General features: G+C 36.1%; 11 protein-coding genes, 2 non-coding genes and 3 pseudogenes across 22 annotated transcripts; 10 read left to right on the top strand and 6 right to left on the bottom strand.

The window, feature by feature from the left end:
* Window positions 1-748: 748 nt before the first annotated feature.
* On the top strand, window positions 749-2,623 carry LOC104766683 (transcription factor bHLH84-like). The gene is made up of 5 exons (XM_010490612.2): window positions 749-1,292; window positions 1,543-1,824; window positions 1,946-2,011; window positions 2,130-2,195; window positions 2,303-2,623. The coding sequence occupies exons 1-5, from the start codon at window positions 810-812 to the stop codon at window positions 2,396-2,398; spliced, it is 993 nt and encodes a 330-aa protein (XP_010488914.1). The 5' UTR covers window positions 749-809; the 3' UTR covers window positions 2,399-2,623.
* Window positions 2,624-3,542: 919 nt separating this feature from the next.
* LOC104767980 (adenylyl-sulfate kinase 1, chloroplastic-like) lies at window positions 3,543-18,091 on the bottom strand (annotated as a pseudogene). The gene is made up of 7 exons (XR_015590818.1): window positions 18,032-18,091; window positions 10,852-10,903; window positions 4,346-4,413; window positions 4,172-4,261; window positions 3,969-4,087; window positions 3,795-3,879; window positions 3,543-3,703 (listed from the first exon to the last, which is right to left on the bottom strand). The product of XR_015590818.1 is annotated as an adenylyl-sulfate kinase 1, chloroplastic-like (transcript).
* Window positions 18,092-31,576: 13,485 nt separating this feature from the next.
* Window positions 31,577-33,664, top strand: LOC104766680 (proteasome subunit alpha type-5-A-like). Of its 4 annotated transcripts, none has more exons than XM_010490610.3 (5): window positions 31,651-32,353; window positions 32,474-32,555; window positions 32,771-32,851; window positions 33,003-33,104; window positions 33,203-33,664. In XM_010490610.3, exons 1-5 carry the CDS (start codon window positions 32,340-32,342, stop codon window positions 33,221-33,223), a joined length of 300 nt encoding a protein of 99 aa, XP_010488912.1. In that variant the 5' UTR covers window positions 31,651-32,339; the 3' UTR covers window positions 33,224-33,664. The 4 variants fall into 4 exon arrangements, with proteins under 4 accessions (XP_010488910.1, XP_010488912.1, XP_010488911.1 ...); XM_010490609.3 differs by having other exon boundaries at window positions 31,670-32,353; window positions 33,003-33,109; XM_087500467.1 differs by having other exon boundaries at window positions 31,670-32,353; window positions 33,190-33,664.
* Window positions 33,665-41,122: 7,458 nt separating this feature from the next.
* Window positions 41,123-43,176, bottom strand: LOC104766682 (adenylyl-sulfate kinase 1, chloroplastic-like). The gene is made up of 7 exons (XM_010490611.2): window positions 42,693-43,176; window positions 42,392-42,532; window positions 42,156-42,305; window positions 41,950-42,068; window positions 41,776-41,860; window positions 41,637-41,683; window positions 41,123-41,497 (listed from the first exon to the last, which is right to left on the bottom strand). The coding sequence occupies exons 1-7, from the start codon at window positions 42,880-42,882 to the stop codon at window positions 41,402-41,404; spliced, it is 828 nt and encodes a 275-aa protein (XP_010488913.2). The 5' UTR covers window positions 42,883-43,176; the 3' UTR covers window positions 41,123-41,401.
* A 7,175-nt stretch (window positions 43,177-50,351) lies between these two features.
* On the bottom strand, window positions 50,352-55,182 carry LOC104766679 (vacuolar-sorting receptor 3). The gene is made up of 12 exons (XM_010490607.2): window positions 54,649-55,182; window positions 53,304-53,996; window positions 53,099-53,187; window positions 52,925-52,994; window positions 52,768-52,851; window positions 52,197-52,273; window positions 52,053-52,134; window positions 51,589-51,671; window positions 51,436-51,502; window positions 51,217-51,345; window positions 51,017-51,126; window positions 50,352-50,796 (listed from the first exon to the last, which is right to left on the bottom strand). The coding sequence occupies exons 1-12, from the start codon at window positions 55,163-55,165 to the stop codon at window positions 50,698-50,700; spliced, it is 2,100 nt and encodes a 699-aa protein (XP_010488909.2). The 5' UTR covers window positions 55,166-55,182; the 3' UTR covers window positions 50,352-50,697.
* A 2,374-nt stretch (window positions 55,183-57,556) lies between these two features.
* Window positions 57,557-57,663, top strand: LOC147920763 (small nucleolar RNA R71). Its single transcript, XR_015591940.1, has one exon. It is a non-coding gene; the product is annotated as a small nucleolar RNA R71 (small nucleolar RNA).
* Window positions 57,664-63,532: 5,869 nt separating this feature from the next.
* On the top strand, window positions 63,533-63,639 carry LOC147920764 (small nucleolar RNA R71). Its single transcript, XR_015591941.1, has one exon. It is a non-coding gene; the product is annotated as a small nucleolar RNA R71 (small nucleolar RNA).
* Window positions 63,640-69,429: 5,790 nt separating this feature from the next.
* On the top strand, window positions 69,430-71,064 carry LOC104767979 (uncharacterized). Its single transcript, XM_010491933.2, has 2 exons — window positions 69,430-70,471; window positions 70,736-71,064. The coding sequence occupies exons 1-2, from the start codon at window positions 69,430-69,432 to the stop codon at window positions 71,062-71,064; spliced, it is 1,371 nt and encodes a 456-aa protein (XP_010490235.2).
* An 8,182-nt stretch (window positions 71,065-79,246) lies between these two features.
* On the top strand, window positions 79,247-95,734 carry LOC147920765 (uncharacterized). Its single transcript, XM_087501220.1, has 9 exons — window positions 79,247-79,312; window positions 81,269-81,561; window positions 81,649-81,842; window positions 90,829-91,413; window positions 91,615-91,686; window positions 92,016-92,751; window positions 92,889-93,604; window positions 93,689-95,085; window positions 95,135-95,734. Exons 1-9 carry the CDS (start codon window positions 79,247-79,249, stop codon window positions 95,732-95,734), a joined length of 4,659 nt encoding a protein of 1,552 aa, XP_087357346.1.
* Window positions 95,735-100,194: 4,460 nt separating this feature from the next.
* On the top strand, window positions 100,195-104,444 carry LOC104766678 (vacuolar-sorting receptor 4). 2 transcript variants are annotated; one of them, XM_010490606.3, is made up of 12 exons: window positions 100,195-100,808; window positions 101,223-101,915; window positions 102,009-102,097; window positions 102,189-102,258; window positions 102,333-102,416; window positions 102,634-102,710; window positions 102,773-102,854; window positions 103,203-103,285; window positions 103,369-103,435; window positions 103,525-103,653; window positions 103,745-103,854; window positions 104,045-104,444. In XM_010490606.3, the coding sequence occupies exons 1-12, from the start codon at window positions 100,511-100,513 to the stop codon at window positions 104,141-104,143; spliced, it is 1,881 nt and encodes a 626-aa protein (XP_010488908.1). In that variant the 5' UTR covers window positions 100,195-100,510; the 3' UTR covers window positions 104,144-104,444. The 2 variants fall into 2 exon arrangements, with proteins under 2 accessions (XP_010488908.1, XP_087356690.1); XM_087500564.1 differs by having other exon boundaries at window positions 100,212-100,808; window positions 101,223-102,097.
* Window positions 104,445-104,735: 291 nt separating this feature from the next.
* On the bottom strand, window positions 104,736-106,030 carry LOC104767977 (F-box protein At2g14710 pseudogene; annotated as a pseudogene).
* Window positions 106,031-109,994: 3,964 nt separating this feature from the next.
* On the bottom strand, window positions 109,995-111,110 carry LOC104767976 (F-box protein At2g14710 pseudogene; annotated as a pseudogene).
* A 3,639-nt stretch (window positions 111,111-114,749) lies between these two features.
* Window positions 114,750-117,738, top strand: LOC104767975 (UDP-N-acetylglucosamine transporter UGNT1-like). The gene is made up of 10 exons (XM_087500565.1): window positions 114,750-114,945; window positions 115,055-115,131; window positions 115,340-115,507; window positions 115,613-115,746; window positions 115,875-116,005; window positions 116,106-116,150; window positions 116,233-116,330; window positions 116,923-117,030; window positions 117,183-117,239; window positions 117,423-117,738. The coding sequence occupies exons 1-10, from the start codon at window positions 114,792-114,794 to the stop codon at window positions 117,495-117,497; spliced, it is 1,047 nt and encodes a 348-aa protein (XP_087356691.1). The 5' UTR covers window positions 114,750-114,791; the 3' UTR covers window positions 117,498-117,738.
* Window positions 117,739-117,766: 28 nt separating this feature from the next.
* On the top strand, window positions 117,767-120,803 carry LOC104766677 (endo-1,4-beta-xylanase 4-like). The gene is made up of 6 exons (XM_010490605.3): window positions 117,767-118,701; window positions 118,792-118,930; window positions 119,015-119,184; window positions 119,257-119,358; window positions 119,436-120,230; window positions 120,317-120,803. The coding sequence occupies exons 1-6, from the start codon at window positions 118,573-118,575 to the stop codon at window positions 120,707-120,709; spliced, it is 1,728 nt and encodes a 575-aa protein (XP_010488907.1). The 5' UTR covers window positions 117,767-118,572; the 3' UTR covers window positions 120,710-120,803.
* Window positions 120,804-121,856: 1,053 nt separating this feature from the next.
* On the bottom strand, window positions 121,857-127,531 carry LOC104766676 (uncharacterized). Of its 5 annotated transcripts, none has more exons than XM_087500392.1 (18): window positions 127,470-127,531; window positions 127,074-127,143; window positions 126,503-126,596; window positions 126,290-126,398; window positions 126,165-126,203; window positions 125,985-126,068; window positions 125,826-125,887; window positions 125,453-125,555; window positions 125,088-125,228; window positions 124,559-124,627; window positions 124,411-124,467; window positions 124,066-124,326; window positions 123,823-123,912; window positions 123,458-123,568; window positions 123,283-123,353; window positions 122,643-122,834; window positions 122,448-122,541; window positions 121,857-122,363 (listed from the first exon to the last, which is right to left on the bottom strand). In XM_087500392.1, the coding sequence occupies exons 2-18, from the start codon at window positions 127,132-127,134 to the stop codon at window positions 122,106-122,108; spliced, it is 1,896 nt and encodes a 631-aa protein (XP_087356518.1). In that variant the 5' UTR covers window positions 127,135-127,143; window positions 127,470-127,531; the 3' UTR covers window positions 121,857-122,105. The 5 variants fall into 5 exon arrangements, with proteins under 5 accessions (XP_087356518.1, XP_087356521.1, XP_087356519.1 ...); XM_087500395.1 differs by having other exon boundaries at window positions 121,857-122,380; XM_087500393.1 differs by lacking the exon at window positions 127,470-127,531 and adding an exon at window positions 127,295-127,463.
* A 1,489-nt stretch (window positions 127,532-129,020) lies between these two features.
* On the top strand, window positions 129,021-129,983 carry LOC147920766 (uncharacterized). The gene is made up of 3 exons (XM_087501221.1): window positions 129,021-129,213; window positions 129,367-129,444; window positions 129,544-129,983. Exons 1-3 carry the CDS (start codon window positions 129,021-129,023, stop codon window positions 129,981-129,983), a joined length of 711 nt encoding a protein of 236 aa, XP_087357347.1.
* Window positions 129,984-142,824: the final 12,841 nt, after the last annotated feature.

Genomic DNA, 142,824 nt, shown 5'->3' on the forward strand with positions numbered 1-142,824 from the left:
CTTTACATTCATTATCTTCATGATAGTATTCCAATTATATGCCGTTCAAGATTTTTTCAGACATCTTGGAAATTACTAAACTTTCATTTTTATCCCTGACTGATATACTGGATCATTTTTTTCATTGACTAATCCATTTAGATGGTTAAAAAAAAAAAAAAAAAAAAAAAAAAAAAAAAAAAAAAAAAAAAAAAAAATCTATTTAGATGGTAGGGTTAAAACAAGAAATTTTGCTAAAATCTGCATTGAAAATATAAAACTAAGGCTAATCTGAATCAAAACTTTATTTAAGAACTAAAATGACATGTAATTTGAAATGAAGGAAGTATATATTAATGATAGAATTGTAGATACACATGAAACCAGATTCATATACTTTTGGAGGAATTTGTATAGTTATAATCTCTTTCCTTTTATTCAATATACATATCATGATATATTGAATTACCAATGGCTGCATATACATATTTTGACTCATCCCTAACAGTAACAGATATAGAGAAAGACAAAGCTTTCTTTAAGCTCAATAATTAGCTGTTCATATCTATGGGTATCAAGACCTGGTTACAAAAATATATATATATATATATACTTTCTTCCAAAGATGATTATAATGTTGTTTGTCCAAAAAAAAAAAGATGATTATAATGTTTAATTGGTTGACATATTAAATATATCCATTACTTCTCATGATCCTATATATAATACCCATATCAAACTCCTCTTAATCATTCCTTCAATACTCACATATTACTTATCGGATTATAATTGAGATAAACTAAAGTCGCTTAGTGATTTACTTCTTAAAAATGGAAGCCATGGGAGAATGGACCACTGGCCTAGGCGGAATGTATACAGAAGAAGCTGACTTCATGAATCAGCTCCTTGCCTCCTATGAGCAACCTTGTGGCGGTTCATCTTCAGAGACAACTGCCACACTCGCAGCCTACCACCACGGCCAGGGTTCTCAGTGGACTGGCGGCTTTTGCTTCTCCCAGGAGAGCAGCAGCTACAGTGGTTACTGCACGGTTGTGCCACAGCAAGAAGAAGACGATAATAGGATGGAGGACTCGACGATCAACACGGACTTGTACCTAGTTGGTGAAGAGACGTGTGAATGTGACGTGGCCGAATACTCCCGTAAGGGCCTCTGGCCTTTGGAGAATGCTGAAGAAAGCCACGACCATAGTGTGCTCCAGTCTGAGAACTCCCTGACAACGACCACAACTGATGAGAAATTGTTAAGACCATGCGAGAGTTCAAAGAAGAGGATGCGTGCCACATCAACTGATGTAAGTTGTATACTTGTGTATAAATTTTCTTTATTCCCCAATTATGGATTTTCAACGTAAAACACAATTAGCAATGAGTGAATTAATGGAGTATATGTCCATTAAATATTAAGTTAGAATTATCTCCATTTCCGATAAGAAAAATGTTAAGAGCTTATATATCCGGGTGATCCCACATACTAATTTCCAAAATTTGAAGCCGTATGGCCATATTTCTAAATGTTTTCTTTGTTTCTTGTAACCAATTAAGAAGAACAAGAGAGCCAACAAGATGCGGAGGAGGCAGAAAGGCGTAGAGATGAGTGGCGATAATGACAATAGCGGTGAAGAAGAAGATACGGAGAAGGCTGCAGGGGAGAGAAAGACCAAACCGTCTAAGCCGCAATCGACTTGTTGTTCGGATGATGAATCAAACGGTGGAGACACTTTCTTATCCAAAGAAGATGGCGAGGACTCAAAGGCTCTCAACCTCAACGGCAAGACTAGGGCCAGCCGCGGCGCTGCCACAGATCCTCAAAGCCTTTACGCAAGGGTAATTTATTCGTAAATTTATATACTAATTAAGGCTTTCTTCCAAAGGTATAAACATGTAAAAATTATTTATTCTGGAAGGCTGAAAACTTAAAACAAAATCCGTTTTTGTGATGGTGCAGAAAAGAAGAGAGAGGATAAACGAGAGGCTAAGGATTTTGCAAAATCTTGTCCCTAATGGAACAAAGGTATATGCTGTATGTTTTAAATTCAAGCAAACTAAATTACTACGTGAGCACTTCAACTATATATACTCCATTTTTGTTTCTTTACTAAGAAAGCTAAATGTGTTAAATATGTAAACAGGTCGATATTAGCACGATGTTGGAAGAAGCAGTACAATACGTCAAATTTCTACAGCTCCAAATTAAGGTACGGTGATTTTCAATGATTTGAAGTCATAATTAAACCATAATAATTATTGTATAAATCAAAGGTAGAGAATTAAGTATTGTTTATAACGAATAATGTTATATCAGTTATTGAGCTCTGATGATCTATGGATGTACGCGCCCATTGCTTACAACGGGATGGACATTGGCCTTGACCTAAAACTCAATGCACTAACCAGATGATTCAAGAGACACCTTCGGATTTTTTTAATTCTATATATATATATATATATATTTTTTCTATACATAATAATCTAATAAGCGAGAAATAGTCACCTTTGACGTTTTATACTCTAATATTATTTTAATTTTGCATGTCGAGTTATGTCCAACATTTTTTTTATTCTTACGCATATATTAATTGGTGTACGACATCTTTTTGATAATGGATTCGTTTATTCGATCTCATTAGTTTTGATTAATTGATTAGCTTACGTCATACACGTAAATGATGTAATCCGAATTTAATACTTGAAGGCGCTTCAAATCTTTTGGATTTTATGCTTAATTAAGCCCACTCGTGTAGTTTAATAATTTATTAGGGAACTCCAAACTAAATGACGGTAAGTACTACATAACCATTACACATTGCGTTAAATAAATGGATGGTTACATTACACATTACCTTTTGTATACATGTGGTTGTGAGAGTCCGAAGAAGGAGCCAGAGGATTATAGGTATGAGTGTTCGCTTATTTTCAATAATTATGGTTATGGAACAGAGCAAAAACTTTGCATCACAAATCACAATGAACTCGATTACTTAACGTAATCTTTCAAGATTCTTGCTACGTTATGTAACTCGGGTGCGCCACATTCATTTATTTCTATTACATAAGATTTGATTTAGACATATATATAGATATACAAGGAAAACTCCACAAACCAAAATTACTCCAAATATCACCTATTAGGAAGATCAACGAAAGTGAGCAACATTATAAGCCTGGATCGTCCTTCAGAGACCAAACCAGCTGCTTCCAATCTTCAGTCCTATGGCATGCACCATCTCTTATTCAGAAAACATCTAAATTACTAATTTTTGTCTTTGTTTATTTTAATAAGCAAAAAAAAATAAAAATATGCATGCATTAGCTTCCACTAACATCAAGAAAAAGGCTTAACCTTGATTTTCACTCATATTCATCATAACAAGAAGATTTGAAATACAAAAAAAAAACAAAAAAAAAAAAGAGAACCAAAAAGAACGACAGCTATGATATTTATTATCAGAACTTGTGATTCCATAAAAACAGCCATGGATTTGCTTAACTTTTTACTTTTTGGCTTGTTAAAACAGAACTATGACCGTGGAACAGAGAAATCTTCAGATGACATAAGAAAAAGAAAAAAAACAAGAACATAGGGTAAGAGATAGCGCGAAAAAGCAAGTTTTGTTTTTGTAGCATCCCATTGTCTCTACAATATTATTGACATTTACCTCGCAATTTAATGGTGGCTCGTAAGGGTCATCGATCCCCGTAAAACCTGAAGAAACATATCAAAACTATAGTATCAACTTTGGATTTTATTGAAACAAAACAGGTCACACAAATACCAACTACACTTCAAGAGATACCTTTGATCTTTCCTGAACGAGCTAGCTTGTAAAGACCCTTGGGATCCCTCGCCTCACAAACCTCAAGCGATACATTCATGAACACCTGTTTGATCAAAACCAATGTTACTAAAATATTGGAAAACTTGAATACAATAGAGAGAGACTACGAAACCCGCACTTGTTTGTCTATACCTCAACAAAATCTCCCTCGGGGAGTAAATTTCGACAAGCGTCTCTGTCTGTCCTGTAAGGAGATATTAAACTCGCAATGCAGATGATTCCAGCATCCGCAAAAAGCTTAGCAACCTCTCCTAAACAAAAACCAAACAACAACAGAAATATTAATAAAACAATAAGAAGTATTGGTTTAACAAGATTTTGCTGTTTAAGCTCACCGACTCTACGAATGTTCTCTGCAAGAATATAACAAAGCTTCCCCTTTTGGTACAACATTTGGTTCAAAGCACAAGCCAAAGTACTCTTCCGTAAACAATTTTTGGAAACATTCAAGATTATATTTTCACATAGACATAAACCCAAACTTGAAGCTGTGTTCTAAGATTACAAACCTGAACCACTAAGACCAATGACCCAAATCACACATATCCTTTTTGATCAAGCAATCTCTGTCGGATTTGTCGAGTTTCCAACCGTAGACAATGGACCTTGTTTTTTCCCTAATTAGAAAAAACAAACCATAATTTCAAACCTAAAAATTGAATCTTTTTGGCAAATCTGACCTAAAAATCGGATTTTAAAGTTAGTCGTTAACGTGATGATGATATATGTTAAGTTATCGATTTAATATGTTAACACATGTCAAAATATGTCATTACCACATGTCATTGTATAAAGCTTTGTTTCAAAGTTAGCTTTTAACATGATCGCGACACATGACAAATATGTCGATAAGATTTTGAGGTGTCAAACAAATTTAGAAAAGGAAAAACTATTTTATTATGTAAATTGCAAAATATGGTTTTTAAAGTTAGTCGTTAAAGTAATCAAGACGAATGTTAAGTTATTGATTTATGATATTCTCACGTGTCAAAATATGTTGTTAATATGATCATAACACATGTCATTATAAAAAAGTTTGTTTCAAAGTTAGTCATTAACATGATCCCGATATATGTGAAATCTATCAATAAGATTTGACATATATCGAATATTTTTAGAAAAGAAAAACTAACAACTTTTTTATGTAAAGTCTGATCTACAAAGTTAGTAGTTAATTTTAGTATATGACATATACCTTACATTGCTTTTTTTTTTTTTTTAAATTATCTCCATTCTATTTAAGATTATCATCTTATTAGTAATTATTTTCTCAAATTCTTCCAATATATTCATGTATCTTAAATATTTTTATTTATTTTATGTTGTTAAATGAGTTGAAAATCAATTAAAACACTATTTGAACAATTTCATTCTAAATTTATTATAGAAAGCATGATATGTACATATCTAACATTTTGTCAAATTTTATATTTATCTCTAGCGTCGTACTAGATTATACATATGTCTTCTTTATTTTCATATTTTTAGTTTAAATTTGTAACATCCGTGAACCGAAATCCCGGTTTAGGGATTGCATCGGTCGACGCCCTATGTGCATCGGTTGATGCAAGGCCGGTTTAGTGCAGACGAGTTTAAATTAAACGCTGCGTTTTGGGGTAGGGAAAACTCTTAAGTCGTGTTTTTGTCTCATTCGACGAGTTTGACCGTTTTGAGAGAAAACCAGAGAGAAAAGAGTTCTTATCAATTCTTAAGCGTTTTTGGGAGTTTCTGGGAAGTTTGTGGCGTTTCCTTGTGAGATCTGAGGCTTAGATCATTGTAAGAGCTTGTTAGGAGTGTAGAACTTGCGTTTTAGAGTCAGAATCGTCTTGGGCAAAGGTAAGTGCATGATCACGGCTTATCTAAGCTGGAGATTTCGCTGATCTGCTTGTTTATGTGTTGTTTGGCTTGTTAGTATGTTATCTGGGACGTTAGGAAGCTTTCTTGTGGCTTGAGATCGAGTTTTGTGGTTGTAGGAACAAAGATCCGGCGAGAAGCTTTGGAGAAAAATGATGCTCGGCATGTGCATCGGTCGATGCACTTTGTGCGTCGGTCGATGCAAGTGCGAGGACGGCGCGTAAACTCTAGGGTTTTCGTGCTATGTCGAGCATGCGTTGGTCGATGCAATGGGAGTATCGGTCGATGCATATCATGCGTCGGTCGATGCAACCCCAACTGGTGTCGGTCGATGCATGTTTAGGTCGGTCGATGCAGAGTCCTGGTTTGTTACTAATGATTGTTGATTGTTGGTTGATGGTTAGAGATGTCTCTATTGCTTGTGTGTATAGCCCAATAGATGGGAGGATTGCCTTACTGAGTGTTTATAAAATACTCATGCATTGCAATTTATGTTTGTGGTGCAGGTAAAGGCAAAGTGTGATCGTGGAATCAAGGCAATGAAGAAGAGGATGTTCTCGGGACTCGATTGGATGTTGTCTGGCTTGCTAGGTTGCTAGAGTTGAGTCATTAGAAACATTGCTAGGTTGATGGTTCTATGTTTCCTGATGGTTGAGTATTGGATCTGGTTTATGTTATAATATTGATTTTATTATTGGATATTTATTGGTATTGGTTATTTCTGCTGTTGGTTGTGATATTGGTTAGGTGGCTGGTGGGTATGGGACCACTAGTTGTAGTTTATCATTATTATTATTTATTTACAAAAAAAAAAACGGGTCGGGTCGTTTTAGTTTGGTATCAGAGCCCTTACGGTTCTAGGTTTGGGTTCACTAGGCTTTGCGCTGTAGATGTTTGGGATTGCATGTCTTGATTGATTATGTGAGTTAGTCAATTGTGTGTGGCATGGAGTCCAAGAACATCCTTTTCGAGCCTACAGTGTGATTCCATGGTGAGTTTATGTTTTTGTGTTATGTTAATTGTGTGCTTAGCCTTCTGTTCATGGTAGTGCAGATGGTTAGAGGGGGTGCTGTTGCGGGTCGTGGTCGAGGACGCGGACGTGGTCGTGGTAGGGGCAGATTCCCAGCGGTTAGTGAGACTGCGGACCAGAGTGTGACAGCTGAGGGTGTTGGCGAGTCACATGGTGTCCAGGGGGATTCCATGAGTGTGGCCGGAGGGGGCGGTGTTGATGCTCCAGTGGTCAGTGATGTTAGGGTCCCGAGTGTGGGAGTCTGGCGGAGGAGCGGCAGCTAGTGGCTGCGGATGTGGGAGGGCATAGTCATTATTTGTCTATGCTCAAGGAGATGCGTGGCATCAATACTGCATGGTTTTCGGGTGGTACAGATCCTACTGCTGCAGATGCGTGGAGGACGAGTGTGCAACGTAACTTCCATATAGTGAGATGTCCTGAGGAGTTTTGGGTGGACATAAGGGTCCACCACTTGATGGGTGATGCTCAGGTGTGGTGGAGATCAGTGGCTGCTAGGAGAGTGCAGAGGGAGATGACTTGGGCTGACTTCATGGGGGAGTTCAACTGCAAGTATTTTCCGAGAGAGGCATTGGACCGGTTGGAGGTGCAGTTCCTTCAGTTATCTCAGGGGGCGCGGTCAGTGCGGGACTTGGACTTGGAGTTCAGTCGACTTCTATCTTATGGGCGTCGGACTATGGAGTCTGAGGAGGCTCAGATCAGGAGGTTTTTGAGGGCCCTACGTGACGATTTGAGGGTTCACTGTAGAGGGCGGAGTTATGCTACGCTTGCAGAGCTGGTTGAGACTGCGGCAGAGATCGAGGAGGATATCCGGGCACAGTCAGTGGCGGTTAGTCCAGCCGTTCAGCCTGGTAAGGCTAAGCATCATGGAGGTTCTAGCAGGGGCGGCAAGCCTGCGCAGGGAACCAAGAGGAGGTGGGAGGCTATGCAGAGGCCGAGTGGTGCGAGTTGCTTCGGTTGTGGGAGCAAGGATCACATGGTTGCTAGCTGTCCCAAGAGGAGTGCTCCAACGGTAGCGGCTCGTGTATGCTATCATTGCAGGGAGCCAGGGCACATCAGGCCCTTGTGTCCCAAGTTGCAGCCGGTGGCAGTGGCAGCGTTGCAGCAGGTGCAGCCGGGAGGGCAGCAGGTTGCACGGATTGAGCAGGTGCCACGGGTTTACACGACTGCAGAGACTGGTGGAACCAGTGCCGGGGCGATCACATGTATAATTTCTGGTACTCTGTCTTTGTGAATTCTTAGTAAGTTCAGATTTGTGTAGGGACCTTGTTGGTGGGCGGGTTTAAGTCCCATGTTATGTTTGATTCTGGAGCTTCTCATAGCTTCATTACTCTGGAGTGTGCAGAGAGCGCGGGAATCAGAGGGGATCCCCGAGAGCGTACAAGAGTTGTCAGAGTTGCGGGAGGCAAGTTCCTGAGAGTTCTTGGATGAGCTAGAGGATTTGATATTCAGATCGCAGGAGAGTCGTGGACAGCGGATTTGCTTATCAGTCCAGTGGAGTTGTATGATGTTATTCTCGGGATGGATTGGTTGCATCGGCTTATGGTGCATTTGGATTGCCTTCGAGGTAGAGTGGAGTTTGAGCGTCCAGGAAAGAAGTTGGTTTTCCAAGGTATTAGACCGATTTCAGGGAGTCTCGTGATCTCGGCCATTCAGGCTGGGAAGATGATCGAGAAGGGTCGTGAGGCTTATTTGATTACTATATCTATGCCAGAGTCAGTGGGGACGTCTACGGTTAGTGGTATTCAGGTTGTTGAGGAATCTCGGTATGATCCCTTCACGATTAAACTAGAACCGGGGACGATGCCGTTATCCAAGGCTCCTTACAGAATGACTCCAGCAGAGATGACAAAGCTGAAGAAGCAGCTAGAGAATTTGTTGAGTAAGAGATTCATCCATCCTAGTGTATCACCATGGGGAGCGCCGGTGTTGTTTGTCAAGAAGAAGGATGGGAGTTTCCGGTTGTGTATTGATTACCGGGTTTTGAACCGGGTCACTGTGAAGAACAAGTACCCTCTTCCTAGGATCGATAAGTTGTTGGATCAGTTGAGAGGTGCTACTTGGTTCTCCAAGATAGATCTGGCGTTAGGTTATCATCAGATCCCGATAGATGAGGCAGATGTGAGAAAGACTGCATTCATGACGAGGTATGGGCATTATGAGTTCGTGGTGATGCCTTTCGGGTTGACTAATGCACCAACAGCGTTTATGAGATTGATGAACAGCGTGTTTCAGGAGTTCCTGGACGTGTCTGTCATCATTTTCATCGACGATATCCTGGTTTACTCTAAGAGTCCTAAGGAGCATGCAGTGCATTTGAGGGCAGTTCTGGAGAAGCTGCGGGAGCAGAAGTGTTTTGCTAAGTTGAGCAAGTGTAGTTTCTGGCTGCGGGAGATGGGTTTTCTGGGTCATATTGTGTCTGCAGATGGGGTTTCTATAGATCCGGAGAAGATTCAGGCTATCAGGGAATGACCTAGACCGCATAATGCCATAGAGCTCAGGAGTTTTCTTGGGTTGGTAGGTTACTACAGGAGATTTGTGAAGGGTTTTGCAAGCAGAGCACGTCCTATGACTAAGTTGACAGGGAAGGATGTTCTTTTTGTTTGGTCACAGGAGTGTGAGGAGGGCTTTGCAAGCCTTAAGGAGATGTTGACTACTGCACCAGTGTTGGCTTTGCCTGAGCAGGGAGAACCCTATGTGGTTTATACTGATGCATCCAGAGTTGGTTTGGGGTGTGTGTTGATGCAGCATGGGAAGGTGATTTCCTATGCTTCGAGGCAGTTGCGGAAGCATGAGGGCAACTATCCTACTCATGATTTGGAGATGGCTGATGTAGTTTTTGCCCTGAAGATTTGGAGATCTTATCTTTATGGTGCAAAGGTACAGGTGTTTACAGATCATAAGAGCCTGAAGTATATATTCACTCAGCCTAAATTAAACTTGAGACAGAGGCGGTGGATGGAGCTTGTGGCAGATTATGATTTGGAGATAGCTTAACACCCTGGTAAGGCTAAGTCGGTTGCAGATGCTCTAAGTCGGAAGAGGGTAGCTTCGGCTCAGGAGCAGGATATGGAGTCCCTGATAGGAGAGATCAGTGTGTTGAAGTTGTGTACAGTGTCTCAGGAGCCGTTGGGTTTGGAGGCAGTTGTTAGGGCAGATCTTCTGAGTAGGGTGCGGTTGGCACAGGAGAAGGATTTGGGGTTGGTGAATGCCTCAAAGGAGGTTGGTTCTAAGTATCATGTTTCGGCTAATGGTACTATTTTGGTGCATGGGTGGGTTTGTGTGCCCAAGGATGACGAGTTGAGACAGGTGATTCTGAGTGAGGCTCATGCGAGCAGGTTCTCTGTTCATCCAGGAGCAACTAAGATGTACCGTGATCTCAAGATGTACTATCACTGGGTCGGGATGAAAAAAGATGTAGTTAGTTGGGTCGCGAGGTGCGATAGGATTGCCATTGTCTCAGACCTTTGATGTTATTTGGGTCATTGTGGACCGGTTGACTAACTCTGCACATTTTCTGGCCATTAAGAAGACAGATGGAACAACGGTCTTGGCTAAGAAGTATGTGAGGGAGATAGTTGATATATCATGGTTTTTACGGTTTTTAACCATGATATGAGTGTGCTTTTTGAGTCTTTTGATTTGTTTCTAGGTTGTTTTTGAGTCTTTACAGGTTATCTAGGAATTTGGCACGGATGTAGCAAAATGGAGCAATTTGGATCGTTTTGGAACATTTAACGGAAGGAAACGAACTTGGAGTCGGATTAGAGTGCTGGCATCGATCGACACTACATGAGCATCGATCGACACTCCTGATTACCCGAGGAGAGAACAAGAATTGGAAGTTTTACAATTTTACCCAAAGTTTTCCACAATTGCAACATAAGCCCCTGGACGTGTTTTAGGACATATTTATAGTGTTTTTGGGTTTTGTAAATCCTTAAGTTATTTTATAGCAGTTTTTGAGAGAGAGATTATTGAGAGCTTTTTTGGAGAAAAGGATCTGACTTCTTTGTAGAGAGAAGATTTCTAAACTCCCTCTTTTACTATTCAATAATCTATTGCATGTTATTTAGAATTATGATTTGTTCTTCATTAAACATGTCTGAGTAATTTGCTTGTTATGTTTAGGATTTTTCATAGGGTTTTTATGATTTATTAGATTTGTGGTTTTAGGGTTATTAATCTTTTATGATCTTCATTATTGGTTGTTCTTCACAATAATTCTTGATTGATCACCTAGAATTATTATCTTAGGAAAATAAATTGATATGAGAATATAATTGTTTTCCTGATTAAACCATTGATGAACAAAAGTATTTCTTACAAAGAGATTTGAATTAATAATTTGAACTTATCTAAAACTGTTCTTAAAGCTGATTTTTAACTTAGAATTTTACAAAGAGATTTGGATTTTCTGTTTTTAAATTTAGATAATAATTGCAGTGAGAACTGATTTATTTTACCAAAAGTTTAGAGTTCTAGATCTGATTTTTAATTGCTTGAACCTTAATTAATTTACTGATTTAATATTTCATAATTTCCTGAGAAATTTCCTAGGCTTAACCTTTTGATTTTCTGATTTCACAACACTTTTATTTAATATTTTGCATTGTTTATTTTAATTCAAATTAATTTGTTTAGCGTAATCATAAAACTCTATAATCCATTGTGTTTGATCTTGAGTCTCTGAGGAATTCGACCCCTAAGTACTACAGTGATCTCTTGTTTGAGAGAGTAGCTCCAGTGATTAATTTGAGCTTATCAATAGTTAGGTTGCATGGGGTGCCAGCGAGCATTGTGTCTGATAGGGATTCTAAGTTCACTTCAGTGTTTTGGAGAGCATTTCAGGCAGAGATGGGCACTAAGGTACATATGAGTACATATTATCATCCACAGATAGATGGACAGTCAGAGAGGACGATCCAGATGTTGGAGGATTTGCTGAGGATGTGTGTGTTGGATTGGGATGGCCATTGGGCCGATCACCTGAACCTGGTAGAGTTTGCTTACAACAACAACTATCAGGCGAGTATTAAGATGGCTCCTTATGAGGCTTTGTATGGAAGGCCATGTCATACATCGGTATGCTGGACTCAGGTGGGGGAGAGGAGCATTTACGAGGCAGATTTTGTTCAGGAGACCTCAGAGAAGATTCGGGTTCTCAAGCTGAACATGAAAGAAGCTCAGGATCGGTAGAGGAGTTATGCTGATAGGAGGAGGAGAGATCTTGAGTTTCAGGTAGGAGACAGAGTGTACCTCAAGATGGCCATGTTGCAGGGTCCGAACAGGTCATTGACTGAGACTAAGTTGAGTACGAGGTATATGGGACCGTTCAGAGTGATTGAGCGGGTGGGACCAATAGCATATAGACTGGAGTTACCTGAGGTTGTGCATGCATTCCATAAGGTTTTCCATGTGTCTATGTTGCGGAAGTGTCTCCGTGAGGATGATCAGTTGTTAGCTAAGATTCCTGAGGATCTTTAGCCTAACATGACTTTGGAGGCGAGACCAGTGAGGGTTCTCGAGAGGAGGATATGAGAGTCCTATGGGACTGTGATGGTATTGAGGAGCAGACTTGGGAGCCAGAGGCGAGGATGAAGGCAAGGTTCAAGAAGTGGTTCGAGAAGCAGGTCGTGACTTGAACTTGTCTAGCTTGGTCCCAGTTGTAGTCTGTGGCTGGAGCGGGAATGGAGTATTCCAGCCCATCTCTCTTGTTTACTTGGTCGATTAGGGGTGATTGGTTGTGCGACTAAGTAACAATATGAGGTGGTGTTCGGGGTACAAAATTTCCGTGAGGCGGTGGTTTGAGGGAAAGTTTCCTGAAATAGAAGTTTCTAAAAGTGGAAAGTTTCCAGAAGTGGAAAGTCTAAAAATGGAAAGTTTGATGTGAGTTAGATTTTTTTTCCATTTTAGTGGTTGTGAGCCTTGGAGGGGCTTGTGTGGCCTTGGTGGCGGACTTTTAAGTTATTGTGCCATGTGTGGCGGTCTTTTGAGACATTGTGTGGCCTTTGTGGCGGGTTGTTTAGCCATTGTGTGGCCTTTGTGGCGGGCTGTTTAGCCATTGTGTGGCCTTTGTGGCGGGCTGTTTAGCCAATTATATGGCATTTGTGGCGGGCTGTTTAGCCAGAGTTGCCTGTTTAGGCGGTCCTTCGGGACAAGTGGTCTTCGTGACGGTCCTTCGGGATGAGTGGCCTTGGTGGCAGTCCTGTTTAGGACATTTGTTTGGCCTTGGTGGCGGTCCTGTTTAGGACATTTGTTTGGCCTTTGTGGCGGTCCTGTTTGGGAAATTTGTTTGGCCTTGGTGGCGGTCCTGTTTAGGACATTTGTTTGGCCTTTGTGGCGGCGCTTGTGGAATTGAGATGATCCATGTGTGGTCATGAGGTATTCCAGTGAGGGGATATGTGGTTGGTAGGACATTGTGATGTTTTACGCGAGCCACGAGAAGGAAATCTGGATAGGGATAGGACTCAGACGTGTTCAGAATTGTTTGCTCGCGACTCTTGGGGGACTTTGTTTCTCCTAGTACCACCATACTCTGAGACTTTGTGGCTTGGGAGTATGGTTGGTATATCGACTTCGGATGACGATCCGGTGGCGCACTGTAGTGTGGCAACCCGAGAGACGAATATTGGACTTCCTTATATATTATGGCATGCGGGCTTAGGCCCGATGAGGAGCCAATATTATGGCATGCAAGCTTAGGCCTGATGAGGAGCCAATAAAACTCAAGGTTTAGGCCTATGAGTAAAGGAAAGTCCAAAAGTCGAGAGCAAATAATGCCTAGAACGTGAGTCTATCGCCTAAAGGTGACCTTTCGTAGATCGGTCGGAGGAGTGTGGGCCGTGGAGACGGTTGTACGGGAGTCTTTGGTTGATGGTTGTTCGAGATTCGAGGATGAATCTATGTTGGTGGGGGAGAATTGTAACATCCGCGAACCGAAATCCCGGTTTAAGTTAAATGCTGCGTTTTAGGGTAGGGAAAACTCTTAAGTCGTGTTTTTGTCTCATTCGATGAGTTTGGCCGTTTTGAGAGAAAACCAGAGAGAAAAGAGTTCTTATCAGTTCTTAAGCGTTTTTGGGAGTTTTTGGGAAGTTTGTGGCTTTTTCTTGTGAGATATGAGGCTTAGATCATTGTAGGAGCTTGCTAGGAGTGTAGAACTTGCGTTTTAGAGTCAGAATCGTCTTGGGCAAAGGTAAGTGCATGACCAGGGCTTATCTAAGCTGGAGATTTCTCTGATCTGCTTGTTTATGTGTTGTTTGGCTTGTTAGTATGTTATCTGTGATGTTAGGAAGCTTTCTTGTGGCTTGGGATAGAGTTTTGTGGTTTTAGGAACGAAGAGCCAGTGAGAAGCTTCGGGAAAAAACGATGGTCGGCATGTGCATCGATCAATGCACTTTGTGCGTCGGTCAATGCAAGTGCGAGGACGGCGCGTAAACTCTAGGGTTTTCGTGCTATGTCGAGCATGCGTCGGTCGATGCAATGGGAGTATCGGTCGATGCAAGTGAACCTTGCATCGGTCGATGCATATCATGCGTCGGTCGACGCAACCCCAACTAGTGTCGGTCGATGCATGTTTGGGTCGGTCGATGCAGAATCCTGGTTTGTTATTGATGATTGTTGATTGTTGGTTGATAGTTAGAGATGTCTCTATTGCTTGTGTGTATAGCCCAATAGATGAGAGGATTGCCTTACTGAGTGTTTATAAAATACCCATGCATTGCAATTTGTGTTTGTGGTGCAGGTAAAGGCAAAATGTGATCGTGGAATCAAGGCAATGAAGAGGAGGATATTCTGGGGACTTGATTGGATTTTGTCTGGCTTGCTAGGTTGCTAGAGTTGAGTCATTAGAAACATTGCTAGGTTGCTGGTTCTATGTTTCCTGATGGTTGAATATTGAATCTGTTTTATGTTATAATATTGGTTTTATTATTGGATATTTATTGGTATTGGTTATTTCTGCTGTTGGTTGTGATTGTGGTTAGGTGGCTAGTGGGTATGAGACTACTAGTTGTAGTTTATCATTATTTTTATTTTTAGTATTATTTATTATTTCTTATTTATTTACAACAAAAAAAAAACGAGTCGGGTCGTTTCAAATTAACATATATTAAAGAAAAGTTTTGATGGTTATACAAAAAAAAATCATGTTTATTTGTAAATATTTAATTATCATCTTCTATATATATATCGTGTACAACTTTACATTGAAGGTTAATGAGAAAATCATAATATTCAAAACTTTTAATACCTCTCTTCTGATCCCATAATTTTCACTTTCAACAACAACTCCTCTTCCTCACTTCTTTTTTACGACCCTTAAATCGTCCACCCTCCCCAAAAACAAATTTCCAATACTTAAATCCTTCTCTTTACTACCCAAACATCACTAGTTTCATGTTTTTAAGGTCTCAAACTCGGGAGCTTCTCCGGATGGTAAAGAGAACGATTTTTCAAAACATCTATTCCTGAATTTTCTCAGAGGCATTTCGAAAAATGTCTATGTGGATCCAAATAGACAATCCCTAACCTTGTCTCAACGACAACTGGCCTCTAAGACCTTCCGCGACACATTTCAGGAAGTTGCTTAAGAGTTTAACAAAGAAAAAAATTTGTTTGAAGTTGTATAGGAGACGGGGACGTGTCATATTAGATTAACACCTTCAGAGTTTAAGCTTGTTACTAGTGAAGATATCAAGGAAACAAAGACGTAGTTAGATCTAATAGTTGAGAAAAAGAAGGAACTCCCAGGTGAATACATCTTCAAATCAACGTTAGATCAAGCCAGAGATCTCAAGCACAATGAATATGTTTGGATTGCCAAATCTCTTATTCATCTATCTTAAATATTTTTATTTATTTTATGTTGTTAAATGTGTTGAAAATCAATTAAAACAACATTTGAACAATTTCATTCTAAATTTATTATAGAAAGCATGATATGTACATATCTAACATTTTGTCAATTTTTATATTTATCGCTAGCGTCGTACTAGATTATACATATGTCTATCATTATTTTCATATTTTTAGTTTAAATTCACATATATTATATAAAACTTTTGATGGTTATACAAAAAATCATGTTTATTGTTAAAGATTTAATTATCATCTTCTATATATATCTTGTACGGCTTTTCATTGAAGGTTAATGAGAAAATCATAATTTTCAAATTTCTAATACCTCTCTTTTGATCCCATCATATTCACTTTCAACAACAACTCATTTTCATCGCTTATTTTTTACGAACTTTAAACCCTCCACCCTCCCCAAAAACAAATTTCGCCTACTTAAATCATCCTCTTTACTACCCAAACATTACCAGTTTTATGTTTTTAAGGCCTCAAACTTGTAAGCCTCTCCAGATGGTAAAGAAAACGATTTTCCAAAACATCTATTCCTGAACTTTCTCAGAGGCATTTCGAAAAACGTCTATGTGGATCCACATAGACAATCCCTAACATTGTCTCAATGGCAGCTGGCATCTGAGACCTTCCTCGACACATTTTAGGAAGTTATGTAAGAGTTTAACAAAGAAAAAAATTTGTTTGAGTTTTTTTGGAGCAAAGGACGTGCCATATTAGATTAACACCTTTAGAGTTTGAGCTTTTTTTTGGTGAAGATATCAAGAAAACAAAGACGTATTTTGATCTAATTGTTGAGAAAAAAGAAGGACCTCCAAGGTGAATACATCTTCAAATCAACGTTTGATCAAGCCAGAGATCTCAAGCACAATGAATATGTTTGGATTTCCAAATCTCTTATTCATGTATCTTAAATATTTTTATTTATTTTATATTGTTAAATGTGTTGATAATCAATTAAAACAACATTTAAACAATTTCATTCTAAATTTATTATAGAAAGCATGATATGTACATATCTAACATTTTGGCAATTTTTATATTTATCTCTAGCGTCGTACTAGATTATACATATGTCTTCATTATTTTCATATTTTTAGTTTAAATTCACATATATTATATAAAAGTTTTGATGGTTATACAAAAAAATCATGTTTATTGGTAAAGATTTAATTATCATCTTCTATATATATCTTGTACAGCTTTCCATTGAAGGTTAATGAGAAAATCATAATATTCAAAATTTCTAATACCTCTCTTTTGATCCCATCATATTCACTTTCAACAACAACTCATTTTCATCGCTTCTTTTTTACGAACCTTAAACCCTCCACTCTCCCCAAAAACAAATTTCGCCTACTTAAATCATCCTCTTTACTACCCAAATATCACCACTTTTATGTTTTTAAGGCCTCAAACTCGGGAGCTTCTCCAGATGGTAAAGAGAACGATTTTCCAAAACATCTATTCCTGAACTTTCTCAGAGGCATTTCGAAAAACGTCTATGTGGATCCACATAGACAATCCCTAACATTGTCTCAATGGCAGCTGGCATCTGAGACCTTCCTCGACACATTTCAGGAAGTTATGTAAGAGTTTAACAAAGAAAAAATTTGTTTGAGTTTTTTTGGAGCAAAGGACGTGCCATATTAGATTAACACCTTTAGAGTTTGAGCTTTTTTTTGGTGAAGATATCAAGAAAACAAAGACGTATTTTGATCTAATTGTTGAGAAAAAAGAAGGACCTCCAAGGTGAATACATCTTCAAATCAACGTTTGATCAAGCCAGAGTTCTCAAGCACAATGAATATGTTTGGATTTCCAAATCTCTTATTCATGTATCTTAAATATTTTTATTTATTTTATATTGTTAAATGTGTTGATAATCAATTAAAACAACATTTAAACAATTTCATTCTAAATTTATTATAGAAAGCATGATATGTACATATCTAACATTTTGGCAATTTTTATATTTATCTCTAGCGTCGTACTAGATTATACATATGTCTTCATTATTTTCATATTTTTAGTTTAAATTCACATATATTATATAAAAGTTTCGATGGTTATACAAAAAAATCATGTTTATTGGTAAAGATTTAATTATCATCTTCTATATATATCTTGTACAGCTTTCCATTGAAGGTTAATGAGAAAATCATAATATTCAAAATTTCTAATACCTGTCTTTTGATCCCATCATATTCACTTTCAACAACAACTCATTTTCATCGCTTCTTTTTTACGAACCTTAAACCCTCCACTCTCCCCAAAAACAAATTTCGCCTACTTAAATCATCCTCTTTACTACCCAAATATCACCACTTTTATGTTTTTAAGGCCTCAAACTCGGGAGCTTCTCCAGATGGTAAAGAGAACGATTTTCCAAAACATCTATTCCTGAACTTTCTCAGAGACATTTCCAAAAACGTCTATGTGGATTCACATAGACAATCTCTAACATTGTCTCAATGGCAGCTGGCATCTGAGACCTTCCTTGACACATTTTAGGAAATTATGTAAGAGTTTAACAAAGAGAAAAATTTGTTTGAGTATTATTGGAGCAAGGGACGTGCCAGATTAGATTAACACCTTTAGAGTTTGAGCTTTTTTTGGTGAAGATATCAAGAAAACAAAGACGTATTTTGATCTAATTGTTGAGAAAAAAGAAGGACCTCCAAGGTGAATACATCTTCAAATCAACGTTTAATCGAGCTAGAGATCTCAAGCACAATGAATATGTTTGGATTGCCAAATCTCTTATTCATGTATCTTAAATATTTTTATTTATTTTATATTGTTAAATGTGTTGATAATCAATTAAAACAACATTTGAACAATTTCATTCTAAATTTATTATAGAAAGCATGATATGTACATATCTAACATTTTGTCAATTTTTATATTTATCTCTAGCGTCGTACTAGATTATACATATGTCTTCATTATTTTCATATTTTTAGTTTAATTTCACATATATTATATAAAAGTTTTGATGGTTATACAAAAAAAAATCATGTTTATTAGTAAAATTTAATTATCATCTTCTATATAAATCTTGTACAGCTTTACATTGAAGGTTAATGAGAAAATCATAATATTCAAAATTTCTAATACCTCTCTTCTGATCCCATCATATTCACTTTCAACAACAACTCGTTTTCATCACTTCTTTTTTACGACCCTTAAATCTTCCACCCTCCTCAAAAACAAATTTCCCATACATAAATCCTCCTCTTTACTACCCAAACATCACCAGTTTCATGTTTTAAAGGCCTCAAACTCGGGAGCTTCTCCAGATGGTAAAGAGAACGATTTTTCAAAACATTTATACCTGAACTATCTCGGAGGCATTTTTAAGAACATCTTTGTGGATCCACATAGACAATCCCTAACATTGTCTCAATGGCAGCTGGCCTCTGAGACCTTCCTCGACACATTTTAGGAAGTTGCTTAAGAGTTTAACAAAAGAGAAAAATTTGTTTGAGTTGTATTGGAGCAGGGACGTGCTAGATTAGATTAACATCTTCAGAGTTGGAGCTTGTTATTGGTGAAGATATCAAGGAAACAAAGACGTATTTTGATCTAATAGTTGAGAAAAGAAGGAACTCTAAGGTGAATACATCTTCAAATCAACCTTTGATCAAGCCAAAGATCTCAAGCACAATGTATATGTTTGGATTGCCAAATCTCTTATTCATCTATCTTAAATATTTTATTTATTTATTTTATTTTGTTAAATGTGTTGAAAATCATTTAAAACAAACATTAGAACAATTTCATTCTAAATTTATTATAGAAAGCTTGATATGTACATATCTAACATTTTGTCAATTTTTATATCTATCTCTAGCGTCGTACTAGATTATACCTATGTCTTTTTTATTTTCATATTTTTAGTTTAAATTCACATATATTAAATAAAAGTTTTGATGGTTATACAAAAAAAAATCATGTTTATTAGTAAAAAATTAATTATCATCTTCTATATAAATCTTGTACAGCTTTACATTGAAGGTTAATGAGAAAATCATAATATTCAAAATTTCTAATACCTCTCTTCTGATCCCATCATATTCACTTTCAACAACAACTCCTTTTCATCACTTCTTTTTTACCACCCTTAAATCTTCCACCCTCCTCAAAAACCAATTTCTCATACTTAAATCCTCCTCTTTACTACCCAAACATCACCAATTTCATGTTTTAAAGGTTTCAAACTCGGGAGCTTCCCCAGATGGTAAAGAGAACGATTTTCCAAAACATCTATTCATGAACTTTCTCAGAGGCATTTCAAAAAACGTCAATGTGGATCCACATATACAATCCCTAACAATGTCTCAATGGCAGCTGGCATCTGAGACCTTCCTCGACACATTTCAGGAGGTTATGTAAGAGTTTAACAAAGAGAAAATTTTGTTTGAGTTTTATTGGAGGAAGGGACGTGCCAGATTAGATTAACACCTTCAGAGTTTGAGCTTTTTTTTGGTGAAGATATCAAGAAAACAAAGACGTATTTTGATCTAATAGTTGAGAAAAAAGAAGGAACTCTAAGGTGAATACATCTTCAAATCAACCTTTGATCAAGCCAGAGATCTCAAGCACAATGTCTATGTTTGGATTGCAAAATCTCTTATTCATCTATCTTAAATATTTTTTATTTATTTTATGTTGTTAAATGTATTGAAAATCAATTAAAACAAACATTAGAACAATTTCATTCTAAATTTATTATAGAGAGCATGATATGTACATATCTAACATTTTGTCAATTTTTATATTTATCTCTAGCGTCGTAATAAATTATACCTATGTCTTTTTTATTTTCATATTTTTAGTTTAAATACACATATATTAAAAAACGTTTTGATGGTTATACAAAAAAAAATCATGTTTATTAGTAAAATTTAATTATCATCTTCTATATAAATCTTGTACAGCTTTACATTGAAGGTTAATGAGAATATCATAATATTCAAAATTTCTAATACCTCTCTTCTGATCCCATCATATTCACTTTCAACAACAACTCGTTTTCATCACTTCTTTTTTAGGACCCTTAAATCTTCCACCCTCCCCAAAAACAAATTTCCCATACTTAAATCCTCCTCTTTACTACCCAAACATCACTAGTATCATGTTTTAAAGGCCTCAAACTCGGGAGCTTCTCAAAATGGTAAAGAGAACGATTTTCCAAAACATTTATACCTGAACTATCTCGGAGGCATTTTGAAGAACATATATGTGGATCCACATAGACAATCCCTAACATTGTCTCAATGGCAGCTGGCCTCTGAGACCTTCCTCGACGCATTTCAGGAAGTTGCTTAAGAGTTTAACAAAGAGAAAAATTTGTTTGAGTTGTGTTGGAGCAGGGACGTGCTAGATTAGATTAACACCTTCAGAGTTTGAGCTTGTTATTGGTGAAGATATCAAGGAAACAAAGACGTATTTTGATCTAATAGTTTAGAAAAAAGAAGGAACTCCAAAGTGAATACATCTTCAAATCAACCTTTGATCAAGCCAGATATATCAAAATCAATGTATATGTTTGGATTGCCAAATCTCTTATTCATCTATCTTAAATATTTTATTTTGTTAAATGTGTTGAAAATCAATTAAAACAAACATTAGAACAATTTCATTCTAAATTTATTATAGAAAGCTTGATATGTACAAATCTAACATTTTGTCAATTTTTATATCTATCTCTAGCGTCGTACTAGATTATACCTATGTCTTTTTTATTTTCATATTTTTAGTTTAAATTCACATATATTAAATAAAAGTTTTGATGGTTATACAAAAAAAAATCATGTTTATTAGTAAAAAATTAATTATCATCTTCTATATAAATCTTGTACAGCTTTACATTGAAGGTTAATGAGAAAATCATAATATTCAAAATTTCTAATACCTCTCTTCTGATCCCATCATATTCACTTTCAACAACAACTCCTTTTCATCACTTCTTTTTTACCACCCTTAAATCTTCCACCCTCCTCAAAAACAAATTTCTCATACTTTAATCCTCCTCTTTACTACCCAAACATCACCAATTTCATGTTTTAAAGGTTTCAAACTCGGGAGCTTCCCCAGATGGTAAAGAGAACGATTTTCCAAAACATCTATTCCTGAACTTTCTCAGAGGCATTTCAAAAAACGTCTATGTGGATCCACATATACAATCCCTAACATTGTCTCAATGGCAGCTGGCATCTGAGACCTTCCTCGACACATTTCAGGAAGTTATGTAAGAGTTTAACAAAGAGAAAATTTTGTTTGAGTTTTATTGGAGGAAGGGACGTGCCAGATTAGATTAACACATTCACAGTTTGAGCTTTTTTTTGGTGAAGATATCAAGAAAACAAAGACGTATTTTGATCTAATAGTTGAGAAAAAAAAGAAGGAACTCTAAGGTGAATACATCTTCAAATCAACCTTTGATCAAGCCAGAGATCTCAAGCACAATGTATATGTTTGGATTGCCAAATCTCTTATTCATCTATCTTAAATATTTTTTATTTATTTTAGGTTGTTAAATGTGTTGAAAATCAATTAAAACAAACATTAGAACAATTTCATTCTAAATTTATTATAGAGAGCATGATATGTACATATCTAACATTTTGTTAATTTTTATATTTATCTCTAGGGTCGTAATAGATTATACATATGTCTTTTTTATTTTCATATTTTTAGTTTAAATACACATATATTAAATAAAAGTTTTGATGGTTATACAAAAAAAAAATCATGTTTATTAGTAAAATTTAATTATCATCTTCTATATAAATCTTGTACAGCTTTACATTGAAGGTTAATGAGAAAATCATAATATTCAAAATTTCTAATACCTCTCTTCTGATCCCATCATATTCACTTTCAACAACAACTCGTTTTCATCACTTCTTTTTTACGACCCTTCAGTCTTCCACCCTCCCCAAAAAAATATTTCCCATACTTAAATCCTCCTCTTTACTACCCAAACATCACCAGTTTCATGTTTTAAAGGCCTCAAACTCGGGAGCTTCTCCAGATGGTAAAGAGAAAGATTTTTCAAAACATTTATACCTGAACTATCTCGGAGGCATTTTGAAGAACATCTATGTGGATCCACATAGACAATCCCTAACATTGTCTCAATGGCAGCTGGCCTCTGAGACCTTCCTCGACACATTTCAGGAAGTTGCTTAAGAGTTTAACAAAAGAGAAAAATTTGTTTGAGTTGTATTGGAGCAGGGAAGTGCTAGATTAGATTAACACCTTCAGAGTTTGAGCTTGTTATTGGTGAAGATATCAAGAAAACAAAGACGTATTTTGATCTAATAGTTGAGAAAAAAGAAGGAACTCTAAGGTGAATACATCTTCAAATCAACCTTTGATCAAGCCAGAGATCTCAAGCACAATGTATATGTTTGGATTGCCAAATCTCTTATTCATCTATCTTAAATATTTTTTATTTATTTTATGTTGTTAAATGTGTTGAAAATCAATTAAAACAAACACGAACAATTTCATTCTAAATTTGTTATAGAAAGCATGATATGTACATATCTAACATTTTGTCAATTTTTATTTTTATCACTAGCGTCGTAATAGATTATACCTATGTCTTTTTTATTTTCATATTTTAGTTTAAATTCACATATATTGAATAAAAGTTTTGATGGTTACACAAAAAAAAAATCATGTTTATTAGTAAAATTTAATTATCATCTTCTATATAAATCTTGTACAGCTTTACATTGAAGGTTAATGAGAAAATCATAATATTCAAAATTTCTAATACCTCTCTTCTGATCCCATCATATTCACTTTCAACAACAACTCGTTTTCATCACTTCTTTTTTACGACCCTTCAGTCTTCCACCCTCCCCAAAAAAATATTTCCCATACTTAAATCCTCCTCTTTACTACCCAAACATCACCAGTTTCATGTTTTAAAGGCCTCAAACTCGGGAGCTTCTCCAGATGGTAAAGAGAAAGATTTTTCAAAACATTTATACCTGAACTATCTCGGAGGCATTTTGAAGAACATCTATGTGGATCCACATAGACAATCCCTAACATTGTCTCAATGGCAGCTGGCCTCTGAGACCTTCCTCGACACATTTCAGGAAGTTGCTTAAGAGTTTAACAAAAGAGAAAAATTTGTTTGAGTTGTATTGGAGCAGGGAAGTGCTAGATTAGATTAACACCTTCAGAGTTTGAGCTTGTTATTGGTGAAGATATCAAGAAAACAAAAACGTATTTTGATCTAATAGTTGAGAAAAAAGAAGGAACTCTAAGGTGAATACATCTTCAAATCAACCTTTGATCAAGCCAGAGATCTCAAGCACAATGTATATGTTTGGATTGCCAAATCTCTTATTCATCTATCTTAAATATTTTTTATTTATTTTATGTTGTTAAATGTGTTGAAAATCAATTAAAACAAACACGAACAATTTCATTCTAAATTTGTTATAGAAAGCATGATATGTACATATCTAACATTTTGTCAATTTTTATTTTTATCACTAGCGTCGTAATAGATTATACCTATGTCTTTTTTATTTTCATATTTTAGTTTAAATTCACATATATTGAATAAAAGTTTTGATGGTTACACAAAAAAAAATCATGTTTATTAGTAAAATTTAATTATCATCTTCTCTATAAATCTTGTACAGCTTTACATTGAAGGTTAATTAGAAAATCATAATATTCAAAATTTCTAATACCTATCTTCTGATCCCATCATATTCACTTTCAACAACAACTCTTTTTCATCACTTCTTTTTTACGACCCTTAAATCTTCCACCCTCCTCAAAAACAAATTTCCCATACTTAAATCTTCCTCTTTACTACCCAAACATCACCAGTTTCATGTTTTAAAGGCCTCAAACTCGGGAGCTTCTCCAGATGGTAAAGAGAACGATTTTCCAAAACATCTATTCCTGAACTTTCTCAGAGGCATTTCAAAAAACGTCTATGTGGATCCACATATACAATCCCTAACATTTTCTCAATGGCAGCTGGCATCTGAGACCTTCCTCGACACATTTCAGGAAGTTATGTAAGAGTTTAACAAAGAGAAAATTTTGTTTGAGTTTTATTGGAGGAAGGGACGTGCCAGATTAGATTAACACATTCACAGTTTGAGCTTTTTTTGGGTGAAGATATCAAGAAAACAAAGACGTATTTTGATCTAATAGTTGAGAAAAAAGAAGGAACTCTAAGGTGAATACATCTTCAAATCAACCTTTGATCAAGCCAGAGATCTCAAGCACAATGTATATGTTTGGATTGCCAAATCTCTTATTCATCTATCTTAAATATTTTTTATTTATTTTATGTTGTTAAATGTGTTGAAAATCAATTAAAACAAATATTAGAACAATTTCATTCTAAATTTATTATAGAGAGCATGATATGTACATATCTAACATTTTGTTAATTTTTATATTTATCTCTAGCGTCGTAATAGATTATACATATGTCTTTTTTATCTTCATATTTTTAGTTTAAATACACATATATTAAATAAAAGTTTTGATGGTTATACAAAAACAAAATCATGTTTATTAGTAAAATTTAATTATCATCTTCTATATAAATCTTGTACAGCTTTACATTGAAGGTTAATGAGAAAATCATAATATTCAAAATTTCTAATACCTCTCTTCTGATCCCATCATATTCACTTTCAACAACAACTCGTTTTCATCACTTCTTTTTTACGACCCTTCAGTCTTCCACCCTCCCCAAAAAAATATTTCCCATACTTAAATCCTCCTCTTTACTGCCCAAACATCACCAGTTTCATGTTTTAAAGGCCTCAAACTCGGGAGCTTCTCCAGATGGTAAAGAGAAAGATTTTTCAAAACATTTATACCTGAACTATCTCGGAGGCATTTTGAAGAACATCTATGTGGATCCACATAGACAATCCCTAACATTGTCTCAATGGCAGCTGGCCTCTGAGACCTTCCTCGACACATTTCAGGAAGTTGCTTAAGAGTTTAACAAAAGAGAAAAATTTGTTTGAGTTGTATTGGAGCAGGGAAGTGCTAGATTAGATTAACACCTTCAGAGTTTGAGCTTGTTATTGGTGAAGATATCAAGAAAACAAAGACGTATTTTGATCTAATAGTTGAGAAAAAAGAAGGAACTCTAAGGTGAATACATCTTCAAATCAACCTTTGATCAAGCCAGAGATCTCAAGCACAATGTATATGTTTGGATTGCCAAATCTCTTATTCATCTATCTTAAATATTTTTTATTTATTTTATGTTGTTAAATGTGTTAAAAATCAATTAAAACAAACACGAACAATTTCATTCTAAATTTGTTATAGAAAGCATGATATGTACATATCTAACATTTTGTCAATTTTTATTTTTATCACTAGCGTCGTAATAGATTATACCTATGTCTTTTTTATTTTCATATTTTAGTTTAAATTCACATATATTGAATAAAAGTTTTGATGGTTACACAAAAAAAAATCATGTTTATTAGTAAAATTTAATTATCATCTTCTCTATAAATCTTGTACAGCTTTACATTGAAGGTTAATGAGAAAATCATAATATTCAAAATTTCTAATACCTATCTTCTGATCCCATCATATTCACTTTCAACAACAACTCTTTTTCATCACTTCTTTTTTACGACCCTTAAATCTTCCACCCTCCTCAAAAACAAATTTCCCATACTTAAATCCTCCTCTTTACTACCCAAACATCACCAGTTTCATGTTTTAAAGGCCTCAAACTCGGGAGCTTCTCCAGATGGTAAAGAGAACGATTTTCCAAAACATCTATTCCTGAACTTTCTCAGAGGCATTTCAAAAAACGTCTATGTGGATCCACATATACAATCCCTAACATTTTCTCAATGGCAGCTGGCATCTGAGACCTTCCTCGACACATTTCAGGAAGTTATGTAAGAGTTTAACAAAGAGAAAATTTTGTTTGAGTTTTATTGGAGGAAGGGACGTGCCAGATTAGATTAACACATTCACAGTTTGAGCTTTTTTTTGGTGAAGATATCAAGAAAACAAAGACGTATTTTGATCTAATAGTTGAGAAAAAAGAAGGAACTCTAAGGTGAATACATCTTCAAATCAACCTTTGATCAAGCCAGAGATCTCAAGCACAATGTATATGTTTGGATTACTAAATCTCTTATTCATCTATTTTAAATATTTTATTTATTTATTTTATTTTGTTAAATGTGTTGAAAATCAATTAAAACACTAATTGAAAAATTTCATTCTAAATTTATTATAAAAAGCATGATATGTACATATCTAACATTTTGTCAATTTTTATATTTATCACTAGCGTCGTACTAGATTATACATATGTCTTCATTATTTTCATATTTTTAGTTTAAATTCACATATATTAAATAAAGGTTTTGATGGTTATACAAAAAAAAAAATCATGTTTATTGGTAAAAATGTAATTATCATCTTCTATATAAATCTTGTACAGATTTACATTGAAGGTTAATGAGAAAATCATAGTATTCAAAATTTCTAATACTTCTCTTCTAATCCCATTATATTCACTTTCAACAACAACTCCTTTTCATCACTTCTTTTTTAGGACCCTTAAATCTTCCACCCTCCCCAAAAACAAATTTCCCATACTTAAATCCTCCTCTTTACTACCCAAACATCACCAGTTTCATGTTTTAAAGGCCTCAAACTCGGGAGCTTCTCCAAATGGTAAAGAGAACGATTTTTCAAAACATTTATACATGAACTATCTCGGAGGCATTTTGAAGAACATCTATGTGGATCCACATAGACAATCCCTAACATTGTCTCAATGGCAGCTAGCCTCAGAGACCTTTTTCGACACATTTCAGGAAGTTGCTTAAGAGTTTAACAAAGAGAAAATTTTGTTTGAGTTGTATTGGAGCAGGGATGTGCTAGATTAGATTAACACCTTCAGATTTTGAGCTTTTATATTGGTGAAGATAACAAGGAAACAAAGACGTACTTTGATCTAATAGTTGAGAAAAAAAGAAGGAACTCCAAAGTGAATACATCTTCAAATCAACCTTTGATCAAGCCAGATATCTCAAGCTCAATGTATATGTTTGGATTGCATTATTCATCTATCTTAAATATTTGTATTTATTTTATGTTGTTAAATGTGTTGAAAATCAATTAAAAAAACATTTGAACAATTTCATTCTAAATTTATTATAGAAAGCATGATATGTACATATCAAGCACAATGTATATGTTTGGATTGCCAAATATCTTATTCATCTATCTTAAATATTTTATTTATTTATTTTATTTTCTTAAATGTGTTGAAAATCAATTAAAATAAACATTAGAACAATTTCATTCTAAATGTATTATAGAAAGCATGATATGTACGTATCTAACATTTTGTCAATTTTTATATTTATCTCTAGCGTCGTACTAGATTATACATATGTCATCATTATTTTCATTTTTTTAGTTTAAATTTGCATATATTAAATAAAAGTTTTGATGGTTATACAAAAAAATCATGTTTATTGGTAAAGATTTAATTATCATCTTCTATATATATCCTGTACACCTTTACATTGAAGGTTAATGAGAAAATCATAATATTCATAATTTCTAATACCTCTCTTCTGATCCCATCATATTCACTTTCAACAACAACTCCTTTTCATCACTTCTTTTTTACGACCCTTAAATCCTCCACTCTCCCCAAAAATAAATTTCCCTTACTTAAACCTCCTCTTTACTACCCAAACATCACCAATTTCATGTTTTTAAGGCCTTAAACTCGGGAGCTTCTCCAGATAGTAAAGAGATCGATTTTCCAAAACAATTATTCCTGAACTTTCTTAGAGGCATTTCGAAAAACGTCTATGTGGATCCACATAGACAATCCCTAACATTGTCTCAATGGCAGATGGCATCTGAGACCTTCCTCGACACATTTCAGGAAGTTGCGTAAGAGTTTAACAAAGAGAAAAATTTGTTTGGAGTTGTATTGGAGCAAGGGACGTGCCAAATAAGCATGACCAAAATTAAACTGTAACCGTATTTTGGACCATAACCGGACCGTTTTTAACCGTAACCGTATAAAATGGTTAAAAACCGTAACTATAACCGTAAAATCGTATTGGTTAAGGTTACAAAAATTGTTAACCGTAACCGCTAATTAACCGTAACCGTATGAAAACCGTCGGTTAACCGCATAATTAAACCGTCAAATTATTACCGTAACTGTTTTCCAAATATAATAAACTGTCCAAATAACTACTTATGTATAATTAATATGTTATATAAACATTACGTATAAGAAATATTTATCGCCCAAAAGTAAGTTACCGGAAAAATGACAATGTCGAAGTGAAAATACCACGGATTATGTAGATCGTGTTTGTGTAAATATGTTTGATTCTCTTTGTAAAACTGGGACACAATTTAAATTATTTTGTTTAATTAATTATGCTAAAAATAAATAAATTAAAAAGTATTATATACTAGTTTTGGTAAATAATTGACCGAATGATAGGGAAGTGTTAGTCAACGTGTTAGACTGTTAGGCTGTTAGTGTGAGCTGTGGAAAAGTAGCCGTTCCATTCTTTTAGTAACAAAATTCTCGATATATAGATATTGTTCTAAACGAAGAGTCAGATACTACTTCTTTTTTATTCTATTATCCAACGTGAACGTGTTCATTTTTTCACAGTCTAGCTCTTTTGTTATTTGAGAATGTCTTCCAACTCATTTTATTTCGACAGTCAAAGATAAGATGTCCACAACTCATTACCAACCATCAATACTCAAGAGAGTGCAACTCATGAACAAGCTAGCAGAAGTTCGGAAAAGCAACGTTTGAATGGTTCCGATATTTTCAAGGTACACTTTCGAAAACAAAAATTTGATGGGGGAATGAAAGCTTGCTGTAATTATTGCAACAAAAGGTTTTCTTGGAGGTCAGGTTCAGGATATGGATCATATAGGTATCATTTGCAACATATTCATCATGAAAAACTTGGTGTAGAAACTAACCCTCATAATGCTTCTTCTAGTCTTTAATCTTTTCATTATTCAGATAAAAAAAATCGACAAGAATTAGCAAAGATGGTTGCGGTTGATCATCTTTCATTTAGCTTTGGTGAAAAATTGGGTTTTAATAATTATTGCATAAATGCTTTAAATCCTCAAGCTAAGAGAGTTCCTAGAACTACTCTTACTCTTACTCTAAAATCACTTTATCGAAAAACAAAAATAGATATAGAAAAATTGTTTTCTAATATTCATAATAACGTTTCAGTATGTTGTGATATTTGGAGTGATCATTGGCAGATACATTATTATATGGGCATTACTTATCATTGGGTTGATAATGACTGGATTATTCAAAAGAGAATTATTGCTTTTAGGGTTTTTGATGAAAGACATACAGCTAATAATATATTTTAAATTGATAAAAATAATTTTAGAAGAATATAGTTTAACAAAGAAAATATTTTCTATTTCATTTGATAATGCATCTGCGAATACTGCCTCTGTTTCTGAATTAGTAAATAATTGTAGTCCTATTTTAGGTGGAAAATATTTTCATGTTCGATGTATTTGTCATGTTTTAAATTTATGCGTTCAAGATGGTTTATTAGTTTCTCAAAATAATCTTGTTTCACCAATTAAAAAAGCTTTAAATTATTTATGGGGCCGTCCAGAGTAATGAAAAGATGGTTCTAAGTTTTGTAAAATGCATAATGTATATCCTAAAAGGTTTTCTCGAGATGTTCCCACTCGTTGGAATTCAACATATGATATGCTTGCTGGTTCTACTGGTCACAAAGATTTATTGTGTAGTTTAATTCAACAAAACTGTAGCTCTTTAACTTTGTGGCCAACTCATTGGGATGAATGTAGTGCTCTTCTGAAATTATTAAAATGTTTCAATGATGCAACATATATATTGTCTGGTGTTTATTATCCGACTAGTCATTTACTTGTGTATGAATGCGTTAATATTGCTGATGTGATGCATGAATATGAAAATAATATTGTGTTGTCATCATGCATTGCAACTATGAGAGATAAGTGGATAAAATACTACAAAGAAATTCCACCTCTTAATTTGCTTGCATCGATTTTTGATCCTAGAACTAAAGTAGATGGTTTTTCTGATTATCTCACCACATATTATAATTTATTGCATTTGTCTGACAGTGTTAGTGTTTCGAGCATTATTTCAAATACAAAAAAAGACATAGAAAATCTGTATGATGAATATTATAGAGTTTATAAGAATATGACACCAGATATTGTTGAACCATCTCTTCAAAATGATACGTCATCAACTTCTAAGCTGAGTCTTGCAGAAAAGATGCGACGAGAAAAAAGGCAACGGCCATCACAAGGTAACAATTCTGAACTTGAAAAATATCTTTTCGCTAATTTTGAGTTTAGTGATGAAGAAGCAGGTAATGACTTTCAAGTCGTTCAATGGTGGAAGTGTCATCAATCTCTCTTTCCAATTCTAGCCATGATCGCAAGAGATGTTTTTTCTTCACCAGTTTCTACAACATCTGTCGAACGTGCTTTTAGCATGGGAGGTCAAATTTTAGATGAAACTCATTCAAGAATGACTCCAGATTCCCTTGAAGCTCAAACGTGTCTTGATGATTGGACTAGAGTCGTATATAGACAACAAGAATACATGCGAGACAACGAAGAAGAGTTAGAAGACATTGATAGTGATGTATCTTCAATCCGATCAGAAGATAGTGACTAATATTTTTATATATATTTTCATTACTGTAATCAGCATAATAAACTATACTTGCATGTATGTTTTCACGTATTTGTTTTTTTACGTACTCATGTTCTTTACAGAAATACAATAATACATAGTTATTTCATTCTAAATTTCCAACCGTGACATAAATAGTTTAATGTGTCCATCCACTCCACTAGGACCACTACCCTTAAATAACTGCCATTTTCTGTTAATCAACTCATTCTTAGTTTAGACCTTCTCCAGTGGTAGTCTCTTAGAGGGGTTCATAGTATTTTGTAGGAAGAAAATAAATTAGAATAAAATATAGAAGTTAAGGGAGGCTGTTACGGTATGTGTCACGGTTCTGTTGGACGAAGAAAATAATAGAAGAAGAATTTTTTTTTTATGCCCGATCGATCGAACTGATCCACTTCTCGAATCCGTAGTAGACATTTCTCTGTGGTATTTTGAATTCGTTTGGAAATACTTCTTCTGTGATTTTATTTTTTATTCTGTTGATTTTTTACTTAGATCCGTTATTCTTCTTCTAGAGTTTTGATTCCGTTGTGCGAAGGACTTACAGAGGTTTTTTTTTTTTAAATATGTGAATTTTATTAAATATAATGTTTGCTGAAGTTACAAAAGCCGGATACAAGCATCTTCCCTTGCTCAAAAAAATAAAAACAAGGAAGGAGCAGACAAAGTCATAATTTGAGTAGGAGCCTAGTCATATTGTAGTCAAATAAAGAGAAGGTCTCTCAAGTTTCGCCTTTTTTGCTTTGCCAAGATGGCGTCACGGATTTGCCGGTCAAGTCGTTTGAGCAGAAGAGGGCCTTCCATGGATATGTTATTGTGATAGCGGTTGTTGCGCTCTGACCAGATAGCATAAAGAGTTGCTTGGGCAGCTAATCGGCGCAGACTCCTTGGTGCGTCCCTTGCTCAGCATGGTTGGATCTGAAAGACTTACAGAGGTTTGTACAGATTGAAATCGCCGAAGAAGAAGATGTTTCTCACCAGGTATATCTCCGTATAAAGCCAAATCTATCTTCTTCTGCTTCTGGGTTCTCCGAAATTTTCGTCCTTTACTTCAATCGTGGTTTTGCCTTATTCGTGGTTTCTGATTTTTGTTGTGTCAAGGACCGAGTACGACAGAGGAGTCAACACTTTTTCTCCTGAAGGAAGGCTATTTCAAGTCGAATATGCCATTGAAGCTATCAAGGTAACTTCTCGTTTCCTCCATTTTGTTAGTTTCCTTTGGAAATCGAGAAATTTGAAGAAAAGGGTTATGATTGATTTGGGGTTTTCTTTGATTGGTTTTAGGTTATTTGCACAAATCCAGCTCACTCTTCTTTGTTTAATCGATGTAGTTTGGGTTTCGTATGTGTTTGGATTATATGTTGAGGATCTGATTATGTGTGTGGGATTTTGTTGCAGCTTGGTTCTACTGCTATTGGAGTAAAGACTAAAGAAGGAGTTGTGCTTGCTGTCGAGAAGCGTATCACTTCTACATTGCTGGTTTAGTTTCTAACATTGAATTCTCTGTTTTTCAATTTGTTGGATAACTTGCCAATGGAATTTGAAAAAGTGGTGAAGTATTAGCGTTGTGTGTTCATTATGGTGATATTAGGTTTCTCGTTCTTTGTTAAAATGCTTTTTCTTTTACTAGGAACCGAGCAGTGTGGAGAAGATTATGGAAATTGATGACCATATTGGTTGTGCTATGAGTGGTTTAATTGTTGATGCACGTACACTTGTTGAGCATGCGAGAGTGAGGTTTCTGTTTCTAGGTTCTTTTCTTTTAGCGTTGATATGTGTTATTGACCATCTTCTGCTGCTTTTAATCATTCTTGTAGTATTGTTTTGCAGGATGAAAGGAGACCCGTTTGAGAACCATGACTTTACAGAGCAAGCCTCAGGAAAATAACAACTTCCAATGATGTAGAGGTCTACATCAAGACCGCAGACGGCTAGGTTGGTGGAAAATGGAAACCACAAACCGGTGTTATATGTCAATCAAGACTCTGATGTGTGTGTATTATATGTACTGTCAGAAAATTTGGAACACGACGATGGTCGGAGAACTACAATATCTCGGATCATGCTTGCCTGACCGTACAATTCTCTCCGGTCAAAATGCTATGTAGCTAAGTTTTGTTGATTACCGGCTCTTTGTGAAAAACATGTAAAGAAGCAATGAGTGAGAATTGCAGTGAGAGAGAAGTTTACAAACCTAAAACCTTGGTAATTTGTATAGTTTTTCTTTTTGTAATTGCATCACTTTGTATGATATAAAGGTTTAATTTGGAGCAAAATCAGTATTTAAATTAATCATTTTCTCCATTTATTAATTGCACTTCTATTGTAATATGTATTAATGTTTTTATTATGTTTTGTATGTTTACAAAATAATTAAATGCAATAGTTTCTTATTTTTATAAAATCTTAAATGTTTACACATTTATACTACTTCTATTCTATTTAAAATTTTCAAATTTCAAAAAACAATTTTTTCAAAAATAAGAGACCCAAAATTAGAACTTACTATTGCAGGAGAAAATTTTAACTAAGAGATCATGGGTTCTTATTTACAAAACAATACACAATTAATTCTTAAAAAATTCAAACAGTATATAAGTACCCCAATATATGAACCCCCATTAATCTTGCTCTTATAAACTTAGTATATGTAATGCTTCCTTACCAAATTTTTTTTCTATAGTCTAAAATATCATTTTTTTGGTGATTCCTTTGGACTTTCTTTTATTGTTTGGAGTCATTGCCAATGACAGAGGACATTAATTATAATCATTTCACTACAAATATTTTATATGTCTAGAAAATTAACAAAACTCATTGTAATGACCAAATGCTGTTTTATTGTGACAAGAAAAAAAGCTTAAATTTTGTTTGACTATACGACTATTAATGTGATTATTAATATATATATATATATATATATATATATATATATATATATATATATAAATATAGTAAAATTTAAATTTTTTTAATAATTACTTTAAAATTTTTAAATTTTAACCGTATCATAATAATTAGTAACCGTGTATAACCGTAACCGTTTAACCACAACCATATTTAATCGTAACCATTTTAACCGTATATAAAATTACTAATCGTAACCGTATACAAAATTTCTAACAATAATCGTTGGTTAAGCAACCTTAACCGTAATAACCGTAACCATGGTCATGTCTAGTGCCATATTAGATTAACACCTTCAGAGTTTGAGCTTGTTATTGGTGAAGATATCAAGAAAACAAAGACGTATTTTGATCTAATAGTTGAGAAAAAAGAAGGAACTCCAATGTGAATACATCTTCAAATCAACCTTTGATCAAGCGAGAGATCTCAAGCACAATGTATATGTTTGGATTGTCAAATCTCTTATTCATCTAACTTAAATATTTTTATTTATTTTATGTTGTTAAATGTGTCGAAAATCAATTAAAACACTAATTGAACAATTTCATTCTAAATTTATTATAGAAAGCATGATATGTACATATCTAACATTTTGTCAATTTTTATATTTATCTCTAGCGTCGTACTAGATTAGACATATGTATTCATTATTTTCATATTTTTAGTTTAAATTCACATATATTAAATAAAAGTTTTGATGGTTATACAAAAAAAAATCATGTTTATTGGTAAAAATTTAATTATCATCTTCTATATCAATCTTGTACAGCTTTACATTGAAGGTTAATGAGAAAATCATAATATTCAAAATTTCTAATACCTCTCTTCTGATCCCATCATATTCACTTTCAACAACAACTCCTTTTCATCACTTCTTTTTTACGACCCTTAAATCTTCCACCCTCCCCAAAAACAAATTTCCTATACTTAAATCCTCCTCTTTACTACCCAAACATCACCAGTTTCATATTTTAAAGGCCTCAAACTCGGGAGCTTCTCCAGATAGTAAAGAGAACGATTTTTCAAAACATTTATAGCTGAACTATCTCGGAGGCATTTTGAAGAACATTTATGTGGATCCACATAGACAATCCCTAACATTGTCTCAATGGCAGCTGGCCTTTGAGACCTTCCTCCATACATTTCAGGAAGTTGCTTATATATTCATGACTATACATATTATGAAAGGCCAAATTAATTTAATGGATACCAGAGGATAATTGAACTTGTTTATGGAGCTGTTGAACTTGTTAAGAAATCGTCTAATTTATGGAGCTGTTGAACTTGTTTTTAATTTCTTTATTCCCTTCCAAAACGAGAAATATAAAGGGATGATTCACTTCTTATAGATATATGTAGTTAAGCTATTTAAGTAATAATATTGGATGGATATACACCCACGTCTTGTTTATTGCCTAGAGTCTTTTCACCGTTGGCTCTGAAACGTAAAAATTATGTGTCTTACCCACAAAGAAATGATAGCAATTTGTAACAATGATATTAATTAGTGTAATTTTCCAAGATTGCATCTCCGCGTATTTCTTGAGAACACAAACACATTGTAAATAGAAGTTGTTTTAACTCAGTATCACCCACATAATTTTTCTATTTCTCCTTCTATATTCTCTCAACACTTCTCCGGCGACTCAAGGTCATCATTCTTTCTCTCTGGTTTTCTCTTCCTTCTCCTTCTTCCATCTTTGAGGTAGGGTTTTGAAAACTCAAGTTTCCATCTCTAACTTTTTTTTTTCCTTTTACATCTTTAGAGTAGTCTCAATATATGAAGTTCATAGATCTGATCATCCAGAGAGACAAAATGGGGCTATGTGCTGAGTATGTGAAGCATCGGTATTTGATAAGCATATAACTGAAGTGAACCGATGTCAACTAGGTTAAAGATATAAAATAGATACTCTGTTTCGTTATTGCTTTGTTATTTATTTCTCCTATATTAGTGGGATTGTATCACCCACCTCTCCACGCGCGTTTCTTAGTGGTAGATTTAGCTAATAATTTATTTGCTTCATGGTGTTATATAAATACTTCGGTAGAGAACCAAGAGGATATAAAGAAACATATTATTAAGAAACTTGTGTTCTTCACGTTTTTGTGTTCTCAGGTTTGGTTATGATAACCCTCCACGCCGAGCAATAGTTGCTTCAATCCAAAGACACTTTGATGGTCCTTGGTACAACATAAGTTCTGTTCCCGCTGATTCTCTCATCCAGTGGTGTGGAGATTTTATTTTAATTTTTGATCTGTTTCACACCTTGGATGGGATTCTTGAAATCATAAACTTAACTGACTATTAACTGTTTGAAACTATGTTTATGAATGTTTGTTTTTTTGGAGGTGGGAATGTATGATCCACATGTTTGTGTTCTACTTTTGAAACTTTTTATGAATGCTTGTTTGTTGGGTTTTCTGTTAATTTTAGTTTTTATGTTCTATATAATCGGTTTTAACAAACGATTTCTCTGTTTGTGAATATACTCTGTTACCAAAAACATGTTACAAACGTAATATACTCTGTTTGTGAATATACTCTGTTACCAAAAACACGTAACAAACGTAATATACTCTGTTTGTACATCGTGGGTATTTGCGACGAGAATTTGTGAGAAATAAAAATTTGTTACAAATTAATTTGTTGTTGATAAGAAAAAAAAACTTTGTATCAAGTTGTGGCTAATTTAGTTACGGATCTAGTGACAATTTTTTGTGGGTATTCGTTAAAATATCATTCGCCTCTAGCTTGTAGCATGTATGCTACAAGACAAACGTAGCTCTGCGTAACTATTAGCAATAAGGTAGCTTGTGGGTATTAATAACAAATTGTTACAAAAATATTGAAACAAAGTTGACAGAAATTAACACAGTTTTATTAATGACAAATTGTAGCAACTTTGTCACAAAAAACTTATAGTATTCGTAACTATTAATGACAACTTAGTTTGTGGGAAGTTGTAACAATCCGTTACAATATTTCTGAGACAAAATTGAAGCAAAGAGACACAATAACAGTTGTAACAAATTTGTAGCTATTTTGCTACGATTTCTCACAAACGGTGTTTTGGTACCACCCTATAGGCGCAAAAAAAAATTTGAAACAAATTTGTAGCAAACCATATTTTGTTACAAATATAAGTACATAGCTACAATATTCCTCGTAACTATACGACCCAAAACCTGTAGTGTTAAGAGTTTAACAAAGAGAAAAATTTGTTTGAAGTTGTATTGGAGCAGGGACGTGCCAGATTAGATTAACACCTTCAGAGTTTGACTTGTTATTGGTGAAGATATCAAAGAAACAAAGACGTATTTTGATCTAATAGTTGAGAAAAAAGAAGGAACTCCAAAATGAATACATCTTCAAATCAACCTTTGATCAAGCGAGAGATCTCAAGCACAATGTATATGTTTGGATTGTCAAATCTCTTATTCATCTATCTTAAATATTTTTGTTTATTTTATGTTGTTAAATGTGTTGATAATCAATTAAAACACTATTTGAACAATTTCATTCTAAATTTATTATAGAAAGCATGATATGTACATATCTAACATTTTGTCAATTTTTATATTTATCTCTAGCGTCGTACTAGATTATACATATGTCTTCTTTATTTTCATTTTTTAGTTTAAATTCACATATATTAAATAAAAGTTTTGATGGTTATACAAAAAAATCATGTTTATTGGTAAAGATTTAATTATCATCTTCTATATATATCTTGTACAGCTTTACACTGAAGGTTAATGAGAAAATCATAATATTCATAATTTCTAATATTTCTCTTCTGATCCCATCATTTTCACTTTCAACAACAACTCCTCTTCCCCACTTCGTTTTTACGACCATTAAATCCTCCACCCTCCCCAAAAACAAATTTCTCATACTTAAATCCTCCTCTTTACTACCCAAACATCACCAATTTCATATTTTTAAGGCTTGAAACTCGAGAGATTCTCCAGATGGTAAAGAGAACGATTTTCCAAAACATTTATTCCTGAAGTTTCTTGGAGGCATTTTGAAAAACGTCTATGTGGATCCACATAAACAATCCCTAACATTGTCTCAATGGCAGCTGGCCTCTGAGACCTTTCTCGACACATTTTAGCAAGCTGCGTAAGAGCTTCACAAAGAGAAATTTTTTGTTTGAAGTTGTATTGGAGCAGGAGACGTGCCAGATTAGATTAACACCTTTAGAGTTTGAGCTTGTCATTGGTGAAGATATCAAGGAAACAAGGACGTATTTTCATCTAATAGTTGTGAAAAAGAAGGAACTCCAAGGTGAATACATCTTCAAATCCACCTTTGATCAAGCCAGAGATCTCAAGCTCAATGTATATGTTTGGATTACAAAATCTCTTATTCTATCTTAAATATTTTTATAAATTTTATGTTGTTAAATGTGTTGAAAATCAATTAAAACAACATTTGAACAATTTCGTTCTAATTTTATTATAGAAAGCATGATATGTACATATCTAATATTTTGTCAATTTTTATATTTATCTCTAGCGTTGTACTAGATTATACATGTCTTCTTTATTTTCATATTTTTTATTTAAATTCACATATATAAAATAAAAGTTTTGATGTTTATACAAAAACAATTATGTTTATTGGTAAAGATTTAAAAATATCAGTTACAATTTTTATCTATGTCTTAAGTTGAAGTGATTTTTTTGAAATGATATCTATCATTAAGATTAAACTAGTAGGAATAGAAATTTAGAAAGAAATAATTAGAATGAAAACTAGCATTCAAACTTAAATAGAGTTAAATACAATAAAATAAATAAATAAATAAATCATTTAATTAATCTATAACCACATAATTGGGCTTAAGGTAATATTGGTGCATTTGCTGCTTTTTCTGTAACATTTGTGTGTTTTTGTTTATATTTGATGACTTGCTTTTGTTTGTTTTTTGTTTAATAGTTTGAAGATACTGTTGTTTTTTGTGCTATCTCTCTACTAGAAGACCACATTCAATCTTTCATTGATTGTATAGCTTTCACAGTTTTCATGCAACTTTTCAGTTCTGGTAACACTGCAAAACTTCTCTTATATTATATATATATATATATATATATATATATATATATATATTATTTCTGTATGGAAATAATGAGAACGATTTTTACAGTTCTGATTTATTTGTTTTTTAAATCAAGCTATTCAAACACTTGGAAATGTTGCCTATCAGAGACCACAAGTGCATCCACTTTTATTAAATCTGTCTAAGATGTTTTTCACATAAACCAAAGTCGTCGAATACCATACCGGTAAAGTCTTCAAAAGTGATATCCTTATCAGCACTTATAATCATGCAACATTTCTTATTATCAACGTCCAAAAGCCATCGTTTTTTGTCAGTCCTCCAGCTACAACATACCAAAACAATCTCTTGCATTTCCGTCTCCAAACGAACTTTAGAGGGGAAACTGATCAGGCTAAACTCGTTTGCTTCAAACGAACACCACGATGAAAACGATTTATAAAGAACATGAACTAAACAAACAAACTCTCTTTTCAACATTATGTAATGAACTCTCTTTTCAACATTATGTAATGAACATCATTGATTCCGACGACCAGCAACGTTGAACAAGATTGATTCAGAGAAACCAGTTTGACATGAAAAACTTTAAACACCCACAAAATCACACTCGTAGACGTTCACTAAGTCTATCGCAACTCTATACTGCATTTTTACTAACTATAACAAAATTTGTATCATTATAGTAATCGCAACTTACAATACATTAGTCTACAATAACTACATAGCCTTACATAAATTTGTCTTCACTACATATAAGTCTATCGTAACTAGATTACCTCTGCTAAGTCTACCATAACAAACAATATCTCTACTACATTTTATAAGTCTACCGGTACACTTTTATAAATCTATCAGATAAATCTATTAACTATCTAAGTATAAAAACAAAAATATATTAACAACTTAAGTCTATCAGTTATATATGTTGCAACTGGTAATAAGTCTATCAAAAATATTTTCGCTACCTTTAAAGTCTATCGGAAAACTCGCCCAACAACTAAATCTATCATCAAACACATTTAATCTACCAAGTTAGTCTACCGTGAAAATAAATCTACCTAATTAATCTACCTTTCAAAATAGTCTGTCATTACTACAACAAAATCTACCAACTTAATTTATCATTATCCTATATTCTACCAACTATATCTACCAAATTTATCTATCAACTTTATCTACCATTTTAATTTACTAGATTACTCTACCATTACACCAATAGCATACTTAGTTCCGCTTCGCAAGATTTTTTTTTTCGTAATGGCATCTTTGGTAATAACGTTTTTGTGTACACTATGTTGTAGGTGTACAAAGGGTTCGAAAATATTTCTAGTAATTTCCAACATTTTCGTACTACTCTAGTAATAATGAAGCTTTTATTTACCATTATAATAACCCTCCCTTTTTGAATTAGGTAGAAATATTTCCTTATCTTTTAAAATTTTATCTATAATTGATTTTGAAATTTTGGTAACTAATATTAAATGCATTAGTATTCAATGATAATTAGTTTCAAAATGATGATTTATTTGTGAAAAGTATTGAAAAAATACTGATATAGGTATATTTTATTATTTTCTTCTTTTATAATTATGATAACTTTCTTTTATATATACATCTACAATACATCTACAAGTTTATTATTCAGAAAACATCTAAATTATTTATGATTGTCTTTGATTATTTTAATAAGCAAAAAACAATTACCACATACTTTTAGAAAATTCTAGTAATTCTGGAAATAAAACTTTAAGTTGCATAACTTAGAATGCAATTCATCCTTAACATATGTAAGCTTCCATTAACATCAAGAAAAAAAGGCTTAACCTTGATTTTCACTCATATTTATCATATACATAGATTCATAACAATAAGAGTTAAAATACAAAAAAAAAAAAAAAAAAAAAAAAAAGGGAACAGCTATGAGATTATATTTATTTTTCAAACTCGTGATTCCATAAAAACAGCCATGGATTTTCTTAATTTTATACTTTGGCTTGTTAAATAGAACTATGACCGTGGAACAACAAAAGTGTTGTGCATCTTAAGTATGCTATGCCTGAAGATAACCCTTGTTTTCTAAGTATCCAACGATTACTTCAGCCATTTCGATCGGAGAAGTTCCTGATCCTTCGCGTCCTAGAGAAATCTTCACACAGACACAAGGAAAAGACATAAGATAAGACAAGAGAATTATGCGAAAAAAGCTCATCATCTAGATAAAGAACCATCGCAATGTTTTTGTTCTTGCAGCACCCCATTGTCCCAACAATATTACTGACATTTACCTCGCAGTTCAATGGTGGCTCGTAAGGGTCATCGATCCCGGTAAAACCTGAAGAAACATATCAAAACTGTTAGTATCAATTTTGGATTTGATTGAAACAAAACAAGTCACACAAATACCAACTACACCTCAAGAGATACCTTTGATCTTTCCTGCACGAGCTAGCTTGTAAAGACCCTTAGGATCCCTCGCCTCACAAACTTCAAGCGATACATCCATGAACACCTGTTTGATCAAAACCAATGTTACTAAATTATTGGATTCTTGAATACAACAGAGAGAGACTACGAAACCCGCACTTGTTTGTCCTATACCTCAACAAAATCTCCCTCGGGGAGTAAATTTCGACAAGCGTCCCTGTCTGTCCTGTAAGGAGATATTAAACTCGCAATGCAGATGATTCCAGCATCCGCAAAAAGCTTAGCAACCTCTCCTAAACAAAAACCAATCAACAATAGAAATGTTAAAAAAAACAGGAAGAAGCATTGGTTTTAACGAGATTTTGTTGTTTAAAGCTCACCGACTCTACGAATGTTCTCAGCACGATCCTCAGCTTTAAAGCTGAGATCACGGTTTAAGCCATGCCTAACATTATCCCCATCAAGAATATAACAAAGCTTCCCCTTTTGGTACAACATTTGGTTCAAAGCACAAGCCAAAGTACTCTTCCCTAAACAATTTTTGGAAACATTCAAGATTATATTTTTCACATAGACATAAACCAAAACTTGAAGCTGCTTTCTAAAGATCACAAACCTGAACCACTAAGACCGGTGACCCAAATCACACATCCTTTCTGATCAAGCAATCTCTGTCGATCAACTGTTTCAACAGGACACTCATGCCACTTTATGTTCGTCGAGTTTCCAACCGTAGACAATGGACCTTGTTTTTTCCCTAAAAAACAAAAAAAAAACATAAATTCAATCTATGCCCAGATGAGAACACATGACGGAGAAACCAAAAAAAAATTGAATCTTTTTGACAAATCAAACCTAAAAATCGGATTTTTTTTTTTTTTTCTGGGTAATCGAATCACAAGATATATGAAACTCACCATTAATAGATTTGAGCTCAGGAAAAGACCCATTTGTGTTATGACTCAGAGTTTGAGATCCATCCATAGAAACACAAGAACGAACAACACCAACGGATCTTGAATGACTACTCAATGAATTGCTATAAGAAAGCCCTTTTGGAGAAGCAATCGAAAGACCTAGCAGCGATTTAGCTCCGGCGGCAATCATAATCACGGTGGTGGTGAGGGGAATGAAGTCCAAAAGAAAATTAAAATTAGATTAAAACAGAAGAAGAAGAAGAAGAAAGAATCTAAATTTGCGTTTGTGTTGTGTCTGAATGTTTTTTTTTTTTTTTTTTTTAATTAAGGAACGAGGAGAATGTGACCGTTAATAAAAAGGGAGATTGGTGTTTTTGCAGGTAGGTGAACACATAAATTGTTGTTGGCCACGTTTTTTTTCATATATAATCATCTGTAATTGTTTTCTTGTTTTTGGGAATTTATCAAAATGGTGCCTTGATGTATTTAACGTTGATTTGCATCCACATTCCTAAATACTGAGAAAGTGGTATTATTGATTTGATGACTCTAATTTCAACGTTTTATGTAACTTATTACTTTATTAGCCCACCAATATGGGAGAGCTATGGTACTATAGAGTATAGACTATAGAGTTTTGGTGTCTGGTTCTTCTATAGACTATAGTCAATATGAGTTGTGTTTTTTTTACCAGATAAGTCAAGTCATCATCAGTGTGAGTCAAACTATTTTGTTTTTTTTCTGGGTATAAATGTAAAGATTTATACTATTTTTGCAATCTTTTGACAGAAATTACAAAGAAAGGAAGAAAGAGGAAATACTTAAAAATCTACATAAATCACCAAAAACTACAACACAACCATTTCGTTATCTTGAGGGATTATTGAACCGGTGTCATGTTTGGTCGTTTTGGTTAAACTAAATGTACATAACGTGGATTTGTTGCATCCAAATTCGTTAATGTGGATTTTTTACGATTTTAATGAATTAGAGATGGCGTCGTATTATTAGAGAAATGGTTTTTTTTTTTTTTTTTTTTTTTTGGTCAAACATTAGAGAAATGGTTCTATAGTCAATTTTAGGAGACTCTTACCACACCAGTAAAAGTCAAAGTGTGAGCCCTCTCTCTCTCTCTCTCTCAACCGTAGATTCCAAAATTCGAATCTGAGATTTTCTCGTCTCTTTATCTGATTCTGTTTTGTTAAATGTTCAAATTCGAATCTAGGTTTATCTTCTTCTTGATTCGATCAAGTAGAAGAAGACAGAAGTTGAGTCGAAGAAGAAGAAGTGGGAGAGAGGGAGCTTTGTTTGGTTTTGTTCATTTTGGTTGGTTCAATTCGGTTTACTCATTTAATTAAAAGAAAAATTGGTTTAATTTGGTTTTTAAAATCAATTCAACTATGTTTGGTTTGGTTTTGGTCAACTCAGAACCATTTTATCCTAATTCATTTCAACCCAATCCATTAAACCCATAAACCATTTTGATCCATGAACCCATTAAAACTCAAATTATCAACTCAATAAGTTTTTGGATTGGTTTTGGTTTGGCTTGATCCATAAATTTGGAACCATTTTGACACCCCTACATGTTAGTTATATCAATAAAATGGTGACACATGTCAATTATAAATTTACTAAAATATTTAAAAAGAAAAAATGTTAAAGTTCTAAATCTATTATAAAAAGAAAATTTATAGATAATTAACAACAAATCATTATTTATAAACAAGTTAGTTGTATCAAGTCTATCGATAAGATTTTGACACGTGTCAAAAAAAATTTAGAAATGGAAAATTAACAACTTTATTATGTAAATTATAAAATTCGGTTAAAGTTAATCGTTAACATGATAATGACATATGTCAAGTTATCGATTTAATATGTTAACATGTGTCAAAATATGTCGTTATTACATGTCATTATATAAAGCTTTGTTTCAAAGTTAGCTATTAACATGATCACGACACGTGACAAATATGTCGACAAGATTTTGGTGGGTGTCTAACAAATTTAGAAAAGGAAAACCATTTTATTATGTAAATTGTAAAATTTAGTTTTCAAAGTTAGTCATTAACGTAATCGAGACAAATGTTCAATTATCGATTTAAGATATTGACGCGTGTCAAAATATGTAGTTAATATGATCACAACACATGTCACTATAAAAAAGTTTGTTTCAAAGTTAGTCATTTACATGATCGCAATATGTATGAAATCTATCGATAAATTTGACACATAGAAAAGAAAAACTAACAACTTTTTTATGTAAAGTCTGATCTACAAATTTAGTCGTTAATTTTAGTATATGACATATATCTTACATTGCTTTTAATTTTTAAAAAATTATCTCCATTCTATTTTAGATTATCATCTTATAAGTAACTATTTTCTCATATTCTTCCACTATATTCATGTATCTTCAATATTTTTATTTATTTTATGTTGTTAAATGAGTTGAAAATCAGTTAAAACACCATTTGAACAATTTCATTCTAAATTTATTATAGAAAGCATGATATGTACATATCTCACATTTTTTTCAATTTTTATATTTATCTCTAGCGTCGTACTAGATTATACATATGTCTTCTTTATTATCATATTTTTAAATTAAATTCATATATATAAAATAAAAGTTTTGATGATTATACAAAACAAAATCATGTTTAGTAATAAAGATTTAAAAATATCAATTACAATTATCGCACAACAAATGTATAAATAATTGTAACTGAAGAATAAAAAAGCAAAGAAGATAAGAACAAAGGAAGTTGCAGTTAATGGTACTAACAAAGACTGGAGTTGGATTATAATTAGCCGTTAAGTCTGTTAGTTAGACGTTAATTATCATCTTCTATATATATCTTGTATAGCTTTACATTAAGGTTAATGAAAAAATCTTAATATTCATAACTTCTAATACCGCTCTTCTGATCCCATCATTTTCACTTTCAACAATTCCTCCTCCTCACTTCTTTGTTACGGCCCTTAAATCCTCCATCCTCCTGAAAAACAATTTTCCCATACTTAAATCATCTTCTTCACTACCCAAACATCAACAATTTCATGTTCTTAAAGCCTCAAACTCGGGAGCTTCTCCAGATGGTAAAGAGAACAACTTTGCAAAATATTTCTTCCTAAACTTTCTCGAAGGCGTTTTGAAAAACGTCTATGTGGATCCACATAGACAATCCCTAACATTTTCTCAATGGCAGCTGGCCTCTAAGACCTTACTCAACATATTTCAGGAAGTTGCGTACGAGTTCAACAAGGAGGAAAATTTTTTTGAAGTTGTATTGGAGTAGGGGATGTGCTAGATTAGATAAACTCCTTCAGAGTTTGAGCTTGTCATCGGTGAAGATATCAAGGAAACAAAGACATATTTGATCTAATATTTGAGAAAAAGAAGGAACTCCAAGGTGGATACATCTTCAAATCTACCATTGATCAAGCCAGAGATCTCAAGCTCAAGGTATATATTTGGATTACCAAATCTCTTCATGTATCTGAAATATTTTTATTTATTTTATGTTGTTAAATGAGTTGAAAATCAATTAAAACACCATTTGAACAATTTCATTCTAAATTTATTATAGAAAGCATGATATATACATATCTAATATTTTGTGAATTTTTATATTTATCTCTAGCGTTGTACTAGATTATACATGTCTTCTTTATTTTCATATTTTTAATATAAATTCACATATATAAAATAAAAGCTTTGATGGTTAAAAAAAAAGAATCATATTAATTGGTAAAGATTTAAAAATATCAGTTACAATTTTTATTTATGTCTTAGGTTTAAGTGATTTTTTTGAAAGAATATGTATCATTATAGTTAAATTTAGTAAGAATAGAAATTTAGGAAGAAATAATTTGAATGAAAACTAGCATTCAAACTTAAATGGAGTGAAATACAGTAAAATAAAATAAATAAATAATCATTTAATTAATCTATAACCACATAATTGGGCTTAAGGTAATATTGGAGCACTTGCAGCTTTTTGTATAACATTTGTGTATTTTGGTTTATGTTTGACGACTTGCTTTTGTTTGTTTTTTGTTTGAAAGTTCGATGATATTGTTGTTTTTGGTGCTTATACGAGAAGGCCACATTCAAGCCTCCATTGATTGTATATCTTTTCACTGCAGAACTTCTCTTATATATAATTATATATATATATATATATATAGTTCTGATTTATTTGTTTTTTAAATCAAGCTATTCAAACACTTGGAAATATTGCCTATCACAGACCACAAGTGCTTCTTGGCATATCGCATCCACTTTTATTAAATCTCTCTAACATAGCTCAGATATTTTTCACAAGTACCTTCACATAAACCAAAATGGTCGAACACCATAGTAGTAAAATCTTCAAAAATGATATCCTTATCATCATTTATAATCATGCAAACTTTCTTATTATCAACGTCAAAAAGCCATCGCTTTTTGCCAATCCTCCAGCTACAACATACCAAAATGATCTCTTGCATTTCTGTCTCCAAACGAATGATAGAGGAGAAACTGACCAGGCTAAACTCGTTTGCTTCAGACGAACACCACGATGAAAACGATTTATGAAGAACATGAACTAAAAAAACAAACTCTCTTTTCAACATTATGTAATAAATATCATTGATTCCACGTTGAACACGATTGATTTAGAGGAACCATTTTGACATGAAAAAATTTTAAACACCTACAAAATCACACTCTCTATTGCAATTCTATACTGTATTTTTACTAACATAAGTTCTTCAGTGTTATGAGAACTAAGAGTTTCCAATGAGAATGATTTTTACAGTTCTGATTTATTTGTTTATGAAATCAAGCTATTCAAACAATTTGAAATGTTGCCTATCACAGACCACAAGTGCTTATTGGCCAGCTTTGTTGTGTTCTTTCTTATTTACTTGAGAATATCACATGTTTAGCGATCATCCAAGAGAGAATTTGCATAATTGTTAATCATATTACGAACGGAATGGAGACTCATCAAGTTAGTTCATTTTCATATCAAAATAATGCATGCGACTTTCCTGAGATCATGGAAACTTTTGAACTTTTATTTATTTATTTTGCAACTGCATAAAGTAATTGCATCTAGAATTATGAGATTTGTTATATGCATGCTCAAACATGGTAATTTAGACACAACTATTTGTTGTCTCTGCTATTGATGGTATTACTTGAAAGAGAAATTTTGACCACATCATGTCACTGGTGAACGAGGATTGCATTAAAAGGCTGGTTGGCAAACCGTCCGACGTGTCTTGAGTGCATTAGACGACATCCTCCCATCATACAACCGTGATCTCTATAAGGAACAAATCTACAGAGAAAATGTTTCAACAGTGTTTTGGGTATGAATTTATGGTGCGTCTCATGGAAGAGCATGGTAATACCAATGTTAATGATGCATGTAGCAATGACGGAAAGGTATGAAGTTCGACGATGAGTTTGTTCAGCCAGCTAGGGCAGGCAAAGATCAAAAGTGTCTTGAATGCCTTTAATGAACAACTAGGTAACAACCCGCACTATGGGATAAATCGATTTTAAAAAAATTATTATAAGTAAAATTATTATTTGAGAACTAATATTTGTTTGTGTCAAACATAATATGTAACTAAAGTTTTTTATTTATTTATTCAAAGCTGCGTTTTTTCGTGTAAAAAATACGTTTCACCCGTGAAATCTTCAAATGTGTAAGAGAAAATATTGATAAAATGTTACTATTTATTGCAACATGTCTTTTGTTTGGTTTAAAAATCAAATTCATATCTCTTATGTTTTATTTTGTAATCATAACAATTTTGCATGTTTCTTATGTAACCATAACAACATATACTAAATTACTCGGTAGTTTAATTAATTAATTCTATTATATGTTAGGAACAATCGGATTCTAAACTAATTTTTTGTAGCTAATATAATTTATTGATTTAATATTTGTGATTAGACTATTTAAATATTTTGAGTTAGTCGGTTTGTTAATATTTTCTATAAATAACGTATTATTACCACAAAATCATTATGAAAAAATTAATGAAATTTCAAAATCAACGTATTCGTGTAAGAATACATTTCACCCGTGAATTATGTGAACATGGTAAAGAAAATATTTATAAAATGTTACAATTTATGGAAATATATATTTTTTTGTGTGCATTAAAAATCCAATTTTTATATTTATGGTTAATTGAATAACTATAACAATTTTTCATAATTTAATAATCACTCATATTAAATATATTATGATTTTTTCGGTACTAAATTTATTTATAATGATAAGGTTATTGTCACATTCTTTTTTAATAGCACATAGATTAATGTACAATAAAAAGTATATTCCTATTCCGTTATCAATATATCTATTTTTTAATGAATAATCACACTAAATGTTGAGATTAATTAGTTTACATACTTAGATATATATAAATAATTACACATCATGATATCCCCTAATTTATTGTCCTTTTTATATTTATTTATGAATATCTATAAATCTATATTTATTGGGAATTAAGTTTCCTTTAATAAGTTGGAGATAATTCAGAGGTAATATATTTCTTTTTATAATCAATCATAATAACTATTGAAAGCTTTTTATTTAAATTATTATGGTAATAATACTAACATAAAAATAACATTTTTATATGATTTTGTTAATAAGTTATATGTTTAATAAGTTATATTTTCTTTATTTTTATTAACTTTATATATTTTTATAGCCTTTTTAGAATATTTTACTTATATTGATTTTAAGAAATCAATATTTTCTTAAAAATAATATAACTTTGACTTGTATATTTGTAAGTAAATTTTAGTGAAATTTTGACTTAAAATAGTATGTAATTATTTAATTAGTTTTAATATGTGATATTTAAATTTGTGTCAGAATTAATGACATATCTAATTATTATTCAGTTAATTGTTTTTTTTTTGAAAATATAATGGCATGTTAATGTAATTAAGTAGAAAATTTAATGGTTTTTTTTGCTAAATGTGTCTCGAGCTCTCTTTTAATATACAGGGGATATCTTAGAAATTCCAAGTTGCTTGTATGCCAAGCTGGACAATATCTAATTAGTATTCTTCTTTTTTATTGTTTGGATTTACATTAGAAAAAAAAAATTATCGTTTAGTTCACTAAACTTTGTTAAAGGAGATAAATGGATGACACAGTAGGAATTCTACACTAAGGAAAAAATGATAGATGCATCTGGATGCATCTACTAATCTGGTTAGAAGCCAAAGTTCTAAAACTATTCTATGAAAACTTTATGCCCTGAAGAAGTTACTAAAATATAATTGTTATTATCAACGATGTACTGGACAGACATACACCCTTCAGCCACTAAGCCATTGCTCTGCTCCGTGTAAATCCCTGCATTAATGCTTGAAATCTTTAAAAATGAACATACAATTATGTCCTGTTTACCCTGAAATCTCTACAAATGAACATATTATCAGAGCAATCCAATCCAAATTTTTAAACTTGAAAATTTAGTTGAGAACTTGAGATGTCGCAACATAAGGAGATCGGGATTTAACCTTCCACAAACTTTTCTTATTTCGAGAGCACATGCATCGTAACGAAGATTCAGCTTATCAAATTTTACTGTACACAAATGTTTGAAAAAATCCAAGAATTTTGAACTTCACAATAATTGATTGTAAAATCACATACCAACAACAGTTTGTATCTATTGGACAATGTAAGATGTCAAATTGGCAACATCTCATGAACTTTTAAACTATTCACTCTCTGTCTCTTGTCTAGTTCTCAGAAGCTACATCAGAGTATTCCTATTACAAAAGTCCCAAGGACACAAGTGAAAAAAAGGACGAAGCCACTAGAACCTCTTTTGTAAGCAAATACACTGTTTGTTAAGAGAGTTACAAAGATACAGAGGCGAAAAAACACCGGCGTTAAGGGCCACATCAATCAAAAGAACGTGTCACCTTGGGTCCTTTCCCGGGAATATATAGATTCTCTCAGGCGCGTTCATCATTCACATGGTTTTGGACCTCCGGTTGGCTGTCCAGTGGCATGTACTGTGCCATTATGGCTCTGATCTCTGAGTCCATGTATTGCTGTAAAACCAGGGACATAAAAAGGTTACAACAGTTTCCCCAAGCAATGGAAATGGCAAGCAACGGAAATGGCAACTGTGTTAAGGTCCAAAGGAGTAAATATGAGGTTATACTAGAACTACGTTTAAATAGACATCTCAGGCCACAACAAAACGAAGATTAATCTTTGCTTTTTAACAAAGCAGACAAAAGAGATGAAGGATGAACTGAAATAGCTTACCCTTAACCTATATTTGTAAACGAGGTACGCACCACCAGCTGCAAGTCCCAATGATAACATTATAAGCCAAACGGCTGCCCAAGCTGATCTCACTTGTGCACCCGTCTTGCCTAAATTTTAACCAAAAGAACCAGTACAAGTTATTTGTATGCATGAGAATATTAATAGAAGTGTAGAAATCCTAGTTCATGAAAACTCACTGATGCAAGTGTCATGGTCTCTCATGTAGAGAAGGTCCCCACTACAAGAGCACTCGTAGCTTCCCCAGGTGTTCTTACAGCTACATTCCGGGCACTGACAGGCTTTCTTCTCTTTGCATTCATTAATGTCTAGTGAAGGAAGCATGAAAAATTGAAAATTCTTCAGCAATGGAGTAACACACAGAAGTACGGTAACCCAAATGTTAACGGAGGTCTAACCTTCACACTTCTTAATTCCGTCTCCTTTAAATCCTGGAGGACACTCGCATTTAACACTGTCCTTGTCCTGAAGGCATTACATGTTGAGACATAAGTATCTTACTATACGGTGAGAATGTGCAAAATGAGTTAACGCACAGATTAAACACTAACCACACAAGCAGAGAACGCATGTCCATCTCTCTCTTCATGCCAACAACCTCCATTGTTAATTGTGCATCTCCCAGGCCCGCTTGCTGCAACGCCAACACCGATTATGTATGAAATGTGAAAAAGAACAGAAGCACAAAAAAAGGCATAACACACAACATCACCCATCTCTGCTGGGAAAGATGGAATATAAAAGTTCAAAGTTTCCGTGAGATTAAACCAAAATTAAATATTAGATTACACCAGGAAAATGTGAGCTATATAAAAATCTAAGAGGGTATACCGAAAAATTTCTTAACAATTTAGTAAATAAGAATTACAGAGCTGCTAAAAGAAGATCACATAATGTCTCTGTGTGCAAGTAACTAGACTATTATGTTGCCATATTCTTAATGCTACTAAATAATACAAGTCTAATAAAATTATAAGAAGTTAAGAACTAGTAAAAATATGACATGAACACTCACGTTCACAGTGGCTGTAACCATCCCCTTTGAATCGCACACCATCAACTGTAGGACACTCGCATACCCTTCCACGAAATGTATCCTGCAGATTACACAGATTAACAATGATATCACAGATTTTTTTCCAAGCAAGTTCAAATTTACCTTGCAAGCAGTTATGTTGGCTGATTTATCTTGCCAACAACCGCCATTTTTATCTAAGCACTCGTTTGATTCCACATCTGCAATTGTAACAGAAGATGCAAATTTCAAATTACACAAACATGTTAGAAGGTGTGATCACTATTATAGTTTACAATAGATTCCAAACATTTATTTGATGTCGAGCATGGGTCATCAAAATTCAAACTTTATATGATTAACAGACAAATCCTAGTCAAAAAGTAGAGGTGTGAATTACAGCATTGGTTTGGATAATTAGTGTATGTAAAGAAGATAGCTACTCCCAAGGATAGTTAGGATCAGGTGGTTCGAATAAAAGCACAGGCAGCTGTGGGCATAATAATTAATGCCCCAAATATATCCACATTTAGATTAAGTAAGTATTGCTAGGGTATTGGGACAGGTATTTCACATATTTGGTGGGGACCCAAATTCCAGAAACTTAAACCAACAAAACTTACGCGATACACCAAAACATATTCCGACGGATATAAAGGTGAGTATGTGTACAATCAGAAATGCCTACAAATAGTCAAGACCAACAATATTATACCTGTGCTGAGACATATAGCTGGTTCAGTGGTCTCCTCAAAACCAGAGCATAGAGCCTTGAGTACTGCACTCTTCTCCAACTTGCCTGCAAGGGAACACTTTTATAACAAGCTAAACTACATGTATTGAAGTCTTAAGTTCAACTCTGCAAGACAAACCTCGGTACTGTCTGTTGTTGACAACCAAGGTAGGTAATATGGTAACATCACCCCTTGAACCCTTGCCAACCTACATTATATATTATGTAAATCCCAAACAGCTTCCTAAAAGAACATAACATTGACATGCCTGCAGAAAAATTCAGACGTAAAAAAGACATAAGTAAAATTTACTTGAGCATCTTGTTCTTCCTTTAAAACTGGATTGTCCATGTCAGCATCAGGGTCTCCCATACATTTGTCAAGTTTTCTACTATCAATTCCTGTACAGACATAGAAAATAATTGATCTGAACTATCATAACTTACCCGACTTGTAGGCATTATTATCCCTTAACAAAAAAGGGGGGATTTTTTCTTCCTATGAAAGAAACACTCACCAAGAGATTTGATAACAGAATCAGCACAATCTTTGTTGTATTTCTTTTCCTTCATGGGACATCTGATCTGGAAATCAGTGACATAATCCCACCAGACCCAGGGTTTCCCAGTTTCATTCGCCACCTTGTAAACACAAAGTTGTCTCAAATTTTCTACAACAACGTCTTTTCCATCATATCCTGAGCTGAAGTCCTGTTCTGGATCAGGAGCGCAATACCTTCCCTTGTTGATACACTGAGACTTGCACTGCCGGCTCAGAGTGAAAGTGTGAGGGCAATACCAGGTGATGTAGTGAGGTCTAAACTGCGTGAAACCACCTTTCTCGAGAATCTGAGCCGCGCCCTTGAAATCTTTTACAAATTCCATCAACATGTCGCACTTAACCCCACATTCATCGTTGCTGTTGGTCCACAATTCATACTCAACACGGTCATCAGGGTGCGGAACAGCCTCTCTCCAGTCGAGATTCAAGTTGACCATATCCCCTCCACTAATGGCTTTCTTCAATTTTTCACCAAAACCTTTGGTAACAAGAGCAGAAGGTATGGTAATATTCTCAATGTATTTTGCAGACGCAACATCCTCTTCAGGTGTATCCATGGTAATCAAAGGTTCATCAACATTGTCTGCTACAAGAACAGCAGAAGCACCGGCTTTCTGTGCATTCCAGACCTTTAAAGCGAAAAAACAATCTACACAACAACACATAACTTCCCATCATTAGGCTATGTAAGTTAAGATATGATTGATTATGCAGAACAGTCAAAGTAAGAGAAAAAAACCATCACACCCTAAAGACTAAAATCTCTAATCTTGGGTGTATTAAACACAATGATCTCAGTCTAACTTTAGATAGAGTGGCCTAAATCTAACATCAGTATCAGTTGTAAGATCTTCAATGATATTGCCAGAAGTTAAATATAAGACAACAGACTCCATTAATTAGAAAACCAACAAAATCCTAATTAGAAACCGAAAAAGGAAATATACACCATTTTAGGCTAAGTAAGTTACGATTAGTCGATTTATGCAGAACAATAAAGGTGAGACAATATCAGCCCATACTCAACTCAACGACGAACCAATTAAGAAGAAAGGCAGTAATTTCTCAGCGAACTTGACAACTAAAATCTCTTACTGATGAAAACACTTAACCTCGGGCTTCAACTGAAACTTCAATTACACAAAAGCACTAAATTTAACATTCAACTGTAAGATCTTCAAAACACAAATATCAAATATGTGACTTAAAATCAATCAGAAACTGAGTAATGCAAGAACCCTAGGAGAACCATCAAATCCAAATGTGAAATTAAAGTAAGAGATGTATATATATATATGTACCTCCACGATCAACCAAGAGAAAAGTAGGCAAAGCACCAGGCTGAGACTTGAACGAAATCGAGAAATCGCTAAACTCCTTACACGATTTCTGATTCTCTTTGGGATAAACCACCGTACCGGCCATGCTTCCACCGTACTGAGGAATCCCAAAGTTTCCAATTGCACTGTCATGAGTCCCCTTTATACTCTCCGGCGAAGTTACCGACAAACTGTTCTTCTCCACCACGAATCGGGCCTCGGTCATCACCAAGAGGGAGAGAAGCAGCCATGGGAGACAACACAGGAGCTGCTTCATCATCTTCGAGATCTCCGACACAAACACCACCAAATCCAAAGGTGTGTATAAGAACAACGATTGAGTTTTGAACTTCTCTGAAGGTATAAAGGACTTGACGACGCGACGAGTGTTTCCCGAGAAACAGAGAGAAAATAAATAAAATCCGGGTTGGTTCAACGGTTCGGGTTTGACTCGGATAAGACTATACAGATGGGACATATACGTCAAAGTCAAACACATATTGACGAAGAAACAAATCTTTATTTTATAATATAATAATACAGTATATATCATCAAGTTAAAGAAAGGTAAAAAGACATTTTTTTTTCCTTAGATAAAATATTAAAAAAAAAAAAAACATAAACCATGTTTTTGTATTATCTTATACAGTATCAAAGTGAAATTTGTGAATGATTACAACGAAAATCTCTTATGTATGTTATTGCATAGTGATGCTGGTTTTTACGAAAAAAATATGTATATCATACATTCAACGGATGCTTTCATGAATATTGGTAAGTAGACTACGAGAGCCGTGCCTTATTCTTTGCAAAAAAGGCATTTACATTAGGCCACACATAAAAAATAATCAAACACAGACCACATTTTTATTTGTAAACTAGATTGAGCATTTTTTATGTAGTGTTTTAGGAAATTTTTGGAAACAAATCTCAATATTCACATAATTTTTTTTTTCTTTTTTCCTTTACATAAGTTATTATATCTAAAATCTTACTTTTAAAAGTTTTATAAAAGTTAAATATATTTCTTTTTTTTTTATAACCAAAAAACGTCACACAGTCAACACATGTTTTGCTTTAATGTTTTAATATAATTATCTAAAAGTACATGTTTAAATTTGATCAGTTTTATACTATCACAAAAGATGATTTTCTAAGAATTTTACATAAAGAAAAACATTTAATGGTTAGATATAAATGCATTATTTATTTATAGTAACATATTTATCATAATTATTAACCAGTAGTAATTCAACAAATTTTAAAACTTTAAATTAATGATTTTTGAAAATTGTAATTTTCTAGCATTAATTGATAAAAATTTACAGAAAATTAACTTTTGTGATATAAAAAAAATTTCTTAAAAATCATTTTTTATGATGCATAGAGAATATATGTTTCATTCTTATATATAAGCAATGCAATTTGTGTTATCTTTGTATAAGATAGGTAGTTTCTCATTGATGTAAAATTTATTGCACGGTTGTATATGTTGATTATTGATCTCTTCTAAACTACTACAATATATATATACTTGTCATGACTATCTTCACAGTACTGTACTACTGTACATTATACATTTTTGCTTCACATGAGATTTGGTGTATCAATCATGCTTTTGTTTTTTTCTCATTTACATCTCTTTCGACATGCTTAATCTATACTAATAAAAGTAGAAGCTATAAGCTCCTAAAGGAGTCTACATAGGATTTAAAACCTTCAATTATGATTAGACATGTAACTAATTAACATTTTTTAAAATTTGCAGAATTTTCTATATTAAGAATTATTTTATTTGACATGTCAGAATTTTTTAGAAAAAGGAACATTTTAAATTAATGGAAATAAAAGAACTATGTACAATATCCCACATCGGCTAGAAATTTTTTAGACAATGGTTCAAAACCATTATAAATAAGATTAATATGCTTTCGACAACGAATGGGTAGGAAAGCTTGATTTATCAGGCGTCCCAGTTTAATAGTTTTATTCGGTTTGATCCAGTTTTTTATTTGATCAAACTAAAACTTTAAAAAGTTTCAAAAAATATATTAGAATATTTCAAATTTTTAAAAGTTTAAATATTATAAATATTGAAACTTTTAAAAGTTCTTAGCTTTTAAAAAGTTTTAAATATTATAATTTTTTAATTTTAAAAGTTTAAAATATTATAAACTTAGTATATATAATGTCTTTTAACAGACCCATCAGTTTAAATTTTGAGCGTGAGTTCCAAACCTAGTATATATAATGTCTTTTAACAGACCCATCAGTCTGAATCACTTGATTCTCTAGCTTTTTGACATGAGTGTTCAATGCATCGAATTTCCCAGTCAGCTCAGTGTATACAAAATCAATCTTTCTATTGAAGTCCACTGTCAACTTCTGTTGACCTTCCAAAATCTGTCCAATCATTGATTCCATCTTGCTCTCTGAATTGGGTGGAGGGAGGGGTTGGTAAGAAGAAGATCCATAGGTCCTTGTGAAGTTGCTGTTTGGATTTCCTGTGAAAGAATTCTTCTGACCAAATCTTTGATTTTGATACCCAGCTCCATATACATAGTTGATATCTTCTGTAATCTCTGGCTTTGGCTCAAAAGTCTCAACATCTTCAACAAAATGGACAGACTTCTTTCCCACAAGAAAATTGTGCACTATATCCAACTTAGCATTCACCACAGCAAACTGATTTGAATCATTGCCTTCATGTGCTCTTCTCCGCTCTAAGTCTACATTCTTGGTACTATTGCTTGATGCTAGCCTTTCAATCAACTGTTCAGCCTTATCTGGATACCTTGTCTTGAAGTTCCCATCACTAGCTACATCCTAAGCCATCTGATACCTCCAATCAATACCACTGAAGAAGATACTAATCAATTGCACCTCCGAGAACCCATGATGCGGACAGTCTCTCTGATATGCCTTGAACCTCACCCAAGCAGCTTTGTAAGATTCAGCAGGTCCTTGTCTAAAGGTGGAGAGCTTAATCCTCAGCTCATCAAACATCGCATCATCATAAAAGTAGTTCAAAAATGCCACCTTGATGTCATTCCAGGTCTTCAGAGATCCTGGTTTGAGTTGCCTTAGCCAATGAAAAGCTTCCCCAACAAGAGAGTAGGGGAAGAGCTTGCAGTAGAGATAGTCCTCTGTGACTCCATTAGCCTTGATGCTTGTGACTATATCCTCAAAGTGCTCAATATGGTCTAAGGGCTTCTCATGTGGCAGATTCTGGAATGGTCTTTGTCCAACAAGAGCAAAGTAGGCAGGCTTCAACTCAAAATCATTCCAGGGGAATGGAGGAGGGACAATTGCGGATCGGTTCTCATAGAATAAGTCTGGCCTGTTGAAATTCGCAAGAGTCTTGACAAGCTCCCCATTGTTATCCCTTCTGCCCTGAGGGTTCTGCTGGTCGTTACCATCCAAATCCGCACCATTCGCACCAGCTCTAGCATTGCGTCGATCAACGCCAACGTTGCGTCGGTCGATGCCTTCTTGGTTGTGTCGATTGATGCCGTCGTTGCGTCGATCGACGCCACGTGCATCATCCTCAACCACGACGAGTTCTTCCTGAATAACTCGTCCTTCAGCATCAAGTTTCTGGCCTTGCTCGTTGTACACATTGCCCTCTTGATCCCTCAAAACTCCAGCCTCATCAGGTCTCAATATGAGTGTTTTGACCATCTTCACTGACTTGGCTGCTTTTGCGTTATCACGCTCTAGTTGTCCTAACTCTTGATTTGTAAGCTTCAGAACTGGACCAGTAGGATTTTTCCTGGTGTGAGGCTTAGGCATGTACCCTAAAACACACAAGAGAAAATAAATAAAAGTGTGTGAGTAAAATAAAAAAAGAAAAATTTAGACAAAATCAAAGACTTTAATCTAATGGTAAATCAAAAGAGTCCCCGACAACGGGGCCAAAAATTGATATGCTCAAAATTTAACCCTGAGCTACTCTCTCAAATTAAGAGATCAATTGTAGTACTTAGGGATCATATCCACAAGGATTCTAGATCACACAATAGATTTATTAATCTTTTAATTATGCTAAACCAAAATATTAATTTAAAAGCAATGCAAAAACAGAATTCAAAAGTATTGTAAATTCAGGAATTAAAAACGCCAGACCTAGGGAAATTCTCAGGAAATCATGGAAAATCAGATCAATTAATTAAGTAAGCAGGATTCAACAATTAAACACCGTTTTTGAACTCTAAACACAAATGTAAAATAAATCAGTTCTCACTGCAAATATTATCTAAGTTTTAAAACCTGAAAATCCAAATCTCTTTGCAAAATTCAAGTTAAAAACCAGCAATAAAATCAAGTTTAGATAAGTTCACAAAATTACTAAATCAAATCTCTTTGCAAGAAGTAATTTTGCTCACCAAAGGTTTATGTCAGGAAAATCAATTATATTCTCATATCAATTAATAATCCTAAGATCTAAATCCAGATGACTAATCAAAGATCTAGCATTAAGAACAAACTATGGTGAAGAACAAGAAAGATAGTGAATCCAAACAATTAATCAATCTAACAATCCATGAAATCCCTAGTGAGAAACCCTAAACCTAACAAGCAGATCTACTCAGACATAATCGTAAGAACACAAATCATATTCTGACTAAACTGCATTAAGAGATTAAAAGAAGAAGAAAATGAGTTCTGAATCTTCTCTGAAGGAGTATTGATTCTTCTCTCAAGGTTTTCTCTCAAAAGTTGCAGGAAAATTTAAGCTTAGGTCTAAACAATAACTAAAAAAATCCTATATATATATTCTTAAAAAACGTCCAGGGACTAATGATGCAAATAAGGAAACTTTAGGACAGCTTTATAAATCTTTAAAACTTGTGGTAAAACTTCCGATTCTTCTGTTGGATGATGCATTGATCGACACCATCACTTGCATCGGTCGATGCCTTCTCTGAATTCGTCTCCCAACTTTGCACCTTCAGCCTCAATGCTTGATTATACTCCAAATCCTCCTATTTAGCTCCATTAAGCTCTCATCCATGCTAATTCCTATAAAGACTCAAAAGACTTTAAAAATACCAAAAAGACTTTATAAATAAGACTTATATTATGGCTAAAAACACCTAAAAACCATGATATATCAATTCCCCCAGACTTAGCATTTGCTTGCCCTCAAGCAAAACATAAACTTAGACCTATGAAAACGCAGGAACTCATTTTCTTTTTAAAGTAATGCCATGATCATCCAAACCATAATCCATATGCTTAGCAGATAAATCCAAATCGAACCACCATGTACTTCTCCTTTGACTATCATAGCATCCCAAATTCAAACCAAATTCCACTATTTCCTCCATTAAGTCTTCATCGGTGGGCCTCATCAATTTGATCAATGTCAAGAATCTTCTAGACTCATTCTCGTACAATACCATAACAAGCAAGATATAACTTGCACATGTGGTACTCTTTCTCTCCCCCAGACTTATTCTTTTTAATCTTCCTTTGAGCTTTGTTTTGTTTTTTTTTTCTTATTATTTTTTTCTCAAAGGTGTAGGCGAATAATGGGGTCATCGGTAATTTACCTACCCCTCGCTTCCAAGCTTTGTGTGATCATTTGACTCAAGAGTAGAATAATGAGGTCACAGGTAATTTACCTACCTCTCTAAACTGATCAAAATCATTTCATCTTTTATTCACTCTTTTTTTTTTTTTTTTTTAAACAAAGCTCTCAGGAAAAATATTTCAAACTTTAAATAAGGGAGATGAGTACCATTTTCTTCTAAATCTTACTTGTCAGGTATGAACAAGGAGTCAAGCTCTATGAACATCAATCTCCTTGATAAGGTAAAAAAGAAAAGCACAGAAGTTACCTCAGGCTTTTATGGATTCTGTTGGAAATTTGGATGTCTCTGGTTTACTGGTCAGCCTTTGGATTTTTCATTAGTCAGATTCTGGATTCAATCTGCAGCTTTAATCAACCAAGACAGTACACTAAAAAGAAAAATCATAGTTCCCAACAAAAATTTTGACTCAATAAAACAATTTTTATAGACTGACGCTCAAAAACAAAAACGTAGTTAGTAATTGCCTCCCCCAGACTTAAAAAACACTGTCCCCAGTGCTATCAAGTAAGAGATTGGCGAAGATAAATAAACAAAAACGAATAAGTATTGAAATTGTGAACAAAATCGTGTTACCAAATCGGATGTTCTGTGTCGACCGATGCCGATGGTGTGTCGGTCGATGCACTCTGCAGATGCAGAGAGTTCGAACATTGCTCCTGAGTTAGCTGCGATTAATTTGTGTTTTTTCATTCCTTGGTTATTAGCACTGCTAAGAATCACTCAAACACAAGATTAAACGCAACATGATAGATAAAAGTTCATAATTCAATACAAATTCAAACTGACTCAAAGTAAGAATAAAAATGACTCAATTTAAGTGGAAAAGAAAAAAAAAACTATGAGTGGGTAGCCTCCCACTAAGCGCTTGTTTTCAGTCATTAGCTTGACTGTGTTGGATCTCAGGCATCTGGTGGATCGGAACATGGCAATGAATGCTTCCGAGAGAATGTTCTCTTCATCCAATGGGGTGTGTAGGCAGTAGGTACATGAGATCTGCCCAGGATGTGAGGATCATGAGCAGGGCGGGGCTTAGAAATGGGTGGCTTTCTTTTAAGTCCTGCAAAATCATCAACAGAAGAACAAGCGCTCTACGATAATCTTGTGGCTTGGTTAACTGCAAAACAGTTTTTGTACCTTTGGAAGTCTTATTGATGATAGGAGATGGTTAGGGTGAAGAAGATGCATACCTTGGCCTTACCTGTGGGTTATGGACTGTGGAATGGTGAGATTTCAGCTTTACAACTGGTCTAGGACTTGCAGCTAAGGATTCAACTCGAGTATCTTCGGTTTTGGACAAGTCCAGGTCGACTCGTGGAGGTGTGTCGATCGATACAACAGCTGCATTGATCGATGCTGAGCCTGCAACTCGTGTTTCTTCAACGATTCTGCAACTTTCCTCAACAATCCGTGTTTCCATTACAAAAACGTCATCTACCAGTGACTTGTCATGGATCAAAACCTCATCATGATCTCTAGTATTAATTAGATGATCTCCACTCCAATCTTCAAGCTTAACAACTTGCTTACTTACTTTCTCAACAGTCTCCGTCTCTTTGACATACCCAGCAGTAATCTCTCCATGAAGGTTTGTGATCGGATCATCATCAGATGCAATTTCCACAGAAAATGTCTGACCATCAATAGTGGGAACCCTTCTCAGCTTGTCCATCTCAAAGTTCATGACCAAATCATGTACATTCAAAGCTATGTGTTCCTTCTTAACATCAATGATGGCACCAGCTGTAGCCAAGAAAGAGCGTCCTAAGATGAGGGGATCAAAAGGCTCTTTGTCATACTTCAACACCACAAAATCAGTGGGAATCATGCAATCTCCAATCTTAATTGGAATATCTTCTAAGACACCTTCAGGAATCCTTCTGGATCGATCAGCTAAGATAAGAGATATCATAGTTGGCTTGAAATCTGTCATCCCAAGTCTCACAACAACAAAATGTGGCATCAGGTTAATACTAGAGCCAAGATCACAAAATGAGTGAGCAAACCTTCCTGTGGAGATAGAGTAATTAAGTACAAAGCTTCCAGGATCTGGTAACTTCTTTGCAATCCTACTCTAGATCATTGCACTCACTTTCTCAGAGACAACTACCTTCTCTTTCCTCTCTTTCTTTCTCTGTCGAGGCTGATTCAACAAAATTGAGCTGACATCCTTGGTTAGCAAAGCTCCTTCCTCAGGACGCAAACCATTGGTGACCATCCTCTTCACATACCGCTTAATACCAGGAGAGAGCTTGACTGCATCAATCAAAGGCATCTCTATAATCACCTTATCCATTATAGCTTTGCATCTAGCTTCTTCAATCTCCTGTTTGGATCTCCTAGGCTTAGGAAAAGGAACCTTCGGTTTATAAGCTTGCTCTGAATCAGATGGTGGAACTCGAGGAGAAACCTAAGGTGGTCGTGGGGGGTGTCGATCGATACTGATGGAGCATCGATCAATGCTCTCGTTCTGGAGTGAGTTTGCCTTGATGGATGTTGACTGCATCGATCGATGCATTGTGATGGCATCGATCGATGCTGGTTCAACAGACGTATCTTCGTCTCCCCCCTTCACCAAAATCGCATTACAAGCATGGGTGGGGTTCTCAGTTCTTCTAGAAAGAAGTTCCTCTTGTCTTTTAACAGACCCATCAGTCTGAATCACTTGATTCTCTAGGTTTTTGACATGAGTGTTCAATGCATCGAATTTCCCAGTCAGCTCAGTGTATACAGAATCAATCTTTCTATTGAAGTCCACTGTCAACTTCTGTTGACTTTCCAAAATCTGTCCAATCATTGATTCCATCTTGCTCTCTGAATTGGGTGGAGGGAGGGGTTGGTAAGAAGAAGATCCATAGGTCCTTGTGAAGTTGCTGTTTGGATTTCCTGTGAAAGAATTCTTCTGACCAAATCTTTGATTTTGATACCCAGCTCCATAAACATAGTTGATATCTTTTGTAATCTCTGGCTTTGGCTCAAAAGTCTAAACATCTTCAACAAAATAGACAGACTTCTTTCCCACAAGAAGATTGTGCACTATATCCAACTTAGCATTCACCACAACAAACTGATTTGAATCATTGCCTTCATGTGCTCTTCTCCGCTCTAAGTCTGCTGTCTTGGTACTGTTGCTTGATGCTAGCCTTTCAATCAACTGTTCAGCCTTATCTGGATACCTTGTCTTGAAGTTCCCATCACTAGCTACATCCTAAGCTATCTGATACCTCCAATCAATACCACTGAAGAATATACTAATCAATTGCACCTCCGAGAACCCATGATGCGGACAGTCTCTCTGATATGCCTTGAACCTCACCCAAGCAGCTTTGTAAGATTCAGCAGGTCCTTGTCTAAAGGTGGAGAGCTTAATCCTCAGCTCATCAAACATCGCATCATCATAAAAGTAGTTCAAAAATGCCACCTTGATGTCATTCCAGGTCTTCAGAGATCCTGGTTTGAGTTGCCTTAGCTAATGAAAAGCTTCCCCAACAAGAGAGTAGGGGAAGAGCTTGCAGTAGAGATAGTCCTCTGTGACTCCATTAGCCTTGATGCTTGTGACTATATCCTCAAAGTGCTCAATATGGTCTAAGGGCTTCTCATGTGGCAGATTCTGGAATGGTCTTTGTCCAACAAGAGCAAAGTAGGCAGGCTTCAACTCAAAATCATTCCAGGGGAATGGAGGAGGGACAATTGCGGATCGGTTCTCATAGAATAAGTCTGGCCTGTTGAAATTCGCAAGAGTCTTGACAAGCTCCCCATTGTTATCCCTTCTGCCCTGAGGGTTCTGCTGGTCGTTACCATCCAAATCCGCACCATTCGCACCAGCTCTAGCATTGCGTCGATCAACGCCAACGTTGCGTCGGTCGATGCCTTCTTGGTTGTGTCGATCGATGCCGTCGTTGCGTCGATCGACGCCACGTGCATCATCCTCAACCACGACGAGTTCTTCCTGAATAACTCGTCCTTCAGCATCAAGTTTCTGGCCTTGCTCGTTGTACACATTGCCCTCTTGATCCCTCAAAACTCCAGCCTCATCAGGTCTCAATATGAGTGTTTTGACCATCTTCACTGACTTGGCTGCTTTTGCGTTATCACGCTCTAGTTGTCCTAACTCTTGATTTGTAAGCTTCACAACTGGACCAGTAGGATTTTTCCTGGTGTGAGGCTTAGGCATGTACCCTAAAACACACAAGAGAAAATAAACAAAAGTGTGTGAGTAAAATAAAAAAGAAAAATTTAGACAAAATCAAAGACTTTAATCTAATGGTGAAATCAAAAGAGTCCCCGACAACGGGGCCAAAAATTGATATGCTCAAAATTTAACCCTGAGCTACTCTCTCAAATTAAGAGATCAATTGTAGTACTTAGGGATCGTATCCACAAGGATTCTAGATCACACAATAGATTTATTAATCTTTTAATTATGCTAAACAAAAATATTAATTTAAAAGCAATGCAAAAACAAAATTCAAAAGTGTTGTAAATTCAGGAATTAAAAACGCCAGACCTAGGAAAATTCTCAGGAAATCATGGAAAATCAGATCAATTAATTAAGTAAGCAGGATTCAACAATTAAGCACCGTTTTTGAACTCTAAGCACAATTGTAAAATAAATCAGTTCTCACTGCAAATATTATCTAAGTTTTAAAACCTGAAAATCCAAATCTCTTTGCAAAATTCAAGTTAAAAACCCGCAATAAAATCAAGTTTAGATAAGTTCACAAAATTACTAAATCAAATCTCTTTGCAAGAAGTAATTTTGCTCACCAAAGGTTTATGTCAGGAAAATCAATTATATTCTCATATCAATTAATAATCCTAAGATCTAAATCCAGATGACTAATCAAAGATCTAGCATTAAGAACAAACTATGGTGAAGAACAAGAAAGATAGTGAATCCAAACAATTAATCAATCTAACAATCCATGAAATCCCTAGTGAGAAACCCTAAACCTAACAAGCAGATCTACTCAGACATAATCGTAAGAACACAAATCATATTCTGACTAAACTGCATTAAGAGATTAAAAGAAGAAGAAAATGAGTTCTGAATCTTCTCTGAAGGAGTATTGATTCTTCTCTCAAGGTTTTCTCTCAAAAGTTGCAGGAAAATTTAAGCTTAGGTCTAAACAATAACTAAAAAAATCCTATATATATATTCTTAAAACACGTCCAGGGACTAATGATGCAAATAAGGAAACTTTGGGACAGCTTTGTAAATCTTTAAAACTTGTGGGAAAACTTCCGATTCTTCTGTTGGATGATGCATCGATCGACACCATCACTTGCATCGGTCGATGCCTTCTCTGAATTTGTCTCCCAACTTTGCACCTTCAGCCTCAATGCTTGATTATACTCCAAATCCTCCTATTTAGCTCCATTAAGCTCCCATCCATGCTAATTCCTATAAAGACTCAAAAGACTTTAAAAATACCAAAAAGACTTTATAAATAAGACTTATATTATGGCTAAAAACACCTAAAAACCATGATACATCAATTCCCCCAGACTTAGCCTTTGCTTGCCCTCAAGCACAACATAAACTTAGACCTATGAAAGAGGTTTGAAAACGCAGGAACTCATTTTCTTTTTAAAGTAATGCCATGATCATCCAAACCATAATCCATATGCTTAGCAGATAAATCCAAATCGAACCACCATGTACTTCTCCTTTGACTATCATAGCATCCCAAATTCAAACCAAATTCTACTACTTCCTCCATTAAGCCTTCATCGGTGGGCCTCATCAATTTGATCAATGTCAAGAATCTTCTAGACTCATTCTCGTACAATACCATAACAAGCAAGATATAGCTTGTACCACATGTGGTACTCTTTCTCTCCCCCAGACTTATTCTTTTTAATCTTCCTTTGAGCTTTGTTTTGTTTTTTTTTCTTATTATTTTTTTCTCAAAGGTGTAGGCGAATAATGGGGTCAACGGTAATTTACCTACCCTTTGCTTCCAAGCTTTGTGTGATCATTTGACTCAAGAGTAGAATAATGAGATCACAGGTAATTTACCTACCTCTCTAAACTGATCAAAATCATTTCATCTTTTATTCACTCTTTTTTTTTTTTTTTTTTAAACTAAGCTCTCAGGAAAAATATTTCAAACTTTAAATAAGGGAGATGAGTACCATTTCCAGCTAAATCTTACTTGTCAGGTATGAACAATGAGTCAAGCTCTATGAACATCAATCTCCTTGATAAGGTAAAAAAGAAAAGCACAGAAGTTACCTCAGGCTTTTATGGATTCTGTTGGAAATTTGGATGTCTCTGGTTTACTGGTCAGCCTTTGGATTTTTCATTAGTCAGATTCTGGATTCAATCTGCAGCTTTAATCAACCAAGACAGTACACTAAAAAGAAAAATCATAGTTCCCAACAAAAATTTTGACTCAATAAAACAATTTTTTATAGACTGACGCTCAAAAACAAAAACGTAGTTAGTAATTGCCTCCCCCAGACTTAAACCACACTGTCCCCAGTGCTATCAAGTAAGAGATTGGCGAAGATAAATAAACAAAAACGAATAAGTATTGAAATTGTGAACAAAATCGTGTTACCAAACCGGATGTTCTGTGTCGACCGATGCCGATGGTGTGTCGGTCGATGCACTCTGCAGATGTAGAGAATTCGAACATTGCTCCTGAGTTAGCTGCGATTAATTTGTGTTTTTTCATTCCTTGGTTATTAGCACTGCTAAGACTCACTCAAACACAATTGTAAAATAAATCAGTTCTCACTGCAAATATTATCTAAGTTTTAAAACCTGAAAATCCAAATCTCTTTGCAAAATTCAAGTTAAAAACCAGCAATAAAATCAAGTTTAGATAAGTTCACAAAATTACTAAATCAAATCTCTTTGCAAGAAGTAATTTTGCTCACCAAAGGTTTATATCAGAAAAATCAATTATATTCTCATATCAATTAATAATCCTAAGATCTAAATCCAGATGACTAATCAAAGATCTAACATTAAGAACAACCTACGGTGAAGAACAAGAAAGATAATGAATCCAAACAATTAGTGAGAAACTCTAAACCTAACAAGCAGATCTACTCAGACATAATTGTAAGAACACAAATCATATTCTGAATAAATTGCATTAAGAGATTAAAAGAAGAAGAAAATGAGTTCTGAATCTTCTCTGAAGGAGTCTTGATTCTTCTCTCAGGGTTTTCTCTCAAAAGTTGCAGGAAAATTTAAACTTAGGTCTAAACAATGACCATAAAAATCCTATATATATTCCTAAAACACGTCCAGGGACTAATGATGCAAATAAGGAAACTTTGAGGCAGCTTTGTAAATCTTCAAAACTTGTGGGAAAACTTCCGATTCTTCTGTTCGATGATGCATCGATCGACACCATCACTTGCATCGGTTGATGCCTTCTCTGAATTCGTCTCCCAACTTTGCAGCTTCAGCCTCAATGTTTGATTATACTCCCAATCCTCCTATTTAGCTCCATTAAGCTCTCATCCATGCTAATTCCTATAAAGACTCAAAAGATTCTAAAAATACCAAAAAGACTCTATAAATAAGACTTATATCATGGCTAAAAACAGCTAAAAACCATGATATATCAATATATATATATATATATATATATTAATACTATTCTATATGCTTTAGATTTATTAAAACTGGAGAGATAAAAAATAAATCACATGTTAGAAAACTATAAAGAATTTTTCTTTCCTTATCTTGCATTCTTCCCAAAACTAATTCATAATTCATGTAGTCACATGTCTATAATTTTTTTTTGTTCTTTAACAATCCAAAACCTAATATACTGGAGACAGAAGTGTTAGGAAGACAATTTATTAGACAAGTAAATATTGTTTTCTTTATTTTTAAACCCTATCATATCTGTTGGTGCAGGAATTGGCACCCACAACATACCGATCTAAACCCGATTAAAGAAACCGGTTATTTTACCGGGAGCTCGACCCTGAGGAGGATTTCATCTTCAAAGGCCCGATAGCGCCGAGAAGCCCAGTTCCAAGGTGACGAACCGACATCCCAGCTCGCCCAGGGGCTGACCTAATAAGAAACAAGAAACTTTCTTAATCAGGTCGGCCGTGATATGGAAAGTGGATATATTCAATAGATCTATGAAAACCTATAAATATAGGGCAACCCCTTCGTTGTAAGATCATCCAGCAATTAATACAAAAACCTTAATTCTTCTTTGTTCTTGAACAAAACCTAACTTATTCTCCAAGAGATTTCAATTCCTCTTTGCTTGTCTACTTTGATCTGATTTCTTAGAGAGATAGTATTATTGAATTTGTTTCCCCTTTCAAACAAATTCATTGTGTGAAACTCAGTTTCTACAATTGGCGCCGTCTGTGGGGAAGCTAATTTCTCAAGTAACTTCTCTTTCAGAGTCCTTTGAAATTCAAACAAGCAAAATCATGTCTCTAGCATCTAACAACGGTGTCGCCAACGTAACCGCTCCGCAACAAGACAATTCGGTTACCGGAGCCACCGACTCACAGGACGTCGCTACCGACCCACCAACCGACGCACCAACCACGTGTGTCTATCACCGACGTCACCTCGGCGCATCGGGAAATCCGGTAGATGACTCGGTGACACCTTCCGTCGGGGTGCAAGACGCCGAAGCGTGCCATCTCGGAGCCCGGGAACCTGACGGGGAGCTACCTGTCGATGGATCTGTCGCTAGACAAAATTCATCCACGCGAGAATCACAGCCCCCCCCAACTCGTCTCTATGGATGACCTCCAACACGTGTTCGGAACGATCTCAAAGTATCTCTTCCAAGCGATATCCGACACGAACCAGCGATTGGACGCAATAAAGTGCACCGCGCCTCCTCTACTCCAGCAGAACACTGCACCACCACAGGCATCTCGGCGGAATGACCCCTTAAACCAACGACTGTTTAGCGATCTGCCACCTTCGGCTTTCCGATTTCCAGACCAACACGCGCCATCGGTGCTAGCCTCAGGGGTGCTGCCTCACGTCGGACAATCCTCTCAGAGAGATCCGACCTTCGCTCCCCATCCGAACTTGGAGGAAATCCACCTCAAAATCCAGGATATGGGATCCCTTCTCCACCGGGCTGTGAGCACAGCCCCGGAGATCGACAGGATGTTCGAAGCCACGCAACAGACCCCGTTTACCAGATGAGTCCTGGAGATGTACGTCCTAGCCGTAAAAATAAGGTTACCAACCTATGAAGGGACTAAGGATCCAATGCAGCACATGAACTCGTTCATGGCTGTCGTATCCAAAGCCAGGTTCACCGAAGAACAAAAGGACGCTGGTCAATGTCAGCTATTAGTTGAGAGTTTAATTGAGAACGCGTTAACCTGGTTCTCTCGACTCCTAGCGAACTCGATCGACAACTTCGCTCAGCTGTCAGCAGCTTTCCTACGGAACTACCGGGTCTTCATAGAACGCGGTGTTTCCAGCGCTGAGTTGTGGGAAATTGTCCAGGAACCCGGCGAACCCTTGCGACGATACCATACCAGATTCAAGGAAAGGTATGCCAGCATCTCGGTCACCGAGGACGTCGCGATTGCCGCCTTCAAAAAGGGACTCATACCCGGGTCGCTGTTACAACTAGACCTGAATATCCGAGAGGCCAAGGATTTGGAAGACGCACTTCAGCGGGGATCCCGTTTCGCATACGTTGAGGAAGACGAAGAGAAGAGGACAGGGAAGACCCCTCCTGCACGTACAACTCCGGCGAAAGAGAAAAGCCGAGACGCCTACCAAGAACCTCGGAAGCACCATGACCCAAGGGATGCTAAACGTGGGGTGGTCACTGCAATCTCCGAAGATGGAGGACAAGATAACACGCCTCCGAGCACACAAGAGGAGCTTTACTGCGATTTCCACATGTTAGGAGGCCATTCCATGACCGAGTGCAAGCATCTGTCCAATTACTTATACGAGAAATATCTATCTGGCGAGATCAAAGCTGTCTATCAACCTAAAGCTTCCCGCGGCAGTCGCGGAGGTAGAGGTCGTGGAGGAAGATTTGGACGATCCAATCCTGGGCGAGGTCAGAAGGGCAGTAACCACTCGAATAATGCGCCAAGCGACGTGCAACAGCCACCCCCTGTAGAGCAGCAGAATCCAGCGCCAGCGGAGGTCCTCACGACACCACCCAAGCGTCAAAAAGGACAGCAGGCTGAACAAATCCCACCTCGGAGCCGCATCTCTATGATTATTGGTCAGACCGACGAATGCAAGGATTCGGTCTGGGCCTTAAAGAAGCGAGGGCGCCAGATCTGCAGCGTTTAGGCGATCTCCGAGGAGGAGACGCTTAGTACGGATCCCATCACATTCACAACCGAAGATGCAAAGGGAATCCACCATCCTCACAATGACCCCCTGGTTGTGGAAGTCACGATGGGCGAGTTCGATGTACAGCAAGTTTTAGTGGATACCGGCAGCACGGTCAACGTCCTGTTCTGGTAGACGTTGGAAAAAATAGGCGTTACACCAGAGCAAATCAAACCAGAGTCCAGAACGCTAACCGGGTACGACGGTGTGGCCAAAATGTCAATGGGCGACGTGAATCTGCAGGTCCAAACTGGCGGTGTAACACGCAAAACCAAGTTCTTGGTCATAGACGCTCCACCAATTTACAACGCCATCTTAGGTTCACCTTGGATCTATTCGATGCAAGCGGTCCCTTCCACCTATCATCTTTGCATTAAATTTCCAACTACCACAGGGATTTACACGTTGTACGGCGATCAAAAGATGGTCAGGACTTGCTTTGTTCTCGAGAAAAAGCAACAGCGGAAGGATGACGCATAGCAATTACAGAGCGAGGGTCACCTAACCGACCCTCATAAGCCAGAATGATACCGGTTAAAGGCCACAAGGTGTCAAATTATCCAGGTCAACATAGACGAAGTAGACCCCTCTCGGATGGTTGGAATTGGGGTCGAACTCGAATTTCAGATCAAAACCGAACTGATAGCTTTTCTGAAATCTAGATCCTCGACGTTCGCTTGGTCCAATAAGGACATGGTCGATATCGATCCATCGGTGACTTGCCATAAACTAAATGTTGATCCTACTTTCAAACCAGTCCGGCAGAAACACCGTCGTCTCGGCATCGATCAGGCGAAGGCGGTACAAGACAAAGTCGAGCGACTCATGAAGGCCGACCAGATAATGGAAGTACAATACCCCGTTTGGCTGGCGAACCCGGTGGTGGTCAAGAATAAGAACGGCAAATGGAGGGTTTGCGTCGATTTCACCGACCTCAACAAGGCATGTCCTAAGGATTGTTTTCCTTTACCTCACATCGACCGACTCGTAGAATCCACCGCGGGAAACCAGCTACTCTCATTCATGGACGCATTCTCCGGCTACAACCAGATCGCAATGAGACCAGCCGATTGCGAGAAGACCACGTTCATCACGGACAGAGGAACTTATTGCTATAAAGTAATGCCGTTCGGGCTGAAGAATGCGGGGGCGACTTACAACCGTTTGGTCAACACGATGTTCACCGACCTTTTAGGGAAGACGATGGAAGTCTACATCGACGATATGTTGGTCAAATCTCTCATAGCAGAACATCATATCCAGCATCTCGCCGAATGCTTCGACATCTTGGATCAATTCCAGATGAAGTTGAACCCAACCAAGTGTACTTTCGGGGTGACCTCGGAGGAATTCTTAGGTTATATCGTCACCGAACGCGGAATCGAAGCAAATCCAAAGCAAATCGAAGCAGTACTAGGGCTTCCATATCCGACCAATAAGCGAGAGGTACAACACCTAACAGGTCGAAAGCTGCGCTGAATCGGTTCATCGCCCGGTCAACAGACAAATGTCTCTCGTTCTACCAACTCCTCCGGGGTAACAAAGATTTTCACTGGGACAACGCCTGCGAAGTCGGCTTCGTAAAAATTAAGGAGTACTTGACCAATCAACCGGTACTCGTCAAGCCCGAAGAAGGAGAGACATTATACCTCTACGTCTCTGTCTCCAGTTCAGCCGTAAGCGGGGTGCTGGTCCGGGATGATCGTGGCGATCAGCGACCAATCTTTTACACAAGCAAGGCTCTCAATGACACAGAAACGCGTTACCCAACCCTGGAAAAGCTGGCTCTTGCCTTGATCGTCGCTGCTCGGAAGCTCGGACCTTATTTCCAGTCGCACTCCATCGTCGTGTACACCGATCAGCCGCTTCGGACAGTTCTTCACAGTCCCCTTCAGTCCGGGCGAATCGCAAAATGGGTGATCAAGCTAAGTGAGTATGACATCGAATTTCGTTCTCGCCCGACTCTCAAGTCACAAGTCCTAGCAGACTTCATCACAGAGCTGTCTCCCGAACTTGAAGAGACCATACCTAAGGAGCAACCTTGGACGTTGTTCGCCGACGGCTCTTCCTCCAGTCAAGGGTCCGGCGCTGGAATTATATTCCGGTCTCTAACTGGCGAGGTCCTTGAGCAAGCACTGAAACTTGGCTTCAAAGCTTCGAACAATGAAACCGAATACAAAGCTGTCCTGACCGGACTACGATTGGCACAAGGGCTGGGGGTAACTAGCATCCAAGTTTTTTGCGACTCTCAGCTAGTGGTTAGCTAATTCAGTGGAGAATACGACGCTAAGAACGAGCGCATGGGGGCATATCGCCAATTACTACGAACTCTCTCGGAGCAGTTCACCTCATTCGAACTGATTAAAGTTCCAAGGAGTGAAAACGTGTCGGCAGATGCTCTCGCTACCTTGGTGAATTGTTCTGACCCGGGTTTGGGATGAACGGTCCCAATCAAATGCATTGAAACACCTAGCATCGATTATACCGATCTGACGTTTGCCATCAGTGATGCTGCGGAACAAATGGAAGTCGACGAGCCTGTTCAAGAACCCGCGGATTTAGCACAACCCCCAGTCGATTGGCAGCTCGAGATCAAAATGTACATCAAGGATGGTAAGGTTTTAGAAGATCGGTGGCAAGCTCGACGGTTGAAAGCCCGATGTGTGCATTACGCCATGATGAGGGGCAGCCTTTTCCGACGCAGTTCGTCTGGAGCCCTACTCACCTGTGTTGATCGAGAAGAGGTAGAACGAATAATGACGGAGGTTCACGAAGGTGACGGTGCCAACCACTCTGGAGGGCGCGCGCTCGCATTGAAGATAAAAAAGAACGACCATTATTGGCCAACCATGGTCGCCGACTGCGAGGCATTTTCGGCGAAGTGCGAAGCCTGCCAATGCCATGGATCGATGAAACATGTACCTCCCAAACTGCTAAATATCGTCACTGTGCCATATCCCTTCATGCGTTGGGCAATGGACCTTGTTGGCCCACTGCATCCGCCAAAATCAAAGAAGTTCCTTTTGGTCTTGACCGATTATTTTACCAAGTGGGTGGAGGCCGAATCGTTTTACAAGGTGCAGTCACTGGATGTTACCAATTTCATCTGGAAAAACATCATCTCCCGCCATGGGCTCCCTTATGAGATCGTCACTGATAATGGAACACAGTTCACTTCGCTCATTACTAGAAGTTTCCTAAGCAAAGGGGAATACACTTAAGCACCTCGACCCCGCGATATCCTCAGGGGAACGGTCAAGCCGAGGCCACAAACAAGACCATAATTGATGGGTTGAAGAAATGCCTCGGACGAAGAAAAGGAGCTTGGGCAGATCAGCTTGACGGCGTACTATGGTCCTACCGGACCACCCCGCGGCGAGCTACGGGGCAGTCTCCATTTTCATTAGCCTTTGGCATCGAAGCACTGGCTCCAGCCGAAGCCGGAGTGCCAACGCTTCGCCGTACTATGTTGGTCGACGACTCCGAACTCAACTATAGCATGATGCTCGACCACATTGACTTCGCCGAAGAATTACGCGATCAAGCCCTGGTCCGAATCCAGAACTATCAAAAACCCTAAAGCCAAGTACTACAACATAGTTGTCCGTCAACGACGTTTCAATGAGGGCGACCTAGTGTTGCGCAAGGTTTACGAGAACACTAAGTAGATCAACGCTGGAAAACTCGGTGCTCGTTGGGAGGGGCCATACCTCATCTCCAAAGCAGTTCGCCCTGGAGGTTACGAGCTCTTGACCATGGAGGGCAAGCAGATTAAAAACTCGTGGAAGGCGGCCCATCTTATATTATTACTAGGTCATTTAGCTGATCTCGGTTTTGAAAACGTGTGTACTATGAACTACGACTGGCTTGATCCCAATTTTGGGTACGTAGGCAGCCCCTGATTTCTTTAATAAGATTTTGTGGGCAAAGCTGGAAAAATAATGAGATTTCTTTTCATTAATGAGAAATTTTTATTTCGATTTAAGTAAGAAGTCAGTTCAGCATCTCGCCACATAAAGGGGAAATCTTTTACTTCATCTTATCGCCAGCAAAAAGAAAAACAACAACAAAAAGCAACAGAAACTTAAAGACTTTGTGGGTATGTGGAACTGGTGCGAAGTGACAAGCCTTTCGGTCCCATTAGGCGAAATGCAAGCCTTCCGATCTCTGGGAGCTGGTGTGAAGTGCGACCTCCCTCCTGTGATCTTAACCTCGTCGGCGATTCACAGGTGCAAAGCTTGAGAGGTCGGACTCCAGTGGCTCTTCGACGGTCAGACCTTCGAGATAGGATCGCCAGCTTTGCCGCTCCCGCCTTAGTTCCTCTGCACCTTTGGCCACCATCTCTTCAAGGAATGCGCATGGGCCTTCCACGGTGTGGCTCTCCCAAAAATGGTGGTCCGTGGTTTCCAGATGGAGAATGTACCGTCGTAGCTCCTCTATGCGACTCCTGTAGATTGGCATTTCCGCGATATCCAGGTCGTCCGAACCGCCTAGCGGTTCGTAGTTGTCTTCCGGTAGGTCGGGTATCAAGGCTCTGGCGACCTGCCCTTCACATCGGTCGCGGTCAGGAAGCAGTCGGGTCATACGCCAGTTCGCCAAGTAGAAACCGTCAGCGATAAGCTCGTTGAGAACCGAGATGGTTCCTTCTAGATGGCAGAGCTGGAAGAGAAGGTCGTATTTAGGACGAAAGGCCTTGATATATGAACTCATCCTTTGGCAGTGAGCTCAGTAGATGCAGACCTCTCTCTGTATCAGATCATCCTTAATTTCCGCAGCAAGCTCATGAGATGGAGATGGAACCGTCTCTTCTAGGGGGAGGGCAATATTCGACGCTTCCGGGTCGAATCCGCTGACATGAGCGGCAGTCAGCTCCCGAGCTCGCCTCAACCATGCAGATTGGGTTGTGATAGGCATGCTTTGCAATGTATCTTTCTGAAGTTTGGATGTGAGATGCTCAGCAAACCCACTTTCTTCCTATTTATAGGGGGAATGGGGGAGATAAATTTTGCGTCCCGCAAATCTCGCACCAATCATATCGTAGGGGGATATGCGCTGCGTCCCAAGAGTCCTCCACCAATAAGATCGCATCGCGAAACCGCGTCCGCATTCAATGATGCGGTTATGCCTCGGGAATGAGCAAAAAAAAAGAAAAAAAAAGAAAAAAAAACGGGGACTATTACGTCCACCCAGTTCGAGACCGAACGGATCGACATCCCGGCTAGATGATCGACATTATTAATTTTCCAATGAGAGACAAATCGAACCCAGAGAATTCTTTTTGAATTTTTTTGATAACTCCTTAACGGGAGATAAGCCAAACCGAGAGAATTCTTTTGAATTGTTTCGTAAGTTCCATTTCCGACGGATATAAGCCGAACCCAGAGTTTTAAATTTCGCCTTTCGACTTTCGAACTGGAACAAAGAAAGTAAGTCAAAGTCCTGTACTTCGCCCTTCGCTAAAGCGCATTGACGCTCGGGTTAAATTACCCTCATAAAAAGGTTTTCAGTGTAAGCCGGGAGATGTCCCGCCTCGTGTAAACTTCCGAATAGAGTGAAAAATTTATTTATTGCAAACATAAAATTGTTCAAACGCGACAGCATCTTTAATTTAAATATAGAGTAAAAATAAAAACTATGAATGGCTCAAATCGCCAATCCCAAGTACATCAGTCATCCAGAGCAAGCCCTGCTGCGATCTTCCGAGTGTCCGCTTTAAGGCGCTTCAGCATCGGCCATGGTAGTTGAAGTCCTGTTCTCTCCCATTCATCGGGACGTGATTCCAGCGCCCTGATCTTCTGTTCGGCCTCGTCAAGACGACCGATGGTTCTTTTTCTCTTCGCCTTCAAGGTGGCGATCCCAACTCCCAATACTGTTAAACGATCGTCGATTTCATTCTTCTTCATGCGATGATAGTAAAGTTTGTGGCATTGTTCCCGGTGAACGAATTAAATCTGCACACAAGATTGTTGGTTAGAACCAAAACTTAAAGGAGACTAACACAGCTAAGGTTAGAAAGGGTTACTTGGCGAACAAAGGCGTTAGCTGCAGCAGCCTCTACGTTGTTGGCACGTTTGTTCATATAGAACGGCTTGACCTCAGAAGGCATGAATTCGCTGCTCAGAGAGAAACTCGGTTCGCTTGGTGTCGAGTTCGCCGAATGGTGACATTCGTTACAATATTCGATCAAGCATGACGGCATAGCTGCCACCCTATCCAGACCATTTTCAATCCAAAATCTTAGATGGGATTCGAGTAGTTTTAGTTTGAATAGTAATTCGTTCCGCGACTGTTCTGGCGCGGTTAACCGATTACGATATTCGGAATGGCATTCTTCGATGCGAGAGAGGAAGGTCTCTAAGTCCAACCTTGCTTCCGGCTTGACGCGGAACATCAACATCCATGGAGCTTGGATATTCGGGTTATACTAGTCGTAGAGGAATGTTTCCCGATCGCGTAATTGGGAAACTACCATTTTTCATCATTTAGCAAAAAGGATATAGTCTACGCCAGCACAAAAGGGAAATTTCCAAAAAGAAAAAATACTGAGAAGCCGGCCGCAAAATAGGCAATATCATCACAGAGTCTTAAATAAAAAGAAGAGGCAAACATAAAAGGTTCCTAGGAGTCTCAATCAGGGAACAGCGGTTAGAGTTCTGGAGGATCAGTCAGATCAGCCTGGAAGATCTCGGCATTGGAGCCATACGGATGTCAGACGGAGTCTTGGGCCGTGGTCTCGGGGTGGAGAAATCCAAAGCCGAGCTGGTCTGGAGACATGTTGAGTCGTTTTCTCCTAATTCCAGGATGTCCAGCGCATCCACCTCACCTCAAGACGACGTTGCGCCTTCCTCGTGGTACCCTCGAATTTGGCCTGGCGGTCTAGGCGTAGTCATTTCGTTTCTGATTCAAACCTCGTTCCCAAATCATCGAGCTTTTTTCTTAGCTCGGCCTTCTCCTCCTCCAAAACTTTTTCTCGCGACTCCAGCTCGGCAATTTTTGCTTCCAGATGCTTGCTGTTTTCTTCCTTATTCGCAAGAAGGTCCTTCAATTCCTTGATTCTGCCGTCTTTCGACTTGTCCGCTTCCCGGAGTTTGTCTAGGCATTCCTTCATCTTGTCGAATTCGGACTCCGAAGACGCCATCGATTTAACTCTCCTATCGTACATTAGGGTGAGTCCACTGGCGTAGGCGGCGGTCTGCAGGTTAAAACAAAGTGAGACGGAGAGAAGTTTAAGAAATGATGTGAAGCTGCAAGTTAGAATAGAGGGCGATGTGACTTGAACCTGAAGGGCGGACTAGGCAACTTTGAGATATTGATCCTTGAATTCCAGCTCGTCGAGCGGTGGCAACATGACAGAGGATATCTTCAGGTGCCTGCACAATTCCCCGGCAGCTTCCTGATTACAAGCGAGAGGAATATCCCCGAAATAATCGAAGGCAAATTGATCAGATAGATCGGATCGTACTGGCTTCGACAATTGTGGTCGCTGGGACTTCGGAGGATTGCCCCAGTGAATTTGCGAAACTTGAGAACTTGGTCTTCGCTTTGCCCATGGCTTCTTCAACACGACGTCGGGTAATATGATCCCAAGTACGATCAACTCCTGCAAAGAGGATATCCCTGACTTGTTGGAATTCGGGAGCTAATGTCCGAGCTGAAGTAGGGCGAGCTGCAAAACATTGACGATTAAGATCATGTCAGAATACGAGTATCCGATTCCACAAAACAAGGAACGAGATGATACCGGGCGAGCTGTTTCACACTCTTCGCTGACCGCATCTCAGATTTTCAAAAGAGCGATCGTCAACTCGGACAAAAAAATAGCGAGCTCTTAACTTCTTGAAGTTGCTAACTTTTTCCCCGGGAAGGAAGTTATGAGCCGGTTTTATGTTGACCATCCATGACGAGCTTCCTTGGGAATTTTTAAAATTCGTTACTGCTCGAAGCACTCGACTCCAAGGTAAACTCCAGCTTCCGTTGCAATAGTAAGAGCGGCGACAAAGTTGCAGATACTTCCTCGGGAGAGCTGACATATTGGGATCTGGCGACGATGAACATAACGGGTAAGCAGGCTAGGAAGAGGGAACCACAATCGGCATGTGAAGAAGAAACCCTCGTATAAGCAGATGAACCCTAGAGGTGGGTTCCATGGACGCTGGTGTTCTCCGGGAATAACGATATAGACACCGCAATCTTGTAGATCGCACCAGTTTAGCATTGTGCGAACGGTTTCAACATTGCTGGTCGTCTTCTCGCCTCTGATCTGAACTTGGTGATCTCGGAGAGGAAGGATGTCATTAATCAAGACCCCGTCCGGGGCAAGTCGAGGTCCCTTTTCATTCAAATTGTCTGATCGGAAGTCGGAGACCGATGTAGCGTTGCCGTGATCCTCACGGATCTCCTCATTAATTAAAGAAGGAACCTTCAGGGTTGGAATTTCATCTGACCTAGGTCTTGATGAACACTCGGCATTTTCTTCAGATCTGTTGAGCACTTCGCCTCGGTTCGATCTGGTGGTTCTGGAAAGCTCTCTGTTGGAATTTTTACGGATCAGCGGATCGCTCTCCGTGCTAGACGAGGGTGCCATGGCCGAAGTGACGGATGCCGCAGATCGTCGAAGAGTGTGGAAGAAAGTTCTCAAAAATAACAATAAAATAATCAAACAATGAGAGAGAACAGAGCAAGTACCTTCGGTAGTTTGGCGAAAGCTACAAATGAAGAGCGGAATCAGGTATTTATAGAAGCAAGTGGGCGGCAACCCTACGCGGAGTCATAATGACCTACTCCACCCTATGCGACGTTTCAGCTTCCGAGTTGATAGAAGCGACGCGTCCGACACGTGTTGTCCTACAAATGGGTGGCGAAGCAGCGCGACGTTCTAGGTAATTAAATTCGGTTTTCTTTACGGATTAAATCGGATATCTTTTTCTATAGTCCGACCATTCTAATTAACTTTTGAATGAACCGAACTGGGGGGGACTAATTGTTGGTGCGGGAATTGGCACCCCCAACATACTGATCTAAACCCGATTAAAGAAACCGGTTATTTAACCGGGAGCTCGACCCTGAGGAGGATTTCATCTTCAAAGGCCCGATAGCGCCGAGAAGCCCAGTTCCAAGGTGACGAACCGACATCCCAGCTCGCCCAGCGGCTGACCTAATAAGAAACAAGAAACTTTCCTAATCAGCTCGGTCGTGATATGGAAAGTGGATATATTCAATAGATCTAAGAAAACCTATAAATAGAGACTAATAACTTCTATTTTTACCTCTTTCCATGTGACAAAACAGATTATACAAAATGGTGTAAAACAGTTAGTATACTTCATAGACCGGCCCATATACAGTCCGTTAGTACTTGGTTCCTCGGCCCGTGCACCTTCGGCCCATCGGCCCATCGGCCGAAGCCTTCTCGGCAACACCTTAATCTTATATCGGTTTAGCTTAGGCCTTTGTACTCTACTACATATATGCATGTAACCTCGAGTTTAATCAATAAGAATACACAAGAACTTTATCCCTAAACTCTATATTCATAACACGTTATCAGGACGATAGCCTCTAACCCTAAAACCCTAAGGCAGCCGCCGATTCTCTTTTCCCTAAAACCCTAAACCGCCTCTTGTTCTTCCTCTCCTCTGAGACTTACCTCTTTGTCTCGAAGTTCTTTTGGTGATTCACGAGCATCCTTTAGCTCGTGATCAATTTACATACAAAACCTGATCGAGGTTCGTGGTTCGCGGATCGGGGGTGAGTTTCGAGTGCGAGCGGTACAAGGAGCTGTTCGTGGGAAGCTGTTCAAGGTTCGTGGACGCCGTTCGAGGTTCGAGGTTCGAGGTTCGTGAGATATCTGAGGTCTTTAGCTCCCAGATCAAAACCGGTCAGACCCTATTGGTGTTAAGGTAAACAAAATTCGAAACCTCCTCAAAACCCTATAATCGAATTTGAACCTTAAGAACTAATGAACCCTAAAACATCCAAGTACACAATCTAACAAAGTTTAAATTCCTTAAATCCTAAAACTTAAAATCGGTTGTTAGGTTGTTAGATTGTTTGAAAATTGCACCAAAACTTTGTCAAGCTTAAAATCCGAATTGATTGTTTAGAATTGCTTGAATTGTTATGTTGCACAAGAACCTAGAACTGTATTGTTAGAATCATAAAATAGAAATTGATCAAACTGTTCTAGGAGATTTAAAACTTGGATTGTTCATGCATCATAATTAAAATCGATTTTGCTTAAGGATGTATAATCGGCTGCATGAATTAGTTTTGTGTTCTAGGATTAAATCTGATTGATATTAAAAGTTATGTTAAAATTCTATAAAACTAAAAACAATGAAATTGGAATTAAAACATAATTATGATAAACTTCTAAATTAATTTAGTGGTTATCTAAAAGGATTAAAACAGTAATTACTAAAATCCTAGACTAAATAGGAAAACTTAAGAAAAAAGAAATCCTATCTAGAAATTGTTGCATGCATTAGCCTATTTGCTTTTGTTGTTTTGCATGCATGAATTTAAACCATAAAACCATAAGTGACAAGGCATGTTTCAGTCTCAAATACCGCATGGCCTAAGGCATGGTTCGGTCTCAAATACCGCATGACTTATTGATTAAGTGCATGGTTCGATCTTAAATATCGCATGCTAACATTCAGATGTCTACTTCTGTTTTATGCAGATGACAAGCCTTAAGAGCCTAGACTATGCTATCCTGAATGCTTCTGGTGACAACTACTTGCTATGGGCAATGAACACCAAGATTAACCTGAAGTCAAAGGACTTGTTCGAGTGCATCGAAGAAGGTTCCGTATGCACGGACAAGCAAAAGAATAAGTGTATCCAGCACATGCATCATCACATTGCTGAGAGTCTCAAGAATCAGTACCTATTCATAGAGGATCCTCTCGCCCTTTGGACAGCGCTTAAACGGAGATACGGACACCAAAAGACGGTACTCCTACCAAAGGCCGAGTACGATTGGAAGCACCTAAGGATCCAGGATTACAAATCCGTGGACGATTATAACTCTGAGCTTTTTAGGATTGTCTCAGTCCTTAGGTTGTGTGGTACTGTAGTGACAGAGAAGGAGCTACTGGATAAGACATTGTCTACCTTTAGCCCTAATAATATTGTCCTTCAGCAACAATACCGGCAAACAAAATTTGCTGACTATGGGGAACTCAATGAGTGTTTACTGCTAGCTGAGCAGAACAATGAACTGTTGCTGATGAATAGTGCTATGAGACCTCCTGGTACAGCCCCATTACCAGAAGCACACAAAGTTGATTTGGGAAAGAAAAGTGCTGCATAGCCTAAGGAGCTTAAAGAGCCTAAAAAGACCAACTACGTCCACAGAGAAAGACATTGCGGCCGTGGCCATGGTGGCAAAGGACGTAGTGGTCGAGGAGGCCAAGCCGGCCGCGGACGTGGTAGCAAGGGCCGTGGGTCCTTTAAGCCACAAACCAAGGCAAAATCGGTTTGTCACCGATGTGGTATGTCAAACCACTGGGCAAAGAACTGCAGGACTCCCAAACATCTTATTGATGCATATCAAGAGATCTTGAAGAAAAATCCAGAAGCCAACCATGTGCATCTCGATGATGAAGGAGACTTCGATCATGAGAATGATGACTCCCTAGAGACTTCCGATTATTTTAAAGATGATGAATGAATTTTCGGTTTTATTTTGGTTTAATTCTACGCACTATTTTATTCCTATGTATTGGATAATTGATTTGATTTAAATTTAAGGATTTTATTTTATTTTATTTCCTTATTAAATTAAAACACAAAATGTTGTTTTATATAGAAATGGTTGAGGATATGAGTGAGCTAGTGGTGGATAGTGGATCCAGCCACACTATACTAAAAGATAAAAGATATTTTATCAACTTCACCATGAAAAATGCCAATGTTAGTACAATTGTGGGTATAGCAAACTTGATAGAGGGCTACGGCCAGGCTCACATATTGTTGCCTAAAGGCACACATATTGAACTAAGTGATGCCCTATACTCACCCAGCTCTAAGAGAAACTTATTGAGCTTTAAAGATATAAGACTAAATGGTTATCATGTTGAAACCAAGGGTGAAGGAACTAAAGAATTCCTATACTTTACAGAAATTGTAAACGGACAAAAGAAAGTCCTAGAAACTATACCTGCACTAGCCACTGGTTTATACCATGCTAAGATTAACATGATAGAGGCTAACTTGGCAAAACACAGAATGTTCAATGAACAGTTCACTCTATGGCATGACCGGCTAGGCCATCCGGGTTCGAACATGATGCGTAAACTAATTAAGAGTTCGAATGGACACAACCTTACAGAGAAAAAAGTTATCCCTAAAAATCTCACTTGTGTAGCATGTGCACAAGGGAAACTTATTATAAGGCCATCACCAGTAAAAGTCACGAGAGAGGATATAAGGTGATATATGTGGACCAATACACCCAGCCTGTGGGACATTTAGATATTTTATGGTGATGATAGATGCATCAACCAGATGGTCACACGTTTGCTTGTTATCCACAAGAAACCTAGCATTTGCTTGAATGTTGGCTCAGATTATAAGGCTAAGAGCACATTTTCCAGATTTTCCACTTAAGACTATACGTCTAGATAATGCTGGTGAATTCACATCCCAAGCGTTTAATGATTTATGTATGTCCATGGGGGTGAGTGTGGAACATCCTGTGGCACATGTCCATACACAAAATGGATTAGCTGAATCCTTCATTAAACGAATACAATTGATAGCTCGACCATCGTTAATGAGATCGAAGCTCCCTGTGTCGGTTTGGGGACACGCAGTATTACATGCAGCAGAACTCATACGCATCAAGCCATCTAGTGAACATAAATATTCACCATCCCAACTATTAACGGGTCATGAGCCAAACATATCCCATCTCAAAACATTCGGTTGTGCCGTTTATGTACCGATTGCTCCACCACAGAGAACTAAGATGGGACCTCAGAGGAGGATGGGAATATATGTTGGATATGAGTCTCCCACCATTATAAAGTATCTTGAGCCAACCACAAGAGATTTATTTAAGGCCAGATACGCGGACTGTCAATTCGTTGAGTCCGAATTCCCTGTATTAGGTGGTGAGACTAGCAAGCTGGTCAAGGAATTAACATGGAATCAAACATCCTTAAATTGGCAAGATCCTCGAACTCTAGCATGTGATGCAGAGGTTCAAAAGATTATACATCTACAGAAGCTAGCCAATCAATTGCCAGATTCCTTTGCTGACCCAAATAGAGTAACAAAATCGTACATACCAGCTTGCAATGCACCAGTACGTATTGATGTTCAGAAGGAACACAATAATCAAGTTGCTACAGATTCTAAACCCCGTTTGAAATGAGGTAGACCATTAGGTTCCAAAGATAAGAACCCTCGAAAGTCTAAAGGTGCAAAACAGACCGAGGTTCAGGGAATTACAGAAAATGCAGACATAGCCGCGGCAAATCCTAAGGAGCCAAATGGGGTTCAGGACGCTGAACCTCAAGGTCCTGAAGGTGTTGATAATAATGAGATATCAATCAATTACATAATGTCTGGAATTAAATGGAACCGTAAAGATGTCGACATCGATGATATATTTGCATACAAGGTAGCACTTGAGATAAATGAGGATCTAGAACCCACATCTATATTAGAGTGCACTCAAAGCAAAGATTGTCTTAGATGGAAAGAAGCTATTGATGTGGAGTTAAACTCTTTGAAGAAGAGAAGTGTTTTTGGTCCGATCTTAAGGACAACACCTGAAATTAAACCAGTTGGACATAAGTGGGTCTTTGTAAGAAAGAGAAATGAGAACAATGAAATTGTGAGATATAAAGCACGGCTTGTAGTTCAAGGATTCTCTCAAAGACCTGGCATATATTATGAGGAGACATACTCCCCTGTGATGGATGCAACAACATTTCGGTACTTAATAAGTTTGGCCATTAGAGAAAAACTGGATTTGCGGTTAATGGATGTTGTAACTGCATACTTATATGGTCCACTGGATAATGAAATCTATATGAGATTACCAGAGGGTATTGAACTCAAAGATAAGAGTGGTTCTCGAGAACAGTACTGCATAAGGCTAGACAAATCGCTTTATGGACTGAAACAGAGTGGTCGAATGTGGTATAACCGACTAAGTGAGTATTTAGCTAAGAAAGGCTATAAGAATTACCCAATCAGTCCATGTATATTTATAAAGAAGTTTGCAAACAAAGGATTTGTGATAATAGCAGTCTATGTGGATGATTTAAACATCCTTGGGACCTCTGGGGAAATCGCCCAAACTGTAGTATACCTCAAGAAAGAATTTGAGATGAAAGACCTAGGCAAGACAAAATTCTGTTTGGGATTGCAGCTTGAGTACAGAAACAATGGTATCCTTGTGCATCAAAAGGCATACACAGAAAAGGTACTCAAGAGGTTTAAAATGGACCAAGCTCACCCATTGACTAGCCCAATGGTTGTTAGAAGCTTAGACTTGGATAAAGATCCATTTGGTCCAAAGAAGGCCAATGAAGAAGTTCTTGGTCCTGAAGTGCCTTACCTCAGTGTTATAGGAGCGTTAATGTTCTTGGCTAGCCACACTAGACCAGACATATGTTTTGCCGTGAACCTCCTAGCGAGATATAGTTCTTGTCCGACTATAAGGCACTGGAATGGTATTAAACATGTTCTGCGTTACCTACAAGGAACGACAGACTTTGGTTTATATTATACTAACTATAACAAAGAAGGTTTAGTTTGTTTTGCTGATGCAGGTTATCTATCTGATCCACACAATGGCAAGTCACAAACAGGTTATGTGTTTACACACGGTGGTACTGCAATCTCTTGGCGTTTTATGAAGCAAACCCTTGTAGCCACATCATCAAATCACGCAGAGATCCTAGCAATACATGAAGCCAGCCGTGAGTGTGTTTGGTTGCGGTCCATGACTCAGCATATTCGGACAGATAGTGGATTGGAAGACAACAAGGAAGCAACCGTAATCTATGAGGACAATACGGCCTGCATTGCACAGCTCAGGGAAGGTTACATCAAGGGAGATCGGACGAAGCACATACTGCCAAAGTTCTTCTTCACACATGAACTACAAAAGGCCGGAGAAGTTCAAGTAGTGCAAGTTCAGTCATGCGACAACTCAGCCGATCTCTTCACCAAATCGCTACCGACTACAACGTTCAAGAAGCTCACGCATCAGATTGGAATGCGGAGGCTTAAGGACTTGGAGTGATGTTTGGAACAGGGGGAGCAATGTGTGTTGTACTCTTTTTCCTTCACCAAGGTTTTGTCCCACTGGGTTTTCCTGGTAAGGTTTTAATGAGGCAGCATCCCCTAAGCACATTGCGTTGATCCCATCCAACATAGGCACGGTCATCTCGTCCAAGGGGGAGTGTTGTAAAACACTTAGTGGACTTCATAGACCGGCTCATATACAGTCCGTTAGTACTTGGTCCCTCGGCCCGTGCACCTTCGGCCCATCGGCCGAAGCCTTCTCGGCAACACCTTAATCTTATGTCGATTTAGCTTAGGCCTTTGTACTCTACTATATATATGCATGTAACCTCGAGTTTAATCAATAAGAATACACAAGAGCTTTATCCCTAAACTCTATATTCATAGTACAAAACAGTTTATATAAATAATAGGAAATTTTGTTAAATGTACCACATTTCAAAAAAACTTTTTACAATCTACCGCATCATTAATTCTTTTTCAAAAATACCACATTCTACCTTTTGGACATGTTAGCTGATACAATAAATATAAAAGGACAAAATGATCTATTTCTTTCGTGACCAGTTCTTTGATTTATTGTCAATAAATAAAAAACATATACAAAACATGTCTGTAGTAGATAAAGTCACCAATAAAGTATTTTATATAACTTAAACACACCTTGTCTACTATAAAATAATCAGTGGGCAAGTGTTTCCAATTAAATTGTGGACAAATTTAACAGTGTATACAAAACATATTGCTAGCAACTATATTATTAAAGTCCTCTATTGATAAGTTATGTCTTTGTCTAAATTAACAAATTATGTAAGTGTATATATACATGTATATATATATATATATAGTGGACAACTGTTCTCATTTATTTTGTGAACAAGTATTATGGACAAGATTCATTTAACTTGTCCATTCGTTTAAAAAGTGTCCACATGACATATTGCTAGTAGACATATTACTCAAAAATAGTAGACAAGTTCTATCTTTGTTTTCATAAATTTTGTGGACAAGTTTCTCATTTTTTTGTGCATAAGTTTTGTGGACATTACTCATATACAATGGAATTCGCGACATTAACCATATTTAAGTTCATAACATTGTTGAAATGTGAAGTGTCAATCTGCAAATCAGTATGGTTTGTTATTACATGTGAAAAAAACGTGAAAGTTTAGTTTACAAATCTTTTTAGTCTATATATTTTTTTAGTGGACCAAATGAAAAACTATAGTCCACTCTCGCAATGGCCAAAAACAAGACTTAAGCAAGATTGATGTAAGAATTTGATGATACAAATGCCACAAATCATACTATATTTTGGATATTAAAATGGTATTGTTGCCATTTATTCTTAAATTTGATAACAAAAAAAAACTTAACTTTTGAAGAGTGATAGAAGAAAGAAACGTGGAAGATGATAGTAAATAATTAATTGTTTTGTATTTTTAAGTGCTACTTTATTTTAAATGAGCTGACACATAATGAAAAGACACTTGTAATTAATGAGAAGGGGAATTGTTGAAGGACTTGGTCACGGTTACTTTTGTCAATTCAAGTAAAGTTTATGGTAGAATAGAAAAAGTTGTCTACAATGTGATAGAATCGTTGAGAAAGTTAATTATACATGGTAGTTTTGTTAAAGAACTCTAAATAATAATATATGTTATTTTGGAGATCGTATTAACTTTAGTTCTAAACAAATTAAAAATTAGAGTGTTCAAGGAGTAAGACATTATTCGAATGTAGATATTTTGAAAAACAAATTCGTAGTGTTTGAAACATGTGTTAAAAATAAGAGGGAAAACGACAATACATTGAAACGAATAATGATTTTTGATTTTAGGAAAGGAGTGAGTATAGTTATCCTAATAATTTCAAATTTGTTAATGTATGTGGACATTCATAGGAGAAAGCAATTTCCCCAAAATTAGCAAGTTCTAAATCACCTGAATTTTTTTTTCCTTTTTTACATATCTTAAACATGCATCGAATAACTAGTTTAGCCGTTTAGGTTTTATCAAGGCTTATAGAGATGTGAAAAAGAAAAAAAAACACACAATAAGACACCTAACAAATATTTACGAATTAATTCGAGAAGCCATAAAAATAATAAAACAAGACGCTACACGATTCACATATAGCTTGAGCTTGACTGATATGTTAAATTAGTAGTAGAATAATAGGATAGATGATCGATTATCAAATGGTTGAATAAATAAAACGCCAATAATTTAAAACAGAATATGAATGAATCTTTCCATTAAAAAAAAAACTTATACCAATTCAAGCCAATAAATATACCAAATGTTTGGTTGGGGGTAGATGTAGAAAATTATATTGCTGGGGTCATGCTTTTTATTTTTTGAATGGGTTGGAGTTGGACACGATTAAATGAGTTTACATTAATTACTTATATAGAAAAAAAAATTAGACAGTGACCTGGTGGGTGAATGGTGGTGACCTCCTCGATGCGTTTTGGTTTTGAGGAGATCAATATTGTATAACGCTAGAGTTCAAACTGTCGTACACCGCGTGACTATTTTTTAATTTAAAAATTAAACATACAAATTGTATTTATTTATTAATTTTTTTTGCTTTATTTAATATGTTTAAGATTGTATAATTTTACTTTGATTGTTACTTCTAGGATTTAACCCGCATGAAAATTTGTTTTTTACATAATAATAGTTTAATCAACTTAATTGGGTATGTTTAATATTGATAGAGGGATTAATAGTAGAATGTGCAGGCAATACCCATTATGACAAAAAACTTTTAAAAGATTATTTAATTATTGTATCTAGATTTTAACATGTTGTATACCGGATTGTTATATTCACATGTTGGAAAATTACTTAATTCTTTAATATGTATTCTGCATATAGTATTGTTGCTTTTTAATATTGTGCATATGTTAAATTGGAAAAGAGGTATTTACACACATTTAGGTTTATTGTCACAAAGTAACATTGCTGATATTACTCATAGGATTAAATTTGATTTAGTCAATATATAAATTGTGTAGCTGAATATAGATTTTTAGTCAAACATGTATCATTTGCGGAGGTTAAAACGTAAATATCAAAAATACATATAGTATAATAAAATCATACAATAGTTTTCTGTTTTTTTATATCCAGATCAATTGTTCTAATGTTTTATAAAACTTGGAAGATGAGATCAAGTTCAAAAGAGGAGGATCGTATATATATATAAAATTGAATTTTTATTTTACTTTTTACAAAACTATTTTCTGAAATTAATTCCTTAAAACAAAAGAAAAATCTATGAAAATGAAAATGAAACGATTTTTTGGAAAGTAAAAGATTTAATCTCCTTATGGTGATGTATTCTATATCTCACATCAACATAGAGATTCTCCAATGCAGAATTCCAATATCTCGTTAGAACTATATGTAAAAGAAAAGAAATCAGTTATTTATAGAAGGGAAAAAACTAAACTATTTAATATAACAAAATATGATAAGTTTTGATATATATAAAAAGATGATGTTCAGAAAAGAAAATTATTCAAAATTTTATTATCACCATGATGTTCATGAGTCGTGATGACCAAGATAATAGTATTTTTGGTTTATCTGGTTAAGAAATCCGTAGCATAATTTAAAAAAAAAAAAGAATTTAGTAAAGTTTAGATCTAAAATTCTTTCTTTATGATGCATCCAAAACCCTATTTGACCATAAAAAAACGCAAAAATAAAAACATATATACCTTATGATCCCACTTTTATTGCCATGATTATAATTGAGCTGCAGACAAAAACAATACGAAATATATATTAGTGATATTACATTGTGAAGAAATCTATTATTTTCTAGTAATAGAAGAATTGAAAAAAAAACTAATAACAAACTAGTACGAATGAAGTTATTTCGTAGATTGACGTTCATAGTAATTTATAGTGTTAGGTATGATATCAAATCCAGTAAATACTGGTGAGCAAGCAAAAAGATTTTTTAAAACATAATAATTATTATGAATCAATTTAAAAGATTTAATATTTACAAAAAGAAACATCTAATTAAATAGCCATGTCTGTTTTAGTTAGTTTCTGTTTGCTGTATTTTAGGATTTTGTACAGAGATATTGTAGAAATATTTAGTTATTAAGATCTTAATTATTTATTTTTCTTTCACTAATACGTTTAAATCTTTTAAGTTAAAAAGGAAAACATAAACTGATTTTGTAAAGATATTTTAGGAATAATTGAGTTTAGGAATATTGGTAGAGATAATTTAGAAACTTAATTGATTTTTTCGATTTTTTATTTATTGGTAGAAATTAATTAGGTATATTATCAATGTAATCGATTTTGATTTTCCAAATTTAACTTCTAGTTTTTTGTGCAAATATATTTTTTTTTTGTCAACCATTGGGCCAGAACTGGTCGGCCCATTAGCCAAATTCCTACATTCGTAGGAAGCGGGACCCGATCCCTGGTGTGATGGTGCCTTCTACAACTGGACTTACCTCCTGCCACTGCACTAAGGTCACTTCACAGTTTTTTGTGCAAATATATAGGGATCAAATTTGTAAATAAGTTAAACTTAAAGGGTATAACACAAAATATACTTCAAAAATGTATATATAGATAACTAGCTAGTAACCAAAAAAAAAACATTAGACATTGTTTTATCTTATGTTTAAATTAAAGGATAGTTTTTTAGAAATTTGTTAATTTTTAGGTCATATAAAAATTTATGGTTTATGATGTTTATTAAACTTAAATGTGCATTTCTTAAAATAAATCTTCATTTATATTTAACTTTTGAAATTGGTAAAAAAAAAAAAGATAAATTATTTGTATACATATTTGGTTACTATGGATTTTAGAAGAATTCTTGGTGTGTTTGACAATTGGTTTAAATAGAATGGGAATATGACACATTTTTTGTAAAATTAAAAAAAAAAATGCTGAGAAAAAACTGTAGACGTGCTGGTATGATCGCATCAAGGGGTTTTCCACAATGATGGGGGCTGGGAGAAGCCTAGAAAGGTAGTCAAGAGAGCTTTGGACTTCCAAGCTTATGAGTTTTCTGCTGGGGCGGGTAGTTCCGGTTTGTTTCATCAGGTTCGTCACCATGGCTCAGGGAGGGAACAGAAACGGACGTACAGTGCAGTTGCAAGCGGGTCAAGAGATAAGCGGGAGACTCAGAGGGGTTATGGAGGATACATGGGACAGGCTAATTCCTTCCCCCTTAACCGCAAGGGGAAAGGGAAAGCTTGGCCGAAACCGTTGTACAAGGCAAAAAGCGGTTTCATAGAGAAGCAGTCACAAGGGGTTCTTGGTGTTGATCCTGACGTGGTTGATCAAGGAATTGCTCAACAAGGAATAGCTAGGGAGAGTTCTCCTCCTCATGGGACTACTGCGGTTTTGGTTGATTCTGAGTTTGATGAAGCGACTGATGATCTTCTCGAGGAGGGTGTTACCTCACATGGTAACCTTCCAGAAGAGGGTGAGATTGCGCTCGACCAGGTGAATGCGGGTTTGGGAGACTTGGGTTCGGGTGATGTTATCCCCAATGTGGAGGACCCGAAAGGTACTTCCTCACCATCCTTAATGTTTGATTTGGATGTGAATGTAGTACAGGCTGCTTTGCAAGAAGTTAATATCAGTCGTACGAGAATTGAGGGGTCGAGGAGGCCTACTTTTCTGCCTAAGAAACTAGTTAGGAAGCCTGGATTGATTTTAGCTTCCCCTGGTAAACGTTTGCTAACTAAAGCTTTATCTAAACCTGCAGGTGAAGGTAACAAACAGAATGGGATGGGAAAACAAGGGAACAAGGCTGTGGATGGAAAACCGGCTGGCATTGGTATAAGACATGCAAAGATAGGGGTGGGGGCTCTCCCGAAACCGCCGGCTAAACCGTGAAGGTCCTAAGTTGGAACTGTCAGGGCATTGGGGTTGATCTGACAGAGAATTATTTGGGTGATTTGTGAAGGAAGCATCGACCAGATATTTTGTTTTTATCAGAGACAAAGAAATGTTTTTCGTATTTACAAAAATTTCAATCAAAATTTGGCTATAATAAAATGTTTACTGTTGAACCCCGAGGGGCTAGTGGTGGTTTGGTTTTATTTTATAAGGATCAAATAAATCTTTCTGTTCTATTTCATAATGACCGTATAATTGATACAAAAGCTGTTCTTGATCATCAATTGGTATATTTTTCTTTTGTTCATAGTGACCCGGTTCCCCAACATCGCGGAAAAGTGTGGGATAAATTAACGGACATTGGATCTTTTCGTATTGATCCTTGGTTTATTATTGGAGACTTTAATGAATTAATTGGTAACCATGAGAAGCAGGGTGGTGCCCTGCGGTCAGCTAATTCCTTCAAACCTTTTATCTCAATGATTAAGGATATTGGGATGCTTGAATTTCCATTTTATGGGGATCAATTATCATGGCGTGGGAATCGGTGTAATAATCAAGTGATTCGTTGCCGACTTGACCGGGCTTTAGGTAATGAAGACTGGCACGCCCTCTATCCCAATTCGAAAGTAGAGTATTTGGAGATGATTGGTTCTGATCATAGTCCAATTTTAGCAACTTGTTTGACGGTGGTCCGGAGGAGACAGAGACAATTTCGGTTTGATAAGCGGTGGTTGGGTAAGGAGGGCTTGGCTGGAGCGGTTGAGTCTGGTTGGAATCGGGCACGGAATTTTAGGATTCCGGGTTTTGTTGATAAATTAAGGAATTGTAGGAATTCGATTTCCTGGTGGAGGAAAAATAATGTCAGTACTGGCCCATCAATTATTTCTTCTTTGAAGACTGCTCTGCATGATGCGAAGATGGATGACTCGGTTTCGCTGGAAGATATTCGGGGAATTGAGAGGAAATTGAAAGAGGCATACCGGGATGAGGAGATTTATTGGCAACAAAAGAGCAGAAAATTTTGGCTAAGGGTTGGGGATAAAAACACTTCATATTTTCACGCTTCCACTAAACAAAGGCGGGTTCAGAATAGGATAATTGGTTTATTTGGTGCCAATAACGTTTGGGATGAATCAGCGTCGGTATGGAACATATAGCTACAACATATTTTGAGGATCTGTTCAAGAAATCCGACGGTGGAGGTATTTCTGAGATGCTACAAGCAATTGATCCGATTGTTACGGCAGGTATGAACAGAGATCTTATCAGGGATATCTCGGAAAGGGAAGTCAGACAAGCTCTGTTTGCTATGCATCCGGAGAAAACACCAGGTCCTGATGGGATGACACCTTTGTTTTTCCAAAGATTTTGGTCTTCTCTCAAAGGGGATTTAGTGGCTCTAATTAAAGAGTTTTTTCGCACTCGCAGTTTTGATCCGCTTCTAAATGAGACCAATATTTGTCTTATTCCTAAAGTGGATCGGCCTCAGCGGATGGCGGAGTTTAGACCTATAAGCTTATGTAATGTGAGCTATAAGATTATTTCAAAAGTGTTGTGTTTCCGTCTGAAACGTCTATTGCCTCGTTTGGTTTCAGAAACTCAATCAGCTTTTGTTTCTGGACGGTTAATTACTGATAACATCTTGGTGGCTCAAGAGATATTTCACGGATTAAATACTAATAGTAGGTGTAATTCGGAATTTTTGGCATTTAAAACGGATATGAGTAAGGCATATGATCGGGTAGAGTGGGATTTTCTGGAGGCGGTTTTGGTCAAGTTAGGATTCAATAGGAGATGGATTTCGTGGATTATGTGGTGTGTATCGTCAGTGTCGTACCAAGTTCTTCTGAATGGTCAGCCCAGAGGTTTTATTAGACCTTAGAGGGGGTTACGACAAGGGGACCCTCTATCTCCATATTTATTTATTCTTTGCACAGAGGTCTTGATAGCTAATATTAAGAAGGCTGAAAGGGAGAAAAAATTGACGGGTATTACCATCGCCCGTGGTAGTCCTACTGTTTCGCATTTGCTGTTTGCGGATGATAGCCTGTTCTTTTGCAAACCAACTGCCCAGGAATGTAGGACGGTTATGGATATAATCGGTACCTATGGCAGAGCTTCAGGTGAAGAGGTCAATCTGGCTAAATCATCTATTATGTTTGGCAAAAAGGTTACCCCGGATATTCGATCCCAGTTAAAGTTAGTTATTGGGATTTCTAAGGAGGGTGGCATGGGTTCTTACTTGGGTATTCCTGAGAATCTTCAAGGATCGAAAACTAAGGTGTTTAGCTACGTTAAGGATCGGCTAGATGATCGTGTTAATGGCTGGTCTGCAAAGTGTTTGTCGAAGGGTGGCAAGGAAATTATGATTAAATCAGTGGTTTTGGCATTACCTACCCATGTTATGTCGTGTTATAAGCTACCTCAGGAACTAACATCTAAATTAACAAGTGCAATTTCCACTTTCTGGTGGAAGTCCAATGACAAAGCTCGTGGTATGCATTGGGTTGCGTGGGACAAACTATGTAAAGATAAAGCTGAAGGGGGACTTGGCTTCCGAGCTCTGGAACAATTTAATGAGGCTATGTTGGCCAAACAGTTTTGGCGTCTAATTCAATACCCAACGTCTTTAATGGCTAAGGTGATGAAAAGTCGATATTTCAGGAACAAACATCCTCTTATGGTAAAAAAACCATATAATCCGTCCTTTTCTTGGAGAAGTATTTATTCCATCAAGGGATTGGTGGAGCAGGGGGCGCGATGGGCGGTAGGCTCTGGCAATTCCATTTTGGTTTGGTGTGATCCATGGATACCGGATATTCGCCCTAGACCGGCGAATGGTCGAGGGAGGTTGTGGCTTCCGAGTTTAATGGTTAATCATTTAATTAACCCGGAGACTAAGAATTGGCATCTACATACTTTGGAGGAGTTTTTTGATCCGGGGGATATACAACTAATCCAGAGTATGCCGGTTAGTAGAACTCATCAACCGGATAGATTAATATGGCATTATACTAAATCTGGGAAATATTCGGTCAAATCAGGTTACCGGTTAGCTCGGGAATTAATTATGGATGAAGAGTATGGGCCGACGTGTACGGCTTTGCGGGCCCAATCGTGGAAACTTGATGTACCGTCCAAGATCCAACACTTTTTTTGGCAGATTGGTTCGGGTACTCTACCTGTGTTGGAGCGTCTTGCACATCGGGGTGTTCGTTGTGACACCGTGTGTAAGAGATGTGATTCTGCAGTGGAAACTATAAACCGTGCGCTCTTTGAGTGCCCTAGGTCTCGATGTATTTGGGAGTTGTCGCCTATACGGATGGACCAGGGGGTTTCCATACACATCGATTTATGCGAATTTAGACTTTATTTTTTGGCAGGCGTCTTCGCAATCCGGGGTCTCGGATATCGGCATTCAACTACCTTGGATTATTTGGTCAGTTTGGAAAGATAGGAATAAAAAGGTTTTCCAGGGTATTGAGGTAGAATCTCTTGAGATTTTGAATCAAGCGGCTACGGATAAATTATTGTGGGAGGAGGCCAAGTCTTACTCAGTGAATTATCTGGATCCTCCGTCTTTTTCGGAGGACAGGGGTTCCTATCCCCGATGCCAGTTTGATGGTTCTTGGAAAGGTATAGATCCCTACCAGGGTTTGGGCTGGTGGTGCTGCAATGGAGAGCTTACAACGATCCTGTTAGGAGCACGGAGTCACCGTCAGAGTATATCACCTCTACATGCAGAATTACAAGCGCTGATCTGGGCTATGGAGTCTTTACTGGTGGCTGGAGTCGATTGTCAGGCTTTTGAGACGGATAGCGTAGAGCTAACGGCGATGGTGCAGACGCCGGAAGACTGGCCGGCTTTTTCTAATCTGCTGGAGGATTTCTCACTGCTTCGAAGTTCCTATACCTCCTTCACCCTCACCAGGATTCCACGAGACGCTAATGTCAGAGCCGATTGCCTAGCTCGATCTTCATGATCTCTACCTTCAGAATCTACCTTTGTAAACTCGTTTCCTCCTGTTTGGGCAACCAATCTTGGAGTTCTATTTTAATATTTATAGTTTGGTTGGAAAAAAAAAAAAAAAAACTGTAGACGTGCCACATCAGCACCAAAAAGTCTCTTTAATATTCCAAAAAAAAAAACTCTCTTTTAAGTTTTAATATATAGAGATCAGTATTATAAAAGAGAAGTTTAAAAGAGAATTTTAATATATTTGTGTAGGGGTGGGTAAAAAATACCAAAATCCAAAAAACCGAACCAAACCAAAATAAATGGTTTGGTTTGGTTATAGTTAAGGCTAAAAATCCGTTTGTTTTTTATTTTAATTAACCATTTGGCTTAGGTTTGGTCTGGTTAAAAACCGTAAAATCGAATGATTTTTTAATTTTTTATAAAAATTTAGAATAATTAGATATAAATAGTTTCTCCAATCAGGCTCTAAGGGAACAATTGTTGTGGGAGGAAGCCCAAATAAGTTCAAGGATTTGTCCGGTTCCACCGGTACCTTTGTATGCTCTCGAGCCGTTAACCCGTTGTCAAGTTGATGGTTCTTGGAAATCTACAGAGCCAAATTCCAGATTGGGATGGTGGTGTGGTGATGGTGAGGACCGGACTTTAGTTATGGGTGCAAGATGTCAAAGCCGTAGCTCGACTCCACTTCATTCGGAGCTTGAGGCATTACATTGGGCCATGGAGTGTATTCTTTCCAGAAGCATTGATTGCCAGAGGTTCGAAATGGATTCTGCAGAATTAGTCGCGATGGTGCAAGACCCGGAAGAGTGGCCAGCTTTCTCTAAGCTACTCGATGAGTTCCAGGCTCTTCGTGCCTCCTTGCCTCTTTTTACTCTTTCCAAGATCCCACAGGAATGAAATGGGAAGGATGATTGTTTAGCTCGTTCTTCTAGAAAATTATCGTCGAATACCATTTATGTAAACAACTATACTCCTGTTTGGGCAACCACCTTAGGAGTTTTATTTTAATTAATTATAGTTCGGTTGGAAAAAAACGTTTTTCTCCAACTTATAAATTTGTATTGTATAACAATATCAGTATTTTTTTTCTTTATTGGGCTTATAGTTATTGATCTCCAAGTTTTTTTCTTGTTTTTTTTTGTTTTTTTTTTCAATAGCCTTTACTTTTTAAAAATTAAATTTCAATTAAGTATTTGGGTTTACAAAACTATATTTGGATTCTATTTTTTTGAATTATGTTTAGGTTTTAATTTTATGCTTATTTTTTAGTTATGTATCAACTATCTATTTTTTAAAAGTATGGAATAACCGTTAAAAACTGAAACAACCCAATCCGTTTTTTAATAAAAATAATATAATATATAATATATAATTTAGCATCCCATACTACTTAATTAAACCAACCACAACCAATATTCACAGCGGAAACATACCAACAATACAAAACCAGCATATCATTAATACCATATCTTTCCTAACCATTCTAACCAGCAACCTAATATAACTCTATCCAATGTTCCAACATCAATTTCATAGCCAACAACACACAAACGAGACTCTAGATCATCCTCCTCCTCATCGCTTTGATTCCACGATCACATTTTGCCTTTACCTGCACCACAAACACAAATTGAGATGCATGAGTATTTAATAAACACTCAATGAGGCAATCCTCCCATCTACTGGGCTATACACAAAAGCAACTGAGATACCAATCAAAACACAATCAACAAAGAAAACATACAAACCAGGAACCAAGTATCGTCTTCACTGGAAGGGAGGTGTCGACCGACACTGGCATTGGTGTCGACCGATACTACCTCATAGTGTCGATCGATGCTGATCCTTGGTGTCGACCGACACCCTGATACTAGGATTTTTGTGTGTCTATCCTAGCAGGTTCAATTAACCTTATGTGTTGTAGTACTTAAGGTGTCAATCCAAATGGGATGTTGCTAGTAGTCAAGATGCAATCAAGAAGTCACAAGTCAAGCCAATTCAAAGAGGGGTTTTATGTATAACAATCCTAGAGTGATCAGAATGCAAGCGGAAATGAACTACAGAATTAGAAACAAAAATGTATGATAAGAAGTAAACAAGAGTAAAAACGAAAACGAATCTAAGCATGAACTAAACCGAAAGATCAGAAACAGTCTCAGGAATGCAATAAAAATCAGAAAGAAAGAAGTCCTAAGGATGGGAGTAATTGATGTCGGTGGAGTATCCTAGTCTATAGAGTGTTTAACATGCTACAAGCAAACTATCCCTAAACAATGAATATCACGACTTAGCTAATCCAATCTCTTGGCAGAAGCTACTCAAACTCAACCACTTCCAAACCTAGCTCTCGCTATAGAAACATGATCAAGCAGGCATGGCAAACAAGTTCATTCACGTCAACGAACATCCTAGACAACTAATCTCTTAGGCTAGGAATGTAAGTCTCTGGCACTAGTTGGTCAGACATTTCATCGAACACCTTTTGGGTGTGGAAATATCTAAGACCTAGTTCTAATTAATCAGAGAGAAACTAGTATTTCTAACTCTAGTACAGAAGAGAATCATACAAATCAAAGCTTAAACACCCTACATCCTAAGATCCTCCACCTAGTCTATCCCATCCCCAAGAACTCTAACACCACTCAGATCCGAAAATCATCATCAAGGATGCAAACCCAGAAAACATTGAATCAAGCATTATTAGATAGATAAAAATGTGAAGAACAACTTTGTAGAAGAAATCAAATGTAAATACTCAATCGACTCAAAGATGTCGGATTACAAAGTTTGAGAACGTTTTAGGTGGCTAGGTAAAACCTTAAGGAAAAGAACAAAACGAGATAAAAGATTTTTTTCTGAGTAAAAATTTAACAAAATGTATTTATAGAAAAACATGGAAAGCCCTAGAACATAAAATGACAAGATAGAGCGTCGGTTCGGGAATCGGGTTGTCCAAGTCGCGGTCGTCAGTCCTGGCAGTGCGTCGGTCAAGATGGATCGAGTGGAGGGGTGTTGGCTTGATCTGGGTCGAGTGGAGTGTTGTTGGCTCGACCCAGAGTGGTGTTGGCTCGATCTGGGTGTATACACATCCACTAAAACTATAATTACTCTTGAACCACACCTCTGATTGGCTTCAAATAAACGGCATTGGAAAGATGACTTAATTCCCTATAACTTTGATGAAGACGTCAAAAGCTAAATCCCTACACTGGTGGCTCGAATGGTGGCTAGAATGGTGGCTCGAGTGGTGGCTCTAGCGCGTGAGTGAAATTGGCTCGATTGAGTGCAGCAGCGTGAGTGGCTCGATTGAGTTCAGCGGTTGGCTCGATTGGTGAGGCTCGAACGGGAGACAAAGTCGGCTCGAGAGAGGGAGTTCGGAAAATTGGCTCGAACGGTGGACGAAGTCGGCTTGAGAGAGGGAGTTCGGAATGCGGCTCGAGCGTTGATGTTGGAGCGTGGCTCAAGCATTGATGACATCCATTCCAGGCATGATCGATCGAGTGGGATACTGGTGCTTCTTCCTGGGAGCGTGTCCAAGTCGCATGTCGGTCGAGTCTTATGACGTCCATTCCGGTCATGCTTGGTCGAGCCGCATGTCTCAATCTCCATTCGGTTCCAACAGTCTGGACATCTTCTAAACACCTGAAATAACTCCAATATGCAAGATGTATGCTGGACCAATGCAAAAACTACCTAGATATGCATATTATGCAAAATAGACTAAAAACAATGCAAAACAATGAGTTAAAAGAACAAAATGAATAACAAATGCATGATGAAAGAGTGTAAAATATATACATATCACACCGCCCGGTGTCGATCAACACTGACTCTGCAACCGCGATCCGCTCGAAACTGAGAGTCGAATCTCACTTCTTATCTCCTCCAATCCGCCCAATACTCAAACTCAAAGCCATATGAATCTGTGGGAACCCTATAGCAACCATAACAATCAAGAAAACACCACAAACAACAACAAACAAGCAAGACAAAGGAAATCTGAGGCTTAGATAAGCCATGATCATGCACTCACCTCTTTGTAGGAAGATTCTGACCAACAGCAACAAATCCAACCCTCCTAGCAAGCTTCTAACATCCTCCTAGCCTCAGATCTCCCAAGAACAGCCAAAGATCTCACAAATCTCTCTCAAAAACGTTTTCTCCTTCTTCTCTCTGTTTTTCTGTCAAAAACGGCTAAAGGGACGAAATAAGTCGAGTTCCCCTTTTAAACTCGAGTTTAAGGTTTCCCCTAAACTAACCATGCAAACGGACGATTAAAACGAATTGATCGAACTGTCCGCAAACGGTGTTGACCGACACCATAAGTGGTGTAGATCGACACCCTACCAAAAAAATTGGTTTGTGGGTGTTACAAAAATAGGGACCAAACCAAAACCAAACCAAACCAAAGCCAAAAAAATTTCTCCAATAAAATTTGGGTGTGAGAAACTTTATATATAAATTGTTTTATTTGTATTTATAATGTCTGGATAGAATAATAAAAAAAAAAACTAGTTTCGTCGTCGATATGTGTTTTTGACTAGGCGTCGTCTCTATAGTCTTCCACTCCCATCTAAGACATTGGTTGAACAAACACACTCAAGAGAAACTCTTTTACCCACGAATCCACCATCATCGAGCACAGACAAGGACGAAGATTTTCAAATTTCAATCATCTCTTTTGAATGATCTGTTCACATCTACCTACTCCTTAATCTTTGATTAATCCTTTTGAGTTTGTGTTGATTTGGTGGTGGTGTTTGTGTCGGAGATCTCGAAGATGATGAAGCAGCTCCTGTGTTGTCTCCCATGGCTGCTTCTCTCCCTCTTGGTGATGACCGAGGCCCGATTCGTGGTGGAGAAGAACAGTTTGTCGGTAACTTCGCCGGAGAGTATAAAGGGAACTCATGACAGTGCAATTGGAAACTTTGGGATTCCTCAGTACGGTGGAAGCATGGCCGGTACAGTGGTTTACCCTAAAGAAAATCAGAAATCGTGTAAGGAGTTTAGCGATTTCTCGATTTCGTTCAAGTCTCAGCCTGGTGCTTTGCCTACTTTTCTCTTGGTTGATCGTGGAGGTACTTTTAATTTCACTACTGGTTTCGATTTGATTTGATTCCATCGCAAGTTTGTAACTTTGTAATTGAATATCTTACAATTGATGTTAGATTTAGTCCTCTTTATGTGATTTTGAAGTTAAAATTGAAGCCTAAAGATTAGTGGAATTCTCATCCGTGACTCTTCTGCGTAATCATAGCCTAAAAGGGTGCATATTTCCTTTTTCGATACCCTTTTGGTTTTTACTTGGCACTTTGTTGGAGATCATACAACTGATGTTAGATTTAGGGCCACTCTATCTAATGTTAGCTTGGATGTAGTCCACGACTTTGTTTTTAGGATGTGGTGGTTCTTGCCCCTATTTGGACGGCTCTGTATAGTCATATCTTACGCATACTTAGCCTAATGGTGGGCGGTTACATTTTGTTGTGTAGATTGTTTCTTCGCTTTGAAGGTCTGGAATGCACAGAAAGCGGGTGCTTCTGCTGTTCTTGTGGCAGACAATGTTGATGAACCTTTGATTACCATGGATACACCTGAAGAGGATGTTTCTTCTGCTAAGTACATTGAGAATATCACCATACCTTCTGCTCTTGTTACCAAAGGTTTCGGTGAAAAGCTGAAGAAAGCCATTAGTGGTGGGGATATGGTCAACTTGAATCTTGATTGGAGAGAGGCTGTTCCGCACCCTGATGATCGTGTCGAGTATGAATTGTGGACCAACAGCAACGATGAATGCGGGGTTAAGTGTGACATGTTAATGGAGTTTGTAAAAGATTTCAAGGGCGCGGCTCAAATTCTGGAGAAAGGCGGCTTCACGCAGTTTAGGCCTCATTACATCACCTGGTATTGCCCTCATGCTTTCACGTTGAGCCGACAGTGCAAGTCGCAGTGTATCAACAAGGGAAGATACTGCGCTCCTGATCCAGAGCAGGACTTTAGCTCAGGATACGATGGCAAAGATGTGGTCGTTGAAAACTTGAGACAGCTTTGTGTTTACAAGGTGGCAAACGAAACTGGGAATCCCTGGGTCTGGTGGGATTACGTCACTGACTTCCAGATCAGATGTCCCATGAAGGAAAAGAAATACAATAAAGATTGTGCCGAGTCTGTTATGAAATCTCTTGGTGGATGTTTCTTCTTACAGGTCTCGAAAGTTAAAGAAAAACAATTTTTTTTTTTGGAGACTGTGGTCATATTTTCTACGTATATCTCTACAGGTATTGATAGCAAAAAAATTGACAAGTGTATGGGAGACCCTGATGCTGACATGGACAATCTAGTTCTAAAGGAAGAACAAGACGCTCAGGTAAATCTATTACATCTGAATTTTCGTCCGGGCATCTCACTGTTGTATTCTTTAAGCAGCCGTTTGGGATTTGACATTTAATATTATGTAGGTTGGCAAGGGTACGAGAGGTGATGTTACCATATTGCCTACCTTAGTTGTCAACAACAGACAGTACCGAGGTTTGTCCTTCAGTGTTCAACTTAAGACTTCCAACACATGTAGTTAAGCTTGTTATATAATTGTTTCCTTGCAGGCAAGTTGGAGAAAAGTGCAGTACTCAAGGCTCTATGCTCTGGTTTTGAGGAGTCAACTGAACCAGCTATATGCCTCAGCACAGGTATGTTTTGCATACCCTTACCTAGAATATCCAACCCGATAGTCGAACGCCTAGAGGCCCTAAGATTTTCCTTCTTATAATTTTATTTTCTGAATTACATGCCCAGTGGTCGGTCATCAAATAAATGGCTGGAATGTAAACTTTGTGCACTGGTGATCACACTTAAAAACACTTATTATGAAATTTTAAATTTGCAATCTTCTATTGCATTTGACAGATATGGAGACAAACGAGTGCTTAGATAACAATGGCGGTTGTTGGCAAGATAAATCAGCCAATATAACTGCTTGCAAGGTACATTGTGATAATTCCTGGCAAGAATTTCTGTTATATCTATTAATCTGCTTAATTTGCAGGATACTTTTCGTGGAAAAGTATGTGTATGTCCTGTAGTTGATGGTGTGCGATTTAAAGGGGATGGTTACAGCCACTGTGAGGGTAAGTGATCAGGTCGTCTTTCATAAAGTTTTTATAGTTAAGTTGACTTATGACTTATGTTATACAGTACCAATCGAGAATGGCAAAATATTTCTCAGGTTTCTTACAGAGTGTGACATTCTGTGGTCTTACAGTATGGAAATATATCATATAATTCCTAGTCAGTGAACTGTAAACAGGATGTTGGGTTAAAAATATAATCTTGGCTGCGTGATCACTAGAACTAGTGGCAAAAGAATTTTTACAATAGGATCAACTGAACTGACTTCTACTATAGGATATTGTGTTCTTTGCATTTGCTGTTGTGCTTCTATTTGATTCGTACATATTTGGTGTTTTGCATTGCAGCAAGTGGGCCAGGGAGATGCACAATTAACAATGGAGGTTGTTGGCATGAAGAGAGAGATGGACATGCGTTCTCTGCGTGTGTGGTCAGTGTTTTATTTGTACTTTAACACATTTTGCACAATCTCACCGTGTAAGATACTTTTAACTCAACATGTAATGCCTTCAGGACAAGGACAGTGTTAAATGCGAGTGTCCTCCAGGATTTAAAGGAGACGGTGTTAAGAAGTGTGAAGGTTAGACCTCTGTTAACACTTGGGTTACTGTACTTCTTTGTGTTATTCCATAAACATCTGCTGAAGAATTTTCATGATTCCTTCACTAGACATTAATGAATGCAAAGAGAAAAAAGCCTGTCAGTGCCCGGAATGTAGCTGTAAGAACACCTGGGGAAGCTATGAGTGCTCTTGTAGTGGGGACCTTCTCTACATGAGAGACCATGACACTTGCATCAGTGAGTTTTCATGAACTAGGATTTCTACACTTCTATTAATATCCTCATGCATACAAATAACTTGTACTGTTTTTTTTGGGTTAAAATTTAGGCAAGACGGGTGGACAAGTGAGATCAGCTTGGGCAGCCGTTTGGCTTATTATGTTATCATTGGGACTTGCAGCTGCTGGTGCGTACCTCGTTTACAAATATAGATTGAGGGTAAGCTTTTAAACCATCCTTCTCCTCTTTTAGCTTTCTTTTTGTGGTAAAAGTGAAAGAATAGTCTCTTCTGGTTGAGTGGTCTGAGATGTTGGTTAAAACATGATTCTTTTCTAACAATATATCATGTCTTGCCATATCCATTGCTTGGGGAAATGTTTTTGAACTTGCTTTGTCCCTGGTTTTACAGCAATACATGGACTCAGAGATCAGAGCCATAATGGCACAGTATATGCCACTGGACAGCCAGCCCGAGGTCCCAAACCACGTGAATGATGAACATGCCTGAGAGAGCTTTATGGTCGATCTATTTATTTTCCGGGAAGGACTTAAGGTGACGCGTTCTTTTAATTGATGTGGCCCTTGATGTCAGTCTTTATCTCGCCTCTGTTGTATCTTTGTAACTCTTTACCAAATAGTGTATTTGCAACAAAAAAAAAAGATATTTCAAAGTTACTTACTGTCTTTTTTCACTTGTCCACGGGACTTTTGTAATAGGGAAACTCTGATGTAGCGTCAGAGAAATGGGCAAGCTAGCCTAGCTAGTCAATAGAATCAAACATCAATATTTTAAAGCTCATCTTTAGACATTCGACAAGTTCAGTTCTTTGGCTATAAGTTTTTCTTTTCTTTACTCTGTTTCATTTTAGCACCTTTAGAAGCGGGATAGTAGTAAGAAATAGTGGTACCACAATCTTCGTATTGTCTCACTGAATGGATTACACATATACCGGTTCTTAAAAAGTTAGATTCATGCATGAACAAGGTGATTGGTAACCGAATTTAGAGGCTGCACGCTACAACGAAGCTAGTAAGTTTGGAAACCAGTCTTCCCAAACAAGACAACGAGAATCAGATAGTCTGTTGACATTTTAATCTAGATTGCTCAAAATAGATCATTAGTAAACATTTATTTTTCCAAAAGAAAAGAGAGAAACTAGTAAAATCTCTAGTTTAAATGTAGTTAATAACCAAACAAGAAGCCAAAATGTAATAAAACTAAACTGAGAACAAAGGTACCAAACTGGGAACAAAGGTACAGTGCAAAGGCCAAGGATCAACCACATAATCTAATATACGAGTTTTACTGATCAACTTATCTTCCCCCAAAACATAGATCCAAGCGTGACCAATGTTGTCGCAAGAGCACAACACGAACCTTTTATCTTCGATGAAGTAACTTGGCTGAGAGTAACGTACGGTATCGGCAAGTTAGGACTTGAAAAAGTCATGAAATTCATCCAAACCACATCATCACCATTCTCATAGTTAATCTTGTTCTCGGTCACCCAAATCTCAATCTTCTTTGTCACAGTGCATTGCTTTAGCAACGAAAACCGATCTCCCCTAAAGACCCTAAGGACAAGAGCATCCCCAACATGGTTTCTCCCACAAGGTAGATTACAAAAACCTTTAAATTGGCTCGAAAGGTCGAATTTACAAATGTGGTAGCACAAGGGATCGGTCTTTTCACGAAAAGAGACCCAATACAAAGCTCCATTCAAGGATACAGCACTTTCAACATGAACAGCGTTTGGGCTACTACTCTTACCAGGTTTTGACTTGAATTCTGTCCACACATCGGAGGAAAAGTCATAGATTGTCCACAAGTCAGGGTGGTCTTCCTTCCCGGGGGAACAAGCAACCATCTTGTATTTCTTATTGTCGTATACTATGCCATCGAATATCATACAAGAACCTTCAATTAAACTCGGCTTGATCCATCTACTCTGCCCCAACCATGGGTTCCATGTAACAGCTCCTCTCTTCTTGCCACATAGCAAGAGTTCATTGCAATCATCCAATTTTTCAAGTTCCAACGTCTCTAAACCGGGAGTATCTAAGGGTAACTAACTTACCACTATCACGGGATCGATGCTTACAGAATAAATCTTGGATTCAGTTGCTAGGATGAACCTAAACGTCATCTTGTGGTTGTTCATGAACGTCTTGTCGTTGAAAAGAGCGTTCCATTGTTTCGATACGGTTCTGAAGCGAAAAAGAGATTTAGGTGGGACATGAGAGAGTATCTCTTCAATCAACTCCCATGGAAGCTTCTCCAGATGCGCCATCTCTATACCTAACTTAATTAGTGTTTTTGCTTAGTAAATCTAACTTGTGTATTAAAAGGGAGTATATTAGAATAATTAACATAAAAATTTGCTAAATATTATATCATATGTGTCATCTTGTTTATTCAACACTAAAATTTGCTAAATATTATATCATATTCATATGCCATTTGATATATTGAACAAACAAAAATAAATATAGCAAAGCAAAAATGTCTAGGTACCTAGCTCTACTACTATCCCCTAAGCAAAAATATAGAAAATAATTAAGAAAGAAAAATATACAATTAATTAATATAACTAAATAATTAAAAAAAATTATACAATCAATTATGGATCTCAAAATAACATGATAGTAAATACTTATTAAAAAAGAGTAATTTAGTCATTTTATAGATAAAAATGGAATTTTTGGAAATGACATAGATAAGAGGCATTTTGGCAAATTCCCCAATTAACGTAACTGACATCAAAGTTAGATTCATTGATATTGTGATTCCTAAGCAGATTAAGGCTACACGCTACATTGAAGCATGTAAAATTGGAGTTTTTCAAAATCAGTCTTTCCAAATAAGATTTGCTTACTTTCTTATATATACATATTTTATCAAATCTATACCAATAAAAAGTATGAGCTATAAGCTCCTTAGAGCATCTCCATCGATGAATTTATAGAAAGTTGTTTAAAAGTTTTTTTATTATAAATATTGAAAAGGTTAGATTAAGAACTTCTTAAGAAGCTGTAAAAATTAAAAGGTTCATTCATAGTTGCTAAACATCAAAATCGGCAATAAGAAGAAAAAGGAGGAAAGAGGAAGAGAAAACATATCATAAACTGACACATAAGGTTGTTTAACAATTTCTAAAAAGGCTTAGCTTGGAATCAAATCTTAAGTTTATTATGTATGTTGAATCAATTTTAATTGTGTTAATGTTAAGATATTATGTTAAGATATTCTTAAGCACCAAAAATAGAGATGGTCTTAATGTCCACATGAGATTTAAAACAAACAATAGGGATTCGACATCTCAATAATTAACATTTTTGGTTAATATGTCCACATATTATTTAAAACAACCAATAGAGATTAGACATCTCAATAATTAACATTTTTGAAAATATATTACTTTTCTATATTATTAACTTTTTTTAGAAAAAAGAAAAAGTTAAATCTGAAAAAATAAAAGAAATATGGACAACGTCCCACATCGGCTATAATTTTTTTGACAAATGTTCAGAAGCCTTATAAATAAGACGAATATATTTTAAACTACGAATGAGCAGGAATATTGATTTATCAGACGTCTATATCTAAATTATTTATTCAATTTAATCCGGTTTTTTATTTGAGAAAATGAAAACTTTTAAAAAATTTGTAAAAAAATATTATAATATTATAAATATTAAAACTTCTAAAAGTTCTTAGCTTTTGAAATTTTTTATAATATTATATTTTTTGAATTTAAAAAGTTTAAAATATTATAAATATTGTAACTTTTAAAAATTTAAAAAATATTAGATTTTGAAACCTTTTAAAAGTTTAAAATATTATAAATATTGAAATTTCTAAAAGTTCTTAGCTTTTTTAAATTTTTTTAAATTATTTTAATTTTTAGATTTTAAAGGTTGAAAATATTTTAAATATTGAAACTTTAAAAAGGTTCAAATATGAGAAATATTTAAACTTTACAGAATTTTTAAAAATATTATAAATACTTAAACTCCATAGATAGTTTAAATTTTTTATAATCATTTAAACTTTATAAAACGTTTAAGTATCACTAATAATAAACTCTTAAAGACGTCCACATATGATTTTAAACGACCAATCTGGATCGGATATATATCTCAATATTTAACATTTTGAAAGTACTTAATGAAAAAATATTTGGAAATAAAAATAATTTGAAAATATGGAAGTATCTCTAAACTTATGTTTTTGTTTTGAAACTAAACTAATTATATAAACTTACAAAATTTAAAATTTTAATTTATTAATAATATATATTTATAAACAAAAATACTTTTAAAAACTTATAAACGAAATACTTAATTTTTGAATTAAATTTCTAAAAACAATACTTAAAATTAATGTGAATATTGTGTTTGAGTATTTTTTAATTTAAAAAAGTAAAATTCAATTTTAATGAAAATAAGTGTACAGTAAAACATCTATAAATTAATACTCTATAAATTAATAAACACTATAAATTAATAAATTTTGCTAGTCCCAAGTCGGGACAGTGTTAAAAATAACAAAATTCGATAAGATAATAAGATAATGTAAATATGGTCCCAATAATATTATAAATTCATAATTATGTAAATTTACATACATATATATATATATATATATGTTGATATAATAAAGTATGCTACTCCTAAACCTCATATCTATAAAACAATTGTTATGTTGTATCTTCAGACTATAATGATAGAAATTATTCTATAACATTTCATAAAAATAGCTAAAACTTTTTCAAGTTTACAATTTCTAAATATACATCATTTACATTTTGATAGTTTGATAAACTATTAAAATACGACAAGTGATATTCTTATTCATAAATTAGAATTTATGTACGTCATGTGTATAAGTGAATTTATCTACAATATTTATAATTTACTCTCAATAATATTTTCTATGTATTTCAAATTCAATTCTAATACCTCAAAATTTACAACATCCGAAATTTTAATATTATTTTGCTAAAATTGTCTCTATTCAAAATTTTTAAAAAATTAAAAATATATATATATATAAATTAAGAATTATTAATTTAGACTATAAAATAATTATTATTAATTTATAGATAAATTAATATAAATATAAATTAATAAAATATCTTTGTCCCAACATTATTAATTTATAGAAGTTTTACTGTATATATAACTTCCCACATCGGCTAGAAAATTGTAGATAATATAGTTCAAAGCTATTATAAATAGAATAATATGCTTCCAACTATTAATAAGCCGGAAGCTTGATTTATTAGATATCGAAATTCAAAAGTTTTACTTGGTTAATCCAGTTCTCTATTTGAGCAAAATTAAAACTTTTTAAAAATGTCAAAATGTTATAATATGTAAACTTTTAAAAGTTTAAAATATTAGAAATATTAAAACTTTTTAAAGTTTCACAATATCATAATATTTAAGTTTTATAGACTTTAAAATATTATAAAGATTGAAACTTTTAAGAAGTTCAAATTATAAATATTAAACTTTATAGAATGTTTTAAAGTGTTATAAACTCCATAGAAAGTTTAAAAGATTATAAATATTTGAACTCTATAAAAATTTGTGTTATTAATATTTAACTCTAAAAAAGTTTAAATTTTATAAATATTTGTTTGTTTGTAGAATTAGATTTCATTATTTGTTATACGATCATGTTTGTGTTGATTTTTATATATATTGGTTTTGTGTTTGTGTAAGATGATTATATATTCCTTATAATGCTAGTGTGAAGCAAGTTGAAAAACAAGGCAGATCTCATCATCAATTTTGAAAAGAAAAAAGAAAAGAAAGGGAATACGTATCATTATATTTAGAATATAGAATATCGAGTAGGCATGGGCATCGCTTTTAGTAGTGTAATATCATTTTTTTGTTAATATCATATTTAAATCAATATTAAATTTAAAATAATTTTTATAAAATCAATACATACATACTAAGGCGTAGCTAAATTTTAGCACGTAAGGAAAGATAGAAACGAATATCGTCTTCTACAAACTAGATTCAATGACAATGTGATTCCTAAGCAGATTAAGGCTACATGGAAGCAAGTAAAATTGGAGGTTTTTAAAACCAGTCTTCCCAGATAAGACTTGATTACTTTCTTATATATATATATATATATATATATATATTTTTACCAAATTTTTTAAATGAATTTAACTTCCTGACAGAGAGTCAAACAGTGTCCAAATTAACATTCAATCTAGTTTGATTAAAATAAAATAAAAATGTAAAAAATATTTTTCCAGAAAAAAGAGAGTAAAGGTTATTATTAAAATCTCTAGTTTAAGCAAAGAATAGAAACACCAAAATTCAAATCAACTTTAAACATGTAATTCTGCCGGTCCTTCTCTTTGGTCTCGAGCTGCAGGAACCGATGCCAAACTTGGAATAAAGGTGCAGTGCAAAGGCCAAAGACCAGCCTTATATATAATATTTTGGCTGATCAACTTATTATCCCCCAAAACATAGATCCAAGCGTGACCAGTGTTGTCGCAAGAGCACACCACGAGCCTTTTATCTTCGATGAAGTAACTTGGCTGAGAGTAACGTACGGTCTCTATTAAATACGGCAAGTTGGGACTTGAAAAAGTCATGAAATTCATCCAAACCACATCATCACCATTCTCATAGTTAATCTTGTTCTCGGTCACCCATATCTCAATCTTCTTTGTTACAGTGCATTGCTTTAGCAACGAAAACCGATCTCCCCTAAAGACCCTAAGGACAAGAGCATCCCCAACATGGTTTCTCCCACAAGGTAGATCACAAAATCTTATGAATGATCCGCTCGAAATATCGAATTTACAAATGTGGTAGCACAATCGATGTCTTTTCACGAAAACAGACCCAATACAAAGTTCCATTCAAGGATACAGCAGTTTCAACATGAACAACATTTATGTTACTATTGTTACCAGGTTCTTCTGACTTGAAGTCTGTCCACATATCGGAGGAAAGTCATAGATTTTCCTCAAGTCAGGGTGGTCTTCCTTCCAAGGGGAACAAGCAACCATCTTGTATTTCTTATTTTCGTATACTATGCCGTCGAATTCCATATAAGAACCTTTAATTAAACTCGGCTTGATCCATCTACTTTGCCCCAACCATGGGTTCCATGCAACAGCTCCTCTCTTCTTGCCACATAGCAACAGCTCATTGCAATCAACCAATTTTTTAAGTTCTAAAGATTCTAAACCGGGAGTATCTAAGGGTAACTCACGTACCACTATCACGGGATTGATGCTTACCGAATAAATCTTGGATTCAGTTGCTAGGATGAACCTAAACGTCATCTTGTGGTTGTTCATGAAGGTCTTGTCGTCGAAAAGAGCGTTCCATTGTTTTGATATGACTCTGAAGCGAACAAGAGATTTAGGTGGGACACGAGAGAACGTCTCTTCAATCATCTCCCATGGAAGCTTCTCCAGATGCGCCATCTCTTACGTAACTTAATTAGGGTTTTTGCATAGTTTCTATATCTTTTTTGTTTTTTTTTCTATCTTATATATTAAATAAAACAACATTAAAATTTGTTAAATATTAGATCATAAGCTGAACACTTCTTTCTATATAACTCATCATACATCAGACTAATGCCAATTGTAACCCGCCACCCCGTTTGATCCACAACTTAGGGTTTTTGCATTTTAGTTTCTATCTTATATATTAAAAGAGAGTATATTAAAAAATTAATAATACACTATAGTTTAAAGGAGCTCTCCTAAGCTTGACACACATAATCAACATGCTACATTTGATTTAATAAAAAGTAGATTCTAATACGGGAGAAAGACAGAATTAGTAAAAAAAAATAATCCTCTAGTTATGTTTGGATCGATGATCCTCCACTACGACTATGACCACGACCACGTTTACCTGGTCCACCGATAATAGTCCTCTCAACATACCCGAGGAGGAAGGACACATTTATTAATTTATTATCACTACAAGAAAACATGTTGATTTCAGACAGATTTTCTGATGGAAAAAATCCATTTGAAATTTCTGACAGTTTTCCAATAGGCTTCTGACATATTTCTCAGGAAATTCTGACGAAACACGTCTCTCAGAAACCCTCGGAAATTTATTAATCTGTCGGTAATTTTTTGGAAATTTCTGACGAAAACCCGGTCGTCGTAATATCCTCATAAATTTTTTAAAATTTCCGACGGCTTTCCGGGGACCAGAAGACTGTTGGTTTATTCTAACAAATATCCGATGGATTACTGAGAAATTTGCCATTATGATCCATTCATCCTTGCTTCACAAGCCGATCAAGTATGCTACATTAGATATCCATGGGCAACTGAAGCAAACGACATTTGGATCACAGTGATGTTAATAAATCCTAGAGGAAGGATTGTTGGGATTTTCGATGATAGTGAACATGAACTTATGAAGCAAAACTTATTGGGTACTATATGAGCGGTTGACCACTCTTTAGAAATTTATCGTGTCGTTGATTTCACCAATTTTGTAGATGACGAGGTTTACGATGATTCTGAGGAAGAGAGTGGATAATTTAATTTGAGGATGCTTTTGATTTGAACAATTCTGAATATTCATCGGATGAAGAAGACAAGGAATAAATTGTATTAATTTTGTATTTTCTTCTTATGTATGTATTTATAAAAAACATGGAAATAAATTTTAACTCTTGAAGTTTTCATAAATTTAAATTAGCATTTATATATATAATTTAGTATGTATTTGTATATTTATATTTTAAATACGTTTATATATATATATATATATCAGTCACGGTATTACAGACGGATAACCAAGGAAACTAATATGGCCTCGCAAATCCGTCGGACAATTCCTCGGAAATCCGTAAGAAAATTCAGAGGGCTGCCCGAGGGAAGATGAATGTGGTCAGATTAAGGAAAAAAACTCGTTTTCTAGGAGAACCCTTGGAAATTTCCGACGAATTACTGAGGCTTAAACCGCGTCCTCTGAAATTTGTCGGAAAATTCCTCAACATCCTCTGAAATTCGTCAGAAATTTCAGACGACTTCCTAGGGATTTTTATTTACTTAAAGAATGTAGTAGTTTTGATACATCTAATGTGTTGTCTTATATTATAATAAGCCATATTTGAAAGATTACTACATTATCTACACTTGAAAGATTACTACATTATCTACACTTAAGTGTTTATAAGATGATATAAGACATATAGTTGAAATTTAGTGTAAAGTTATTTAATTTATAAAAACATGTGATTTTTTATCTATTATGATCCTAAATGTAATTGTGTTGACAATATGTCTTAGTCTAGTTTTAAACAACTTTTAAGATCAATCAATTTTTATAAAATTGTTATAAAAAATAAAATCCGTCTAAAATTTCTCGGAAATTTTTGACGGATTACCAAGGGGTTGTGATATTACCGACAGAATTCCAAGGGATGTGGACTGTTCCGAGGAATTTCTGAAGTTTGTTTTTTCAGTTAAACAAATGGTTAACTGGCCAATAAATATACATGCAATGATTATGCGACGGATATCCGAGGGGACCAAAATTTTCAGACGGATTTCAGAGGGATGGTGAATTTTCGGCAAAAGTCTAATTGTGTCCTAGGGATTTCCGACGGTTATGTCCCTCTGAAAGATTTATATTTATGCATGGCCTCATAATTTTTTCCCAGCCGCAACTCTACTGCTGAAACCGTTCGTTGCCCCTCCGCCGGTGTTCTTCTCCTCCTTGCCGCTTGTTTCCTTGCCGCCGGTCTTTCCTTCCCTCCGCTAGTCCTGCCACCGGTGGCCATCTCTTCCCTCCGCTGGTGATCTTTTCCTTCCCTCCGCTGGCGGTCTTCTCCTCTCCTCCACCGTCGATCATCTGTTCCCTTCCACCGCCGGTCATCTGCTTCCCTCTGCCAGTGGCCTCCTTCAACCGGTCACCATCTACAAACATCTAAAATCGTGTAAGTTTCATATTTTATTATGATTTTGATTTGTGATTCTTATTTTTGTTTGTTAATATTTTGTTAGAATTAGGTTTTGGAATAACATTTAATTAGATCTTGATTGGATTTATTATCTAATTAGGGTTTTGATATGGATTTAGATTTTAATTTTAGAAAGGATTTATTTGTGTAGAAATAATTTAAAAAGAATTTAATTCCGTCGTAAATCTGGACTCTCAAAAATTCGTTGGAAGGTAAGTCCCCTTAAAAATCTCTCGGTAATTTGGCGTCCTTGGAAATAATTCACCCTTGGAAATCCGTCGGAAATTTCCGACGGATTTCAGACGATTTCTAATTTCCGACAAGTGGTTTCCGAGAACTTTTTATTCTCGGTAAATCGTTGGAAAATGCAGTTTTCGAGGGATTACCGACGATTGTCTCCCTTAAAAATTGGCTGTTTTCTTGTAGTGTATATGTTTTTATTAAAATACTAAATTATGCTTAATAGATCTACTCCTACATTTCTTAGAGCATGATTATTGCACATACCTCCACTTGGGTGTCAAGAAAAATAATTAATAATATTTTAATTAAATCTAATTATTTAATTATTTTTTAATTTATGTAGCCAATCAAATGAAAACATGTGGCAGATTCAGTGTCTTTGTATATCTGCGGAGAGACACTTCTTTATTCTCTTTCCACCTTTTTCTTATTTTTTTTTCAGACCCTTGATCAGAGTATGTGCAATAATCATGCTCTTAGTGCCCTCTATTTTTAAGTTCTTAATTTACCATTTTACTTTATAAATATTTTAAATATTAGAAAGTAAAACCATGTATTTACTTTTAAAAAAAATTGTATATTCAGATTTTGTTTAAGATACAATATATTTATTTACAACAAGAAATTTAAGCTACCATATATATATATAATACATATATAATTTTAGCTATTATATTAAATATTAGAAACAATGTGTAGAATTCCTTTTATAAGAAAATAAAAAAAAATAAAACATATATATTTCCATATTGGGATATATATGGATTGGCAAATCAAAACTTTCTAGACAGAGAGAGCTATTTGATGTGGCCATTCCATGCATGTATCCGATTTTAATACACATAGATACAGCTTTTTATAATAAAGTAGTGATAAGAAAGAAAAAAAAAAGTGTAAGGTGAGTGAAAGGAACAACAAATAAGATATGTCATCAGAAAAAAAGATGGTAGCGATTGTCGTTGATCCATCGATGAAAGACGTATCAATTGGAGAAGACACAAAAAAAGAGAGACCTTCTTCTTCGTCAGGCATATCCTCTACAGGAGTCTTCGCCGCCATCTCTTACATGGCATCTGCTGGTATATATATCTAAATCTCATTTTATATGTTCTAATGATTCTTTAAATCTTTTATGATTTGTTTCAAGTATATATATAATAAGTTAATATATAATCCAACTATTTGCAGTTCTATTAGTAATATTCAATAAAGCGGCACTTTCTTCATACAGATTTCAAAGTGCAAATGTTATAACTCTATTTCAGGTATATGACTTACTCTTGTTGCTCAATTTTGTACAACTCTTAACAATTATCGATGATTTTGATTTGGTCACAGTGAAATACGGTGTATACCGTTTAAATCATTGCCAATAATAAAATTGATATCAAAAACGTTATTAAAATCATTTTTGTACCATTTTCATCGAGAAAAATCTTGTACCGCTTTTCATAGTTTATCTTTGTTCCGCAGATGCTTTCGTCTTGTTTATTTTTGTATGTGATGAGATATTTTAAGTTCATATCATTCAATAATGATGGATTAAAGAGCGAGCACAACAACAAGAATTTGTTCACTCTTGTAACAACAAGACGGTTGTTTCAGACAATCCCTCTTGCATTCACATATCTATTTTATATGGTATGCATTTTTTTCTTTCTTGATTAATGTACCTTCTTTTTCTTCATTTAACCTCATAAAGGATACATTTTATTTCCTTTTTTTTTCTTTTTATATTCACTACAGCTAGTAACAATGGAGTCCGTACGTAATATCAACGTTCCAATGTACACAACGCTCCGACGAACGACTATACTTTTCACGATGATTATGGAATATTTCCTTACTGGTCAAAAGCATTCTGCTTCAATCATCTTCAGGTATTACAGACTTAATTAATTTTCCAGTAATAAGATTGTAGTTTCTGTTATGTCAGAGTTATGTTGGTAAATCAACTTAACTAACTTTAGATTCTAGTATATTATCCATACAAGTATTTTTTTTTCAGCGTTGGAATAATAATATTAGGTGCTATAATCGCTGGAATAAGAGACTTATCGTTTGATGGTTATGGGTATGGACTGGTATTCACAGCAAATATATGTACCGCTACTTACCTTGCCTTGATTGCACGTATCGGTAATTAATATTTCTCACACATCTTACTCTATAGTCATATATTAAGTTCTACTTTAATTGCATTCTTTCTTTTTTTTTTTTTTTTTTTTCATATTCTTAGGAAAATCTAGTGGCCTCAACATCTTTGGACTAATGTGGTGTAATGGTAAGAAAAATCATTTGGAGAATTATTAGAGAAAAATGTTGTAGTCGGTTTAAACTGATATCATCTTCTTTAACATAAACAGGAATCATTTGCATCCCATTTTTGTTGTTATGGACATCTGTAAAAGGTGAACTTGAAGCCATGTTATCGTTTCCTCATCTCTACTCTCTTGGCTTTCAGGTACTTTTTCCTATTGCCTTTTGTTTTTTTTGTTTTTTTTTGGGTTATAGTCTTTTAATTTGGATATGTTATATAATTCTCATCAAATATCTTCAACGCTTTATACAAATTTCATCCTAGCTAGGATTGTTGTATGGATGTAAAGGTATATGTTTTCTTAAACTTTCGGGTTTTCTTGAAACGTGCGCTACATTTTGGGAATCTTTAAACTCTAACAGAACAATACACGAAAATGTAAGTGGTATTGAAGAAACGAAAAAAAGGATTTTCGTAATTCTCTCTGAGAATATTTTGCTCTGTTGAGGCAATTACACAACAAGGCATGCAAAACTATTCAGATAGAAATTGATATAGGCCGGTGCCATCACAATATCACATTCTAGCAATTGTACTTGCAAATCAATGATTTTATATGTACAAGGTATAAAAATAGGTAGAATAGTTGTTAGAGTTATAAGAACGCCTAACATATAGATCTTTAAAAGTGGATGTTCTGTATATATATCTTGAGTTCTTGACAAAATTTTCATGGACGCTTAAAGATAAACAAATTGTTTTATGGATCAATGATTGATTTTAAATATTTTTGCAGGTGGTGATATGTCTTTCATGTATGTTGGCTTTCTTGATAAATTACTCTGTGTTCCTCAACACAACCCTTAATTCAGCCCTAACACATTCAATATGTGGTAATCTGAAGGTACACTTCTCTCTATTTGAATTTTCAAACACTTGGATATTAGGTACAATTACATATAAACTACACTTCTCTCTATTTGAATATAGGGTTGTTGCACTATACTCAAATAGCAATGTCATTTGATTGATAACCGTAAATGATATGTATGGCAGGATCTATTCACCATTGCACTAGGTTGGCTTATATTTGCTGGACTTCCCTTTGATTGGGTGAGTTTATATTAAACTATTCTCGACTATGTTTTCCTTCTTTTCTTTGCGTCTTGACTTAATTTTTTTGATAAATGACTTTGCAATATGCACATCTCATTTCTCATGAGACAATTTTTTTACGTGGCACGACAAAACTTAGAAATGATGTGATCACAAATTCACAATGTTGGATGTATGCAGGTAAACGTAATGGGCCAAGCTCTGGGTTTTACTGGATCTATTGTTTATGCATTTTTCAAATACAAAGGCATTTGATAAGTTAACATTATCGTCCAAAATCAAATCATGCTTTTACAAAATTCAAACACTTGTAAGAAAGCTTAAGCAAGATACAGTTCCAACATGCTTGTTATGGTTAGGAAATGGCCGGTCATGCTTATAAGTTTATAGTCACATTTATTTAAGTTTCCATCATGCATGTAACTTCCGCTAAAAAGTTATATTTAGCTTAAGTAATATAATATGATCCGTGATACAAAAGTATCGTTTAGATCACCATTGTAAATCAGGGTTTCTAAATCCAGTTTTTTTTTTTTTTTTTTTTTGAATTACCAAATTAAATAATTTCATAAGTATGTTGGTTATTATGTACTATTTCAATATGACCAGTTAAAATCTTACATTTATTTCAAAGTATTATGTAACGTATGCATTTTCTATTATATCCACCGGATCATTATTTCAATATCACCAGTTAAAATCTTAGATTTATTTCAAAGTATTATGTACCGTATGCATTTTCTATTACATCCACCGGATCGTTATTTCAATATCACCAGTTAAAATCTTAGATTTATTTCAAAGTATTATGTAACGTATGCATTTTCTATTACATCCACCGGATCATTATTTCAATATCACCAGTTAAAATCTTAGATTTATTTCAAAGTATTATGTAACGTATGCATTTTCTATTACATCCACCAGATCGTTATTTCAATATCACCAGTTAAAATTTTAGATTTATTTCAAAGTACAGTATTATGTAATGTATGCATTTTCTATTTCATCCACCGAATTATTTTATAATGAATGGTCTATACAAAATACTTATATCTAGCTATATATCTTCTGCAATATTTAAAATATCATTAACAATCAGAATATAGATGTTATAATGTTTCAAAAAAAAAATTGGTATATAAATAAATATAAAGATAAGAAAATTAAAAATTATACTTATTCCTCTGGAATTAATTAAAACTAAAAAAAATATGATACCTTTTGTGAGCTATTAATATTTTATTAAATAGTGGAATTTCCCAAGACTTCTTCCATCCATAACCCAAATACATATCGTTGGGTATTTTTGAGTTAGTCACAAGAAAACATGAACAGAGTCAACAATGGCTTTTCCCACTCGGTGTTTTATATCATCTCTCTTCTTCTTCCTCTTATAAGTTCAGGGCTTTGCATGGATCCTTTCTCCTACGACCAGACTCTCAAATCCGAGTCCGAGGTATAACAAGAAAACATCTCAATAGATTCATTTCTTTTTGTAATTCTAAGAGAGCACAATGTTTTTAATTTATGTAACGTCATGATAAAGTGCCTCATGGAGCCTCCACAAGCGACTGTAACTACTGGAGGAGGAGGATTCAGAGAATTGAAGATCAACGACAATGGTGGAATCAGAAATGTAGTAGAGAGAACTGATCTTGAGGAAGGCAACATATACAGCATTTCTGGTAAGAAATTAAAATGTTGGCTATAAGGGATATGTTGTTTCTTGTGTAGTACGTTAGATTTAAGTCTTGAATTGGGTGATTCAGCTTGGATAAAATTGAGAAATGAGAATCAAGGAAAAGTAGGAATGATATTGAGGAGAGATAATGGTAGAAAGGTTTATGGAGGTGAAGTTATGGCGAAGAAAGGATGCTGGTCTATGCTTAAAGGCGGTATTAACGCCGATTTCTCAGGCCCTATCGACATTTTCTTCAAGGTAAACAGAACTTAATTTTGTGTTTCATTTGTAGAGATTTCAAGCACTAATGCAGAGATTTACGCGGAGCAGAGTGATGACTTAGCGGCCGCGGAGATATCTGTACAAAATGTGAGGCTGCAACGGTTTAACAAAACTCAGTGGAGGCTACAACAAGACCAAGTCATTGAGAAGGTAACTAAAATGTACATCATAATGCAAAACGTTTTATTAGCGTTTGAAACAATCTAAAACTTTGAGAAATAACGCAGATTCGGAAGAACAAAGTGAGATTTCAAGTGAGTTTTCCGAATGAAAGCTCATTAAAAGGATCAGTGATTTCCATAGAACAGAACAAACCATCATTTCTCCTTGGCTGTGCTATGAACTACCGAATTTTGGAAAATGATAGATATAAAGAATGGTTTGTGTCGCGGTTTAGACTAACTTCGTTTACCAATGAAATGAAATGGTATTCAACTGAGTTAGTGAGAGGTCAAGAGAACTACTCACTGGCTGATCGAATGATGACACTTGCAGAGGAAAACAAGATTCTAGTCAAAGGACATACGGTCCTGTGGGACGATAAGACCTGGCAGCCAAGTTGGGTTAAGAAGATAACAGATCCTAAAGATTTGAAGAATGTGACACTCAACCGGATCAACTCGGTTATGAAGAGATATAAAGGGAGATTAATTGGATGGGATCTGATGAATGAGAATGTGCATTTCAGCTACTTTGAGGACATGCTTGGGACAAATGCTTCAGCTATTTTCTTCTCTTTGGCATCCAAGCTTGATCCTGATATACCATTGTTCATGAACGAGTTCAACACCTTAGAATATGCTAATGAAAGAATTGGGAGTCCGGTTAACGTGAAGAAGAAGATGGAAGAGATTGTTTCATACTCAGGAAACAAGAAAATCAAAGGAGGGATTGGAGCACAAGGTCACTTTCCTCCGCAACAGCCCAACTTGGCTTACATGAGATCCGCATTAGATACACTAGGCTCTCTGGGTTATCCAGTTTGGCTTACCGAGTTTGATATGGCCAAGTGCCCGGGTCAGGTATATATGCGATGCACACTTGGGTAGTTTGAAACTTTGAGCTAACATAATATAACAAGCAAGCCATGGTTTAATGTCCTTTATAGGTCAAATACATGGAGGATATTCTGAGGGAAGCTTACTCGCATCCTGCGGTTAAAGGCATAATCATATACGGAGGGCCTGAGGTGTCCGGTTTCAACAAGTTAACGCTTGCCGATAAAGATTTCAAGAACACAGGAGCAGGGGATCTCATCGACAAGTTGCTCAAAGAGTGGAAACAAGGACCTGCAGAGATTCCTATCCAAAATCATGAGCATAATGATGAAGAAGAAGGTCGAATAATCAGGTTTTCTCCAGAGATTTCCCTGCTGCATGGACATTACACAGTGACCGTAACTAATCCATCAATGAAGAACTTGTCAACCAGCTTCAGCTTGGAGGTAACAAATGAGATGGGTCATCATCTTCAAGAGGTTCAACTTGTAATCAATGCTTGACAACTAAACCATATCTGTATTATTTATTGTGAATCATTTCCTGAGGGATTATATTAAAATGGGAATTTAGTGGAAACTACCACATTTCATAAAAGATTTTTCTAAACTACCACATGTGAAAACATATTTTCAAAACTACCATAAATCAACTTTTGTCATATATAAAAAGACAAATTTATCCCTGCAAAAAATGACAACTTTAAAGAGATAAAATTGTCTTTATGACGTGGGACAAATAGTGGAATATTAATTATTTAATTGTATTTATGTTTTTTTGGATAAAAGGATAAACAAATGTGGTGGACAATAATTAATTGTCCATCAAATTTACGAAATTTGTTTTGTGTCAAATTTTTGTCCGCCAACATAATTTAAGTAACTTGTCTATAAGTATTAGTAAAACAAAATGTCCACAAGTATAAGTAAGAGAATCATAGTTCAAAAGATCTAAGTGGGTGACTTGTCCACGAGCAAAAAATTTGGTTACTTGTCTACGATAAGAATTTAGGAAAGAAATTTTGACGACTACGACAAGATTTCAAATTATGGACAAAATTACAACGGTGGACAAAAAATATGATGAACCAAAAATGTAATGTTGTGGAGCAATTTAATGTTGTGGACAAAATAGTTTTCCAAAAAAATAAGTTTCGACTTGTCTACAAACGAATCTAATAGAATATGAAGTCTGGAGACGAATGTAACTGAGAAAGATAAATTATGAATTTTTTTAATTAATGAAGCTTGTAGATTTAAAAGATAATAGAGTGAATGTAAACATTTGTAAGAAAAGAAAAAAAGAAACAAAAAAAATAGAGAAACTAGAGAGAGAATGAGAGAATGAGAGTGAGAGAGATAAAAAAACGAAGAAGAAAAAATATATTCTACTCCCTCTGTTTCAAAATATAGGATGTTTTAACTAAAGCACGCAGATTAAGAAGTCTTTACTTTTAATAATTTCAACCAATCAGAAACAATACTGCATAATAGAAAATATTAAACTAATCTAAAAGTTGCATAGAAAATTGAAACATCCTATATTATGAAACAAAAAACTTCTCTAAAACAACTTATATTTTGAAACGGGAAAATATATTTATATATTAAACAAGGGGTATTTTCATCTTTTTAATTTAAGGTTGTGGTATTGAGTAAAAAGAATTATCAAATGTGGTAGAAAGTAAAAGAAAGGTTTTGCAATGTGGTAGATATGTTAAAAACCTCTTAAACATATAGTGGCATGCTAAGTTAAAAAGCAACCCATTTATAACTTACGAAACCACAATACTGAACCAACCTGACGACTAATGAAGAATTAATGTCCATGAGAAGGATTCTCAATAAATCATATGCACAGACCAACAAAAGATACTGGCAGCGAACCGAAGAATGAATTTCAATGGTGTTGTTCTTTCATTATCTCGGCAGCTAGAATAACAAGCTCCACCATCTCATATCCTGCAGCAGAAACAGAATCCGTCCTCTCACAGCTCGATTCACCGTCAGCAACAGATTCAACGTCTGATTCAGCTGACCAGCTTATGGGTATGGAGATACCAAGGGCAGTCTTCAAATGGGTTGCCTCCACAAGGATGTTGGCAATCGCTACTTCACATCTTCTCTCAGTTGTTTCAGTATCATTCGACTCCTTTACCTGTAAAACAGTACATTCTAAAATTTGGCTTAACAGGAAAGAACCAAAAACTTAGTCCATATCACTCTAGTGTGCTGAAATTACCTGCAAGAGCGCAAGACGAAGCCTGCGGATTGACGTCGTCAAGTGTCCCAGGCTTTCCAGGCTCTCTTTTATAGCTGCGTATTCGACTTTCATTCTGCCAATACAATAACAAATTGATCGCAGATTTTTCCAAGTATGATTAAACAAACAAAGGAAACCACAAAAGAAAATATTTGCCAATGAGGGATGACAAACCTTGCATAATCAATGTTACTGGCATAATCTGCTTCAGTGTTCAAGTGACCACCGCCTCTTGCACTTGGGTCAATCCAACGATTTATGTAAGACTTCTTCCACATATTTTTTAGTCTTCCCTCTTTCTCATTGGTGATAGATATCTTGCCACTGTTTCCTGTCGTTTCTTCCTCTCTTGTACCACTCATTTTGCTGGTAAGAATATAGTATTTTTAGAGGAATGTAACATTTATCCTCTACATAAACTCAAGAGCCCAAATGTGACATTTATAAAACAGTATATCCCAAAGAAATATCACTAGCATGGCAGGTACAAGAAAACAGTATTACAAAAGAAAATCCCCGAGTTTGAATCAGATGATAGAGGCAAAATGGTTTCAAAAAGACTGCCTAGACCATTTACAGAACATGCAATATCTAACCTTCAATTACAGTATGTATTAAATTGCCAATATTACTATACATTCCAAGTACCGGAAACAGCCTAAGACCAGACAGAATGATAAAGAGAGTAGTAGCACACATATCAGAATATAATATCTGTGTAAACATGTAAGCACCAGAAAAGGAGCTTCAGGCAACAAAAAAAAACTAGGACAAATCTGATAGAAAGGTTATAAGCAAAGGATAGTATTCGTACTCTCTTAGCGACTGATATTCCTGACGCAGTTGTGCTAACTCCATAAGGGTTCTCACCTTTTCGTTGGTAACCTAAAAGAACATTTAAAGTGACTCAGAACTGGTTGTAGGAGTCAAACAGGTTATACTTTTTCTAACTTGGCAGCTTGAAACAACTTAGTGTAGGAAAAAGAAACCTGCAAGACATTCCTTTGAAGCTCATCTACTTTCTGCTGGAGAGCTGCATTGACATTTTCTTCATGTAAATGTCTCTCTTCCTGCTGTGATAGAAGTAACAGAGCGCCAACCTAACAATACATCGGAAAGGATGGAAAAATACTGATTATGCCAGCAAAAAGAAATGATACATGGTACTCCAAATGACTAAAAAGGAACAAAAGACACCCGAGAATTGTTTCTTCCATAAAAACTGAAGACTAATTAACAGTCACAGCACAATAGTAAATGCGATAATATTTTGTTATGAATCCAATCTCCGCTAGGGTATCATGAATCCGGAAAATATAATTTCTTGCTTTTATCACTAAGAAATGAGAATAACCTTCTCTTGTAATGCTTGTGCAAAGGCTTCAGAATCAGATGCATCCCCTCCACTTTCACCCATGATTTTGGCGATACTAGATTCCGCAAGCTGCATTCAAAAGAGAAACGCTCTTACAACAAACAAAATTCATGACAAATTGTACGAGACAGTAATTATCCAAATCTCAAATTGTATAAGAGATCAAGTAAAATGCAGACCAAAAAGAGGAATTTTTTAAGCAAAATCTGCCAGCAATCACACCTTAGTTACTTGGGAAGATTCAACAACTGTGGTTATATGCACATCCCGGCATTCAGATTCATCAGGCTTCATATCATGTTGCAGTGGCACTACATCCTGTATCTCCGATGAGTAAAGCTTAAGTTTTTCTTCTAGATTTTTGGAAATCGATTTTATGTATAGTCCTTCCTCATTAAGTAAATCAATGATGTAGGCCCTCAGTTGAGAATGATGATGTCGCATGTCTGTAATGCCATTAACGATCATCCCGTCTGCAACAATCTGTATGCAAGTTATTTAGTAACACCTCAAAGGGTAAGATTAATAATCCTCGACTTCAGAAATTATTACGCATTGACTACCCACATTCTTTTTTTTCAACACACGAACCCTCTTCTTCAAATGATTCTCAATCTCTAGGCCCTGGAGTAACAAATATCAGCGGTTAGTGAATGCTGCATCTAGGTTCTTAATACTTGAAGATGAACAGATGAGGAAAGAAAGGATAACATACCACTCGTAATTTACTCTGAAGATTATCCACAGTGTTTTTAACCGATCTCAACTCTCCTTCCACTGCAGCCTGTCTGAAAAGAGTTGTTCAAATAGCAGATAGAAACAACAAATCATCGTAATGATACACTTCAATAGAAATTATCTATTTCCTTGTTTGTTTTCTTGGGGTTTGACGGAAATGAATAGGAGATTCACAATAATAAGCACAGTAGACCAACTTCTATTCTCAGGCAAACCAAACTCCTGTAAATTTCCTAAACGTTGCGTTTACATCGTTGCTAACTTTTGCCTTTACTACCAGTACTTTATGGAAATCAGACAATTATATATCAACCAATCTTTTCCACAAATCTCATTTTGCTGAAATCCATACTCCAGAGGTAATAGTTGATAGACAAAAATCTTCTATTTCAACCAACTTTACCAGCTAACGGTGAACAATCAACACTCAAATGACGATATAAGTAGCTTTACTCTGAGATAGTGTCCACGAAAATAAAGGATTGGAGATGTTTTCAGAAACTTACTACATATTCTGATGTTGACGGATCATTGAAAGTCCATGATTCTATAGGATCATCCAATAAACTTGCACACTTATCAGGCAAACTCATTTCAAGGGACTCACAGAGCGAAGCTTTACGGATATCAAAGAACTTCTCAATCACCTGAACAGGGAGAGAGAGAGAGAGAGAGAGAGAGAGAGAATAGACGTCAACACATGCAATAATTTAGTCACCGACAATCATGAAGATTAAAAAACTGTGATAGACTGAGGCAGGTCAAATATAGAGATTGGAAGCTGGGGACTTTTAAGAGAAAAAAAAAAAACAAGGGGAATAAAAAGGAATAGACTATCAGGGATTTGTTAAGACAAGAGAGAAAAATTTACTTCTGCATATGTTCTAGTCTGTTCTTCAAGTTTTGCCAAGTCAGCTTGCAATGTGTCATTTAATCTCTTCTGTACAAGACAATCTGAGCTGAGTTCTTCCAACCTGTCTTACCATCACCAGGGACCAGACAAGGAACGGTGGAAGATATAAGTAACATAAGGCTATGAGTACGGATAATGCAAATTTTATGTCTGTCCAGTATTAGATGCACGACTTAGATATTAACAATTCTATTTTGTTAACTTCTTCAGGGCAGAAACATCGAACAGTTCTAGAACATGGCTTCCAAGAGAGATTCAGATCAGTAGATGCAAGCATCATTTTTATTATAGAAAGGAAAACTAGTAAAAGGGTGAACAGGGTCACAATTACCGCTCCTCAGTTTCACCAAGTCTCTGAGACATAATTTCAGCGTTCTCTTTAGCTTTTTCGGCCTGCTCGAAGTTGGGAAAGCATTAAAATGTAAGTAAGAACACATTCTTAAAATTACATTTGCTTCTTCCCATAGACCGATATGGAATTCTCTCATACCTCCATTACTGATTTATCTCTTTCAGAAAAAGCAGCAGCCACAGAACCCTGGAAATACCTAACCTGCTTTTCTGCGTCCAAGTTCTGGAAGTGAAAGAATGCATCAGAATATCTAACCTGTTAGGAGGATATGTTCTACAAAAGAAAGCTGACTAGAAATTAGTATGAAATGAGAGAGACCTTTGCTACTTCTCCAGCATGTAAATCTGCTAACTGAGCCTGAAGAGACAGCTTGTAAGAATTTGCTTCTGAATATTCTTAAAATCAAAAGCATTTTATTTCAAAAAACCTTCAAAGATACTCACTTTCACACGATAAGCTTCTGCAAGCTCCTCTTGAAGATTGTTTTTCTCTCTTGTGCAAGCAGCCAACTTCAGTTTTAAGCTCTCTAACTCCTGCTCCAAGCTAGCTGTCCTATTAGAGCAATATCCAATATCATTGTAGCATATTTTTAGCAATTCAATTGCTGAATAACAAACTTAAAACCTAATAAGGAAGTGGGATAGAAAATAAGATACCTCTGGAAATGCATCCGAGTAGCCACACCAAGAATGCTAGGTCCACCTTGTTGCATGCACAACTGTTCAATATCTTTCTGTAGTTCATTACGCTCTAGTAATAAGAAATACTAGTGGTCAGACTCAACATATATCAGGTAATCAGGATGCAGAAGTAAAATGGAGTCTAAAAAAACCATGATAGATAATATCTTCAAAAAGAAGCATAACGCACACAGTAGCCAAGGACAAATTAAGAACATAACCCAAAAGAGAAAGGGAAGAATTTCTGAAATTGTAACAAGTGATGATGTCTTCATATGTTTCGTATACCATTTGCTATAAACTAACTCAATATCAAGATTATAAGAAGAAAACACAAGTAAATAACTAAAAAAAAAAAAAATCATCTTTTGCATCTGAGAAGGCAAATGCAGCAGAATACACTTGAAGAAGGCTGCAGAGAAGCAAAAACGTAAGACTAAAAACCCCATTTCTACAAGCTTTGAAACATGTCCAAGGTCTAAATAACTAGTACCACCAAGAGAAGCACACAAAAAGAAACTGCAGTTGAGAAATTGAGAAAACGTACCAAGTTCAAGTTGTTTGATCCGAGCCTTTAGAATCTCATTCTCATCTAAATTAAGATCCATACTTTTGATCTGCAGAAGATTAAACACATTGAAAAGTAAATAACTTGCTTGGAAATTTCAAGACTTTTGAGCAGGTGGAAAGCTTAGAAGATATAAAAGCAGATTCTTAACAAAACCCAGAACTCATAAAATCAAAAAAACATTCACCCCTTGACACAACCTTAAGATTCAAAGTGATGTTCTTCCTCGTTACAGCCCTAATTTGTAGTAGTAGTAGTTGTAAACAACTAACAAGGGATTTTAGGGAAGAGACAATTCAGAAATGAGCCGAGAAGATTGAAATTGAGAGACAAAAAAGAAAAAAGAACACGATCAGAGAGAGAAAGCGTTTGTACCTTTTTCGTCTTCTTCTTCGGATATGACCCCCAAAAAAATGTCTCCTTTCGTCAGATTATGTTCGCTGGGATATTCTGTAATTTTCTTATGATTAAATTTACCAACCAGGAAAATAATTATTGTGTTCAAAATGTTTTTAACTTTTGGCATGGTAAATATAAATACTAAAAACTAGGACGCACAACGGACAAGAAATATACAAGTATTATAAACCACTTATCGGATGGACTCCATAACCAGGCTCATACACGGTCCGTTCATGGCCCGTATCCGTTCAAGACAATAAGGCCCATCAGCCAATAGGTTTTGTGTTAGTCGGTTATGTATTTTACTATATATACATGTGTAACCTTGAGTTTGATTAATGAAAAAAACAAGAGAATTCCTTTATTCGATTCTCTAATTTACAACACGTTATCAGCACGATCGTTTCTAAAGATCCAGCTGAGTAAAACCCTAAAACCCTAACCGCCGCCGTTCATCCTTCTTCTTCCACCAAAACTCTAAACCGCCGTCTTTCTCCTCTTTGTTCGAAACTAATTCCTGTTCACGAGCAAACATGTGCTTGTGATCAAGTTCCATCCGAAACCAGTTCGAGGTTGGTTCGTGGTTCACGGTTCCAGGATGAGTGCAGTACGTGAGCGGTACAAGGAGCGGTTCGAGATCTGTTCGTGGGAAAGCAATTTGCGGTTCTGTTTGAGGTTCATGAGTGATATCTGAGGTCTTTAGCTCCCAGATCAAAACCGGTCATACCCCTTTGGTGTTAAGGTAAAATCGAAATCTTATGGGGCCATATAATCGAACCTGACCTTAAAGATTATAAAACCCTAAACATGTAAGTACACAACTTACAATGTTTAAGATCTCTTAATCCTATAAAACTCTAAAACCGGTCGTTTAGGATTGTTAGATTATTTGTGAAATTGCACCAAACTTTGTCAAGCTTAAAATCCGGTTGTTTGATTGTTTATTGTTGCTTGATTGTTTGCTGCATAAGAACCCTAGAACTAAACTGTTACAATCAAGTTCCATAAGTGAAACATTAATCTGATTGTTCTAGGATATTTAAAATATGAAACTGCATGCATCCTTGAAATTGAATCGAATTTGCATAGGGTATTATTAATCGAATTTGGCATAGAATTTTTCTGTAAATTTCGGCTGCATAAGAACCCTAAAATCTTAAATTAAAATCGGAATCTAGAGAAATTCTAGTTCCCTAAAATTTGTCTAAAATCCTAATTAAAAAAGGAAAAGATAATAAAAGGAAAATTTCTAAATTATATTAAGAAAAGGAAATTCTATCTACGTAAAAAGGAAATTATTGCATGCTAGTTCCTATCTAGTTTTGTTTGTTTTCTATGCATACCAAAAACGGAAAGAAAAAAATTATAAGGCAAGGCATGGTTCGGTCTTAAATACCGCATGACCTAAGTTTAATTTGATGGCATGGTTCGGTCTCAAATACCGCATGACCTATTGATTGATTGCATGGTTCGGTCTCAAACACCGCATGCTAATGATCGGTTGTCTATTTCTGTTTTATGCAGATGGCAAGGCTTAACAACCTAGAATATGCTGCCTTGAATACTTCTGGAGACAACTATCTGCAATGGGCATTGGACACTAAGATCATGCTGAAGTCAAAGGACATTATGCATATGCGCCATCACCTTGCTGAGAGTCTCAAGAATCAGTACCCCACCATAGAGAATCCTCTTGACCTTTGGATAGAGCTTAAACGTAGATACGGACACCAACAAACGGTGCTCCTACCAAAGGCTCAATTCGATTGGAAAAACCTAAGGATCCAGGACTACAAATCCGTGGATGAGTATAACTCAGAGATTTTTAGGATTGTCTCACTCCTTAGGTTGTGTGGTACTGAGGTGACAGAGAAAGAGTTGCTAGAGAAGACATTGTCTACTTTTAGCACTCACAACATACGACTTCAGCAACAGTACTATGAAAAAGGTTTTGAAACCTATGGGGACCTAATCTCATGTTTGCTACTAGCTGAGCAGAACAATGAGCTGTTGTTGATGAATAGTGCTATGAGACCTCTTGGTACAGCCCCATTACCAGAAGCACACAAGGTAGATGTGGCCAAGCAAAATTCTAATGAGCCTAAAGAGCCCAAGGAGACCAATTATGTCCACAGAGAAAGACACTATGGCTGTGGCCGTGGTGGTAGAGGACGTGGTGGTTTTGGACAGTACCAAGCTAGCCGCTTTGATGGTTATGGCCGTGGAGGTCGTGGCCGTGGTGGTAGGGGCCATGGGTCCTTTAAACCACAAAACAAGGCTAAATCGGTTTGTCACCGATGTGGTATGTCTAACCATTGGGCCAAGAATTGCAAAACACCTAAGCATCTTATTGATGCATATCAAGAAGTCTTGAAGAAGAACCCAGAAGCCAACTATGTGCATCTCGATGGTGAAGATGACTTCGACCATGAGAATGATGACTCACTAGCCTATGAGACTTCCGATTGTTTTAAAGAAGATAACTAATTTTATGCTATGGCCTTGGTTTAAATTCTAAGCTTTTATGCTTTATTTCGGTTTATGCATTGGATAATTATTTTGGTTTAAATTCAATGATTTTATTTCAATATTTATTTGCTTGTTTTATTAGAATTTAAAACAAAATTATTGTCATTATAGAAATGGCCGAGGATATGAGTGTACTAGTGGTGGACAGTGGATCCAGCCACACAATATTAAAGGATAAAAGATATTTCATAAACCTCATAATGAAAAGTGTCAATGTTAGTACAATTGCGGGTATAGCAAGCTTAATAGAAGGCTACGGCCAAGCTCATATATTATTACCTAATGGCACACATATTGAACTAAGTGATGCCTTGTACTCACCCAGCTCTAAGAGAAGCTTATTGAGCTTTAAAGACATTCTGTTGAATGGTTATCATATTGAAACAAAAGGTGAAGGTAGCAAAGAATTTCTATACATTACTGAAATTGTAAACGGACATAAGAAGGTCCTAGAGACTATACCTGCACTAGCCACTGGTTTATACCATGCTAAGATTAACATGATAGAAGCTAACTTGGCAAAGCACAAAATGTTCAATGAACAGTTCACTCTATGGATGACCGGCTTGGCCATCCGAGTACGAACATGATGCGTAAACTGATTAATAGTTCAAATGGGCACACCCTTAAAGAGAGAAAAGTTATCCCTAAAAATCTCACGTGTGTAGCATGTGCACAAGGGAAACTTATTATACGACCATCACCAGCCAAAGTCAATAAAGAGACTTTAAACTTTCTGGAAAGGATACAAGGTGATATATGTGGACCAATACACCCACCTTGTGGGACGTTTAGATATTTTATGGTTATGATCGATGCATCAACCAAATGGTCACACATTTGCTTGTTATCCACAAGGAACCTAGCATTTGCTAGGATGTTAGCTCAAATTATATGACTAAGAGCACATTTTCCAGATTTTCCACTTAAGACTATACGTCTAAACAATGCTGGTGAATTTACATCCCAAGTGTTTAATGATTATTGTATGTGCATAAGGGTAAGTGTGGAACATCTTGTGGCACATGTCCATACACAAAACGGATTAGCTGAATCCTTCATTAAACGAATACAATTAATTGCTCGACCATTGCTAATGAGATCGAAGCTTCCTGTGTCGGCTTGGGGACGCGCAGTTTTACATGCAGCAGAACTTATACGCATCAGGCTATCTAGTGAACACAAATATTCAACATCCCAATTATTAACGGGTCATGAGCCAGACATATCCCATCTCAAAACATTTGGTTGTGCCGCTTATGTACCTATTGCTCCACCACAAAGAACTAAGATGCAACCTCAAAGGAGGATGGGAATATATGTTGGATATGAGTCTCCCACCATTATAAAGTATCTTGAGCCAACCACAGGAGATTTATTTAAGGCCAGATACGCGGACTGTCAATTTACAGAATCCGAATTCCCTATGTTGGGTGGAGAGACTAGCAAGCTGGTTAAAGAATTAACATGGAATCAAACATCTTTGAATTGGCAAGATCCTCGGACTCTAGCCTGTGATGCAGAGGTCCAGAAAATTATACATTTGCAAAAGCTAGCTATACAATTGCCAGATTCCTTTGCTAACCCAAAGAGAGTAACAAAATCGTACATACCAGCTTGTAATGCACCAGTACGTATTGATGTTCAGAAGGAACACAATAATCAAGTTGCTACAGAGTCTAAGCCACGTTTGAAACGAGGTAGACCATTAGGTTCCAAAGATAAGAACCCTCGGAAGTCTAAAGGTGCAAAACAGACCGAGGTTAAGGGAATTACAGAAAATACAGACATAGCCGCGGCAAAGCCTAAGGTACCAAATGAGGTTTGGGACGCTGAACCTCAAGGTCTTGAAGGTATTGATAATAATGAGATCTCAATAAATTATATCATGTCTAGAATTCAATGGAACCGTAAAGATGTCGACATCGATGAAATATTTGCATACAAGGTAGCACTTGAGATAAATGAGGATCATGAACCCACGTCTATATTAGAGTGCACTCAAAGTAAAGATTGGCTAAAGTGGAAAGAAGTCATTGACGTGGAGTTAAACTCTTTAAAGAAGAGAAGTGTGTTTGGTCCGATCTTAAGGACAACACCTGAAATAAAGCCAGTTGGACATAAGTGGGTCTTTGTAAGAAAGAGAAATGAGAAGAATGAAATCGTGAGATACAAAGCACGGCTTGTAGCACAAGGATTCTCTCAAAGACCAGGAATAGACTATGAGGAGACATACTCCCCTGTGATGGATGCAACAACATTTAGGTACTTAATAAGTTTGGCTATAAGAGAAAAACTGGATTTGTGGTTAATAGATGTTGTAACCGCATACTTATATGGTCCACTAGATAATGAATATATATGAGATTACCAGAGGGTTTTGAGCTCAAAGATAAGAGTGGTTCTCGAGAACAGTACAACATTAGGCTGAACAAATCCCTTTATGGACTGAAACAAAGTGGTTGAATGTGGTATAATCGATTAAGCCGGACGAGAAAGTGTATGGTTGAGGTCGATGACTCAACACATCAGGGCGAATTGCGGTATGATCGCAGACAAAGAGCCAACCATAATCTATGAAGACAATACGGCCTGCATCGCACAGCTCAAGGAAGGTTACATCAAGGGAGATCGGACGAAGCACATCCTACCGAAGTTCTTCTTCACACACGAACTACAAAAGGCCGGAGAAGTTCGAGTGGTGCAAGTGCAATCATGCGACAACTCAGCCGATCTCTTCACTAAGGCATTACCGACAACAACGTTCAAGAAGATCACACACCAGATTGGAATGCGGAGGCTTAAGAACTTAGAGTGATGCTTAGAACAGGGGGAGCAATGCGTGTTGTACTCTTTTTCCTTCACCGTGGTTTTGTCCCGTTGGGTTTTCCTGGTAAGGTTTTAATGAGGCAGCAACCCCCTAGCGTATTACATCGATCCCTTTAGCATCAACATGGTTATGTCATCCAAGGGGGAATGTTATAAACCACTTACCGGATAGACTCCATAACCAGGCTCATACACAGCCCTTTCCTTTTCATTAATCAAACTCCAGATTACACATGTATATATATAGTAAAGTACATAACCGACTAACACAAAACCTATTGGCTGATGGATCTCTAGTTTACAACAACAACGTAAAAACAAAATATACATATTTCATAAGGTGAGCTAATACGTATTGGTAAAAACAAAATATACATATTTCATTAGGTGAGCTAATCCGTATTTTGGGTGAAACTCAGACTGTTTTTTTATTAAAAATTTGGAGTTAAATTAAAAATAAACTAAGGTAAAAACAATTTTGTGTTATTTATAAATCTTCTAAAATATATTAAATTAATCTTCTAAAAAATTAGTAATTTTCTTAAACAATTTAATCTTCTCAAATATTTTTAAATTTTTTTAATTAACTTCGCAAAAACAAATTAACCTAGATGACAAAAAAAACCTAGTAGTTAGATCTAGCTACCACTCGTACCATATTCATGTCCGTGTATGCTCACCATATTGGACCACCCTTTATTGCACCTTAGTCACACAGCCAGCCATCCCCAAAGTGACCAAGAGAACAATAAAATATGGGCTGGAATGTTTATTCCGTCCAGCCGCGGAAGTCTGCTCCGCAAATTCTCCATAACAAGTCCCGGTGTACTCCAAGACCTTGTCGTCTATTCTCGCTCATTAACCATACCACCCATCGGGCATGGTACTCCATCACTCCTGTACCGTCCATCGTGGAATGTCGTACCAACTATCACATCACTGTACGTGTTATCCTCGTACCGCGACTGTCCTTGATACTGTACCGCTATCGCCGCTGGCATCATACCGCTATCGTCTCCTTATACTCGTCCGATATCGTCTCCGATACTCGTCCAATACCGTATCTTATACTCGTCCTTCCTCGATCACGATCGACCCCTTCTCGACCAGTTAGTCGATCATTCTCTCGGAACCCTTCGGTAACTCTCTAGGGATCCTTCTTCTTCCATGATTTCTTCGTGGAACTCTTCGCGGCACTCCTTGAGCGTGCATCCGCGCATAATAAATCCTATAGAACCTTACTCTCTTCTTTTGCGGCGCTAGTAGCCGATGAATACCTTCATCCTTCGCGGATCCCATATATATAGGGTTCGTAAACCGCCCTATCCTTTCCTAAAGAGATAAGCCTTATCACAAGATTTCTTTATCTTTCGGAATCGTCCCATATCTCTAAGTCAGTCTAACCTTCGCAAGGTTCTGGCCCGTCTACTATGGCCCATTAACCGATCCGCCATATTATTTCCTAGCGCCACTTAGCCAATAATTTCCTTTTCTCGGTAGTGCGCGACATTTCCTTCCGGATCCTTCCGGATACTTCCTGATCCTTCCGGATACTTCTGGATTCTTCCGTATTCTTCCGGATTCTTCCTTATTCTTCCGGATTCTTCCTTATTCTTCCGTATTCTTCCTTATTCTTCCGGATACTTCCTGATCCTCGACCTTTACCATCGGACTAATCGTTTTTGTCGGACGTTCCTGTCGGGCGTACCGGCTCTCCAATACTTCAACCTTCCCACTCTCGCACACGGCACCATTCATGTACCGCGTACGTACCATTTCTTGTACCGCGTACATACCATTTCACGTACCGCGTACATACCATCTCATGTACTGCCGGTACCGCGGGAGCGGGTCGTTACACTTAGCCCGTGTGCGGTACCTGCGCTTCTTATTCCCAAAAAGGATGGGACATGGCGTATGTGTGTGGACAGTTGCATTATCAATAAAATTACGGTACGTTATCGTTTTCCAATCCCATGTTTAGATGATTTGTTGGACCAAATTGGGAAGGCAGCCATATTTTCCAAACTTGATCTCAAGAGTGGTTACCACCAAATTTTCATATGTCCCGGTGATGTGTGGAAAACCACTTTAAAAACACGGGAAGGCTTGTTTGAGTGGTTAGTCATGCCGTTTGGGTTGTCAAATGCTCCAAGTACCTTCATGCGAGTGATGAACCAAGCACTTCGCCCTTTCATTGGGAAATTTGTGGTTGTCTGCTTTGATGACATTTAATTTTTAGTTCTTCGGGTTTAAGAACATATGAACCATTTGCGGTAAATTCTAGTGGTCTTGCACCGTGAAACGTTTTTTGTCGCTCGCCATAAGTGTGAATTAGGGGTTGAGCGTGTTTTGTTTCTCGGTTAAGTGGTGTCCGCTGCAGGGTTGTCGATGGACATGAGTAAGATTGAGGCAGTTCGTTCCTGGCCAGTACCACGTACGGTGTCGGATGTACGCAATTTTCACGGACTCGCTTCTTTTACAGGCGTTTTGTGCCACATTTCAGTGCCATTATGGCACCGCTGATAGATTGTATGAAGGATACTCGGTTTGTGTGGACGGACACAGCTCAAGAAGCATTTGAGAAGATCAAACACAAGCTTACGACTGCTCCTATTTTGGTTTTACCCGATTTTGAGTTGCCCTTTGAGCTTCATTGGTATGCGTCTAAGTTGGGAATTGGAGCGGTTCTTAGTCAACAGTCTCTCCCTGTTGCTTATTTTAGCGAGAAACTGTCAGGGGCTCGAAGCCGCTATAGTACTTACGATGTTGAATTTTATGCAGTAGTTCAGGCGATTAAGCACTGGCGACACTACCTTGTTCATCGTGACTTCATCTTATTCACTGATCACGATGCCCTAAAGCATCTTGATAGTCAGGTCAAGGTATCTTCTCGACATGCTTGATGGATTGCTTATCTTCAGCAATTCACGTTTTCTATCCATCACAAGTCGGGAAAGCTGAATCGTGTGGCTGATGCATTGAGTCGTCGTCATACCTTGTTAACCACAATGCATGTTGCCGTCCCAGGTTTTGCCATATTTTCTGCTCTTTATGACAGTGACCCGTTTTTCAATCCAATCTTGGTGGAGGTGAACGCTGGTTCTCGTTCCGACTATACTCTCACGGATGGTTTTCTTTTTCGTGGTATTCAGCTTTGTGTTCCTGATTGTAGTCTTCGCTTGAAGAGCTGCATTCAGAAGGTCATATAGGGCGTGACCGTACACTTCAGCTTGTGGTGGCTTCTTATTTCTGGCCTACCCTACGTCGCGATGTTGAGCGATTTGTGGAGCGTTGTCGAGCATGTCAATTGTCTAAAGGCACCGCTTCCAATGCGGGTTTGTACCTCCCATTACCGGTTCCCACATAGACATGGACTAATGTTAGTATGGACTTTGTTTTGGGTCTGCCGCGCACGCAACGCGGTAACTATTCTATCTTTGTTGTGGTTGATCGCTTTTCTAAGATGGCTCATTTTCTGCCATGTAAGAAGACAATGAATGCTGTGCGTGTGGCTCAACTGTTTTTACAGGAGATCTACCATCTTCATGGTCTTCCTACATCCATTGTCTCGGATCGCGATACAAGATTCTTGAGCCACTTTTGGAGGTCTCTTTGGAAAATGTTGAATACAAGTCTTGATATGAGCACAGTGTACCATCCTCAGACCGATGGTCAAACGGAGGTGACTAATCGAGCTTTAGACAACATGTTATGATGCCTAGTTGGTGAGAATATTCGCACTTGGGAAGCCCGTTTGTGTTTGGCTGAATTTGCTCATAATCATGCCACTAATCGCAGTTTCGGGTTTAGTCCGTTTGAGGTCGTTTACAGCTTGCTTCCTCAGGGTCCTCTCGACTTGACAAGTGTTCCTGATCCACGTCGTCGTCATGGTCAAAGTGTGGAGTTTGTGGAGGTGTTACAAGAAACTCATCGGCTCGCGCGTGATCACCTTGCCGTGTCTAATTCTTGCTACAAGGCACAAGCTGATTCCAAACATCGTGAATTGATTTTCGAGCCTGGTGATTTGGTTTGGGTGGTATTAACCAAGGATTGCATGCCATCTCATGAGTATAACAAGCTTCGGTCTCGCAAGATTGGTCCCATTGAAATCATAGAATGCATCAACGATAATGCTTATCGGGTTCAACTTCCCCCGCACCTTAAGACGTCAAATGTGTTTAATGTCAAGTTCATTTCCAAGTTTCGTGGCGACAACGATGTTCCAGATTCAGAGACGAATCTTCTCCTACCCTGGGGACATGATGCAGCGCATCTTGCAATCACCTCCTCTCTTGATATTGTCATTTGTGGGCTGCGTTTTATTTCGAGGCTTTTATTGTTACGTGGGCCTTACGCTTTTGTTTTCGTTTATTTTCTCTCTTAGGACTAGGGTTTTTACAATCCTTCTTTTGCTATTTAATTGCCTCTTAGGTTTGTGAGAGGGGACGTTTTTATTGAATTCAACTTAGAGCTTTAAGCTTTTCTCTCCTTCTTGTTATCGGCTATTCCTTTGAATCAACGATTCTCAAGATTGTCTTTAGTTCGGCTATTCAAGTGAATCAACGACCTCAAGACACCCCTCTTGCTCGGTTTTTCCTAGGAATCAACAAACAGTAGGTTTTATCTTGTGTTGGGCTGCGCCACATATATAGTGCAGAAGAGTATAAAATGGACAGAGACTTTTAAACATGAGAGAGTACTACTCAGTGGTACAAATCAAAAGCATTATTATCTTTCATGACTAGGAAAACTCGATGGCATAAGCAAATGTTCCAGCAAGCAAAAGAGCTATCTAAACCTTGAAGAGCACTGCCATGAAACCCACTACAAAAAATGGTGAGTCAAGACAGTTAGATTCAACCAGAAACAAGAGGAAAAAAAAATAAACATGTCAAGAACTTTACCAAGTCGTTTTGAGGGCCTCTGTGCCATATCCTAAAATGCATTGGAAAAGAAGAAAACACATGAAGATTAAGGGCAATTGTATTGTATTGTAGACGACAATGATGAAAAAAGGTTTTGTTTACCGGGGTATCCTTCTTTGGATCGAAGAAACGGTTATACAGGGAGACAATGGACCTAATCTCTTCAGGGTCGGGAAGTATACAAGGGCGTAATCATGTCATTTGACTCCGTCAACAGGACATATGCAATGTTTTGTAACCTTCTTCTTGCATGCCCACATGTACAAGATACACTTCACTGCCAAATCAAAAAACAAGACCAATTATGGATTCCGCTAAACCAGAATCCAGTTTGACTAACACAAAAAAAGAAGTACATAAGCTCACCGCAGAATTTGTGGCCGCAAGTGGTGCAGCTAGTGGAGAAGATTCTGATAAGCATCTATCGCACCCACCTTTATTTATAGGTTTCAGAGAAGAGTCTGATAAGCATCTATCGCACCCACCTTTATCCATACATGTTAGAATCAGGAATCAGAATCACAAGTCATATAGCTCTCTTAAGGTTTAGAAGATCCAGCTTTTACAACATTAAGCTCAACAGTCAACACACAACAAGAAAAAAAAAAGATAATAACATGCCTTAGATGGGCCAGTCCATTTTTGTAAATTCACCTAACTCTAGCATCTGTTTCAAATTTTAAAAATCTAGTGTACCTGACCGTGATAACTTTTAGGAGATGCGTATAATTTTGTCTTCGTATGACTTATTTGAATTTTCTAAAGATGAGGGATACAATTGCAAACATTGGCAACTTGAAGGGTTGTTTTGCAGAAAATCCAATCCAAATTGTTGCATTTGATTTATTAAGCAGCAAAACCAACTTCGTGGAAGCGTGGAAGAGGTGGGACTAAACTGTGGATATTTCAAAACGATTAATCTGACACAGGTCAATGATGCGAGATATACAGCGTTGGGAAGAACACATAAACCAAGGATCGAGTAAAAAGTTGAACTCGAAGAATGAAAAAGAGGAATCCAACAATAGTATGCTACAAAAAGTGTTTTTTTTTCTTCTTGAGATTACCTTTAACTGCCAAATTTTATTTTTCAGGTCAACCGAACCATGGGGAATATCAGGGAGGACATATCTTCCTTGAGGATCATGAGTCAGTAACTAATAACAAAACCTGACTGAATAGTCTGGAGGAATTATAATTCCAAATAATTTTATCCGGTTTTTCTTCCTTGGAAGGTTAATATTAGGCCCTTAATATTATCAATGTCCGCTAGGTACCATTCAGATTTTCCAATGAAAAAACATTATGTGAAATGCTAGAAATAGACCGAGGAGCAGTTGGAGTTGACAATATTATCAATATTCACTCAAATTGTTTTACCATCTCCAACATTTTAATAGCAAAATTCCGAATAATAGTGAAGCCCAACCATAAAACTGTATTTTGCGACTTTTACTGTCCAAGATAGAGTCATCTTTTAAGTATTGAGCTTCTATAATTAATATCTTTGAAGTAATTCAGATATTGAATAAGTCGCCATGCATGTTTTGCGAACAAAGCATCACTAAATTTTTCTAAATTTTGAAAACCCAGATTATCTTCTTTCTTTGAATATTGTAATCTATATAATAATAACAATCCGAATAAATGCGACCAACAATTGTGTTTTTTTAATCGTACTTTTTGGATATTTTCTGAAAGTCATGATGGATCATTAAAGCGGTTATTTATGAAAAGTTACAACTGTTCATTGTAAAGTTGTGTTGATTGGAACATTCGTATCTTTTGAAATCTATATATATTTGTCTGTTTGAACTGTTTTCATTTTTTTTTGTCATGACACAAAATCAACTAAAAATTCAATTTCAACGGTTTATACATTTTTCTAAATTATTTTCTAGCATTCATTCTTTTAACAAAAGATTTTTGGAATGATGAATCTAAAGATTTTTGTCGGTTTAGTTAATTTTAAATATAAAAGTTTAATGAAAATATCTAGAGTGTTTTTCCAAGAGTTAGATGGATTACATAGTGAGTTTTTGGATTTAACTTTTCAATATGGTAATAAAGATGCTTTCATATATAAAAATTTAATGAAAATACCTATATATAATAGCAATCCGAATAAATGCCACCAAAAGTTATGTTTTTTCAATGGTACTTTTTGGATAATTTTCCAAAAAAATCTGTAGAAAATTTAAATTGTGTGTGTTACGAAAAGTTGCGATTGTTCATTGTAACGGTTTTTTGTAAAGTTGCAACTGTTCATTGTAGAGTTGTGTCTATTTGAATATTAATATCTTTTGAAATCTATATATATTTGTCTGTTTGAACTGTTTTTATTTTTTCTTGCCATGACACCAAATAATATAAAATTTCAATCTCAACGGTTTTTACAGCTCTCTAAATTATTCTCTAGAATTCATTCTTTTAAAAGTAAAGAGATTCCTCCAGTTCTTGATTTAACAAAAGATTTTTGGAATGATGAATCTAATTTACAATTTTAGTTAATTTTATACCTAGAGTCTTTTTCCAAGAGTTAGATGGATTATATAATGAGCTTTTGGATTTGAATTTTGAATATGGTAATAAAGATGCCTTTTATTTAAAAGCAGTTTATATGAGTTTGTAGGTATAATCAAGTGCAGACACAACAGTTGCGATTTTTCGTAGTACCTTTTCGTAAAAAAAAAAATTCTTTGTTTTTTTTTTAATTCAGACGGTTGTATCAAATTGTAGAGTTGTGTCTTTTCATTATATTTTATTTATATTTTTTCATCACAACTTTTCGTTCTAATAGGTGTGTCTATTTAAATCGTCATGCTTTTTTAACTCTCTTTATATTTGTCTCTTCATCACTAACTAACAAGTTCGTTGAAACAAATTTTCCATTTTATATTGAATATAGATAATTGAATATATTCTATAATCGAGTTAAAATTTTAGAAATGATTATAGCAATAGAGAAAAATACAACTTAATATTTAATTTACAGTTGTGTCAATTTATCTTAACTTTCCGTTTTAAAAATATAATAACAATCTGAATAAATGAGAACAACAGTTGCGACTTTTCGTAGTACATTTTTGTAAAAAATTTCGTTTTATTTGTTCTTTTTAAAAAACTCAAACAGTTGTATTTGTTCATTGTAGAGTTGTGTCTTTTCACTATATTTTATTTATATTTTTTCATCACAATTTTTTGTTCTAATAGGTGTGTCTATTTAAATAGTCATATCTTTTAAACTCTATATATTTGTCTCTTCATCAATAATTTACAAATCATTGTTCGTTGAAACAAATTTTTCATTTTATGTTAAATCTAAATAATTTAAATATTAATATCTAATATTTAATGTTATTCTATAATCTAACTAAAATTTTAGAAATGATTATAGTCATATAGAAATTTAATAAAACTTAATATAAAATTTACAGCTGCGTCTATTAAACGTAACTTTTCGTTAAAAACTATTTTAATATTTAAATTTTATTTTCTTTTGTTCTTAAGAGTTGTGTATTTTAATTTTAATTTTTTGTTGATATTGTTTCACTCATTATTAAATATATTTTTAATTATAGTTCTTTAATAGAAAATTATATTACTCATTATAACCATTAGTTCAATATTCTCAGTAAAGATCACTTTTTCATAATGATTTTTTTTTAATTTTATCTCTTTACCATAATTTTTCATAAAAATATCTTATATTTATAATACTTTAAACAATATGTTTTGCAAAGTTGCGTCTATTCTATATAATATTTTTTGTTATAAATTTTCATTTTGATGATTGTGTTTTTAGTAACAGTCTATGTATTCATATTATTCTATTATATTCAAATAATTTCATAATGTATAATTTTAAATTTTAAATTTAATTTTTTTTTCTTTTAAAATACTTCCCCCGCGACATCGTGGGAAATTTTTTGAGAAATTTTTTTCCACAAAAAAATCATTAATAAAGATTCGATTATGGAAATAATCGGAATATATCTAAAAAATATAAAGGAAGAAATTTTTAGATAATATATATGATACCATATCAGAAATAAATCTAAGTTATTTAATCGAACTGATATTTTTTTATTGTCAACATATTTAATACAGAAGAAAAAAGTGTTAGATGATGATGATGATTATTTGTAGGATTACTTATAGGATTACTTATGTTACTATTATAAATTTTTATTATAGATAACTGCATACTAGTTTGGTTGACTTTATGCACTCGTCGAGGACTAGTTACTACTCTTAGTTGTCGAAACTAGGCAACAAAGGTGACTCACCTCCATCACGGTATTGCATATTTCAACAGATATGAGGAGCCAAACCCAAACATCATGTAACCTGTACCTGTATATATATTAATTGCAAATTTTTATTGAGATTGTTGAAAAATATTGTTAAGATGGTTAGTTTGGATGTATTTATAATAAGTTTTATAAATTTGGTTTAGCTTTGGTTTACAAAAAGTAAATGTCATCCGCTTTTTTATTTTATTTTAAATAAGAGCTTATTATTCCGAGAATTGAGAACATAGGCATCCGATCTGGTGGGCTTAATAGGACTCTAGATCTCAACATATTAGGCTTTCCATAATAACTAAACATAGCCCACGGCGTTGACATTAAAATGAGGGCATGGCTCACACGGTAGCCAGCCATTAAGTAGTTTCAAGGTTATTAAACAAAATGAGTTATAGTTTAATTACTTTAATTTGTAAACCTATTATACTTTAAAAGTAATTAAACTAAATAAGCCTCACACGTAAGTAAAGCTGTCAAAATGGGCGGGCTGTCCATGGTCTGCCCATGTCCAATTCATTATGGACGGGTCATGGACAAGCCCATATTTTGAACGGGCTTAAATGGGCTTGGTCCGCTTTTGCCCACGCACAAAACTGGACGGACAACGTGGACATTGGGCGGCCCATTGGTCTGAAAATTCTAGTTTAAAATCGATTTGGGGAAAACACAAATCGATTTCTTATTTTCTTCGAAGCTCTTCTTCTCCTAAACATAAATCGATTTCTTCAGTTC

This window comes from Camelina sativa, chromosome 19 (genome assembly GCF_030686135.1).
Source record: "Camelina sativa cultivar CO46 ecotype springtype chromosome 19, ASM3068613v1".
Taxonomy (NCBI): Eukaryota; Viridiplantae; Streptophyta; class Magnoliopsida; order Brassicales; family Brassicaceae; genus Camelina; species Camelina sativa.

Bases quoted from the DNA above. Each gene is read 5' to 3' on its own strand.
- LOC104766683 (XM_010490612.2), top strand. From the start codon at position 810: ATGGAAGCCATGGGAGAATGGACCACTGGCCTAGGCGGAATGTATACA. The intron at 1,825-1,945 runs GTAATTTATTCG...GTGATGGTGCAG, and splicing joins CTCAAAGCCTTTACGCAAGG to AAAAGAAGAGAGAGGATAAA. The intron at 2,196-2,302 runs GTACGGTGATTT...ATGTTATATCAG, and splicing joins TTCTACAGCTCCAAATTAAG to TTATTGAGCTCTGATGATCT.
- LOC104766680 (XM_010490608.3), top strand. The intron at 32,556-32,770 runs GTAACTTCTCGT...ATTTTGTTGCAG, and splicing joins ATGCCATTGAAGCTATCAAG to CTTGGTTCTACTGCTATTGG. The intron at 32,852-33,002 runs GTTTAGTTTCTA...TTCTTTTACTAG, and splicing joins GTATCACTTCTACATTGCTG to GAACCGAGCAGTGTGGAGAA.
- LOC104766682 (XM_010490611.2), bottom strand. From the start codon at position 42,882: ATGATTGCCGCCGGAGCTAAATCGCTGCTAGGTCTTTCGATTGCTTCT. The intron at 42,533-42,692 runs GTGAGTTTCATA...TTTGTTTTTTAG, and splicing joins TGAGCTCAAATCTATTAATG to GGAAAAAACAAGGTCCATTG. The intron at 41,498-41,636 runs GTAAATGTCAGT...GTCTGTGTGAAG, and splicing joins AGCCACCATTGAACTGCGAG to ATTTCTCTAGGACGCGAAGG.
- LOC104766679 (XM_010490607.2), bottom strand. From the start codon at position 55,165: ATGTGTTTGACTTTGACGTATATGTCCCATCTGTATAGTCTTATCCGA. The intron at 53,997-54,648 runs GTACATATATAT...GTTGTTGTGTAG, and splicing joins TCTCTTGGTTGATCGTGGAG to ATTGTTTTTTCGCTTTAAAG. The intron at 52,852-52,924 runs GTTTGTCTTGCA...GTTCCCTTGCAG, and splicing joins CAACAACAGACAGTACCGAG to GCAAGTTGGAGAAGAGTGCA.
- LOC104767979 (XM_010491933.2), top strand. From the start codon at position 69,430: ATGTACGTCCTAGCCGTAAAAATAAGGTTACCAACCTATGAAGGGACT. The intron at 70,472-70,735 runs GTCAGACCGACG...TGGAAAAAATAG, and splicing joins CCGCATCTCTATGATTATTG to GCGTTACACCAGAGCAAATC.
- LOC147920765 (XM_087501220.1), top strand. From the start codon at position 79,247: ATGAGAGAGAACAGAGCAAGTACCTTCGGTAGTTTGGCGAAAGCTACA. The intron at 91,414-91,614 runs GTACTTCCTCAC...CTAAACCTGCAG, and splicing joins CAATGTGGAGGACCCGAAAG to GTGAAGGTAACAAACAGAAT. The intron at 92,752-92,888 runs GCAACAAAAGAG...GGGATGAATCAG, and splicing joins CGGGATGAGGAGATTTATTG to CGTCGGTATGGAACATATAG.
- LOC104766678 (XM_087500564.1), top strand. From the start codon at position 100,511: ATGATGAAGCAGCTCCTGTGTTGTCTCCCATGGCTGCTTCTCTCCCTC. The intron at 102,855-103,202 runs GTAAGTGATCAG...TTTGCATTGCAG, and splicing joins TGGTTACAGCCACTGTGAGG to CAAGTGGGCCAGGGAGATGC. The intron at 103,654-103,744 runs GTGAGTTTTCAT...GTTAAAATTTAG, and splicing joins AGACCATGACACTTGCATCA to GCAAGACGGGTGGACAAGTG.
- LOC104767975 (XM_087500565.1), top strand. From the start codon at position 114,792: ATGTCATCAGAAAAAAAGATGGTAGCGATTGTCGTTGATCCATCGATG. The intron at 116,331-116,922 runs GTACTTTTTCCT...ATATTTTTGCAG, and splicing joins TCTACTCTCTTGGCTTTCAG to GTGGTGATATGTCTTTCATG. The intron at 117,031-117,182 runs GTACACTTCTCT...TATGTATGGCAG, and splicing joins CAATATGTGGTAATCTGAAG to GATCTATTCACCATTGCACT.
- LOC104766677 (XM_010490605.3), top strand. From the start codon at position 118,573: ATGAACAGAGTCAACAATGGCTTTTCCCACTCGGTGTTTTATATCATC. The intron at 119,185-119,256 runs GTAAACAGAACT...TACGCGGAGCAG, and splicing joins CTATCGACATTTTCTTCAAG to AGTGATGACTTAGCGGCCGC. The intron at 119,359-119,435 runs GTAACTAAAATG...GAAATAACGCAG, and splicing joins AAGACCAAGTCATTGAGAAG to ATTCGGAAGAACAAAGTGAG.
- LOC104766676 (XM_087500392.1), bottom strand. From the start codon at position 127,134: ATGGATCTTAATTTAGATGAGAATGAGATTCTAAAGGCTCGGATCAAA. The intron at 126,399-126,502 runs GTATCTTATTTT...TTGCTCTAATAG, and splicing joins ACTCGGATGCATTTCCAGAG to GACAGCTAGCTTGGAGCAGG. The intron at 124,468-124,558 runs GTATGTTATCCT...TTGTTACTCCAG, and splicing joins TTCAGAGTAAATTACGAGTG to GGCCTAGAGATTGAGAATCA.
- LOC147920766 (XM_087501221.1), top strand. From the start codon at position 129,021: ATGGCAAGGCTTAACAACCTAGAATATGCTGCCTTGAATACTTCTGGA. The intron at 129,214-129,366 runs GTAGATACGGAC...CTGAGGTGACAG, and splicing joins CCTTTGGATAGAGCTTAAAC to AGAAAGAGTTGCTAGAGAAG. The intron at 129,445-129,543 runs GTTTTGAAACCT...CTCTTGGTACAG, and splicing joins GCAACAGTACTATGAAAAAG to CCCCATTACCAGAAGCACAC.